Source organism: Hippopotamus amphibius, chromosome 9, assembly GCF_030028045.1.
Source record: "Hippopotamus amphibius kiboko isolate mHipAmp2 chromosome 9, mHipAmp2.hap2, whole genome shotgun sequence".
Classification (NCBI taxonomy): domain Eukaryota; kingdom Metazoa; phylum Chordata; class Mammalia; order Artiodactyla; family Hippopotamidae; genus Hippopotamus; species Hippopotamus amphibius.
This window is the reverse complement of record NC_080194.1, coordinates 119,091,103-119,235,281: the sequence shown is the minus strand read 5'-3', so window position 1 is coordinate 119,235,281 and position 144,179 is coordinate 119,091,103. Positions and strand designations below refer to the sequence as shown.

At 40.4% G+C, this 144,179-nt stretch overlaps 1 protein-coding gene across 7 annotated transcripts; it reads right to left on the bottom strand.

Moving 5' to 3' along the window:
* Positions 1 to 25,876: 25,876 nt before the first annotated feature.
* Positions 25,877 to 121,728, bottom strand: TNRC6A (trinucleotide repeat containing adaptor 6A). 7 transcript variants are annotated; one of them, XM_057747745.1, is made up of 26 exons: positions 121,542 to 121,728; positions 121,090 to 121,137; positions 98,927 to 99,014; positions 91,405 to 91,426; positions 74,453 to 74,842; positions 70,140 to 70,265; positions 62,682 to 65,258; positions 61,197 to 61,373; positions 60,113 to 60,288; positions 58,952 to 58,984; positions 57,291 to 57,371; positions 56,908 to 56,959; positions 52,238 to 52,380; positions 51,698 to 51,844; positions 51,397 to 51,534; positions 50,792 to 50,920; positions 50,260 to 50,337; positions 49,766 to 49,976; positions 46,842 to 46,973; positions 36,228 to 36,386; positions 35,428 to 35,568; positions 33,904 to 34,011; positions 32,131 to 32,352; positions 30,198 to 30,268; positions 29,279 to 29,418; positions 25,877 to 28,744 (listed from the first exon to the last, which is right to left on the bottom strand). In XM_057747745.1, the coding sequence occupies exons 1-26, from the start codon at positions 121,544 to 121,546 to the stop codon at positions 28,369 to 28,371; spliced, it is 5,970 nt and encodes a 1,989-aa protein (XP_057603728.1). In that variant the 5' UTR covers positions 121,547 to 121,728; the 3' UTR covers positions 25,877 to 28,368. The 7 variants fall into 7 exon arrangements, with proteins under 7 accessions (XP_057603728.1, XP_057603729.1, XP_057603731.1 ...); XM_057747746.1 differs by having other exon boundaries at positions 50,792 to 50,851; XM_057747748.1 differs by lacking the exon at positions 35,428 to 35,568.
* Between the last annotated feature and the right edge of the window lie 22,451 nt (positions 121,729 to 144,179).

Below are 144,179 nucleotides of genomic sequence, written 5' to 3'. Positions count from 1 at the left end.
AACCGGGAGACCACAGGCCCAGTGGCGCCAGACCTTCCAATTGTTCTAGAAAAGTGGGAAGTCCGGAATTATTTTAGCCAATTGTGGCCCACTGGTCTCTGGCAAGTCACCTCCCACAGCTTCTCTGATTATCAGGCTTTTTTAGCCCTCTCTTGGTGCTGTAAAGAATAGGATATAGGAATTCCCTGGCAGTCCAGTGGTTAGGACTCTGAGCTTTCGCTGCTAAGGGTGCAGGTTCAATCCCTGGTCAGGGAACTAAAATCCCACAAGGTGTGGCCAAAAAAAAAGAAAGAAAGAATAGGAGGGAAGATGGTGCAACTACTTTGGAGAATATTTTGGAAATTTCTTATAAAATTGACATACCCGTACCCTATGGCCCAGCAATCCCACTCTTAGGTGTTTATCAAGAGAAATGAAAACATAAGTTCCGCAAAGACTTTACACAGATGCTCAGAGCAGATTTGCTCACGATAGCCCCAAAGGGGAAACAGCCGGATGTCAATCAACAGATACATGGGCAAACCGTGATGCCTTCCTCCTATAAGCAGATAGGTTAGGGGGTCCCTGGAGAAAGAGAACCGGGCATGGCTTTCTTGACATAAGAGAACCCACTTTGGCCTAAGGTGATCTAAGCCTGGCCACAATGCTTGCCTTTGAACAGGTCTCAGTAATTAATGATCTTAAGGCAACAAAGGAATGAAGGAACAGAAAAAAGGCAGTCAAACAATGATGCAGTGATAAGGCAGGGTCCTGGTTGCTCCTCAAGGGCGAGATAGATAGACCTTTGTGATGACTTAGAGGGCTGGGATAGGGAGGGTGGGAAGGAGTCGTGGGAGGGAGGGGATATGGGGATATGTGTATAAATACAGCTGATTCACATGTTGTACAGCAGAAACTGGCACGACAGTGTAAAGCAATTATATTCCAATAAAGGGCTTAAAAATAATAATAATAATAATAATAATATAACTTTGAGTCCTGTAGGAACTGAGGCCCCACCCAGGTGGAGGAGGGAAGAATGATGTGGACCTTCCTGACTTCTATCAACTAAAGCTTGGCCTCTGTCGACCTTTGCCCCAATTCTATGCTCAGTTCTCCTCTGCTCGAGTCCCCTCATGAATATGTACATACCCTTGCCTTAAAACTTCCCCAGTTTTGCTGTTCTGGGAAACACTGCTTTGGGAAAGGTCCCCAGTGTTCTCCTTCCTTGCTGCAGGTAATCATAAATCCCTCCTTCCAATCTTTGGCTTAGTTGTTGTCTACCAGCTCGACACTCATCAAGAGGTGAACCTGTTAGGGGAACCACTGACTGAAACCGCCAGCCCTGGTGAGGCCCAATAGTAACCACTTGCATGAGTTATCTTACAACAGGAGGTCCTGGTAAGGATCGCGGAACTAACAAGCTACCACCAACTGGAAGAATTCGGGAAAGGTCAAAAGGAGAGAGCAGATGCCAGCCCATATGTCCTACCAACCTCCCCACATCCTCCTTGCTGGAATCCTTCTTGGTTGAGCGATGTGGGAGCACCACCAGGAAGGACCCTGAGTCACAGTGACTGGCCAGAGACAACCCGGAAACTAACCCCATCACCATAAAACCCGAGACTGCGAGCCCTGTGGCAGAGCAGTTCTGGGTTCCCTCACCCTCCTGCTCTCCACCTGGGCGCCCCTTCCCAAATAAAGTCTTTTGCTTTGTCAGCACGTGTGTCTCCTTGGACAATTCATTTTTGAGTATTAGACAAGAGCCCACTCTCAGCACCTGGAGGGGGTCCCCCCTTCCTGCAACAAACCCAGTTTTTAGGTAGCAATACTCCATGGAATAATTCGTTTTCAGTAGGACAAACCAGTGACCCAAAGCACCATGTGTGAATCTCAGAAACATGCCAGATGCAAAAAAGCACATTCCTTATGATTCCATTTATGTGACGTTCAAGAACAGGAAAGATGAATCTATGGTGATAGAAGTCAAGAGAGTCGAGAGCATTTTCTGGGGAGATGGAAATTTCCATATCTTAAGTGGTGACTGTAAGCGTATATAGCACTGTTCAAATCCATTGGACGGAATAAGATTTGTGCATTTGATTGTATGAAAATTACACCTGCAAAAAAATAGGGCGGAATGTACAAAAGATGAGTTTGGCAAATGCAGCTCTCGCTTCTCTGCTGGTGGAGGCTGTGGTCTTTCCCCAAATCTTACCTCCCAGGATTTAGTTCCAGTCCATCATCTCCACGTAAGAATGTGGGTCCCATGTTGTCAAAGTGCCTGATTTTTCAAGAGGCATCCCAGAGTCTGGGTTTTTATATGAACGCTCCTGTTTTATAAGGTTTGGCAAGTAATTTGGAATTAACAAAAATAGTTGAAACGCTGTACAGTGAGCCCTCTGTATTGGCAGGTTCTGCATCCTGGGATTCAACCACCCCCAGATCAAAAATATCCAGGGGGAAAAAAATCCGGAAAGTTCCAAAAAGCAAAACTTGAATTTGTCACGTGCTGGCAACTATTTAAATAGCATTTGCATTGTATTAGGCAGTATAAGTAATCTAAAGGTGATTTAAAGTATACAGGAGGATGTGATACGTGTAGGTTATATACAGATACTACATATACCATTTTATATGAGACATAAGCATCCTCAAATTTGGGTACCCAAGTAGGTCCTGGAACAAACCATCTGTGGATACTGAGGGACTACTGTGTCTATCAAGTGATGCATGTAGCATTCAGTTTGTTACCCTGTGTGATATTGCAATTTAGAGTAAGAAATATATACTTGGTCTTTACCCTCATGTCTGGCACTGAGCTCCTAAAACTTTTGGAATTTTCTAAGTGACCAGATTGAGTAAGGCGTCTTTTGTTAATGAGGCGACTTAGGGACACCAACCGTCGCTGGGGCCTGGTTACCAGAGAACGAACCAGGTGTTTAGAGGGTTGGAACTTTCAGTCCCACCCTCTGACCACTGGAGAGGGGAGAGGGGCTGGAGGTTGAGTCAGTCACCAATGGCCAATGACTTTAACAATTGTGACTATGTAATAAAGCCTCCATAAAAAATCCCAGGGACTTCCCTGGTGGCGCAGCGGTTAAGAATCTGCCTGCCAATGCGGAGGACGCAGGTTCGAGCCCTGCTCTGGGAAGATTCCACATGCCACGGAGCAACTAAGCCCATGTGCCACAACTATTGAGCTTGTGCTCTAGAGCCTGTGAGCCACAACTATTGAGCCCATGTGCCGCAATTATTGAAGCCCATGCACCTAGAGCCCGTGCTCCTCAACGAGAGAAGCCACTGCAATGAGGAGCCCATGCACCACAATGAAGAGTAGCCCCCACTCGCGGCAACTAGAGAAAGCACGTGTGCAGCCATGAAGACCCAAAGCAGCCAAAAAATAAATAAAATAAAATAAAAAATTTAAAAGAAAAGAATCTGCCTGCCAATGCAAGGAACACAGGTTTGATCCCTGGTCCAGGAAGATCCCACATGCTGTGGAGCAACTAAGGCACCACACTGAGAAGCCCGCGCACTGCAATGAAGAGTAGCCCCTGCTTGCCGCAACTAGAGAAAGCCCACTCACAGCAACGAAGACCCAACACAGCCAATAAATAAATTCATCTTTTAAAAATCCCAAAGGACAGGGTTCTGAGAGCTTCTGGATTGATGAACACGTGGAGATTTGGGGAGAGTGGTGCTTTTGGAGAGAGTGTGGCTGCTCTTGGCCCCTCCCCCATGCCTTACCCTGGGCATCTCTTCCATCTGTCTGTTCCTGAGTTATATTTGTTTATAACGAACTGGTTGTCTAGTAAGTAGAATGTTCCTCTGAGTTCTGTAAGCCACTGCAGAAAATTAATCAAACCTGAGGAGGGGGTCTTGGGAACCTCTGATGTAAAGCTCGTGAGTCAGAAACACATGACAACCTGGATTTGCGATTGGTGGCTGAAATGGGAGGGGCGGGGGCAGTCTCATAGGACTGAGCCCTTAACCTGCGGGATCTGATGCTACCTCCGGGTAGGTAGAGTCAGAACTGATTTGAACTGTAGGACACCCCACTGGTATCAGGGCATTGCTTGGTGGCCAGGAGGGGGCTGGGGAGAGCGACCCACATATTGGAATTGGTCCCAGAATCTTACCCAGTATCCCCAAGTCACACCCTCTGCTAGTCCGGAATCCAAGCTGAGCTCCACACAAGGTCATGATTCCTTCCTGTACTTTCTACAGGCTTTTAGAAACACACCTTCACCCACCCACCAATCCACTATACTCCAATGTTGCTATGTATAGTAACAGATGAAAAGAGCAAACCCTAAAACCCTGAAGTAGGTAAGCTTTCCTGGCCAGCAGGCAAGGGTGATGCAGTGAGCCCAGTTAGGGGATAAAATGAGATATATGTTTTAAAAAATATTTACTTATTTGGTTGCTCAGGGACTTAGTTACAGCTACCAGGCTCCTTAGTTGCAGCCTGCTAGCTACTTAGCTGTGGCATGCAAACTCTTAGTTGTGACATGCATGTGCGATCTAGTTCCCTGACCAGAGCTCGAACCCGGGCCCCCTGCATTGGGAGTGTGGAGTCTCATCCACTGCACCGCTGGGGAAGTCCCAAGATGCAATTTTCTAACTTAGTAACTGTGAGACCTAGGTGCAAACGTGGTCACAACGCCCGCTTGGCAGGAGATGAAATGAGGAGGAAACAAGGAAACGAGATGCCACAGGGAAGCACCAGGCCAGTAGACGATGCTCGGTCAACACTGGCTCCTTCCCTCTCTCCAAACATAACCCCCAGTTACCGGTGCGCTCCCTGCTTTGTGTTTAGTTGCCTCTGAGAATCTCAAGCCTTATTCTTTCTCTTTATGATGGCTTCAGCCAGGAAACACTGTGCATTCTCTCTCTCTCTCTCTCTCTCTCTGATTTTGTTTTTTCCTCGCTCCCAGAGTCACGTTTCTCACAAATCTGGGACTTGGGTGGCCTTTCATCCGCAGCAGCTGCAGGACAATGTGGGGGTAGGAGCCCAGAGAAGGGGGCAGGCAGACCCCGGCCTCCTTCTGGTTCCTCTGCTGCCAGCTGTGTCTTCTCGTGTAAATGACTTAAGTGCTCTGAACCCAGATTTTCTTGTCTGTGCTAATAAAAGTCCCGAGCTGTTTTATCAGGAAGCCTCAATGAATTAATCAATATAGCATTCTTCATGGGACTAAGATGTTATTGTTTTCTTTTTTCTCTCATTATTTCACGAATGTCCGGTTGAGTTTCTGGAAAACTACAAGACCTGAGGTGTCACGACAGACCGAATGCAGAAGCAGATGTCAGCGTCCAGCTGTCTTCTATTCAACCAGTCATTAAAGAGGCTTGCAAATGTGTAAAACAATGCCACTGCTCTCACTAAATCTTTTGGGGAAATATGGTTGTTTTTCATAAAAACGTTACTTATTTAACATGCAATGGGTTTGTTATTGTTCTTTTAAAATTAATTAATATTTTAAATTGTTTCTTCACTTAAACATCTAATTTGCTAAATATCTCTGTGTGTATAATGCACATAAAAGAAACGAAGGGGTTCTTTCTGTTAAAGGGATTCTGAGACCAAAAGAGTTTGAGAATCCGTGCTCCATGACAAACCTGACAGAAGCCTGTAGATCCGGGAAAACTCTTGGAACTGGTCTGTCTAAACCGAAATCCATACAATTCACGAACAGTGTGTTCTGATCAAGTGGACCCTACCTGGGAAGCCTGTTCACGGCCACGGGTCTATGCGAGACAGTTGTTTGTAACTCAGAAGACCCCTTATAGTGTGGGTCATTAAAGACTCAACAAGGAATCTCCTTAATCACTAAACACTTTAACAGCAGGTCACCTGTGACAGTGAGGTCGAAGTCTGGAGCGTGACTTCGACACACTTGGAGATTATTGGAGTGGAACAGGATCCCGTGAAAGCCAGCTTGACCAGCACTGCCCCCAGCACGAGTCTGGGTTGTAAGAGGTGGTGGTAGTGACAGCCCACGTTCATTGCCGTCATGTGAGTTCCAGCGTGGAGCCAGCCATGTGGCTTGTACTCGAGTCCCTGGGCTCTGCGTCCAGTGTTGGGTTAAAATCTGGTGCTACTAACTTGGGGGCTACCTCTCTGCTTTACCACACTGTGCCTCGGTCTCCCCCATTTGTCAAGTAGTTAGGGTTGTTTTAAGGATTAAATTAAAAATTACTTGAAGTGGAGACTGGAAAGCAAAATCTGCCCTTCTCCCTCCCTGCATGACGCGTGTGGCCGGGCATGGCCACTGGAATGAGAGGGAGTGTGATCTAGGTGATTTCTCTTTCCCTTGCTTAAGACGAGGGAGCTCTGGCCGAGCTGCCATTCTTTCCTGCCTTCCCGCTGGTCAGGATGGGGATGAACCAGAGTGGCCTTGGAGGCACGTGTGGAAGACAGAACTGCTGTCAGCAGAGAAACCATGAACGGGGAGCCTCCCCGTGGACAGAGAAATGGACAGAAAGGACTTCCTTTCTTTTTTTTTTAAATAAATAAATAAATTTATTTATTTATTTATTGGCTGTGCTGGGTCTTCATTGCTGCATACGGACTTGCTCTAGTTGCGGAGAGCGGGGGCTGCTCTTCATTGTGGTGTGAGGGCTCCTCATTGTGGTGGCTTCTCTTGTTGTGGAGCACGGACTCTAGGCACATGCACTTCAGTAGTTGCAGCACATGGGCTCAACAGTTGTGGTTCACGGGCTCTAGAGCGCAGGCTCAATAGTTGTGGCTCACAGCTTAGTTGCTCTGTGGCATGTGGGATCTTCCTGGGGCAAGGATCGAACCCGTGTTCCCTGCATTGGCGGGTGTATTCCTAACCATGGCACCACCAGGGAAGTCCACGACTCCCTTTCTTAAGTCATGTCATCACTGGGGATCTGGTTATAACAGCAGAGCCTTTTGCCCTAAAACATTCGAGCAAAGCATTTGGAAGAGTTTCTGCCCATGGTAAGCACTAAGTAAGCTTTGCAATTAGGACCCAGCTGTCCTGCTCTGTAAGGACACACCTCATCTTGTCCCTCATCACAGAAAACACACATGTGTAACACACTCTTAATCTTTGGCAGTGCAGCTAAGACACTTGACTTTGCTTTTATTTTTATTTTTTAAATTTATTTTATTGAAGTATAGTTGATTTACAATGTTGTGGTAATTTCTGCTGTACAGTAGTGATTCAGTTATACACATATATATAAATGCTTTTTCATATTTTTGTCCACTATGGTTTATCATGGGATATTGAATATAGTTCTCTGTGCTATACAGTAGGACCTTGTTATTCATCCATCCTATATATAATAGTTTGCATCTGCTAACCCCAAACTCCCAATCCATCCCTCCCCCATCCCCCCACCCCCTTGGCAACCACAAGTTTGTTCTCTATTTGACTTTGCTTTTAGAGTTCACTCAGTGTATGACCTGAGCAAGTCACCTCCGAAGCTGCCTCATCATCTGCTAAACGAAGGAGAAAGAATAGAGCGCCTCTCACACAGGAGAGTTAGTCATGAGGCTTCAATGAGATAATCTACGTGAACTGTTGAGTTTTATTCTGCAAGGGCTGAATAAACATGTGCTCTTATTTTAGTGACTGTCTTCAATATTTCTGGTAGAGATGGTCTCATAAATTTCCACCTGCTGCAGTTGTTCTTTTATTTTTTTCCCAAAGATTTATTTTATTATTTATTTATTTTGGCTGTGTTGGTCCTTTGCTGCTGTGCACGGGCTTTCTCTAGTTGTGGCAAGTGGGGGCTACTCTTTGTTGTGGTGCATGGGCTTCTTATTGCAGTGGCTTCTCTTGTTGTGGAGCACCAGCTCTAGGGGCATGGGCTTCAATAGTTGTGGCATGTGGTCTCAGTAGTTGTGGCTCACGGGCTCTAGAGCACGGGCCCCATAGTTGTGGCACATGGGCTCTAGAGCTCAGGCTCCGTAGTTGTGGCACATGGGCTTAGTTGCTCTGAGGCATGTGGGATCTTCCCAGACCAGGGGTAGAATCCATGTCCCCTGCATTGGCAGGTGGATTCTTAACCACTGAGCCACCAGGGAAGCCCCGTTGCAGTTGTTCTGAATCTTGATCTGACTGCTGCACCTAGCAGGTGTTTTGCCAGCTGGTAATGACCTGAAAATAAGGAATGTCTGGTTTCCAGTTGCAGGCCCCTCCCTGTCCTGACGCAGCCACACCCTGTGGGGAGCTGGAATAAATTAGAGAAGGCAGATAATGGCCCCCACTAGCCATGCCTTAGGAAATGTCACCACGTTCATGGTGGCTGTTGACATCACAGCCATAGTTGTTACTGGAACAAAGGGTTGTGTGCCTGACACACAGTGAGACCAAACAAACTGAAATGTTGGCGTTTGGAGCAGAGAAAAGTTTATTACAGGGCCAAGCAAGGAGAATGGGTGGCTCGGGCTCAAAAAACCTGAGTTCCCCAATGTTTTTTGTTTCTTGTTTTTCCTTTTCTCCTTCCCCACCCCCCCATTCAGCTGTGCCAAGCAGCTTGCAGGATCTTAGTTCCCCAACCAGGGATTGAATGTGTGCCCCCTGCAGTGGAAGCATAGCGTCTTAACCACTGGACTGCCAGGGAAGTCCTCCCCAGTGGTTCTGGGGGAAAGGTTTTATAGGCAAAATGTGGGGTGAGGGCTGCAGGGTGTGCGACTGTCTTCTGATTGGTTGGTGGTGAGGTGGGGGCAGAGCTCCAGGGATCTTTCTCTCAACCTGATGTTGCCATCCTCCATCTGGGTGGGGGTCTTAGTTTTGCAGAGGAACTCAAAGGTATTGTTCTGTGTGTTCCTTCAGGAGGCACCAGGACCCTGCCCCATGGCTGCACCACTGTTTCTTGACTTCTCCCTCCTATGTTTCTGCATTATTTCCCTTCCCTGATTAGCAAGTGTTTGCACCTGCCCTTTGGAACACAGGGGAGATCATGGAGGCTATTTGCTACAAACAAGAAACAGAGCACACAGAAAGGGTTTGTACCCAGGAACCCCACAGGGTCCTGCTCGGTTTCACCTGCCAAATATGGCCCCCTGCTTGTTTTTGTAAATAAAGTTTTATTGGAACATAGTCATATCCATTTATTTACATATTGCTTCTAACTGCTTTTGTGCTACAGTGGTAGAGTTGAGTACTTGTGACAGAGACTCTATGGGCTGCAAAGCCTAAAATAAATTTACCATCTGGCTCTTTACAGATAACTTTTGCTGCCACCTGACCTACAGCATGACCCAGTGACTTAGTGTCCCTAGAGTTTAGGGCACTAACAGGAAAGATTTTCATCCCCACCATTCCCTCTCAGAAGATAATACAACCCTCTGGTTGGGGAAATATGAGTGGAAAGAAGTGTAGTCCTTTCTTTCTTCCTCCCTTCCTTCCTTTCCTTCTCTCCCTTCCTTCCTTTCCTTCTCTCCCTTCCTTCCTTCCTTCCTTTCTTTCTTTCTTTCTTTCTTTCTTTCTTTCTTTCTTTCTTTTCCTTTCTTTCTTTCTTTCTTTCTTCTTTCTTTTTTTTTTTTAAGATTTAAGAAGATTCTCATGGGAAATCCTGCTAATCTCTGAAAACCTTACTTCTCAAAGCTTTTTCTAGAGAAAGGGAAATCACAGTACGCCCCCTGGTGGCTGTTTTCTCCATTTACAGGCAAGTGGGTCCAGGGCTAGAAGACCTTGCAACCCCAAAGCCACTAAGGGTTAGTAAATCCACTGCAAATGAGGCTTATGCTCTCACCAGGGCTGGCTGCGTGGCTTCAAGGCTACTCACCACCAGAACCGCTGCAATGGTCAAGCAAGCAAAGGGCTGTTTGCAAGAGGACTGACACTCCAATGCAAGACTGACCAAAAAGAGTCCTAAAAAATGTCTACATGGAAACATAATTGTTGCAAAACAAACCACACATATAAAAAAAGTCCAGTGCTTCCCTGGTGGTCCAGTGAGTAAGACTCTGCCCTCCCAATGCAGGGGGCCTGGGTTCGATCCCCGGCTGGGAAGTAGATCTCGCATGCTACAACTAAAAAGTTGCATGCCACAACTAAAGATCCCACAGGCCCCAACGAAGATCAAGTGTGCTGCAATCAAGACCTGGTGCAGCCAAAATTAATTAATTAATTAATATTTTTTTAAGTCCAATAGATGAGTTTTTTTATTGAGGTATAGTTGATGTACGATATTATATGCTTCAGGTGTACAACATAGTCATTCACAATTTTAAAAGTCACACTCCATTTACAGTCATTATAAAATATTGGCTACATTCCCTGAGCTGTACAATATATCCTGTAGCTTGTTTCTTTTATACATAGCAGTTTGCACCTCTTAATTCCCTCCCCCCATCTTCCCCCTTCCTTCTCCCCACCGGTAACTACTAGTTTGTTGTCTGTATCTGTGAGCCTGTTTCTTTTTTGTTATATTCACTAGTTTTATTTTTTATAGTCCACACGTAAGTGATATCACACAGTATTTGTCTTTTCCTGTCTGACTTCCCTCACTAAGCACAATATCCCTCAAGTTCATCCATGTTGTTACAAATGGCAACATTTTATTCTTTTTTTAGGGCTGAGTAGTATTCTGTTGTTTATATAGTTTATACATAGTATATAGTATATTTTTATTATACTATTATATATATTATTATACTATATAATAGTATATAACATGCTATTATGTTGTTATATATAGTACATATTATATATAGTATACATTATAGTAGTATTCTATTTTATGTATATATATATATATATATATATAAAAAACATCTTTATCCATTCATCTGTTGGTGGACACTTAGGTTGCTTCCATATCTTGGCTAGCATAAGGGATGAAATAAAATTTATATTTTAAGGCAAGACAAGAAAAATTAAACATAAAATTCTCTGTGTTTGCATGGGCCTCCTCCCTCCCTAATGTGCAGTGTGCATCTGCGCTACACATTAACCAGAGCTCCTCAAAGATGGGAGTGCCAGCTCGACCGTAAAGACCAATCTTTTTCTTTCTTCTGACGCTAGCCATGTCAATTCTTAAAAGAATAGTGTTCTTTCCCAATTCTGCAGGGAGTCATGGTGACCTGCTCCTCAGGCTTACCTGGACCATGTATCCTTGGTGAACTTCATGTAAAATATCAGTATGTCATTTTGATGTGTGATCCTTCATCTCGAAAATGTGTATGACTGCTTTTGGCTTCTAGCAGGCAGAGCAGTTCTCAGAGCTTGCTTGCTTGCTTTCTAATTAATTAACTAATTAATTAATTAATTTTGGCTGCACCAGGTCATAGTTGCAGCACACAGGATCTTCACTGTGGCACACAGGATCTTTCTTTTTTTTTTTTTCCAGTTGTGGCATGCAGATTCTTAATTGCCACATGCATGCGGGATCTAGTTCCCCAACCAGGGATAGAAACTGGGCTCCCTGCATTGGGAGCATGGAGTCTTACCCACTTACCAGGGAAGTCCCCAGAAGTTTCTAAGAGTCTGTTTCCTGGATTATAACCCTCAATTTGGCTCACATAAAGTTCTTTTTTTCTTCTTAACTTGATAATTGAATTTTCGTCCACGTAAGTAATGATGCTACGAACATTGAGGTGAATGTATCTTTTGAATTAGTGTTTGTTTTCTTTGGAGTGGAATTGCTGGGTCATGTGGTAGTTCTATTCTTAGTTTTTTGAGAAACTTCCATACTGTTTTCCACAGTGGCTGCACTAATTTACATTCCCACCGACAGTATACAAGGGTTCCCTTTTCTCCACATCCTCTCCAACATTTGTTATTTACAAGTAACTTTTTGATGATAGCCATTCTGAGAGATGTGAGGTGATATGTTGCTATGATTTTGATTTGCATTTCTCTTATGACTGGTGATGTTGATTACGTTTTCATGAGCCTGTTGGCCATCTGTAGCGCTTCTTTGGAAAAATGTCTATTCAGGTCTTCTGCCCATTTTTTAAATTAGGTTGTTTGTTTTTCTGATGTTGAGTTGTATGAGCTGTTTATATATTTTGGATATTTACCCCTTGTCAGTCATATCATTTGCCAATATTATCTCCCATTCATTAGGTTGTCTTTTCATTTTGTCAATGCTTTCCTTTGCTGTGCAAAAGCTTTTAAGTTTAATTAGGTCCCCCTTGTTTATTTTTGCTTTTATTTCCTTTGCATTAAGGAGACAAATCCAAAAAAATATTGCTATGGTTTATGTCAAAGACAACAAATGAGTTTTGGCATACACATGCACCTATGAAATCATTGGCACAAGATAATATCCAATATCCCCCAAAGTTTCCTAGCACCCAACCCGTCCCCAGACAATCACTGACCTGTTTTTTTGTCACTATAGATTACTTTGTACATTCTAGAATTTTATATAAGGGCCTTACGTAGCATGCACTCTTTTTTGTTTGGCTTTTTTTCTTTATTTCTTCATTTATTTATTTGGCGGTGTTGGGGCTTCATTGCTGCTTGCGGGCTTTCTGTAGTTGTGGTGAACGGGGGCTACTCTTCCTTGTGGTGCATGGGCTTCTCAGTGCAGTGGCTTTTCTTGTTGTGGAGCACGGGCTCTAGGCACTTGGGCTTCAGTAGTTGTGGCTTGAGGGCCGTAGAGCTCAGGCTCAGTAGTTGTGGTGCACGGGCTTAGTCGCTCCTCGGCATGTGGGATCTTCCCAGAGCAGAGATAGAACCCATGTCCCCTGCATTGGCAGGCGGATTCTTAACCACTGAGCCACCAGGGAAGTCCCTGTTTGGCTTTTTTCACTCAGCATCATTATTTTGAGATTGATCCATGTTGTTGGATTTATAGTTATGATAGTTCCATTGTATTGATTGATTGATCAATCAATTGATTTTTTTAATTTAAAAATTTTAATGAAGTATAGTTGATTTACATTGTTGTATCAGTTTCTGCTGTACAGCTAAGCTATTCATTTATACATATATATACATTATACATACATTCTTCTCCATGGTAGTTCCATTGTATGCATATACCACAATTTGTTTTTGTTTTTGTTTTTGTTTGTTATTACAATCCAAGCCTTTCATTTTCTTTACACCCATCATGCCACAAATTCATAGGGAATGGGCTCCAATGGTTCAGGTTTCTTTCCACTGGTTCTCATGAAGTGTGCCTCTCTGGGTGAAGCAGGCTGGCGCTTTAGTTGAACCCATGTACCTTTCTCTTTGGCTTCCTTCTTTTTCTGGTCATTTTCCTTCACTCGTTTGCTTCACGCGTCTCGGCTCTTAGAGTGCTTAATATGATCGATACACACATTAATTCTCTTGGCAAGAATCTTACCCTTAGCTTGTTTGTGTACAATGACGCCAACAGCCTGCTGGGTAACACTGTAGACACTTCCAGTTCTGCCACTGTAACATTTGTGGGGCATTCCTTTTTGAACAGTGCCCATTCCCTCGATATCTAAAAAAAAATCACCTTTCTTGTAGATTGGCATGCATGTGGCCAAAGGAACAACACCATGTTTTCTAAAAGGCCTAGAGAACATGAAGTGGGGGACCTCTTTTCTTTCCCTTTGTGTTGGTCATTTTGGCAAATTACTGGAAGATGGTGGTTCTGGCTGCAAGTAAGCCACAATGTGTTTATCTGGGCAGTTATCTGAGTCATTTCCAGTTTGGGGTGACTATAAATAAAGTGCTGTGAACAACAGCATAAGTCTTTGAATAGACGCATTTCTTCCTTTCTCTTGAGTAAATGCCTAGGCGGGAAGTGCCTAGATCATGTGGTCAGTGTAAAATTAGTTAAGAAATGGCCGGGCTTCCCTGGTGGCACAGTGGTTAAGAATCCAACTGCCAGTGCAGGGGTCATGGGTTCAAGCCCTAGTCCGGGAAGATCTCACATGCCTTGGAGCAACTAAGCCCATGTGTCACAACTACTGAGCCTGCGCTCTAGAGTCCGTGAGCCACAGCTACAGAGCCTGAGTGCCTCAACTACTGAAGCCTGTGCACCTAGAGCCCATGCTCTACAACAAGAGAAACCACCGCAATGAGAAGCCTGCGCACCGCAACAAAGAGTAGCCGCCGCTCGCCACAGCTAGAGAAAGCACGTGCACAGCAACAAAGACCCAATACAGCCAAAAATAAAAATTAAATTAATTTAAAAAGAAGAAAAAGAAATGGCCAAACTGTTTTCCAAAGTGGTTGTATCATTTCACATTCCCACCAGCAGGGGACAAGAGCTCCCATTGCTCAAAGCAGTCCTCTGACCTTCCTAGTACCACTGGTCTGAAGTCAGGCACCTGCGGGTTCAGACCCCTTGACTCCCTTGCTCACCAGCCTTGTGAGCTTGGAGCAGGCACTTAAACTTCTGAAAGCTTTGTGGAGCCCTATACCAAAGTCACGAGACAAGATTCCAGAGTTAACCCGACCCTCATAGCAACCAAATTCCAGAGTTATCTCAACCCCCATAGCAGTCTCTGATTTAATGACTTGGGCCAGCCGACCCCATATTAGGGAAGGTATTCACCATATAGGACCCTAGCCTTCACCTAACGACCCCTGTCGCCTTTGGTGCACTGACCAATCGATTAGCGCTGTTTTCTTAGCAGGAATTTTCCTTGTTTTAGGGTTATAAAAATTGGCTGTGAGCGCACCAGAGCATCGGCTCTCCCTGATCTGCCAGGAAGTCGTCCCACTGTCTTTACAGTGTCCCTTCTCCCTAATAAACTCTATCTTCCTTACATTCTGCCTTGTGTCTGGAAATTCTCTTCCAGCCCGCGCTCGTGCCTCAACAGGCCTCAGTGTACTTATTTATTGGTCGACTCATCCTATTTCCTGATATGCCTCCCACCCCCACATGGTGAACTTCCTCAGGATGGGCACGTCTGCCCATCTTACCCACACTCACCGATTATAACAATGGCCACTCTTGATGCAGTGAGGTCTTTAAGCCCTCACATTGCCATCCTGGAGGTGGGCTTTATCCTTACCCCAAACTCTTGGGGTTAGATCTGGAAAACTCACAGTTTCTTCTCAATGTTGTGATGATAACATCTTTGCTATCCTTGGTGGTGGTGGTGATGATGCCTTGTGTTTTTTAGAAGACTCTGGTGGGAGCTGGGGCTATTCTCCACAACCCAGTGTATCTGTATTTCTGCAATGAGACCTAGAACACTCTACTAACACACACTGTAAATAAGACATGGAAAGAGCCTCAAATCAGTTTTGCACCAAACAGGTTTGCCACAAACTTACCAAAAAGGCTTTGGTTTTCAGAGCTTTTTGGATTTTAGTATTGTAGATTTGAGAATTCCCTGGCCGTCAAGTGGTTAGGACTCCATGCTTCCACTGCAGGGGGCATGGGTTCGATCCCTAGTCGGGGAACTAAGGTCCCACAAGCTGTGTGGTGTGACCAAAAAAAAAAAAATTGTAGATTAGGGATAGTTGACTCATTGGATTTTATGTCTGTTGTACAACTGAGGAAGCAGACTCAGGGCTATTCAATGTCATCAGCAAGGCCACCCAGGCATGCAACCATTCAACACATCGTTCCTGTCTGCCTGCCACCAACCACACACTCCTCTGGGCACTGGAGAGTCGAGAGGGAGACAAACAGGCAACTACCTTCTCTTAGGAAGCTAATGCGCTCACACAAGAACTGTGCATGTATGTTCACAGTAGTGTTATCCATCACAATCAAAGAGTAGAAACAACCCAAATGTCCATCAACTGATGAATGCATAAACAAAATGTGATCTATCCATACAATGGAATATTATTCTGTTTTAAAAAGGAAGGAGGGACTTCCTTGGTGGCACAGTGGTTAAGAATCCGCCTGCCAGGAGGGTTGGGGGGGAATGAATTGGGAGATTGAGATACCAAATTGTACACTCTAAATATATGCAGTTTAGAGAAGGACAAATATTGTATGCTAACTCACATATACGGAATCTAAAAATGGTACTGATGAACTCAGTGACAAGAACAAGGATGCAGATACAGAGAATGGACTGGAGAACTCGAGGTATGGGAGGGGGCAGGGGGTGAAGGGGAAAATGAGATGAAGCGAGAGAGTAGCACAGACATATATATACTACCAACTGTAAAATAGATAGTCAGTGGGAAGTTGTTGCATAACAAAGGGAGTCCAACTCGAGGATGGAAGATGCCTTAGAGGACTGGGGCGGGGAGGGTGGGGGGGACTCGAAGAGGGGGGGAGTCAAGTAAGGGAGGGAATACGGGGATATGTGTGTAAAAACAGATGATTGAACCAGGTGTACCCCCAAAAAAATTAAATAAATAAATAAATAAATATATGCAGTTTACTGTATGTTAACTGTATCTCAATAAAAGTTCTTAAAAAAAAAAAAAAGAATCTGCCTGCCAATGCAGGGGACACAGGTTCGATCCCTGGGCTGGGAAGATCCCACATGCCTTGGAGCAACTAAGCCTGTGTGCCACAACTACTGACCCCGAGTGCCGCAATTACTGAAGCCCGTGTGCCTAGAGCCCATGCTCCGCAACAAGAGAAGCCACTGCACTGAGAACCCCGTGCACCACAACAAAGAATTGCCCCCACTTGCCACAACTAGAGGAAGCCCACTCGCAGCAATGAAGACCTAACGCAGCCAAGAAATAAGTAAATATTTTTTTTAAAAAGAAAAAAAAAATTTTTTTAAAGGAAGGAAATTCTGACACATGCCACAACATGGATGAACCTTGAAAACATTATGCCAAGTGAAATTCACGTTAAGTCAGACATGGAGGCCACATATCGTATGATATAGATGGTTTATATGATACGTCCAGAATACGGAAATCCATAGAGGCAGAAAGTAGGTTAGTGTTTGCCGAGGGCTGGCAGATGGAGAAGAGGTGGGCAGTGACTGCTAATGGGTACAGAATGATGAAAATATTCTAAACCTGACCGTGGCGATGACTGCACAACTGTGAAAATACTAGAAACCACTGGATTTTATGGCATATGAATTCTCTCTCAGTAAAGCTGTTATGGAAGAAGAGAAGCAAATGCTCTTGGAATGAAAGTAGGTCAATTAAAGACAAAAATACAACTGATTTTTTCCAGAAATTGCAACCCACTGGAGGCATACACTTAAACCAGTTTTAGTTCATCTGATCACTGCTCCTACCTTATGTCGTTCTAATAGCTCAGCCATTTTCTGTTATGAGAACAGTCTCGCTCTGGGAATTTTTTTAAATAAATGTATTTATTTATTTATTTATTGGCTGAGTTGGGTCTTCGTTGCTGTGCACGGGCTTTCTCTGGTTGCGACAAGAGAGAGCAGTGCTCAGGCTTCTCATTGCAGTGGCTTCTCTTGTTGCGGAGCATGGGCTCTAGGCACACGGGCTTCAGTAACTGTGGCACTCGGGGTCAGTAGTTGTGGTACACAGGCCCTAGAGCACAGGCTCAGTAGTTGTGGTGCACGGGCTTAGTCGCTCCGTGGCATGTGGGATCTTCCTGGACCAGGTCTCGAACCCGCGTCCCCTGCGTTGGCAGGTGGATTTGTAACCACTGCACCACCAGAGAAGTCCCTCACTCTGGGATTTAAGATTCTGTGTTAGGGTTCTCCAGAGAAATGGAAACAATAGGACATTTAAGGAATTGGCTTATGAGATTACAGAGGTTGGCAAATCCAAAATCTGCAGGGTAGTCCAGCCAGCTGGAGACCCGGGAAGAGTCAAGGGTGCAGTTCAAGTCCCAAGGCTGTCTGCTGTCAGAATTCATTCCTTCTTGTTTCAGGGAGGGTCAGCCTTTTCTTCAATTCAAGCCTTCAAGTGACTGGATGAGGCCCCCCTGCATTATGAAGGACAATCTGCTTTAATCAAAGTCTACAAATTTAAATGTTAATCTCAGGACTTCCTTGGTGGCGCAGTGGTTAAGAATCTGCCTGCCAATGCAGGGGACATGGGTTTGATCCCTGGTTTGGGAAGATCCCACATGCTGCAGAGCAACTAAGCCTGTGAGCCACAACTACTGAGCCTGAGCTCTAGAGCCTGTGAGCCACAAATACTGAGCTCGCATGTTGCAACTACTGAAGCCTGTGTGCCTAGAGCCCGTGCTCCACAACGAGAGAAGCCACCATAATGACAAGCCCATGCACCACAGTGGCCCAATGCAACCAAAATAAATAAATAAATAAATAAATAAAATAGTTATTGGAATGAATTGGGAGATTGGAATTGCCATATATACATTACTAATAAGAAAAAAAATCAAATTGTACTCTCTAAATATATGCAGTTTATTGTACGTCAATGGTATCTCAATAAAAGTTCTTAAAGAAAAAGATAAATAAAAATAAAACCTCATCCAAAGATTAATCTCATTCAAAGACACTCTCACAGAAACATCCAGAATAATATTTGACCATGGCCCACCAAGCTGGCACATAAAATTAACCATCCCAGATTCCATCTTGTCTAGTTTGAACCTCCACTCTCAATCTGCATTGAAAACTTCCCACCTCCTCTCCCTCCCTTCTGATTCTCAGAACCCTGTTCCCTCACTCTTCCAAGCCTGGCTCTTCCTGCGAGGTGGTGCTTTCTTCCCTGTGCGTGCTTCCCAGTCTGGCTGGGAGCCTGCAGGTCACCCCCCTGCTCAGCTCCTTCTGCCTCACGCTCTCTCCCAACCACCACGCACACCCACAGCCCAGCCGGCTGCCCTCCTGGGGAAGCGCGGTGGCTCCTGTCTTCGGGCTCCCTCAACCCCTCTGAAATGTCATGCTTTGAAGGTCAGGAGCAGAAGCTGGGCTGTCCCTGGCACCCCCTGGCTCAGCCTCCCCTCTCTCAAAATTCTCTTTTCCTGCTTGCTTGAGGGGCAGGAACACATGGTTGAGGGCCAGGTCACTTCAGAACAATGCTGTTTTCTTGGAGAGCCTCTTCCTTACCCTGCCCTCCCCCCCACCAGGGTGGCAACCCCCTTGCTAGGCCTGCCCCTCCCCACCCCAGGGTGGAGACTCCCCCTCCTTTGCTTGTCCCCCCATCTACAGGCTGGAGACCCTAACTGTCAGGGCTGTGCAAGTGCCCTTGGGAGTGAGTGCCTCCTTCCATCTCACACCCCAGGAACCTCACTTGCCTCTCCATCATCCTGGTCCAGCTTCTCCAGGGAAACTGCATCCCCATCCCCCAAAAGGTGGGCTCTCTCTCCCCCATCCCTGAATATAGACTGATTCCGTTGTTCTCAGTACCTCTTGCAGGGAGGAGCTGCTCCCCCAGCTGTGATTGGCGGTTGAGAAGGATGTCCCCAGCCCCCACGTGAGGGGCATGAGGAGCTGGTGGGGGTGGGGGGTCGGGGACAGCAGCCAGCCATTGCCCACAGGATGCCCAAGGCTGGAGGGGAGAGAGGGCTGGACGTGCCAGTGGGTGGGGGGGTGGTGAGCCGGTGGAAAGGGCAACAGGTGAGGTCGAGGCCAACAGGGCAGGTCCTGCGGGGCCTCCAAAGGCCACGGGAAGGAGCTTGTGGTTTTGCCAAACGCAGCGGGAACCACAGAAGGGTTGGAGGCTGGGGAGTGACCAGATCTGATCTTCACTCTGCGGTCAGATGGGAGGATGACAGTGTCTTTGTTCTGGTAACGCGCTTGGACTCCTTGCAGATGGCGAGAGATGCTATGAAGGAAACAAAACAGGGCACGTGTTAGACCTGGTTTCTCATCCTCCGCGCCGTTGGCACGTGGAGCTGCATCATCCTTTGCTGTCCTGGGCTTTCAAGGACGTCTAGTAGCATCCCTGGTCTCTACCCACGGGATGCCATAAGCCGTCGTCCCGCCCCCTGGTTGTAACAGCAAAAATGTCTGCAGACATTGCCAACTGTCCCCTGGGGCGGGGGCCAAAACCACCAGTTGAGAACGACTGTGGGTGGGAGGGGACTATTTGAGAGAAGGCTGGGGAAGTGTTCCGTGCCAAGGCAGCTCTGCTCTGGGTGGGATCAGGCGTCAGACAGCTGAACACCTGGGTCACGACTGAATCAGAGGAAGAGGGGATGCTCCGGGGTGGGAGTGAGAAAGGAGGTCCGGGGAGGACAGAAGGGAGGAGAGCAGGTGAGCACAGGGCGGTAACAGCCTCGGCCACACCAGCTTGCAGGCAGCGGTAAGGGGTTTGGGTTTTTTCTAAGTGCTACGGTCATTGGAGGGCTGTAAACGTGGTGGTGATGTAATTAAGCTGAGGACCTAGAGTTTAGGGGCACAAGAGGACTTTCTGGGGTGATGGTCTGATGAGAATTTCAACCGAGAGTGGTCTAATTCCAAAGGCCACGCCTTTAACCAATAAAGGTTATTTGACCTACACTCTCTCTCTCTCTTTTTTTGGCCTTGTGCCTTGCAGTATCTTAATTCTCTGACCAGGGATCAAACCCATGCCCCCTGAAGGACCACCAGGGAAGTCCAGATGGTACCTACTGATGGTACCTACTCTCAAGTGCACAGGTGGGCCTGTGGGGAGAGCTTTCCCTCTGCTGTGTTCCCTGGTCCTTAGGCACTCAGGACCTCCCATTTCTGTCCATCATGTGAACTGCTAGTTACGTAACTAAGATTGCTTTTAAATGTGAGTCATTTGAAAGGTCAAACTTGAATGTGTTTCTTTACAAGGAAACCTTAGCAAATCAGTATTTCTCGTTGCAGCTAGCAGGGGATAATAAAAACTAGCCCAATAAAACCAGACAGTGTTATGGAATGAAACATTCAAAATAAATAATGAGATACCCGACAAATAAATTCCCCCAAAATGAGACTTCCAATGGTTATGTAATAAGGGCCTACAGTCATTGTTAGGCCTTAACTGTGCTGCTTAACTGTATTTATTAAAAATCTCATTTTAATCACTTCTCTCTGTTTCGATAGGAACAAACATTGAAACAGAAACTACACTAAAATAGTGACTCTAGGAGATACAAACAAGGGCTTTGGGTCTGGTGCCACACTTGAGGTTGGTTGCTTAGCCCTGGGGGCGGCCTGGGGACTCTGCTGAGCCCTGGGAACTGGGGTCCTGGCCCAGCACAGCCACCACAGCCCTTGAATCCAAGGGGGGGCCTTAGGGTTTGCTACCGAGTTGACCTTTTTATTTTTACTTTTTGTCGTCAATTTGTTTTTTTCCCCCTTGTCAAAATCCAACTGGGCAGGCATTCATAAAAAGGCACAGATTTGGGGGAGTTCCCTGATGGCCTAGTAGTTAGGATTCTGGGCTATCACTGCTGTGGCTCTGGGTTCAATCCCTGGTTGGGGAACTGAGATTCCGCAAGCTGCACGGTGTGGCCAAAAAAAAAAAAAAAAATACAGAATTTTATAAAGAGATCTTCTAAAATAGCCAAAGAATCAGTTTTACCTCAGTTATTTTTCTGAAGGCCAGAAATCAGAAGCCCTGGCATTTGTCCAAGAGCAGTGTTAAAAATATCTCCTCTAGAATAAAGATGTGGTACAATGGAAAGTTACTCAGCCATAAGACAGAACGAAATAATGCCACCTGCAGCAACGCGGATAGGCCTAGAGATTGTCATGCTTAGTGAAGTAAGTCAGAGAAAGTCAAATATCATTTGATATCGCTTATATGTGGAATCTAAAAAAAATGGTACAAACGAACTTATTTACAAAACAGAAATAGTCACAGATGTAGAAAACAAACCTGTGGTTACCAGAGGGGAAAGGATGGAGGAGGAATAACTTGGGAGATTGGGACTGACATACACACACTACTATACATAAAATAGATAACTCATAAGGACCTACTGTATAGCACAGGGAACCCCACTCAATACTCTGTGACGACCTATGTGGGAAAAGAATCTAAAGAAGAGTGGATATGTGTACATGTATCACTGATTCACTTTGCTGTACACCTGCAACGAACACAGCATTGTAAATCAACGATACTCCAACCAAATTTTTAAAAAAGTAACCAATAAAATAAATCTGCTCTATCAACAAAATGGTTTGACAGTCACTACTCAGTAGTAGCATGGACGCGATCAGCCCGTGGACACGCTTTTGATGGGTGGGTGGCGAGGTCACCAGGAGTCAGCATCATTGACCTTCTGGTTCCAACCGGTCTGGGGTCTACGCGTTTGTGGGCAGCCCACTGTTGTTAACCGGTAACTTCTCCCACCTGGTGGGGGTTTCAGTATCTGCGAAACAGCTCAAAGATACTGTTGTGCGTATCCTTTGATGGGGAACCAGGACCCTGTCTCAGGGCTGCACTATTGTTTCTTGACTGCTCCTCCCTTGTGTCCCATCCACTCCCTTCCCTAATGAACGACTACTTGAACCTGCTCTTCAGAACTCAGGGAAGGTCAAGGAAGCAGAATGAAGCCTATTTTTTCCTGTCATAAAAGAAATGGGGGGCATAGAAACGCGCTGTGCTCAGGAGCCGCACAGGGCCCTGCTCGGTATCAATTCTAGCAGGCAGCCACGAGGGAGCACACGCTGGCCCCACCTCACTCTCTGGCTGGCTTCCTGCGATGTCGCCCTGGCTCACCCCGCCCCGGGCACCCTGATGCCCTCCTGGCCTGTGGGACTGATCTTTCCCCAAGCCTGGCTTCTGTTTCACTTCCCTTAGGGCTCTGCTCAAATGCCACCTCTTCAAGAAGATACGCGGGTTTTATGCCACCTGCCCAGGCCATCCGCGGTCGTGGTAGCACTTCTCAGTGGAGACAGGGAGCAGCGCTCAGAGGGGCGTTTGACACGGAACACTGAGCCAAGGCCTCGAGGCAGGACCCAGAGGACGTGTCTGGGAGTTGACTTTGGCTGGCTGCACACAACTTGGATCTCCCAAAGAAGCAATTTCTAAAGTGTGGGTCCTGTACCCCTGGGGGCAGGTGACCTGATAGCGCTTTTGAGTTAAAAGGACAGGAGACTAGGTCGAAAATGAATAAACCTTTCCCCTTGCAGTCCGTGTGGCCACATCGCAGGAAGGCTCTGAGGTGCTGTGCGTTTAACCGGTTGCAACGCCTTCACATCTTCCCCTGAATTTTGACAGGTAAGTCTCCACCCAGAACTGAATATATTTTTTGGTTTGTTTTGTTTTTGGGGTAGCTTTTTATTTATGGCCAGTGGCACTGATTATCTGTACATGGTCATGACATCACCATCCTTTGCCAAGAAATTGATTTAAGGAGTTGATTTTTTAAAAAAATCTTTTAAAGATTTTTTTTTGATGACCATTTTTAAAGTCTTTATTGAATTTGTTACAATATTGCTTCTGTTTCATGTTTCGGTTTTTTGGTCGTGAAGCACGTGGGATCTTAGCTCCCCAACCAGCGATCGAATCTCTACCCACTGTATTGGAAGGTGAAGTCTTTTTTTTTTTAAATAAATTTATTTATTTTATTTATTGCTGTGGGCATTAGCCTGCTGTGGCCCCTTTTGCCTGGCAAAGCAATAAAGCTATTCTTTTCTACTTGACCCAAAACTGTCTCTGAGACTTAATTCGGTACTGGGGTACAGAGGCCAGGTTTTGGCTACAGTGGTAACATGGTAATGGGGCCCATGAATTGGATTCGGGCTTGCAGACTGTTTAGGTCTTTGGGTCAAGTTCGTTCTCTTCTGGAAGTTGGCTGGACTGTGGCTATAGCTTCCCTCACTACGGAAGCCCAGCCCTGTTGTACGAGGAGGTTGGGGTGCTTCCCTAGCTAGTAGGTCAACAACTGGCCAGGACAGGGACATCGTGGTCTCCAAAGGCTGAGACAGGGTCCAGGGACTCAGTGTAACTGAGCAGAACCCCACCCCCCCCACCCGAGAGGCCGTCCAGGCACAGGCCTTCCCCCACGTCCTCTGCTTTAGCTCCTCTCTGAAGGACCTAGATAATGGTACTTGATGCAAATTTCCTGAGTTACTTTGCAGATGCGAACCTCCCACCCCCAACACCCAATGGAAGAAGTTAGCCGCTTGATGACTGTGAGCACATGTCCCAGGCCTCCGGGAGCCTCAGGACTGATGAAGTTAACCCCTGTGACACCACCCTGTTCCCTCATCATCAGCCAATCAGAGAATTGTGCGCTAATCTGCTTACGTACCCTGCGGCCCCCACGACCTCACCTGGCTTTTAAAAATGCTTTGCTGAAACCCTTCGGGGAGCTCAAGGCTCTTTAGGGCATGAGCCACCTCGTCTCTTTGCATGGCCTTGCAATAAACCTTTCTCTGTGCCAGACTCCGACGTTTTAGTTTGGCCTGTGTGTTGGGCACACGAACCTGTGTTAACACCAGTTAACTGGGAAGTCACTGGGGTGTCCCTTCGCCAGAGTGATTTCTGCCATTCAAGTCATTCAGAGCTGGAGCTCTCCAGCCCTGCTTCCTCAAGCAGAGTTTGCGGACCTTATCGTGGCCCACCTTTCTGAAGTGTCAGAGAATTTTTGAACAAGAGCGATTTGGCTATTTGAAACTATTTTTAGGTGAAAATCGGTATGATAGAGCCAAATGCAGCATTCATATGCAGCTTTAACCTAAAAGGCAGAGTTTAAAACTCTGCCCCCAGATCCCAGAGGGATCCACATCTTGCGTCCTCTCCTCGACTTCGGGAGTGTGTTGGTGGACAATTTGAGCAACACTGTACTACGATCTTGTGCTTCCTGTTCTAGGGCCAGGCTGGGGTGCTCTAAAAATGAGAAAATACATACAAACATGAGGTATGTAGAGAAGGCTTAACATACTGTTCCTGTTATCCCCTCCCCCAGGACTCTGCAAACACCTACTCAGAGGCAGAGCCAACCAGGGCCAAGGCCCTGGTCTCTGTAAGGGGCTCTCGAGGTTTCATCTGTGTGGCTCCACTCACATCTAAAATCAAAGGATCAACAGGAAAAGATCTCCTAAATTTTGAAGAGGGAAACTCCGCCAAGTTGCAATGCATGGAAATGATCTCTCGGCTGAATATTAAGCCAGCTTGCTGAGTGCAACCTCCTCATTACTCCTGTCTTGATTCAGATCTCTCCCCCTTCCCCTCAATTGCTATCTTAATGCTACTTAGATCGTACGTGTCAAGAACTCCACTTCCACCTTCCCTGGTTCGTCCACCCTCACAGTCTGACAGTGCGCACGATCAGTTTTTGGTCCTCAAGTATCAACAGCTTGTTATTCCTTCAGCATCTACTCAGCAACTACTGCATGAGTGACCGCGTGGATTACAGAGACTAGCAAGAGATTATTCATTGGCTGCAGCTCATTCATTAACAGTAACGATCAGCGAGGGGACCATGGTTTGCAGCAAGCAGCAACGGGAGGGGATGCCTAATCTTTTTAATTAATTTTTTGGTTGCATTGCTGCGCGCACGCTTTCTCTAGTTGTGGCGAGCTGGGGCTGTGAGGGGACTACTCTTTGTGGTGCATGGGTTGCTGTGGAGCACGGGCTCTAGGCAAGCGGAATTCCGTAGTCGTGGCATACAGGCTCAACAGCTGTGGCTCACGGGCTCTAGAGTGCAGGCTCAGTAGTTGTGGCGCACGGGCTTAGCTGCTCTGCAGCATGTGGGACCCTCCCAGACCAGGGATCAAACCTGTGTCCCCTGCACTGGCAGGTGCATTCTTAACCACAGTGCCTCCAGGAAAGTCCTGAAGTGCCTAATCTTGATGGAGAAAAAAACTACCCTGGGTAATGTGAACCCAGCGACTACTATCTTTGCAGGGAAGGCAGTGTTGGGCAGGCCTGTAGTGGGAGGACAGCGGAGCCAGAGCAGTAGCACAGAGCAGCTCAGACGTGCCCAGGGCATAGGAGCTGTGTGGCCCTTGGGAGCTACATTTGGAAATGAATGACTGGACGTGTTAAAATGTTTAGATTGACTCTTAAGGGCTGTTAGTGAGTCGAGGTCACTGAGCCTGGGGAATGTCACGGTCAAACTAATGGCCTGGACTAACGCACGGGCTGTTGAGAGAGAGTAAGGAAGACTTAGGGGTAACACAGTCACTTAGAGGCCAGAACTGCTTTATTTAAGGACTAGGCAAACACCAAACCACTTTTTAATTTTTTAAATCAAACACTTTATTTCCACATAACAAGCGCAAAAAACTCCCAAACACTTTAACAATACAATTAACGCAGTTATGAAGTCAATTTTATACTACTCAAAGCCCCAAAAGGTCAATCAGCTTAACGTCCCAAACATTTCCAGACGTGGTTTTTCAAAGCTACCTTTGGTTTTTGGAAAAACCAGTATGGAAGTCAATATACATTGAATGCATTGAACAACATTTGCTTATATTAAGGTGTCCAACAACATTAGCTTACACCTGGCAAGTCGGAGCATGATTTGAAGTCACACACTGAAGTACATACACAGGTTCTGCCCCAGAGCTCCTGCAGTGAGGAGCAAGGGCCATGAAGGGGGAAGAAAAAGGCCAGTCCAGGCTGTGGCATTTCTCATTTTGTAACAGAGGTATGAGAGTTTAACACTAGAACACTGTCAAGTCATTAAGCTTCATGTTCCAAATGGTCTCTTGCTGAGGCTTGAGATGGGCACAAATGGTGGGGAAGATGAAGTCACAGAAGAGTTTTGAGCAACCAGATCCCAAAGATGCTCAAAGAGGGTAGGAAGGAGCAAGCGACAGTTTCCCACTGTTCTCACATTATTTCAGGGTGAAATTGTGAATAAGTTCGGATAAAATGTTCAAATATTTGCTTAGATTTTTACTCGGTTGCTCTATGAGAACCCTCATACATAGCAACTTTGAAACTTTCATTATAAAAAAGAGCGTACAAATAAATTCACAAAAAAGAGACAATTAATGTTGAGCAGCCAAAAAGTCATGGTTTATTATATCTGAAGAAATTTCATAATTCAAACACAACCAAACTGTACATTTTACAATCACATTCTATTTGTAAACAGTTAAAAGCCACTGACTTCTTTTGCATCTTAGGACACAAACAGTTAGAATCAAGGCAATGAAATGATGGCAAATTCTGTACTGTTAAAATTTTTACCCTTGTTTAGTCTCTCTTCTTTGACTAAGCAAGCATTATAATACCATTTGTGGGCAAAGAAAGGGGAAAGGAGAGAAAGAAATTTTAAAAATGGTGTAACTCGTTAGTTCGCAACAACATTTAAAATTTTCTTTATACAACGAACAATTCTGTAAGCCCAATACCTTGGTTACAGTATGCATAGTTACTGATTTCGGCTTTAAGGTACAACAGTTAAACATTAACACAGTCACAAGAGAGCAGAAACATATAGAGCCACTTGATGGGATTACAAAAAATTATTACCTATTGATTATTAGCAAACCATCATCACTCACTAATAAAAAGACAGCATCTGAAAGCAGAATCTCAAACTCCAGCTTTAAGCGTTTTTTTGTTTTTTTGTTTTCTTTTTGGCAGAGAAAATTCTTTAACAGAGCAATGTGTAGTATCAGTGCTAAAAGTTGGGGTTTTTCTTTTTTCCTATAAGAAACTACAAGGAGGTTTTTTTTTTTGTTTTTTTTTTGTTTTGTTTTTTTTAAACCGGGGAACTGGTTTTCCTGAGAACCATGCTCTTTGATTTAGGACAGGACTAGAAAAACAAAAGAACATGGCCAAATGCTGCTCCTTTTTCCCAGAGATAGAAAGCATCTTTTAAATCATCCTCCATTTTTTTTTGTCTTTTAATTTTTTTTTAAATGATGGAAGAGTAAACATTTTTTTCTCAAAAAACAAACAAAAAAATCTGTAAACAAGAAGGTTCAACGTGGGAACCTTCAAAACAAAATGGAAAGCCTATTCAAAGTGCAGGGCCCGTCCTGGGTGGCAGGTGGGCTGCAAGTCACAGCTGTGGCCACAGTTTTTCAAACTGCAGAGCGAAATTCTTTAGTTTTACAACATGAAAAAACTGGTGCAATACTTTCATTTATAGTCCTAAGTCAGTATCATAACTTGATCTTTTAAACTCCACGATACCACAATAAGGTAGGCAAACATCAAGGCATAGTAGAGAGCGCACACCTTTTAAGAACATCCTTGAGTAAACATTTACACTGGAACAGCTGCCCCCCCATATTGCCGATTAGACGGAGAGAACATCATTCAGTGCAAAGTTAAAAGCTCATACATTATCAGCCCAAAAAAATGGTTTTGCTAAAAGAAAAAAAGAAGAGAAAAAGAATGAATGAGGTGGGGGGGGGGGGAGAGGGGAGGGGGGGGGAGAGGGGAGAAGGGGGGGGGGAGAGGGGAGAAGGGGGGGGGGGAAAGGAACCCAAAAGCTAAACATGATGAATATACACAAGTGAGCTCATTCTACGTGGTGTAGCATGTATGGCGCTATTTGGGAGTGTAAATAGATAGATACCTTTTCACATTATAATATTGGCCTGCATGATTCAAGTATTCAAACTGATATGTTTCAGGGAAAACAAAGTGGAAAATGTGCAGAGAAGAGCTGTTCCCACAGGTGGCCCTGGCTGCAGGCGGCGAGCCCAACTTAGTGCTCCTTTCTTTCACGTCTTGAGGTCGCAGTTCGTGAGTCTAGACTACACTGTTACATGGACTCTCCACCCCCACCCAGGTGGTCAACAGAAAGAAAAGCATTAATGGGGGATGGGCTGCTAATTCCCCGGGGGTCGCTGCTGCTTGGAGGACCCCACAGGCTTGTGGAATAATGTGGGGTCCCCCAGAGGGAAGTGCCATGAAGGTCTCCACAGTTAGTTCCCGACAGCCCAGCACCATTCCAGTGATTGAGATCGGTCCGGCTGGAGAATGAGTGGGAACAGTCGAGGGAGCCCAGCCGGCTCTGGCTGGACCCGAGAGACTGCCAGCTGGGAGAAGGGGTCAGAGACTGACTTTGTGCAAAGAAACGACTGATCTCCTCTTCACTGGCAAACTCAGCAAGAATAGTAGTGTTCCCCAGTACACACCTGGAGGAGAGAGACAAGCAGGCCTGATGAAGACATGGGCTAGCGGAGGGGTCGGAGGCAACGTCAGGGTGACACTCTGTCTCTGGTGGAAAAGCAACGGAGGGGGAAGGGGAGAGGGGGAGGGCAGCACACAAGGACCCAGCACGCCCTCCCGCCAGCCAGCGCATGCCCCAGAGGCCACACAGGGCGGGGCACAGCGCCCATGGCGCTCCGGGCCCAGACGTGCCACCCAGCGCCACTGTGGCATCAAGATCACGTCTTCTTGTCTCCTAACAGGCAACGTAAAGGGTTTCCTAGGGCCACTGCGATCTGGTGTGATGCACCCCCTCCCCAGCCCGGCCCGTGGAGCCCAAGACACAGCGAGGCTGCAGCTGCTACGCAGTGCTCACCGCGGGACCCCGCGTGCCGGCCCAGAGGCGGCACACACTGTCACCAGCTGTGCTTTCAAACACACAAGGAGCCCTAAAGAGAGAATTCCAAGCTTGCAATCCCAAGGGCATTTTCCAGGTGCCATGCGCAGAATGGCCAACTTACATGTGCAGAGACTTTTGTGCCTTCACTACCTCTTCTTTTGAACTGTAACGGACCAAAGCATTTCCATGTGGGAGGTTCAGGTGGAATGTTATCAGTGGGCCATGCTGCATGCACAGAGTACGCAGAGTTGAGCCATCAATCTAGGAAACAGAGCGTGGGAACTGCCAATTAGATGCACAGCCACAAGGACCGTCTAGGCAGCCTGTCCCAGGCTGGGACTTTGGTCCTTTCTCTCTTGCCCAAGGTTCTTCACTCCTGGTGCCACGCTTCACTGGGACTCACTGCTGAGATGGGGTACAGTGCCCCCCTCCCCACCTCCACTGGTCCCAGAGCCATACCTCTGTGGCCTCTAGACTCCTGGACATTCCCCAGATCCCCAATTCCTTAGTTAGCCATTGCCCTGCTGTGGCGCCATGTCTTCTCTCTTCCCTGCCCTGAGGACAGGACTCATCAAGGCACTGCTCCCTGGGGAGGAGGGGGGTGGGCTCTTAACACCCAGCCTCCAGAGGAGGGGGCGGTCCAGGGACTAAGAAAATGTTCTAAAAGGGCAAACAAGGTGTGTCAAAGTGCAGTACAAGGCCTGCCTGCATCACATTCATCTGAATGCCCTCCCAGAAATGCAGATCCCTGACCCGAGCCCAGACTGCTAAATGAGAGTCTTAGGGGTGAGATCTAGGACTCTGCACTTCTGGTTGGCTCCTGTGCATTTTATAGTGTGGAAACCAGTGGATCAGACCACCAGCCTGCCTGAGGCATCTAAAGACCATCCTCTCCTATTTCCTCTGCCCGGCCTTGACATCGACTCAGTACCACTTAGAAGGCCTGGGTAGTCCTCATCGCATCCTTAAACCAGAATGGAAACCTTTGCTTCCATGCTACCTGGCGTAGTCACATAAGCCAGAATCCCTGATATTCTTACCTGAGGTGTAAGGTTTTTTAGAACAAGCCAATTTGTTATTCTCCCTGAGCTGCTCTCACCCCAGCTGGAACCTAAACCAGGAAGAGAAAGGACAAGTCAGTTTTCCAAGACTGTGGCCTGAACGACTGTTCAGGACAAACATACCCAGTCAAACTGCAGACATATGGGAAGATCACCTGGGCTCATGCTGTCCTTCTCCTCCTCCTTACTTACCTGCGCTTCTACATGGGGTATGTTCTCTGTAGGCCCAGGATGCCAGCTCACTCCAGCTCCGACCAGGCATTAATTCCTGGGGCATGTGGCTCTGGGGGGAGTGGGCTCAGAGGGCTGCCAGCTCATCACATGGTGAGCTAGTGAACCAAAGGCCAGACGCCTCTGGAATCTTCCTATTTATAAAGCTACAACCATCTCAGAATGTCAGCCTGTGGGAAACAGCCTGAGCTCACGCTGATCTCAGGTATAAACTGATGACTCTGCACACATGTCCCACAGGGTGTGAAGTTCAAGGGGATTCATGAGCTTGCAATCGTCCAGACGTCCCTCGTCTCAGGCTGGACTACCAGAGGGGCTCCACACCTGGCTCTCCTGCCCAGCCCCACGGCCTCGTCCCTCTCCCAGCCAGCAGAGCTCTAAGACATGACCAAGTCACTTTGCCTACAACTCTTTACAAGTGCCTCAGAAACACTTTAGGTGTGGCTTAGGAAGATGGCTGCATGACACAGCGTGTGCCCACTCCGCTCTCCCTGAACACTCCCCCTTGCCGAGCTCCAGAGGCTCCAACAGGAACCCTCGTGCTCACCCAGGTCTCCACGCCTCGGTGCGTGCGGCCCTCTCTGCTGCCCTGGCTGACTCTTACAGGCTTCCTGAGCCCGCTCAACCCCACCAACCCTCCCGAGGGCGAGGGCTCCTAAGCCACTTTTATTGTCTCCCCACACTGTGTACCACACCAGGCACTCAGCTGGCACCTGGAAGGTGTCTGTGGCCTGAAAGAACCACTTACACATGACACCAACTGTACTAACCTGCATTTAGTAGCTTGGAACAGACTGAAGTGTTTTTTTCACATAATTAAAACTTTCCCCCAAAGGAAACACTGCAAGTTTTATTTCAGCCAATCACCTGTCTAAAGATCAGGAATTATTAATAAGGCTTTACTACAATTTTCAGCCTGGAGATGAGAAACTCTGGTACACCTGAGGGGCAGCGTAGAATGGATGAACTGGTAGATGAGCTCTGAGCTGTATTTGTGGCTGTGAGTTGTGTATATTGGGCGAGGCGGGCGGGGACATGATGCCAGTACAAATCCAGTGCTAGTCACTCACAGCAGGGGCAGAGAGGTAAGGGAGCCATGTGTCCCAGTTTTCCTGGGACAGCCTGGTTGAGGCTGTATGGTTAACTAACAGCACCCCCTTTCACTCTCAAACATCCCTGTTCAATCAATAAATTTTATGATGATCCTAAGTGCTGGCCAAACTTTCACCCAAACAGACCCCATTCTTCAAGGCCCAGATGGGCTGCTCCCACCTTCCTCAGGCTTGTCAGATGACACTTCTGCTCTGTGTGACATGGTATTATCACAAGCCTGCCATGAGCAGGAAGTTACTGCACCTGATAAGATGAGCTCTTGAGGAACTTCTGAAAGAAAGAAGATCCCCATTCCATTAACTTTATTACTGACTGATGTGTGTCTCTGGCGAAATATAAGTACTAAACTGGGCAAAATTTAAAGCAAAATTTAAGAGTCTCAAAAGCATGGCAATTGCAGAAGATAGTGAAGAACTAGGAATCTTATGTTTCGTTAAGTCCTAATCCTACTTTATAGAGGATAATGCAATAGTCTGCTATTTACGTCTCTGTTAAACCAGACTGTTGGTACTGGTTAGTGTTTATTGGGTCACCAGTTAGCGAAACCACCTTATACATGTCGTCTTACCTGGGGTATACCTGGCGTCAGAATTTCCCCATCCTCCACCTACACGAAGGGGAGAATTATCCCACGTAGACAAGGGTGGCTTCTGACCAGTCAGTCCCGGAGGTGGGCGGGACGGAGCAGTGATGTTTTTAGGTGGCAAAGGGACCTTCCACAGCTCATGAGCCAGAGAGGTGTTTGTAACTGAACCAGGAGACCACGTCAATTTGGAATCACTATTTCTGGCTACTCAAAGGAAAGCAACAAAGTGGGGTAAGAGGGGAGATAAATGCTTTCAGAAAAGAGAAAATCTAAATAATGACAACACCCATTTCCCCACTAAAAGCAAATCAAACAAACAAACAAAAAAAAAACCTTTAAAAATCCCCCAAACTGAACTGCCAAAGAAGAAAAACAAAAAGCCAAAAGGAAACTGCTCCCTTGCCTCAAAACAGACTGTTTGTCTCTTATTAATAGTTTTAAGGGGACTTCCCTGGTGGTGCAGTGGTTCAGAATCCGCCTGCCAAGGCAGGGGACACGGGTTTGAGCCCTGGTCCGGGAAGATCCCACATGCCGAGGAGCAACTAAGCCCGTGCGCCACAACTACTGAGCCTGCGCTCTAGAGCCCATGAGCCACGACTACTGAAGCCTACACACCTAAAGCCCATGCTCCGCAACGAGAAGCCACCGCAATGAGAAGCCTTTCCACTGCAACAAAGAGAAGTCCCTGCTCACCGCAACTAGAGAAAGCCCACACACAGCAACAAAAGCCCCAACAAAGCCAAAATTAATTAATTAATTAAAAAAAAAAGGTTTAAGATCTGTGAGACCCTTAGTCCAGCATATACAACTACAATGAACTTTGAACTCTGTGGGAACTCCATACCTTAACAACCACAATGAGTCGCTCAAGACCCAACACTTAGGCCATTAGATTTTAGCATTTTGTTGTTTATTCATTAAAAAAAAGGACTACAAAAGTAGCCCCAGTTCAGGGAGTCCTCACGGCAGAGATTTGCTGCGGGCTGTGCTGTGCTGAGCACTGGGCTGCTGGGTGATGCTATCTCTAATCCTCACACACATTCTGTTGAGGTTCAGAGAAGTTAAGCAATTTGCCTATGGGTCCAGTGCACAGCCAGGAACACAGAAAACTAAATCAAAATAATGCTAAAAAAACAAGGAAGCAGAAGGGGATAGAAAATTTTATAACTTCCGTCACCATCAACTACGTTTTCTACCTGATCATAAGGAGCATGTCTTTAAGTCAGCACGAAGCATGATGGGAAGACTGGTCACAACACAGTTTATCACTGGTCTGTGACAGTACAAATAAAGTCAGAGTGTGCGTTTGTAAGCTCTGACAACAACCTGACATCGCTGTAACTCCCAAGTGTGTAACAATTTTTCTAGCAGTTCCAAGTTCAGGTTTACTGTATTTTACAAAAGTTGTCAGTCTGCAAAGGATTAGGCATTCAAAAAAATAAGTTCCTTCACTACAGATAGTTGAGAACTACTGCTTCGAACTAACTTACATTTAACCTGAGACAGCTCTCAGATGAGAGCGGCTATTCAGTGAAAGCTGATTATTATAGCAAATGACTACTGGATATAGTAAATTTTAAAAGGGGGCAAATGGTATTAACAAAATATCTCCTCAGGCTCAGAACTATACTCTCCTAGCTCCTTGCAAAGAAGACTGTGAATCAAAAGAAGAGGTAAACACAAGAGCCCCCCACCCAGGTTCTGCTGACACCCCTTCCTCTGCCAGAGCCTTGGCACGCCCAGGACAAGGCTCACCTGAAGTGCTTTGTGCTGTACTGCTGAGGGGAACGTTGTAGTTGGAGGCACGAATGGATGACCAGGCACTAGTTGAAGGCAGCGTGGTGTTCAAGGATGAGGATGACCCTACATGGGGGAAGAGCCCAATCAGTCATCCCCAGAGCAAGGGACACGGCCACTACAGAAGAAGCAAAAGCACCCAGTGAACCTGCAACTTAACAGCATGCCGCAGAAAGGAAACAGGCATGTTCAGGGCCACAGGCACAGTGCCCACGACCACAGCTTCCACCCTGCCTTCGGAACAGCATGTGGAGAGCTTGCTCACGGTTTCCACCAGGATGCTTAGAAGAGGTGCCCTCCCACTCCTGTCTTCTCATAACCGTTGGCACCACACGCCACCCACGGGATCCAGCAAGAGACAACCAGGCTCCACCCGGGCTCCCCGCCCGTCTCTGAGCTCCAGTGACTTCCTACTGGGCAGCTCACCAAGGCGCCTGGCACTGGCACTACCAGTGAGCCAGGCCTTCATCCTCCCCATTGTGCCCCACATCCAGTCTCCAAAACCTAGCCTTTTCTCCTGTTTAAAGAAACTCCCCTTGACCATGACCCTCGTTTAGCTCCAGACCCGACCACTGTGTGGATCCCTGCGACTGCTCCTGCTGCCACGTTCCTCTGTGACTCTAGGCTGTGAAGTTTTACGGTGGGCTCTGCCCCACGCTCTCCTGTGAGAGGAGTGGCTGTAACTGTTCCCACACACAGCTGTCTGCTAAATTCAGCCATGTCAGAATGAGGATTCTCACCTCACCACTGTGATCCAGCAAACACCTGTTAACAAACTAATGTATTTAACAAAGTGTTGGCTGTTTTACATTTTCTTCACTACAAAGTGTGTAAAGGGATAGCTGTGAAGCTGTATGTCACAGAAAGGGAAGCTGCCCTCACTGACTGACTGACCGTTCTCCTACTGCATGCGCGGACACCTGTATGGGCTCGTGGTGGGCAGGGCAAGGGCAGGAGCAGGGCTTCACTTGGTGACCCATCACTAAGTGCATCTGGGCTGCAGGGGGCCTGGAACTGTTCTTACTGTCACTCTCCGAGAGACAGCGAAAGCCAATTTCTTCTCTAGCTGAAAGTTCTTTACTATCCAGAGTATATAAGCAAATAATAAAACATCTTTGATAAGAAACACCCATTTCTTAAAAACCACAATATGGAAACTTGTTATAAAATAGGTAACAATCTTCAGTTGTTAATACAGTTACTGGAAAGCAAATGTTTGTTGGTCCCTTGTGTTAACTTACTAAGTTAACATACGTGTTTACTGTATCAAGTGATAATAAATCCTTATCATTTTTAAAGTGGTTAAAGAGTCACATGGGAATTCTGTTATGAGAATTCTGTTACCCCTGTCACGAGCCCCTTGGATGTCAGGCACTGTGTTGTGCTGGAGTAACTCTCGCTGCTCAGTTTCATATCTACTTAGAGCCATGCTTACACTGTTCTGCATCATTCAGAAAGCCTGAGTTTTGTCCGCCTACATACCACTGTTCCTGTCCCTGAGGTGGTCAACTTCCCGCACAGTATTAATTGAAAGATTGTTTATGACACTGCCAGGAGTGACGTAAGGGTCAGTTTCAGGGTCAATGTTTGGGTAACCTTTCCATGGTTCACCAGGGCGAAATTCTGGAAACAAAAATTTAAAATTAGTTCAGGCTTGTCATCTAAAAATCCATTAGTAACTATCCAGAAGTTTTATTCCTAAAGTCTACGCGATTCTCAAATATCTTCCATTATTCTCAAATTATTTTCCAACACCCTAACAGGCTGACTCAATATGACAATTAATATAAACTGTTATTTATGAATAACCTGCAAATTTTTTATGAAGTAATTTTTCTGGGTTTATATATTTTTAAAAGTAACATTTTAAAGTGCTTTATTATAAATCACAAAGTCACAGCAACTCAGACAGGACAAAGCAGGTCATAGGTGCATTCCTGGTAATTCCTCAGTAAATGGAAATGCTGTCATGTTAGTCCCCGGACACAGCTGGAGAAGAACAATGAACGAAGGTTTACGGCATTCTTTGTGCTGGCCTGATCCCTTTGTGGGACAAATCCCACCTTCACAGACTGGAGCATAAAGGCACTGGTAAGGGGCCAGGTCACTCATCAGCCCAAGACCTGATGCTCAGCTTCTCATCTGCCATTTCTGCGTTCCTCCTCACCCTTTGCGTTGTTCCATCCAATCACACGGAATCGGGGCCAAACCATTAGTACGTCTAGAGGTATCGAGATCCTAATGGAAACAAACTCTCATAAAAGAAGAGGTCAGCATTTTACCTGGTGGCCAATTAACACTGCTAGAGCCGTTCGGCGATTTGGCACGTGGCCAGCCATCTCCTATTGAACCTGGAGGGCTGGCTGGTGAAGTACTGCTGTTCATAAAGTCATAGGGAACAAATGGAGACTCTTCCAGCCTGAAACCACTTGAAATAGCACCTAAAAGAGAAAATGGTAGGGAAATGTTATCACATTTATTTCTTGTAGTTTGTCAAATAAAGAAAGAAAACTTTTTATTAGATCTGTGGGTTCCAAACTGTGTTCCATAGATTATGTGAAGATGTGAGGAAGAAAGCAAGCCCTGTGCTTTCTTCCAGACTTCAATCACTTCTACTCTCTGACATGAATGAGGTCCTTGCCTGCAATGACAGTATATTCTCACAAAAAGCCAAGTACACGGACAGAAAGCGGAAGGAGAGGATGTGTGTCAAGAAGTGGGCAGGGCCAGCATGGAAAGAGTCCGCGGGAAAAGATTCTAGCCAGTGGGTGCGGTCTGCACAAAGACTTGAGGAGAAAAACTGTTTGGCGCATGTGACGAACTGAAAGATCATTTTGCCCGAAAATGCCCGTGAACATCATGAAGGAGTGGGGCCCTGATCTCGAACGGCAGGCACGACCAAGTACTTCTTGTTTTAAATGCTTGGAATTCAAAGATCCTGAGGTGGGGTGTGCACACTCTAGCTGCCCCAGGCCCTACCACTCCAGACTGGACTGTTGCCTGAAGGCATCAGATTCACAACACCCTCAGACAGGCCTTTGTAGGACTCAGCAAGGAGTTCTTTATGTTGTAGGGTTTTAGGAAGGGGAGTAATACAATCCTATTTGTTTTGAGGTCGCGTTTGCTGCAGTGTGGAAGATGGAAGGAAGGCTAGCATAGAAGCAGGGAGACCATTAAGAGGCACAACAGATGCATAAACTATTTACTCTGGAAGCGGAATGGGCACAGTTCACCGATGGACTGGATGTGGCAGAAATCAAGAATATCTCTTAGGTCCAAACACCCATCAGCTGATGAAAGCATAAACAAAATGTGGTATATATTAACCAATTCAACTCTAAAAAGGAATGAAATATGTATGCATGCTACAACATGGATGAATCTTGAAAACAGTATCCTAGGCCAAAAATGCCTGTCATAAAAGACCAGATATTACATGCTTCCACTTACATGAAATGTCTAGTACAGACAAATTTATAGAAAACAAAAATATTAGTTTTTACCTATGGCTAGGAGAGATGGGAAAACGGAAGTGGGAGGAATGACACCTAAGAGGTTCTTCTAGGATAAGGACAATGTTCAAAAGTTGATTGTGTGATGGATACACAACTCTGAGAATGTACCGAAAGCCACAGAATTGTACACTTTAAAAGGTGAAATTGTGTTATATGTAAATTACCTCAAACTTTTTGAAAAAGAGAATGCCTCTTATATTTCTAGCTTCAATAACTGCATGGAAGGAGGTACAATTTCTGGAATGGGGAGGAGCAAGGGTGAAGAAAGTGAAACTGTGCAGGTCCCTGTGCGGCCCTTCTGCCGTACAAAAGCCTTTCCCCGTGTCCCCCATTTCTTGTTTGTAGAAAAAAGATTTCAGCCTCCTAGACCTTCCCTGAGTTCCAAAGATTCAAACAGTTACTAATTAGGGGAGTACAGGAATGCAGAAACAAAAGAAAGGCAGTCAAGAAACAACAGAGCAGCCATGGGCCAGATCCTGGCTTCTCCTCAAAAGATTTACATAACCACCTGATAGAAATCTCTGAGCTCTTCTACAGGAACTAAGGCCCCCAACCAGGCAGAGAATGGTAACTTCAGGTTGATCACAAGCACTGAACCCAAACTGGATGGGACCAGAAGGCTAACAACTGAGATCCCTGGAATACCACCCTGTTATTTCCCCACCAAACAATCAGAGGAAGGTTACATCCCTTTAGCCCCAACCCACCCCGATTTGGCCTATAAAAACTCTTCCCCTGAAAACCATCAGGGAGTTTGCGCTTTCTGAGCACAAGCTGTCCATTCTCCTTGCTTGGCCCTGCAATACACCTTTCTCTACTCCAAACTCTGACGTTTCTCTCTGGCCTCACTGTGTGTCAGGCACACAAAGACTTGGATTTGACAACAAAAGGAAAACCAAGTGTCTTGTCCACTCATGTAGACTTTGAAACAGATGTAAGGAAAGCCCTGACTCATGGACTCAAGGCTGCTATAGCTATGAGCTTCTGGTAAAATACAGGACCTCATGCCACTCACCGGTGGGCACTAACCTATCCCTGACTTGATTCGGTTATTCCACCAATTCCATTTCTCTCTCTTCTCTGACTTCCTCATCTAGTTATTACTTTTATTTGAGTGAACTATGTATCTCAGCTGAATTAAAACCACTTGGAAGTAAAGTGGGATATATAAAATAGCAGTTGCAAGTAAAACAGTAAGTAAGCATAATTGCCAAATCTGAAGTGATTCTTAAGCAAGAACCAGCAACGATAAAAGCACGCCCCCCACTTTAAAAAGAAATAATACCTACTTATCCAAACTTCATTTTATTAAAAAGGAAAATAGAAGAAACTTAAGCAGCAGCCATGGTCCAATCATATTCTATTAGTCACTGCATGGGAGAGCATAAGAAAAATGAAATGTAAAATTTATGTGGTAGGTTTGGTTGAAGCAAAGGGAGCTGGATCTACACTGGAGAAATGGCGCTGTCCTGGAGGCAGGGCACTCACGAGCTAACAATGACGACAGTGACAGCAATGGTGAAGGCTGAGACCCACTGGCCACCTAGAACCCTGTTCTAGTGCTCAAGTGCTTCAGAGGTACTGCCTTATTTACCCTCAAGACACCATAAGGGGTACTATTATCACCGCCATTTAGCAGACGAAGGACCGAAAGGTTAACTTACTTGCCAGTAGCTAATAAATAGCAGAGCTAATTAGGTGTAGAGGCAAGTGTCAATTTTAGGGTCCGTATTTATTTTGACATTTTGCCATTGTCTCAGCTCCCACTCCCTCTCTTAAGGAAAATTCCTGCTATGATATACCACTGAGTGGCAAATTAGCTTAGAATTCAGGGCTGCTTGACTCATGTTCCAATGTTCCTTCAATTACATGACAATTTCACCTTTAATTTCTGATAATCATCAGTCTGATGTGTACAAACCAGCAAACTGACCTTTAAGCCAAGTTTAGTCAACATTTCAAGATAAAATCCAATGAAAAGGAATGAATGTCACAAAATATCCTTTTACTACTAATCAGAGGAACATTGACTTCATGTTGCCTTAGTCAGAAAACAAGAGTCCCTCCTGGCTCTTCCTTATTAACTTAAAATCACTAAGATAAAAAAAATCAATGATAAATCAATTCTGCTTCCCACACAAGCTCTTTTTTTCTCCTCCTGTGATTGCAGAGATATCTGAATTATTTTGTTCTGCGTCCCCTATATACAGCAGAGTCAGATTTTGCTTTATGATTCAATATGAATTTCTTTTATTGTAATTTCTTTATAGATTCTTTAAAAACTATTTGAAAATGTTTATTTATCTTTTCAGAAATTGTGGAAGGCTTATAGTTTTTGTTTAGTGTGTATCTTTAAAACTTACACACTTAATCTTCATTTCTTTTAAAAATATTTTTATTGAAATATAATTAACATATACGCTTTCAAGTGCACAACATAATGATTTGCTATTTGTATATATTGTGAAATGATCATTTCACTTTCGAATAACAACACACGAGGTCAGGCTACTGTCATCTCTCGTTTGACCGAGCTCTAGATTAGGCAGAGAAGTTTCCCAATTAATCTCTCTCCACTTCTGCTTCCCAGTTCTTCACACTGCAGCCAGAGTAATCTTTCAAAAATGCAAATCTGATCATGTCACCTCCTAGCTTAAAATTCTTCAACAGTTCTCCTCTACAGAGGGAGTAACATTCAAACTCTTCAACAGTTTGTAAGGCTCAAAACTCTAACCTCTACTCATACCTTATGATTTTCCCTCCTTCCACCTATGCCTGGCTAACTCCTGTTTATCTTTCATATCTCAGCTTAAGAAACCACAGGTCTCCTGGAAACCTTTCCCAACTGCCCTCAACTCTAAGACTAAAATAAACGTATTCCGCTCCTGAACACTGTACTTTTCTCTGGGCAATGAGGAGGGGAAAGGGATTTGATAAACGCTGAAGGCACAGAATCTCAGGACCATAAAGTATCACAAATACCCCAGTCCAAACCTCACTTGACCCACAATTCCACACTTAAACGGCCTTGCCTCCAACTCTACTCCACTTCCCTTAATGAATCTGGCTTTTTGACTCTGGAAGGTGTGCAGTAAAGGGTTAGCACAGGGCTAGACTGCACATGACAAAGAGCTTTAGGACTAGCCCTCGATGGCTCCTGGGCTCCTGTAGCTCACAGAATAGCCTGCCAGGTAAGAGTTCCTTTGCATACCTCGGGCCATGGCCATGCCAGAGAGTTTATGATAACAATGTAATTTACGGTGAACATCTGTGTTTGTATGCATGGGGCCTGCCTCATGCTGTTTTGTCTGAACTCTGAAGGGTCTGCAGGGGGTTGGAGATTGACATGCAGGTGTGCTCCATGTCTATACAACTAACCCCTGATAAAAACTGAGGACACTAAGGCTTGGGTGAGCTTCTCTGGCTGGCAATACTTCGTACATGTTCTCACACATTGTTGCTGGGAGAATTACGTCCAAGAGACTGCACTGAGAGAGGACAACAAAAAGCTTCTCCTGGACTCTGTTCTTCCTGTCTTTTTCCTTTGCTGATTTTAATCTGTATTCATTTGCTGTAATAAACCATAACCATGCGTATTACAGCTTTTCTGAGTTATGTGAGTTCTTCTAGGAAACCAGTGTACTGGGGGATCTTTGACATGGAAGGCTCTCTTGAATTTGCCCTTTCTTCTCTGCTCCACAACTATCTTAGCCCTCCAAGCTTCACTTGATGGGGATAAAAATAGAGCCCACGTAAGACTGATATGCAAATTATCAGAGCCAGCCAAGCCTTCCCCGGGGGCTTCTCCAGTCTCTGATGTGAGCCTGAATACTGCTATGAGATCATTCCCCCTTAAAAAATGATCTCTACACTACTCTGCTACTATGGAAAAACTGCCCCCATTTTCTACAACATGGAAATACAAATGCCGATGGGGCCAATCAGGCTTTATATGCAAGTAAAGCAAGTTGCCTATAGAAAAAAAATCCCATGGTCCTTCCTCTGATAGAAACACGACTACGGGGAAGTATTTCTCCACCAATGGGAGGGAAGGTACAGGTGTGAGAGGAATGGGACGAATAAGCCAGCAAGCGCATGGGCAATAGCCACTCAGCTCTGGGTGGTGACTGCTCTGGAGCTCGGCGCTGGCAGATCTTCGCATTTCTACAGAGAAGCCAGAAATCTGAATCTGTGCCTGACATTTCCTAAATGTTTAAATAGATACTGGTTCAAAAAAACTGTTTTCAAAATAGTGACACAGGTCTCAACAAAACGTAGCACACAGACCAGCAGTTCTGGGATCTCTCCTAGAATACGAAGTTAGATGCCAATTCTATTTTTATTAGGGAAAAAGAACTGCACCAAAATACTAATAATGGAAATAAGGTCATTAACATTTCTCTATTTTTTTTAATATGAGGAAAATGGAAAACAAAGCAAACAAATAAAAAGAATGTGCCTGAGAAGGAGATTCTAAGTCTCTACCAGGAGAAAGAGAGATAGTAAGAGAAGAAAAAGAACCATGGAGCAAAAAGGAGTAGTTCTGGGAGAAAATACTATAAACAATTAGACAGTTATTATGGTAAGAAAAAGCACTTTCTTTAAACAGACTGAAAAGCTTAAAAAAAAAAAAAGAAAGAAAACCCCAAACCAAAAACCCAACCTTTTAAGACTTGAAATTTAGAGGGCTCCTATATACAGATATAAAACTAACCTGGTCTTTCTTTCTGGAGATGGAAGACCAAAACCACACCAGGTCAAGGTATATTTTTGAAGTCATTTTTACAAGGAAGAAAAAAATACAACAATGAAGAAAGAATAAAAGCAACCAAAGAGAAGAAATTCTATCAAACATTCTTATTTTTAAGGGGATAAAGTAAAAGCCTGGAGATCTCAAATAATATCCACGAAAGGAAGCCTACTAGTCTTGGGCTGGCTCAGATTAGTTACAGTGCCTGCCAAAGTAAAGAAAATAAGAACATTTTGGGGGTGGAGAAGCACATAAAAATTTAGTAATTTATATTAACAACAGCAAAATAATTTTAAAAAAGAAAAAATGACAGTCTCAAGATGCCAAGTAAATAAAGAATAGTAGAATAAACCTACACACTTATGGTCAATTAATCTATGACAAAGGAGGCAAGAACATACAACGGAGAAAAGACAGTCTCTTCAATAAGTGGTGCTGGGAAAACTGGACAGCTGCATGTAAAAAAAAAATGAAACTAGAACATTCTCTAATACCATATACAAAAATAAATTCAAATTTGATTAAAGACCTAAACATGAGATCAGAAACCATAAAACTCCTAGAGGAAAACATAGGCAGAACACTCTTTGACATAAATCACAGCAGTATTTTTTTGATATGTTTCCTAAAGCAAAGAAAGTAAAAGCAAAAATAAACAAATGGGACAGAATTAAACTTAAAAGCTTTTGCATAGCAAAGGAAACCACTGACAATTAAAAGACAACCCAATGAATGGGAAAAAATATCTGCAAATGATACGGCTGTAAGGGGTTAATATCCAAAATATCCAACAGCTCATACAACTCAACATCAAAAAAACAAAAACAAAACAAAAAAACCCACAATTTAAAAACGAGCAGAAGACCCGAATAGACAGTTTTCTAATGAGGACATGCAGATGGCCAACAGGCACATGAAAAGATGCTTACCATCTCTAATCATCAGGGAAATGCAAACTGAAACCACAATGAGATATCATCTCTCACTGTCAGAACGGCTATCATCAAAAAAGACCACAAACAACAAATATTGGTGAGGATATGGAGAAAAGAGAACCACTGATGAACTGGGAGACTGGGATTGCCATTTATACATTACTAACAAGAAAAATGATACCAAATTGTACACTTTAAATACATGCAGTTTACTGTATGTCAATTATATCTCAATAAAAGTTCTTAAAAAACCCAAAGGGGAAAAAAAAAGAGCAAAGAGAACCACTGTATTCTGTTGGTAGGAATGCAAACTGGTGTAGCCACCGTGGAAAACAGTACGGATGTTTCACAAAAAATTAAAAATACAACTACTACTGACCCAGCAACCCCACTTCTGGGTATATATATATATCCAAGAGAAATGAAAACAGGATAACAAAAAGATATCTGCACTCCCACGTTTACTGCAGCATTATTCACTATAACCAAGATATAGAAACAACCTAAGTGTCCATCAATGAGTGAAGAATGTGTTGTATACACTTACAAAGGAATATTATTCAGCCTTGAGAAAGAAGAAAATTCTGCCATTTGCACCAACGTGGATGAAACTTAAGGGCATTATGCTAAGTAAAATAAGTCAGACAGAGCAAGAAAGATACTGTATAATATCACCACTGTGTGGAATCTTAAAAAGCACAAAATAGTGAATATAACAACAACAAAAAACACAGACTCAGATACAGAGAACAAACTAGTGGTTACCAGCAGGGAGGGGGGCAAGATAAGGGCAGGGGATTAAGAGATACAAACTATTAGGTATAAAATAAGCTACAAGGATGTACTGTACGACACAAGGAATTTAGCCAGTATTTTGCAATAATTACAAATGGAGTGTAACTTTAAAAAACTGTGGATCACTATATTGTACCCCTGCAACTTATATAATATTGTATATCAACTATATTTCAGTTTAAAAAAAAAAATAATAGGAACCCACAAGTAAAGGAGAAGCATCAGCCTCCTTATTCTGAAAAGAGAACGTTACTAGAATATGCTCATTAGATTGCTATGTATACAGGAATAAAAGTAATTTAAGCTAATTACTAAAAAACCTAAATTCACTGCTCACATTCCAGATTTATGCAGAATTGAACAATAAAATGCCATAAAATGCATGGTGAAAAAAATGATTAAAAAAACAGATAAGTTTAAAAACAAAGAGAGAAGATAAAATACAAACACAAAATTAAAAATTAAAATATAAAATTACTAATTGAATTGAATGAAAAACAAACTTCTAAGAGGCTGCTTATAAAAAAACACCACTACCCATTACCTGCATGTCAAATGCCAGGCAATGAGATAGGAGCTTAAGTATTATCTCATTCAACCTTCAACAGTTCTATGAGGTATCGTTCCCACTTTACAGATGCAAATACTGTGGCTTAGAGAGGCTGTTAAGAACTGGGATCAAATCCCAAGTCTGACTTCAAAACCTATGCTGCATGATGACACGCCACTTACACAGCACGTACTATACGCCAGTATGCCCTAGGTGAGTAAACTGAGCACTTGAGAATATATGATATACACCTAGAACAGCCACGAAAGGAAGGAAACATTTCATTTTTACAAAGAAACTGAGGCTCAGACATGTAAAACAGACATGGAAAAATTCATCTGAATCTGAGAAGACAGAAGACCATACAGCAGAAACATTTTTCTGGGTCTCCACGTCCTATCTCTTTACCCATTCTTCTCCAGGTTCCTTTACTACTACTGGCTCTAGGATTCTGTCCTTATTCCCTTTTATGCTCCGTCTCTCTGGGCAACCTCATCCATGTCCATGACATCAACATTCTGATGAATTCCAAGTCGTACCCTAGCCCAGATTTTGCTTCTCAGTAATAGGCCTCTATTTCTAGTTTCTTACTGGGCTTTTCCATGTTGAGCTATCCCCAAAATGCCACACTCAACAAGTTTAAAATCAATTCACTACCTGTCCTGGCGGGCCTGCTTCAATTCCTACATTTACTCTACCATTAACTGCATTATCGTCCACTCATCCTTTCACCTAGCAAATGTCCCCCGAGTGCTGCAATGTGCTCAGTGGCGCTACAGGTAAGCAAAGCACGGACTCTCTCCTCCAGGAATTTATGTCCTGTGACGGAGACAGGCCTAAATGGATAATTACACAAGACAGATACACATAAGAGGTGCAATTTGAACACAAAGCCTGGAGGAGGCTTCTTGGAAATGACTCTGGAGCCCAGGGTAAGGTATAGGATTGGACTGAGGAAGGCGAGAAGCACAGGAGGCACATTACAGATAACTGTATCTATGCAGAATGAGTTGTTAGTTACCAAGCCCTTCTGTTCTTAATTCTAACACCCTCTTCAACGCACTCCTTCTGCTCACGTCCGTTGCCCTCTTTCTCACTTGGACTCCTTTAAGCCTTAGGTGCCTTTAGATATCCCACCATTTTCATGTTTAAAGTGATTTTTTTTGGCACGAAAGTTTTCCATGATTGCTCCATGCCTACTATTGCAGCTACACCTTCCTCCTTTCTCTCACTTGTACCTACACCCCCAGACATGCCCACATAGCAGAACTCACCAGGAGGTCCTGTCTTTGAGCTTTTCACATGCTATCCTCTCCACTCCTTTGGTAAACCTGAAGACTCAGTTCAGATGAGTCCCTGTTTGAAGCCTTTCCAGACCTGCCACACTCATGGTTTGTTATTACTGACTCACTTCTCCATTGGATTTCACTTTCTTATACTATTTATCCTATCGTATGTATGAACTTTTATAGCACCTATCACAGTGCACTAAAGCTGTTTACATGTTTATTTTTGCTACCAAACAATCAGCTTCTTCAGGGCAAGTACTTTTACTTGCTTACGTAAGTCAACTGTGCGCATGTGTGTACACATGTATCTGTGTATTCCAGGTGGCCTAGCACAGTTCTTGGAAAGCATAAAATATTCCATTAACATTTACTAAATGAATCAAAATTAGGAATCAAAATTATGGTGGAAGATTTAATCCTTTACATCAGATTAAACTGAGTAAATGTTAAGTAGAACATTAAGAGAGTAAAATAATAGCAAAAAACTAAATGACCATCTAAAAAGAGAATAATTAAAAAATAAATGTGTAACTGGTCTCTATTCTTCACAATAGCACAATAAAGGTTATTTTTTTGTTTGTTTTAACTAAGATGTAATAACTAATAAAGTACTTTTTAATAATGAGAAAAGGTTTCTAAGAGAATTTACCTATGAAAATACATATTTTAAAATAAAGGCCCAAAGAAACACAGGTGTAGAGAACAAATGTACGGACGCTACGGGGGGAGAGGGGGTGGGATGAACTGGGAGATTGGGATTGACATATACACACTAATATGTGTAAGATAGATAACTAATGAACCCACTGCACAGCGCAAGGAACTTAGTGCTCTGTGGTGACCTAAATGGGAAGGAAATCCAAAAAAGAGGGGATACATGTATACATATAGCTGATTCACTTCACGGTACAGCAGAAACTAACACAACGTTGTAAAACAGCCATTCCCCAATAAAAAATAAAATTACCACTTTAAAACATAATAATAAAACAAAGGCCTAAATTTAGTATTCTACGGGTTTTTTTTTTCTTAAAATTCAAAATCTAAGAATGTATTTTATACCATGTTTGCTGGAGTTTTGATCCAAAGATGTGTTCACAGAAATGCTGTCCACTGTAGTCCACTTCCTTAGTCTTGATTGTGGCTCTTTAATACTGTTCATATCCATATTTACATTCAAGTTTGAGTTCAAGCCTAAAAATAAGATAATAAATTTTAAAAACCACTTTATAAAATATAGCACATTTTCCTTCTGGTACCACAACTTCCATTTTTTTAGGAAAACATGTAGCTAATCTAATGTTTGCAATCCTGCCTAATGTTCCTTAATAAATATCATCCTGCAAACATAGCACAGCCAAATGATTACAGACAAAGGCAAGGCAGGCAGGACAGACACTCTGGGCTCCTGGTCAACGTCACGCAGAAACAAGGTCAGAAGAAAGAGCCATGGCTAGGTTATCAGAGAAAGCAACACACAGAAATCCTAAATAGCTTGTCTAATACTCAATATATAACATTTTCAAACCATAAAACTGTTAGTACTATAATTGCATTAACTGTGGAAAACTACTCAATATAATTTTGATTATTTTTAAATTCCTTGGCAAAAGAAGAGAAAATTCTAAGATAGCCAAATATTAAAGTTTATCTCTCTATCAAAATATACCTTTTTAGGTACTTCCCAAGAGTACAATGCATGAAGAATTACTTACGATCACTTTCAGTTGATAACTTTTGCTTATAAACAATTTTCAACTGCCTGACCCACCAAAGATTATTGTCATTTAAAAGTAAAAATGTCCTGCTCTAACAACTGTACTCAGGGCAAGATTCCCATATCTCAAGGTGCAACTTACTTGAACTTTGCTGATGACACACATCAGACTTAGATATTCTCTTGGAACAAAGACAGAAATTTCTATCTTAGATGCTACAGTCAGAAAACTGACCATTATTAAGCCAGTGTTTCTTAAAGTGTGATCCCAGTGACCATCATTAACAGAATAATCTGAGATGCTTGTTAAAAATGAAAACTTTTCGGAATTCCCTGCTTCCACTGTAGCGTGCAAGGGTTCCATCCCTGGTTGGGGAACTAAGACCCCACAAGCTGCGCAGCGTGTCCCACCAAAAAAACAAAAAAAACAAAACAAAAAACAGAACTGACAGTAGATGTTTTCTTAAGCTGAAGTATGCACAGGGTGAGAAATTAAAAGTATATAAATGGGCACAAAATGAAAAGTCAGTATGAATTCTTAAAAAGCAAGTCAGGTTCTATTACTTTCCTGCTTAAACCTTCCCAGTACTGAAATTCACACTAAGATTCTGCATGCCACGAGACACAGCCAAAAATATCAAACCAAAACAAACAAAAAAACCCGAAGAAAACAGAAAACTTTTCAGTGGGAGCCAGAATCTTTATTTAACACACATCCAGGTGGTTCTTAATCTAATGTTTCGAAACAAACGGTTTTTAGATACTTGGGTCTGATGAGAGTCCATGTGATACTAGGTCAAGCTTAAAACTTTAATAATATAAACTCTCTAATATCACCCCTATTTGGAGAGAGTAATTAAATTTGCTACTCTCTGGACTCATCAATTAGGCCCAATAGTTGGCAAGTTTTTTTCCGTAAAGGTTTAGGCAGTAAATATCTTGGGCTCTGTGGGTCACATGGTCTCAGCATCTCTATGCAACTCTGTAGTTACAGCACAAAAGCAGCCATAGGAAATAATTAACAAAAGAACATGGCTGTGTTCCAATAAAATTTTATTTACAAAATCAGGCAGCTGGTCAAATCTGACCAACGGGCTGTAGTTTGCCAATGCCTGATTTAGACAACCGCACTTGTGCTTGCCTGTGTTAAGCAGACTTTCCTTAATCAGGAAAAAGTCTCTTGCTGTAAGGGCAGCCAGAATAGGAAACCCCTTACTTAGAAACTTGTCTCCTCCTTGATCCAATTTATATGTCCTGTATGTAATCAAATAGTAAGAGTTACTTCCTTTCACCGGTGAGACCAAACGCTCTCAGTGTACACTTGGGTATTCTTTTATCACTATATTGTAGTCTCTGGGATGACCTGGCTTCTGTGATATTCACTTACGGTGGTAACTGACAAGGGAATGCAAAGAGATGGCTAACAACCCCTAAAACTCAAAGTTCCATCTACGTCCTAGCTGAGAGTCCACGACAATACCAGAGAGAGCCAAATCACGTGTCAGGTTCCGCCAAAGTGAAGCAGCAGCAGGGGCAAGAGCAGGCCCAACTCCTGCCCACAGCCCAGAACATGCTAGTTAACCGACTGTCTTCGACGAAGCTGGGCTAGCAACCCACAAAGTTGGTTTACAAGAGAGAAAGAAAAAGATGAGTAAGGTGTAAATAATCAAAGGTCAAGATATATTCAGAGGCACAAGAAGAAAAGGGACCTAAGGAAGGAAAAGACATATAAGCCTGAAATTCCCAGAGGGAATATAAGCCTGGAGACATCATAAAGAAAAAAGAGAAGGGGGAAGCTACTGCAAAAGGAACAAAGGCAATCCCTCCTCTCACCCCTATCTTCTACATTTATGCCAGTAATCATTTATAAATATTTAAACAGTAATTAAAATTTCAGATGTGACTATTCCCAGTTGTTTCTTCAAAGCAGCACTGCTCAAAATTTCTCTGGTGTGCTCTAATAATTTCAGTCCTCTCCTCCAATTCATATCCTACAATTAAGATACCTGAGTTTTAAAAAGAAGTAGTATCTTTACGCCAACTCATTTCAAAGGAGCATGGGATTTTTGAAATAGTGTGATTTTCTTGAGCAGAGAGAGGCCTTCTTGAAGCATGAAGAGAGGCCAGAAGAGGCAAGGCCACTCTCTGAGAGGGAACAGTGAAAGAACACATGGTGCTCACGAGAGAACAGCTGGACAAGTAAGAGACCAGGATGTCAACCTGTGGTCACCAAGCACCCGCCAAATGCTTTGGCCAAGGAGAAACCCACCTATAGGGAAGTTGCTGAAAGCATTTATTGGTGATGGCCCTTTCTGCAGCTCAGGTGTCGCGTGGGGCATGACATTTTCAAGGAAAGACTTCACGGCTGGCTGATGGAGTGACTGCGGCTGAGATGGCGGAGCCTGCTGCTTCACCACCAGGTTTGGATCAAGTTGACGAGACTGCTGCATCATCTGCTGCTGCACACTAAGAGGTCGACCCTTCAAACGACACAATGATTGGGAAAAACTGTGGAGAAAAATCTTTACAGACACCTTCATTTCCCTTCATCCCCCCCTTCCCTCTCCTTCATTTTTCGATTTACTTCCTTCTCAGAAGAAAGGTGAAGAATCACTGTATACCAGTGAATAAGACTTCTGGGCAGACAGAAGACTTAATAAACAACATCTTCCATCATATTTTAAGAAAGGCATTTCGACTCCTGTTAAAATGGAACTGACATAAGCTAAGTGTAAGCAAAGCAGGGGGAAGGATCAGACCTACCTGCTGGTCTTGCTGCTGCCGGTTCCCAGAAGGCACGCTTCTCTGACTCTGCGCCCTTTGCTGCTGCGCTAACAACCGCTGGAGGGAAGGTTGCAAGAAGGTCGTCAGTATCAAGTCATCACAGACTAGCATGCCTCAGACTGACTGTGGCAGAGGGACCTACAAAGGCATGGCTTCATCTAGCCCATGCCAACATGTCCTGCCTCATCTAATATCATCTCTTGTTTGGAGTCTCTGGCCTCCAGCCATTCTGTCGAATTCAGTCTTTTGCTCAATATAAACTTCCACTTCACCAGGGAAATTTTTCCTGATCATCCTCCCCCCACCGCCACCCCAGACTTGGCTGGGCTTGCCTGCATAGCACCCTGCACTTTGTGTTCACCATCTGCCTTCATGCACAGACTGCAAGCTCCTTGAAGGCCATGAATGTGCCCAGTCTGTTCACTGCAGCACTTCCTGTGCATATTCTAGTGTTCAGCACACAGGAGACACTCAATAAACACATACTGAATAAGGCTATTATTCTACTTACCTGTAACTGGGAGATCTGAGAAAGCTGGTTTAGTTGGGATAGCTGGTTCAGCATGGCTACCTGTTGAGGGCCAAAGAGCGGATTCAGGCCACCGTTGTTTGGTGCATACTTCAGCAATGAAACTGGAACCTTAGAATCACAATGGTAAGTTAATAATAAAAGTAAATAAAAATAATTCAAGTTAACAAAACGTACTGTGTATTTTAAATTATCAGTAGAGCAATTCAACTTGTGGACTATTATGGGGGGGGGTGTTCTAATTGTCTTTCTTGCCTTCACTAATTTATTGTTTACGTATATTTTCACTGGTTAAGTAAAAAGTGACAGAGATGAATCTTAAGCCAATTAATTTATTTTGCTATTGTCTTCCTCCAATCAAGGTATTTTATGAAAGAGAATGATAAATTTTAGATTTAAATTATCTTTGACTCCGTTTCTTCACCCTACCCACATCCCTTTGTAATAATAACTGATTCAGAATTAGTTGCATCTCAAAGTTGCCAAATAAATATTATGATGATCAACTAGTCATCTCATTCAAATATAAATTTATTCAAGGTTCTTCCCCAGGTAAATAGTAGAGAATATAGTGGAAACTGATTTACCTGAGGGGAGAGTAATGGAGGAGGCACTTGAGCACGGAGATTAGGCTGAGATGAACTGAGAGGTTGTGCTGGAGGCTGCTGCAGGCCCCGGGGTTGTGCTGCTGTGTTTCCAACACCAAACATACTGGGATTGCCATTCTACGAAAACAAACAACCACCACCAAATAACACCAGGAGTTTTGGGGGGACAAACATCTCAGTACCACACTGTAATACTGATTTAAACACAGCAACTACATGTAAGAGAGATCTTAATTACTTATACAAATCAACAGAGCCTAAAATACACATGTGGACTTACCTGTCTAACAGAATTCAAGTTTTGCATACCCAGCCCTGATATGGAGCCAAGGGCCTGGTTAGGTAGTGCACTATTTGAAGGGGGAAGCTTCATGCTTTGACTGGACATAAACTGCATGTTTTGGGATTCATCTGCTACAATGCCATCCTGATTGGACAGACAGAAAGATGTGCAACACCAGCCAAGCAAACAAGTGGAAGGGAGAAATCATTGCAGGAACAGAAGAGAAGTCACATGACATTCCAGCATCAACAGGAAACAGGCAGAAAACAGAAGAGATCAGATTAGTGTTAATTCTAGAGTACATAAAAAGAACCAAACATATTTTATGGGATTAAGAGGAAAATATAAATGCGACCCCTATGATAAACTGAGACATAAAAGGACAATGAACTACAAGTCCAGTAACATTTGGCACTGGGTTATAACACTTTATATTATATAAATGTTCTAAGCTATTAATGAGAAAATTATGCTATTAAGTGTATTGTTTTCTTAGCCACAGGGGTAAAACAAACAAAAAACAAATAAACAACTTACCTTATCAAAATAAGGACTGCGCTCCATGGAAGACTCTTTGGAAATCTGAGGCCGAGAACCAGGGCCTTTCCCGACCGTTCGATTGTAATCACCAATATTTAGGCTATGTTTATCTATCTCCATTCGTTTGTCTTGTAACATTCCTAATAAACGCAGGAGACTATGTTATCAAGCAGGAAGATAATTAACCTAGTTGGTTTCAGATAAATTTACAGTAGAAAGGAAAATACTTTCAAACTAAAATGACTTCTGCCTTGACAAGGACATGTGAAAAATGCACTAGCATTTAATAAATCCTGCATTCCTCACAAGTTGGGTTTAGCGAACACTGTTATTTTATTGAACCAAGTAACCTGGAAACAGACTAGTAAATAGAAGGTTAAGACATCTTGGTCAGCTCTAATCTGCTTAATTTTAAAACAACCACCTAGTCTCCGATAACAAACAACAGAAACAGCACCACGACAAGCCATCACCTAGCAGAGGCTCACAACGCACCAGGCACTGTTCTGAACGTGCATTCTCATCTGATGCTTATGACTCTACTCTCAGCATCCCCATGCAGCGGGCGGGGAAAGGTCCTCCCCTCTTCCAGGGCTTGCTCCGCTCTCCTCATTCTGACTAACCTGCAATCAACATGACCTTCTCTCACGGAAACCCCCTGTCTGGCAAAAATCTTTGCTCAAAATAGCCAGCTCCCAGGCTAACATCCTACTTCAACAAATGTCTAACTTCACATCCTTATCATATTATACCAGTTATGGGTTCTCTTTCTCCTCTCTCCATAGCTGAGCCCACCTCTTTGTGTTTCTTCAATGTTGGGATGTACTTAATATGTTCAAGGTCTTTCAACTCTCTCTCCCAAATTGGCCTCCCTTAGGCTTATTCACTACCAAGGTGACCCTCAAATACAAACGTCTACTCTCACTTCACTCCCATGCTCAGTCGCAGATCTTTAACTGCCTGCTAAGCATAGCCACTTGAATGCCCCTTTGTCACTTTTAACAGGTGAAACCTAGCACATGATATGCCCCTAGATCTTCATGGGACTCAAAATGTGGCATCTTTATTCTCCTAGTCACACAATCTTGAAACCTTGATTTTTAACTTGCGAAAATACCTTTTCTTCCCACTTCCCTGTTCCTCAGGCTCCACATTTTATCAATTCTCAAATCTCATCCATAATTTCTTTGCAATTGCTGTCCTTCCTTGAGATGCCTGCTGCTGCAGCCACCACCATAACCCACGCACCCTTACTACTCTTATTCTAGGCAAGTGGAAAAGAAAAATTATTAACAAAAGGAAAGTATTCTTCAAACAGGTATAATTTGCAAATGCTGCTGGTTTCTGGAAGTACTGTTCCAGATATCTGAATAATCTACCTTTCAGCACTTGTAATTAAGAGCTCTCCCTTAGATGTCAATAAACTTTTGCAACAACCTCTCCTCTGTTCTCATTCCCCCTATTAATGGCATCACCGTTCACTAATACACCCAAGCTAGCCAACTTGAACTCATTCTTCACTCTCCACAGCTAATCCTATAACTAAATCCAGCCAACTCTTCTTCCTTATAAGTCTCTCTCCAAGCTGATCTTTCCTAATAATCCACATTACTTTGCCTACCTAAATAAAATCTTTTTAAAAGGTGTCATGATACATCCTCTCCCCAAACCATTACTCCAACCATTCTGTATCACTTTAGAAACCATCTGAGTGCCAAATTTGGCAGCCTCCCCTTGACCAATCCTTAAAGAAGGCCCTTGGCTGTAGTTAACAATGACTCGTCCTAACCCCCAGGATCAAATCCATTCCATGACAATCACTTTCCTCTTCTCAAACCTTTATTCTCATTTGACTGCTGAAAAATTACTCTATTCTACTCTGAATTGTTCCATTTCTCCTCAGATCTTTCCTTAAATGTCATTATTCCCCCTGGATTTTGTCTTTGATCCATTACTGTATAAGCCTCTAGTCAACTTTTTGGTGTTTTTTTGTTTGTTTGTTTTGGGGGGGGGGGGGTTAAACTTTTACCCTTTTTTGGGGGGGAAAGGGGGGCACACCACGCAGCGTGTAGGATCTTAGTTCCCTGACCAGGGATCAAACCCAGGCCCTCAGCCGTGAAAGCGCAGAATCCTAACCATGGAACTGCCAGGGAATTTCCTAGTTAACCTATTTTTGAGGCTGTACTGCCATCAATGTCTAATTAGTAACACTTATTATCTCCAACTCTCTCTCTTCTAAGCTCCACATCCAGATTGCCTACTGCTTACTGGACATCACCACATGGTTTTCATAGCAACTTTATTCTCAGTAATCTTGTCTATCAAACCTGTTACTCATACTATATTTCCTATCTCAAATAATGGCCAGTTGTTGATTTATTGTCTCTCAGCTCCAAATTCACCCTTTTTGACTGTTCTGTGAAAATGTATCTGGGATCTACATTTTTTCCTTTGCCAGTTGGCACTGAGATTTTGTCAATAGATGGCACTGGAGAGACACTGTAAGCTGAAATTTTGCCTACATGCCCTTGGCAGCTCTGGCAGTGCTTCCAGCTTCTCCTGTGCCCTACACTGCAACTGCAGTACAGGGTGGTCAGCCTCACTCAGAGGCCAGCTTCTCCCAGCATTCCCACATACCTCCAAGGAGCTTTGTAGCAGAGTGTCTAAGGTGAAACATCTCTCCATGAACAGCTTTCCCCAGCACCCTAGAAGCGTAGATTTCCAGCAAGTCCCAACAGCATAGCATCACAGCCACCTCTCTGCCATTCAGTGAGCCACGGAGGAGGCAGAGCCTCGTCCTCAGGAATAGATACATGTTCCGGACACAGATTTTTTTTCCCCCTGCCACCCATGATCTCACAGAAGGCCTTATCCATCACTCCATATAGCACTGCGTCTGATCAAAGGACTCATTTCACAGCAAAGGAAGTAGAGTAATGGGCTTAACTAACTGGTTTCACAACATGTATCATCCCTCAAAAGTAGCTAGCCAAAGTGACAGGTACAAGTGGTGACTGAAGACTCAGTTACAAAGCAAGCTGAGAGACGACATCCTAGAAGGATGGGCTTCTGTCCTACAGGACGCAGGAAGAATCGATGCCACTGCACCAGCAGGCAAAGGCAGGGGTGGGGTGGGGGCTGGGGGTGCCCATCTGCTGCCTGGAGGGGCTGATTCTGATGACCACGGGGAAGCTGGTTTTCTGATACAAAACGAAGGCAGTGAAGGCTCTGGAACCCGGGCTGAGGGGTAGGTGGTAGGTGTGTGCTTCTGGGGGTGCTTCTTAGTAATTTCATGCCCAGCAGTAATAAAAAACTACAGCAACCAAAAAAGGCAAGATGACTGAGGGCTCAGACCCTGCAGGAATGAAGGTCTGGGTCACGCCACCAGAAAAAGACCCCAGAGCAGCCGAGGTACTGGCTAACAGTGGGGAAGCATGGAGTGGGTAGTAAAAGAAGGAAGCCAAGGATACAAATGAGAGCTTGTGACCAATTACAGAAATAAGGACGGCAGGAGTTTTGCATGTTATCTATTGCTTATCTATTATCTGTATAGGCCATTTTCTTCTTTCTCTTCCCTTTTTTCACTTTTTAAGCTATTGAAAGTAGATTTTACAACTTAGTGTTTACGTTACTTCTTATATCTGCTAGTCATATATTCTTGAGGGGTCTCATTATTACCTCTTTCTAGCCTATCCTTCATTAGTCTCATAGTAATCCTTTTCATTTGTATTAAACTTCCCCTGTTCAAATTACTATGTAGTTCTTCTCTTCTGCCTGGATTCAGACTAATATAATAACAGTACCACTTACTAAACTGTCCTGGCAAGAAAGCTAGGAAATCTCTTTTACTACACCCTCACCCTCCATAACAAATCAGTTCAAACCAGCTATCAACTTTTATTGATTCTAATTCCTATCTCCACTGAATTAAGTTCCTTCCCATCAACTGTCTTAGTTTAGAGCTTTGAAAATTCTCATTGGCTGCAGCAACAAATCTCTAACTGGCTTTGCTATGTTTAGTATCTTTCAGTCTTCCTCTGCTGCGAATGTTTTCTGTCCCAAGATATTTTCAACCTATAGCCATGATTATTTTTCTAAAACATAAATCCAAATCATTTCATTCTCCTGCTTAAAATACTTTAATCCCATACTTTCAGAATAAAGCTCAGACACCCAAGCTCCTCATAATTTAGCACCAACCTAGTTTTCTAGCAACTCTACTTAGGTAAAGCTTTTATTGTCACCACACTCCTACCACAACCAATTTATATTTCTTCATCCATTACGTGGAACTACCTGCCATTTCTCCAGTATGGTTTAAGATGTCTCTGTCATATATCTGGGCCTTTGTACACACTGTTCCCTAAATTAAGAAGACGATATCACCCAACCTGGATAACTTATTCTTGATAGGACTAAATTGGAGGTAACCAAAGACTAAAGTACCACTACCTTAGATCTGCACAGTGACTTACACTTTAAAAGGCACTCTAACTCATATAATCCCCACATTCTAATATATGCTAGAGAGAACAGGAACACTGAAACAGAAACCCAGGTCTCCCTCCCCTGGTCAAGGTCAGTGCTCTTTTAGTAGGATCATGTCACAGATAAGTTTCTCCATCAAGGATAAATATAAAACTCAAAGTGATTTAATTTTTTCCTACCTCCAGAAAGGTCCATCTTATTGCTCTGTACATTTTCTTCTGGTGAGTCTCTCTGAAGAAGGAAAAAGTAGCATGTTAGTAAACCTTAATTTATCAATGAAAATAAAAGTGAAGAATTTTACTTTATTTCCTTATTTGTGAAATTTAAGTGGATCATAAAGCTTCATATTTTCACTGCCTAATATGATAAATCTTTTTAAAATAAGATACGTGATCAATATTTTTAGCTAAAACTATAAAGACAACCTCATGGAAAATTTTATTCTAATCTTGGCATATTCATAAGGACTCAGAGAATAATTTAAGAGAACAAAAAATGAAATTAGGATAAGTTTATGGGCCACCATTAAAAGGGGAGAAGGTTGCTAAGAAAACATACTTACCGAAAAACTGATATTTGAAAACTGTTTAACAAATGGATTTATCCATGCTTCTTCTTGTTTGTTTCCGCCTTTCATCATTCCCTTTGTAAAATAAAAGAGTAGAAAGATGCCATGGCCATCTCTATATATCTGAGTATAGTGATGGATTAATAAAACTTTAAGACAATTCCCAACTCTCATTTTTAGCCAATAATTTCTCCTCCAACTCTTCTCACAGAGTTGTTAATAATTAAAAATCAACTTATTTGATTTTCAACTTCCTTTGCTCCAGTCCTCTGGTATAGCTGTAATGCACAGAGAAATCTCTACAGGCAAGCAGTCAGAAGGAAAAGACAGAAGCAAAGGGCCTTGATGACCCACAAAAAGTAAAAAGGTCTTCTGGATAATGGAGAACTGTTCATCAGACAGTTTCCAATTTACAAATGGACTGTGTTCTAAAAGATTAATTATAATTTGGATTTGTAGAATTCTCACACCAAACCAAAGTAAAAAGAGTCACTAGGTTCTCAGGTTAGTCCAGAGAAGCCAATTAAATCCATAATTTAATTATGCTATGTGCACCGTACTGAAAAAACACCATATGTTTTCATATGAAAGAGTACTTTAAAATTTCAATTTATGTTGCCAAGAACACAATATCCCCAGCAGCAACTAAAGCTGGGATTCCTCCTACTTGGTGTTGGCTTTCTGTGGCTGGCTGGGGTATGGGAGGTATGGAAACAACTTGGAGACATGAGTTGAGAGAATAAATGGTCCATAATTAGCAGCCTGGTAGATAGGGAGGCTGGAAGCTATTGAGACCAAGGCCTCCCATTAACGTGAAGATCACCGAACCATTCTCAGTTTGTTGCCTTAATTTCCCTTTCCCACTGCTACTATCTATTCCTTCTGACTGTGGAACAGAACACAGCTTCATAATTTCCCCCTAATGCAGGTCTCTGAAGCAAGCATCTAACCCTTTCCAAGGTTTCTGAAGTTGACTTTGATTCCTTTTCCTCTTTCACCCCCACCCCATGCCTAACTAGCTGCCAAGACCTGTCTCTTTTATCCCAAATGTCTCTCACAACAGTCCCTTCTACTAAATATTTATTCTTGCTTCCCAATTCAGGCTCTCCTTTCTAACCTGAATGAATGCAGAAGCTTCCTAACTACAATCACTGACTCTAGTCTCACCTCTGTTCCAATTTAGCTTTCACATTTTCACTGGTTAGCTTTCTTTAAAGAAATTAATTTTAAAAACCAAATGGATGTTGCCTTCTTTTCAATCTGATTGGCTCCATATTTTATACAAAATAAAGTTCAAATTCTCTAGCATGGTACTTAAAATACCTTAGTATCTGCCCCTAATCTAACTACAGATTAGATTGTCACCTCTTCCCTGCCAAATTCTGTATTTTAGTAATGTCAGACTACCACTTTCCTTAACACATCCCACCCCAGGCATCTTCCAAATGCAAGCTAACACTCCTTAGACCACTCCTATCACCTCATTCTAGACCCTGAGCTCCTTGAAGGTATGCTCTTATACGCTAGTGTTTCTGAACCCCCAGCACCAAGCACAGTACCTGGTACACAGCAGAGGCTAAATAAATATTTGCAGTTGCTTTCTAAAAGATTTTTACTAGTAGAAACAAAGGAGAAAGAGTAAAAAGGCTACACACCCTTTCCCTTCTCCTTTTTTTGCCACTCAGACCCTGTAAGGAAAGACAAAGTCACAAAACAGCATGGTCCAGTGGGAAGAATACAGGGTTTGGAATTGGATGACCTAAACTTAAGTCCTTGCTCTGTCACTTACTAATTATACAACCTTGGGCAAGTCACCACTTTTTCCAGTCTCAAATTCCTCATCAGTATGCTATCTCAGAAGGTTATGAGGATCAAATGATTTATGTAAAATGTGGGAAAGCACTTTATAAGCTATATGGTGAGGCAATAGGCAAATTCAGCCAAATAAAAAAAAATTTTTGACGAAAATGGCAGGTCCTAGACTTAGAACCCCAGGATCACAAGGGAGGGGCCCTGGCAGTGAGCTACTGGATATTTGACTTCTAAGGTCCCTCAAAAAGAAATTGTTCTCAAATAAGGTGGAGAGGATATATCAGAATCACCTAGGGAACTAGGCACATATTTTGAAAATGGTCCCCAAGTAAATCTGACACCAGTATTCTCAAACCTGGTTCTGTATCAGAAACATTTGGAAAGCTTGTTTAGGATAAGAAACCTGGCCCAATTTCCAAAACAACAGTAGGCCTAGGGTATAGCAAAGTATACTTTTAACAAATGCCATCCAATTCTGAGGTACAGACAGGTTTGGGTCAAGGTTTGTCCACATACAAAAGCAAAACCAAGCTCTACTCATTCCTAGGGATTTTTGTCACAGGACCTTTCAGGGTGGAGAAGGGACAGAGATGGGGGATGAATAAGGAGGACGGTAACTCTGGGTAATGGGGAGGTCAGGGACTCCAGGCGAGGAGGTGGAGTGGGAAACGAACTGGCAGTGGGATGGAAAGAGTCCACACGGAGATTTACCCTCCTCTTCATCCTCAGCACTGCAGGCACCACCCTGGGGTAAGGGGTCATCCCAGGCAGCACTGGTGGAGGGGGAGGAGGAGAGAAATCCCAAGCTGGAGCAGTGGGGAGAAAGGAAGTTCCTGTGGTCTTATGTTTTTCTAGGTGGCTGCCCATACAAGAGGTTCTACCTAAGCTGGGGACTGCCTGCACTATACTGATTGCCATAAACGGGCAGGCAGAAGGTTAATTTCCTGTGGGTAAACTACCTTTGGAATTTAAAGTTTCAAGGGCTTTGCCCTTGAAATGTTTACCTTCGATGACATTTTCTTTGTATATGGTGGCCAATTTAAGGATGAATTAAGCTCTTGAGATGAATTACTATTCCACATTCCAATCTCTACATCCTCTTCCTCTTCCCAGCCAGTGGGGCGATTTCCAGGCAATGGCATATCATCACCACACCAGCCATCTTGCATAGATTTTGGCCCTGATTGTGGATTTGTGATAAAGAGAAACATGCTTTAATCAAACAATTCTTTCTGGAGGATGAGCATTTATTAAGGGGGCAGAGCTGGGGGAGAATCTAAAAAACCCTCTTTTATTTCTCTTACCAGATTTGCATGGCAAAAATCTATATTATATATGGAACTAAAAGTTAGGTTAAACAAAGAGTTAATTTCCATTAAAATTTTCAGTGAAATGCCTCCCATGTTTTTACAAACCAGAGGATTCCTAACCACGGGACATCGGTGGCATTCATGCTCATACTTGCTTTAGCAAGCTGCATGGTGATGCACAGGGCCAAGAGGATGAATGGAATTTTTAAAAATTAGTTTTAATACATATTTTTAAGGAGAATGGCCCAAAGGTATTGCGAGTCATAAGCAGAAAGTATTTCAACTCTATCCTCAGCTTTTGGAATTCCTATGGGAATAGTGACAATGTGCATCTGAATATTGAGGGTCCTTCCTGAACTCTGTTCACTTTCTGTGTAATATTCAGGGAACTGTCCAGAACCTGAGCCAGTTTGGATATGTGTCCCCATGGCTATTATACTGAGTCTCTCGTGCTGGATAGCATGAAACCTGCTTGACTATTTCTAAATAATCCAATTTGGAAAATATAATTTAGATTTGGTGAAGTACATGCAAATCATTAATAGTTATACACTTCTAAGAAAAAAGATAGGAAAATTCAGAAAGGGAAAAGAGCAAACCACGTTACTAAGTTCAAAGAGCCAACAGTGAAATCATCTAGTATGATATTACATGAATACATTATCAATGACATAAACATTATCCAATTACTTAATTACAAGTCAATAAGATTACCACTCATGTAATCTCATTACCAATGAGGTTACAAAACGGAAACCAGGAATTACGAATAACTTACCAGATTTGCTTAATGCCTGTGGACCAACAGAGCTGGAGCCCCATGTGGATGTGCTGGATGCTGCAGCGATGGGTTCCCCCCAGCTGGGACCACTGTCTATGGGTTTACCCCATGCTGAAGTACCATTATCCACAGTTGTGGCTGGAGTAGAAGTCTCCCCCCAGGGCTCACCCCAGCCTTTAGAAAGTGTGGGAAAAGAAGTCATCAGCACATGGTAGGGGCAATAAGGAATACTTGAAGACCTTCACATTTATGTGTTAAATAACAATGCTGTGATGGGCAAAAAGGATGGCATCTGCTCTATGTAAAGCAGACATATAACTGCCCATTATTATAATTTACTATATGATATGAATTTTTTTTCACCTCTTCTTTCAGAATTGCCCTCTGGATATACAGCAGATTCTTGTGAATAACCTTAATTATGGCAAGTCATCCTCCTTTGAAGATGAATGTAATTCCTGGCAAAGTCAAGTCATTCTGAGTCAAACCTTGTGAATTAAAGCAGGTGATCAAGCTGGGAAATAGTATGTATATAAAATGTTTACTATAAGTACAACCTTTCAACATCACTGTTCTGAAAAAAGCAGTTTACTACGAGACTAATAGGTAGGCATCCTACTTTTATACGTGCTGGACAATGCTTCTTAAAAATTTTTTATTGGGTTGTCCAAAGCAAGGCAAAGTCAAGCCATAAACACATTGTTTAAAAGAACCAAAATAGCCTTCTTAGATACACACCCCCTTCCTTCTAAGAATTAAATCTAAATGAATAATACTCAGAAAAAATATTAGACGCTGAAAGTTTAGCTCATGAAAACACTTCTCTCTCTACACCCAGTGAATTATTCAATAAAATCTCCATTAACAAAGACAACACATCTCAATAACAACAAATGAAAAATGCCATTGTTGAGATAATTTGCAGAGGACAGGAATTAGGTCTTTGCTATAGGATGACTAGAAAGATACTATCAAATGTTTTAAGCAAACATACATACATGCTGTATCCAATGGACTTAGATTTCATGCCTACTTAAATAAATCCCTTCTAAGGCCAAATATAGTACCTAGGTTTTTGGAGTACTGTGCTCACTAGATACTTGTTTTATTTCTGGGGATATTTTAGTCAAATAATAAAACCAAAACGTAATGGTTTGACTCAGAAGAACTGAAAAAAGCATACAGCATTCCCACTTGATATCACTTTTCCAATTCTGCCTTCTGTAACATTCCTAACAGAGAATGGAGTACGTAGGATTCACAACCAATACTGCCAAAGGCAGAGTCCGGTTCCCTGATGGCAAACACGTTCCCCATAATTTTCTTCCCTACAAACTCCTGGATCAGAGTTAAAAAAAAGCTTTGTGTGCACATTCAAATTCTTCGTTAAGCAAACCTTGTAATAACAGTAAACTGAAACAAGGCTCACAATACTGTGAAGTACTCTGCAACACAATCAGACTCCATAAAATAAAAGCTTACCGGAGCCACTGCCCGCCTCTTTGTTCGCGATGGCACTTGCCGATGGCAGCAGCTGATGTACCTGTGCTTGCTGGTCTGAACGGCTGCTGCCATTTGGGACATTTTTGTTCCACATGTTCACATTTTTGTAGTTGTATTTGCTTGGATCTCCCCAAGCGGAAGTTCCATCATCAATCTCCATTTTGCGACGTATGGATTCCGGGGATGGTTCCTCCCAGCCTGTGGGTTCTTCTTCTTTTGCTGGGGCTGGTATAGGTCCTCCCAGCCAGCCTGTACCAGGAGGTTTGCCTGCAGCTGGTGGGATTCCCCAAGATCCCACAATGTCTTGTTGCTTGCTCCAGTCTGGAGAACTGACTGGCTTCGACGAATCTCCCCAACCTAGAGACTGATTAGACTTTGGAGGGTCTCCCCATCCCTGGGAAGGATTCGGTTTAGAAGATTCATCCCATCCTGATGAATTATTTGGATTTATGTTATTTCCCCAAGTAAAAGAACTAGTTTTACCAAGTTCGTTCCAACCAGAAACGGACCTGTCACTGTCACTACCTCCTGAGCTAGATTTCTTATTAGCCTCACCCCAATGGTTACTCCTTGAGGTTTCTCCCCAGTTATCACTGGCAGAAACGGACCAACCTTGGTTTGATTTTTGTCCATCACCCCATCCCTGTTTGTTCTTTTGCGAATCATTCCATGCAGACTTCTCTTCTTTGCAATTCCCCCACTGATTGCTCTTGACCATTCCTGTAGCAGCACAATCATCTTCCCATCCCCCCTGGCAGTTTGAGCCTTTGGAATCTCCCCACCTCAGAGTAGGTTTGGGATCTCCCCACCCCGATACAGATGAGGTATCATTACTATTAGGGCTAGTCTTATCTATACATGCCCCTGAGTTAAAAGTCTGTGTTGCAGAGCTTCCCCAGGCCTCCGTCCCATTGTCAGTCTTTCTTTCCCCTCTAGGTGATGTTTCAGTATCCCAGGCAGTATTCTGCTTAATAGGAGTCTGTCCCCAACCAGAGTTGGACAGGACACGTGGATCTAAGTCAGTTCTGTTTACAATGCTTTGGAGTAATGTGTGCTGATCAATTTTTCTTCTATCTCTACTCTGATTTTCCCCAGTTACTTTCTCCTCAAGGCGTCCAGTGCTTTCTGTACTACCTTCACTCTCCACTGTACCTCCCGTTTTGGCCCACACACTGTTTTGCTCATTTGTCTGAGATGTGGCAGAACCCTGATCCTCTTCCTCAGTAGATTTCCATCCGTTTGTAAACTTCTTACCATTTCCATTTGCACTGTCACTGGAATGCTGATTGCTAGGCAGTTTGTTCCATTCCACGCTGGGTATGTTAGTGCCAGTGTTTTGTGCAGGAGTTCCCCATCCTCTTCGACTTCCTCCAGAATTTGCACCATTTCCCCATGATGCACTCTGGGAATTCACTGCCCCAGACTCCCACACACCTCCTCCTTTATTTGTGTTAACTTGAAAGTTAGTGCCCACAGGCCCGTTTATGCCAGGCTGCATTAGAGTTGCATTCACAGTGTCACCATTAGCTTGGCCATTAGGGCTTGAACATTTGTCTCCAGAGTAATTAGAACCATAGGCACCCCATGTAGTACCGTAAGAGCCTCCACTTTTTGACTCTCCATTGCTAAGGTGAGAAAGGGAAGTGCCATTTACAACCGACGGAGCCTGTATCTGAGGATGATTCATTGTGCTCACACGCCAGGCCCCTGTATTACTAGGCAGTTCATTATTCTGTACTGAACCAGAGTTTGGTAAACTAGAGGTCATAAAGTTAGTAGTGTTATTTGGTCCAGTCATTTCAGTGGTAATATTTTGAGGTTGACCACTGAATGAAACCTTCTGTGTACCACTTACTTCAGATTCACAAGTTTCCTGAAGGCTTCCCCAGGTACCATGGGTAGAAGAACCACCCACTTTAGAGTTAATACTCTGATTGTTGGGCATCTGGCCTAAGGTACTACACTGAATATTGATGCCAGAACTACCACTCCCTACAGGCCCTTTTAGGGCAAGTCCGTTGTTCTCTAATACTGGCCAGGCACCATGGTTGCTAGCTGAATTCAAAGTGCTTGGATTTAACCCTCCATTTGATGAAGAACTTACAGTGCCCCAAGCATTCATTCTATTGTTGCTACTTTCTGATTTGCTTTCAGGAGCATCCACAGAGACCTGACATGTGCTTATTATGGCTCCGTGAGAAAAACCCCACGGCCCAGTACTGCTTCCATGGCCCACATTATTGCTGCTGCTACCAACCACAAACTTGTTTTGGGATCCGAGTCCAGTGCTATTCCGAAGGCCATCATTTTCACCACCTGTGCTCCCTGAAGCCATGATAGTGATGTTTCGCTCTGATTCGGAACTGGAGGCAGAATCAGCATCCATACATTCTGAGGCCAACTCTGGATCACTGCCAGGGACTGAGGGCCATGCTTCTTTTTCAGGGGAGTCGTTTACAACAGCATTCTTACAGTTTGTGCTAGAGTCACTTGTAGAAGACACAGGCCCCCGCTGCGAATTTTCATAATGGGATCCTGAAGGATTGTGGTTTATATCTAGAATAAAGGAGAAGCACAAAAATATATGAAGTGTTTGAAAGAGATGAATATACTATAAATGTGTGAGGCTCCTCAATATCAAGAAGATATAATACTTGGCAATATAATTACAAGGGCATTGCTTATAACCAACCCACCAATTTTCCATATCCAACAGTTAATTCTGCTGCTTTGTTCATTGATGTTATTCCAAGAGCCTAGAGCAGCTCCTAGAATGTAAGAGCTCCTCAAAAAATATCTGAATGAATGAACTGTTAACATATCAGCAAGTAAAGAATTTGGAGTCAGGAAGGACAAGGTAGTGATGATGTATTAGGATAATGGAGCAACCCAGGCTTAGGGGCCCAACAAGGGAAAGAAGGGGCTGGATGTAAAATGGTAATGACAAGTGAACAGGCCAAACTTGATGAAATGCACTAGAAAGATACTAGGAATCCTCTTCTATCCATACTTTTTTAGAATAGCTTTTTCACACAACTGTTTTGGGTATTATAACAAGTTTATGAGAATTATAAAGTCTTTTCCATTATATTTCCATTTCATTAGTGTTCATATTCAACCTGAAAAATACTGCATACAAGTAAAAATAATTTTAGGTCTACTCTCCTTCATAAAAATGTCTTAACAGCCATATTTATTAGAAGACAACAGGAAAATCATTGATACACTGAAGATCAAAGTTATGATGAAAAAATCAACTGTTGACACTGAAGACATTAATGACTAGTCATATAACCCTATAATCTCAGGCTTACTGCTATGTATTATCATCTAGTTATTTTACTCATGTAGGGCAGTTTTAGTGCTTCTAATACCGTCCCAAATTCATTACTCTCATTCAGTTTTAAGGATCTGGCAGTTAGAACTCCTCAGAGATATTAACCCACATAAGATGTCTGCATGTAGCCTGTCCTTAGGGGGTTGCTCATGTTGTAACTCTCTACTACAGTAGTGATCAGAATCCCATGCAGTGTTTGTAAGTAATACATATGCTCAAGTCACGTCCCAGATGTAAGAAACCAACCACCAGGCGCTAAAAGTCAGCCCAGAAAGTCAGTGTCACTCACTATGAGGGTATTGCTAATATGGAAAAATCAGGTTCATCTTGCCTCAATTTCTCTCAAAGCAGCAAAAGGTGATGGGCTAGAAAGAGTAGGGGGGAGAAAAAAGACTAGACAGAGACCAAAAATGTATACACATAATTCACCAAATATGTATAGATAGATAGAGACAGATATATTTTAAAGTTCCATAAGCGACTCTGACTTCTGCTCTCTGATTAAGAATCATTTGGCAGTTTTCAGCTGCCAGGTAAAGCTTTTCATTTTTCAGCGCCCATGAGGCGGATTTCTCTCATGAAATAAAGGATACTAAAAAGTTAGTCAGGCTCACTGGGTAAAAGCAGATCAACAGACCAGCACCCGCACTGTCAGCAACACCATTCAGCACTCTGCAGCATGTGCTTTACGTGCAATGCTGTCACTGCATCCTTGAAACAACCCTACGGGACAGGCATTACCTTCACTTTACAGACGAGGAAATCGAGGCTTAAAGGTTGTAGAAAACAAAGTGAGCAAGGCAAGACTCATCACTAAGTGAAAAAGCGATGTGGCTCAGAACATGACTGGAACTCTAGAGACACCCAGATTCAAGTCTGGACTCTATGCAGTAGCTGTATGACCAAACCTGCAAAATGGGGGTACAAACAGTAAGTTTGTACTTCTTTACCTGGTTGTTTAGTTAACCTACTGTCATACAGTGAAGTATGTAGCTCAGTGCCAGCTTCAAATAAGTGTTCCATGAAGGGCAGTTTGGTACAGCGATTAAGAGTAAAACTCTGAGGCCAGCCTCCTTGAGTTTAAAAGCCATTCGGCCATTTACCAGCTGTATGACCACAGGTAAGATCCTCAATCTTTCTGTGCCTTAGTTTCTTCATCTGTAAAGTGGGAATGGTAACAGTACCTATCTCACACAGTTGTGAGGATTAAATGATTAACAACTAAAAGTGCCATGAACCATATTTGATTCAGTTTGGCATTTAATAAATGAGGCCCATTATTTTCACTGATTAATGTGTATCAATGATTATCACTACATTTCAGTCCTATCTCCAAAGCACGTCATTCCACCATGCCTCCCTCACAAAGAACAAAATAAGAAATCATATAACAACTTGTGTACTTTAAATCTCCATTTAGATAGCTCAAAAAGGATGTTAACTCCCAGCTTACACCCCCCACAGGTGCCTCCTCCCCAATGAAAAAAACAATCCTGCTTCTTTACTAGTTTTCCTCATCTCAGTAAGTTTCCTAAAACCGAAGATTTATCTCTGATTCCTTCCCGTGCACAACAAATCCGAAACACCACCAAGTCCCCAATCCATCCACTTCTCTCCAAATCTAAAATAATCAAGCCATCATCATCATCATCATCACCTCATGGACTGCAGGAAAATGGGATGAAAAAGGATCCTAATTGTAATGGCCACAAAAACTATAAAGGAAGTTGGAATAAAGCTAACATAAATACTTAAGAAGTCATACAAGATTAAACTTTACTGCAGGCCATAGCAGACAACTTGATTAAGTATAGAAACTTGTTCTTCAATAGGAAGATATAAAAATGTTCTTTCTAAGTTTAGTTCAATTATAAAAGAATTACTAACAAAAGTCTGTAATTTGATTAAAGTGATTTAAAAATTCATGTAAAACAAATAAAGAGGATTAAAGAAAACTCTTGTTATCATGCAACAGGTAAATAGCACTGTACTACCAGAGTATATGAGAACTCCAATCGAACAGAAAAAGTAATCCAGAAACAGACCCAAGTATCTACGGTTATACATCAAAGGACAGCATTTTAAATCAGCAGAAGAAAAGCAATATTCAGTACTTTAAAAAGATTTTTTTTAAATGAGGCAACCTATCAAAAATAATTCCAAATGATTCAAGTGTTAAAAGATGAAACCAAGAAGTTATTTGTGAATGAGAACTTTTTATACATAAAAGCAAAGAAACCATTTAAAAAAGAGATTTTTTGACTACTTACATCAAAAGCAAAAACCCCAGAAAACACTTTGCAAACCAATTCTATCACCTTTAATGTAGTGAAACTTTCTCTCACAATCTGGTCATGACCTAAGTTTGGAAGTGGTAATGTTCTAAATTTGCCTTTTGCTGTGTACTCCTATGTATTTTAGGAAAATAAGAGATGCCATCAGTAATTATTAGCTAAAATTCCATTTTTAATCTGGAACCTACTTGACATTTTCCCAAAAACCTAAATTAAAAGGCTATCTCAAAAACTGCATTTATCAAGGATGGATCACAGAGACCTTTTTTGTTATAAAAAACACTGCAGCTTAGAAAAATAAAAATCTAAGCCTGTGGGGGTGGGGTAGGGGAAGGAGGTGGGGGAGGAGAGATACTAGCCTGACTAAAGTTGCAAAAAGTGCAGGATTCCTCAGCAATCGCAACCAAAACATTTCACAGAGTGGGAGACTACTTCAGAATTGGAAGAAGTCAAATAATATATTTCACTTATAAGGAAGCCAAAACCCGTCATTACAAATAATCTCCAAGATAAACATATAGAAACATCATTAAGTAGAAGATGATAAATTACTCTTTTCCAGGAAAGGATGAGAAACAGATTGTAAACCCTTGTACTGGTGGGAGGAAAGGGGAGAGTTGAGTATTACTGAGTGTAAATGCGAAGTACAAACTTTAAGATTTGGAAGACTGCACTTAACTGAGAAACATCTGAAATCCAAAATATCATCAGCATCCTACTCTCACACAAAATTACCTTAGGAGGACTGAGGGGAGCTCTAGTACCATACCTCAAAAAGAATACTAAGAGAAAAAAAAGGGAATTCCCTGCCAGTCCAGTGGTTAGGAATCTACGTTTTCACTGCTGAGGGCCCAGGTTCAATTCTTCGTCGGGGAACTAAGATCCCGCAAGCCACAGGCATGGCCAAAAGGGGGTAAAAAAAAAAAAGGATATAGCAGGGCATTACATAGCACCTATTCAGAAACGAGATATGTGGGGCAGAGCAAAGATGGTGATAATTGAAGGGAATTGTATAATTCATTCAGGAAGAATTTAGATCCAGGAAAATTCATACATTTCTCTAATTAAATATGTATCATGTAACAAAATAGCTAACGATGTGCTTTCTGCCTTAAAGACTTCCAACCTCACCAGAAACAAGGACCTTCAGAAGTTAACAGTATTTAGGTTTTATAGTATTTCCAGGAAGTATGAAATGTCATCATCGGGAATATGAGAGAACCTTATATGTACAATTTCAAACAGCACTTGAGTGAGAAAGTTGAAAATGTTTCCTTAGTTATTCTAGCCTCTAGTCCAGGGGCTGGCAAATGTTTCCTATAAAGGTCTAATTAGCAAATATTTTCGGTTTTGCCAGCCAGATGGCCTCTGTGGCAACTACTCACCATAGTAGCTGGAAAGCAGCCATCGATAACATGTAAATGAATGGGTGTGGCAGCCTTCCAATAAAACTTGAGTAAAACAGGTTGCAAGCTATCCTCTGTTCTAGGTTAAAGAAAACGAAAGCAATACCACAACCAAATGCAATGCACAGATCATGACTGGTTTCTGGTTTGAGAGATGGGGTGGGGAATGTGGCGAGACAGCTACAGAAGACATTCTTAGGGTCATTGCTCTAGACCAGATGGTAAGTGTCTGAACTGAGTCAATGGTGGCAGCAGTGCAGAGGAAGAGAGGAAAGCTGAGAGATGTTCTGGAGGTAAAATCAGCAGGGCATGGTAAACCAGTGGCCTGTGAGACATGAGGGAGAGTTAAGCATGATTTTAAGAGTTTTAGACGGGTGACTGGATGAATGGGGGTGCCAACCTTTTGAGCAATGGGATCCAGGAGGAGAAACTGGTACGTGGCAAGATAATGAGTTCAATTTGGGGCATGCTGAGTTTGAAGGGCCCAACATCAGCTGAAGACATCCAGAAGACATGGAACCTAAAACTGGGGAGAGAGATGAAACAAAGCCACAGCAGGGAATAAAATTTGAAAACTGGTCAAAGAAAAATGAAAGAATGAAAGAGCTTTAAAAAGGAGGAAGTGGTCAATGATAAAAAATGTAGTTCTCTATTAAGATACAAATGGAAAAGTCTGTTTTTTAACCACAATTAAAAATTAAAAAAAGTCTGGATTTGGCATTCAGAAGATCAGTGACCTTAGTAAGAGCTATTTTAATCAAGTGAGCAGGAGCCAGATTACAGAGGAATGAAGTAATGTATTAGAGATTCCGAGTATAGATTATCTTTTTAAGAACTCTAAAAGTAGAGAGAAATTCTACAATAGCCTCAAGAGAATGGAAGTTTAAAGGAATTTATTTTAAAGATTATAAAGACTTGAATATGTTTACAGACCATGGGACAAGTTGAGAGCAAGAAGTGGAAGTTACAAGACAGCAAGGATGTGTACTGAAAAGACAGTCAAGAGCACAGGTGGATGGACAGTATTTTAATCTTTAAACATCTCTGGAAACTTTAATATTAACATTTTTTCATTAAAACAGCCCCAATTCTTTGCCATTCACCATTATAGCTCAAATGTTCTTAAGTTTCTTTAAAAAAAAATTGAAACATAGGAAAATCTATAGTGTAACATAAAAACACTCACATACCCCTCACCTTAAGAAATATACTACTAATATAATAGTGTATATTATATTACAATATGTACCCCTTCTCTTGATTACATTTCCTTTCTTCCACAGTAGGTAACTGTATGATAACCACACAAAATGCTGTATTTGAATTCATTCGTAAGCAAGATATGTTGTTTTGCAAGCTTTATAGTTTATATAAACGATATCACACTACAAACAAACAAAAAGACATTCTCCGTACCATCTGCAAAAATGTTAACACGAACTAGATATCATAGGATATTGCTGAAAATATCCCTCTTTTACTTAAGGTTGACTGTGATACCATGGTTGTATAGAAGACTATCCTTATTCTTTAAGAAATTACCTGTGGAAGTATTAAAGGTGAAGTGCAATGAAGGTTTGTGCACACGTGTGCATATGTATGTATATATAATGTACTAACAATTGGATTTGAATGGAGAGTATATGGGTGTTTGCTGATCTATCGTTTAACTTTTCTGGATGTGTTATGTCAGTTGGGTGATAAAACATGGGTTGGAACACTCTGGCCCGTAAGAACCGTACTGCTGCCAGCCCTGTGAAGCATATTAGTTCCCCCAAATCCTTTATCATATAGCCTGTAGGCCCCTCAAATTCTAGGGTTATTTGGGGAGCAGTAGGGCCAGATACCTTAAGGACCTAAGAAACTAACTGCAGAAAACAGGTCCTCCAGTGATGACTGAAACCACCATTAAGTGTTTGAAACACAGCCACAAACTGGCAGCTCAGCCTGTAGAGTTGTGTGGTTTGACCAGCACAGGTTTCAGAAACACTTAAAATGCGAATGTAAAGGTAGTCAGGCAGGGTACAAAATTAATCCATTTAGCACAGTTCCCACTACTCCTTTTCATCCTTTACTTCACTTACCTGCTAGCCTAGGAAGGCATTTAGTCTGTGTGACCTCTAATTTAGAAAACAGCTAATGTCATCTAGGTACTGTCCCTATCCCTCCTCCTTGACTGCAGTGAATAAATGAGAGGTGCATTCTGTGAGGACAAGAGAAGTGTATCCAGCACTCCTCATCCTTACCACGCAAACTTTTAAGTAAATTTCTATGTATGTACTGTATGTATTAATTAAAATGTCAAATCTATTTCATTACCTATCTCTGTTCAGGAAACAAAAAAAAGTCAAACACAAATACAAATAGACAAAAACAGTTAAGATTATGTTCCCACATTTCACATTTCTGAACTACATATAATTCACAACACGCAGTTTTTGGGTCTCTGGCCTATCGTTCACGCTGTTTACACTGCCCAGTACACTGCTCTTCATCAATTACTAGGCTATTCTCTAAGCTGTAAAATGAAAACTAAACATGTTAATACAGTGTGTGGGTCACAGGCACCCCACAAGGGTGAGTTATTATTGTTATTGTTGTGATTATTATTATTAGCCCTTCAAGAGCCAAGACAGATCTAAGAAATCCTCCCTAACTCACAGACGCCCAACGCTCTATGTGACTAGTGTTTCTATTATCAATTCTAGTAGCACCTACAAAAATATTTTAATGTAAATATGTGACTATGCTAGTAAAGGGGGGATTCACAAATGTTTAAAAAAAGACAAAAGTACAAGTCTGGCTCTTCTGCAGAATGCTGTGCCTTTATCTTATGCACTCTCTAGCTGTTTGGGGATTTAACTCTGAACCTCAGTCAGATTGCTGCACCCTCCTTATTTCCATCTTCACCACCACACTAATGCAGCCCACCTTTGTAAAGTTGGTTTAGAAACAGGCGGGATATTTTTCCTTCTCAGACTTTTTTTTTGAAGACTTCTTCCTATACCCACCTCTTAGGCTTTCTCTTCATCTGAATATAATACTTTGGGGTTTCTTGACTCACACCAATTTTTGAGAAATAAGATTCTTATACTCCCATTGTTTCCATTTCAAAAACAGCTTTGTTCTTTCATTTCCCAAAATTAAAAAGCATATTCAACATATATTTTCTAAATTTATTACCCCACTTTCCTGTTTAATTACCATACCACTATTGCTTAGCTTGCAGTAGATACTCAAACATTTGTTGTATAAATAACCTCTCCTAGGTTTTAACCACAATGATGCTGATGACTCAACACATCTGCTTCCAACCTGACTTCCTGGAGGAACTTCAAACCAAATTATTAATTGCTTGGCATTAGAAATAACATGTCCTAACCAGACTCTTCCTCCTGAAAAATGCAGGTCCTTCTGTAAAAGTTTCAGGGAAGAGAATTCATTCAGTGCCTAAACATTAGGTACTAAACTAGCTGCTTTAATATGTCACATAATACAATCCTCAAGGCAACCGTATAGATTGGGTACTACACGTTACACATTAGCAAAGACGGTTAGATAAATTAAGTGATTTGGCCAAGTGTGTAATAAGTGTGTAGGGGGGAGTATTAACTCAGGCTGATATTTTAAGTTTGCATTCTTTCCAATAATGTGCTTCTCTAATTACCTGTGCTAGAAAAATCACATCTGTGTCCTCCTCCTCCTTACCTATCATATCCAATATGCTGCCAAAGCACAGCATGGTTGTTATGAGCACAGCTTTGGATTCTGACAAATCTCGATGTGAGTCCACGCTCTGCCACTCATTAGCTGCGAAATACCATATTATAATGTACAGAGCAGTTCCTGATACATAAGAGTGCACAGAGGTAAAAAGTGAACAACTCTACCTGGGATAGTTAGGAAAGGCTGCTCAAATGAGACAGACACACAAAGCAATCAAGTAACCTGCCAAGGTCACACACACTGGTATAAGCTAGGACTTAAAAACCAGGTCCATTTGGCTCTAGAGACTCTGTTACCAGTCTGCTACTGTTTTCATGTGTGGGAACCTTGATTATCCTCAATTCTCTATATGGCTTGTGGTAAAAGTGTCAAAATAGTTCGATAAATGAATGGACAAACCAATTGTGAGAGCGTATCAAAACAAACTGGGCTTTGAGAAAACTGTAACCATACACTGGATTTCTTTTCTGCCTCACAATTGCTACTGAGCTGAGAAAAGTCATTCTGAAGCAGTAACTGAATAACGCATGTGCTCTGAATAGAATTTTCAGGGGTGGTGGTCTTTTTATGGCACATGGTAACTGATCTCAAGCCTTTTTGTCTTGGTGCCTCAGTTTCCTCTACTGAAAAGTGGAGATAAGAACAGCTTACACCTCTCAAGGCTGCTGAAGATTAAATGCAATAATATGCACAACTGCTTCGCACGTAACTTGAGGTGGGGTGGGGGCGCTCAGTTTTAGCTATAGCCTTATAATCAAATTTAGCTCTAAGATGTATATTAAAATGAGCAGGATCCGGAGGGAGAGCGGTAGTTAGCCTACAGGAAACATTTTAAGATTTCCCATTCATAACTTCCTGTATAGAATTCTTATTTGACAACCCGGATATTGATGAATACAAATACATCACTAAACAGGCATGAATTTATGAACTTGCTACACTGCTAATGACGACAGTGGGAGTCTGGTAAGAAATGCCTTCTCTCACCTGACTGGTTTTTGCTGCTCTGCACCTCTCCGTTACTCTGTGGCTGTTGGTTTGTTAAAGCACTGCTTTCTGACTGGCTGCTTAACACTTTAACAGCAGATCCCAGGTTTGCTGCTATGACAGGAAAATGCTGACCCCTCTTTAGAAGCTGCTTATGCTCCTGGTGGCGAAACCGAGGTGGAACTTCACGAGGATACCGGGGCAAGGCCTGTGGCGGCTGCTGCTGTGGCTGCGGCTGTGGCGGCTGCTGCTGTGGCTGCGGCTGCGGCTGCTGCTGATGGCTGGCTGTGGCTCGCTTGGCATTATTATTAGTGCTGGTTGCTGTGGAAGTGCCGTTATTAGAGTTGGCAGGCTGAGGCTGGCTTACACTGGGCTTTATCTGTTCTGGCACTAATCCCAACAAAAGAAAAGGGGTGGAAAAGATTAGCCAGTAAAGTGTACCTCCATTGCAAGCCATCTAAGTAAAAAGGCGCTAAGAAAAACAATCCTAAAGGAACAGAATCTTTATGTGTGCGGGGACAGCCTCATCCACAGGCTCAAGTTTTCTTGGGAAGGATCACCGCCAAGCATCAAATGTGGCTTCTGAGAACGACCTATCCGACAAGGGAACAGACACCGATCAGCATTCCCTGTCCTAGAGGACAGCTCATGCTCACCATTGCTTTCCCACATTACCTCTGATTAGAGAACAAGCACTGATTATACAACTCTGGAACTCACAGTAACTAAAAGAACAAGGGTGACAGGTGAAGTTTTGGTAATCCCAAAAGAACCCTCGATTCCCCGGTAACTGTTCTTACTCTGCCTCATTTTTAATGTGTTTGGTCCCCATTTTTCATCTCTGAAAGACAACACAAGAGTAAGGGTAGAAAATAATCCTGCTAGTTCCCTTACAAAAAGGCACAGTTAACATCGTCTTTTGTTATTAAAATGTAAAGTCTGAATCAAATAAGACAAATTCAGAATAGGTACATAAATACAAAGATCACAGAATGAAATCTATGAGACTAACCAAAATTGGAGAAATAACTTGCATACCTGGTCTTAAGCAAGTCTGAAAAATAGTTATCTGTCTACTTTATGAACAATCAGAAACTACAGTGAATTTCTGGACTTCTGTAAGAGATTAAATAAGTAAATAAACTGACGGAAATGCTCTAAACTAGTGAAAATATACCCAATCTCTAACCACAGAGAGGCAGCATGGTATATGAACTTCTGGTGCCAGATGGGCCCAGGTTTCAATTCCAGCTCTGCCTTTAATAAGCTTTGTGTCTCTGGACAAGGTGTAGAAACCTAAGCCTGTGGTCTCCTCTGCGGAAGAGGGATAACACCTATTCCTGGCAGAGCTACCCTAAAGTTAAATATGTTAATGCTTACAGAGTGCCAAACACAAGGCTATGCATGCATACTCTGGTTTACTTTGCTCCGCTTTACTGCACTTCAAAGATATTGCATTTTTTTGTTTGTTTGTTTTTAAAACAGACTGAAGGTTTGTGGCAACCCTGCATTGAGCAAGTCTATCGGCACCATTTTCTTCCAACAGCATCTGCTCACTTTGTGTCTCTGTTTCACATTTTGGTAATTCTCACAGTATTTCAAACTTTTTCATTATTATTACATTTGTTATGCTGATCTATGATCGGTGATCTTTGATGTTACCACTGCAAAAAGATTACGACCCACAGAAGGCTCAGATAATGAAGGGTTAGCATTTTTTAGCGATAAAGTATTTTTAAATTAAGGTATGTACATTTTTTCAAGACATAATACTATCATTAAACTTAAAAGACTACAGGATAGTGTAAACATAACTTTTACATGCAGTGGGAAACCAAAAAATTCGTGACTCGCTCTACTGCGATATTCACTTTATTATTTTGTGTGATTTGCAGTTTTATTAATTTTTAAAATAAAAATATATATTCACTTTATTGCAGTGGCCTGGAACCGAACCCCTAATATCTCTGAGGTATGCCTATGAGGTACAGTGCCTCTTTTTTAATGACTGCCGCAGTACTGCTTTATACTTTTGCAGCAGCTTAATGTTTCTGTGAGATTTTGATGCGTCTTCACAGATGTCACTGTCAGATAAATAAAGTGATTCGTCTCCATGTGACCAGTGAGGACACTTAGAGAAAACTGTTCAAGAGTTAAGTTTGCATCCAGGCCTGAAATTAAAACAGTCCCAGCACTCACTAGCTAGGTTATTTCTGTGTCTTTTCTCTTGTCTATGTGGTATAGACAGTCTTCGTCTAGTACCTAGCATAATGTAAACTCTCAGTAAACAAGGTGAGCGTTTACTATGGCCCAAATAAAAGAAATATTTATCAAATGCCTACAGTGTATATGATTGTGTGATAAACTGTTGGTCACCTGGGTTGTTTCCAATAGTCACCCAACTTCCTCTTACAAACCCTCAGATCTAGAGCCTCACTACTGTCTTCTTTCTCTGCACTGGTGATTTAGTCTATATCACTAATACTGATACTTTTTAATATATGATCTTGACCTCTTATTTTTTAAAAACTGACTTTGATTTTTCTAAAATAACACCAAAAATTGTAGTTCAGGAGGAATTACACTGAAAAATTACAAACATTCCATCTATTGCTTGGAATTCCCTCTGTTCTTGAAGGCAACTGAAAAGCCTCTTATTAACAATCTGGGCCAAGTGCATTCTAGATCTAATTACTTTATGTAGAAAATTTTGTCTCCTAGACAATTTAATGCTCCCAGAATGTAATGATTGTGTATATTCCTTTGTCAGGAGTTAAATAAAGGACTAGAATATTCTAAAGTACCTCTGAAACCAAAAGAAGATCAAGTATATGTAGCTATGAAATTATAAGGCACATAAAAATTCTAACTCAGCTTTAACATGCCTAGTATTGGGCTCAGTATGGTATCTGGCAATTGAATGTAACTTAAAGCGGTGCAATTACCCACTGCTAACATACAAGTTTGTCCGCCACTTTATTACTAACGGGAAAAGATTGTGACAACAATTTAATACCCAAACAAGATGTTATTTATCTGAGATAGCAACAGGAAAGTGCTCTTTAATACATTCAAGGAATTAGAAGATAACCTACATGCAAACACTGTGAATAACCTACACGAAGACATGTACGAGAACCCTAACACTACTTCAGGAATGACTAGGAATTCAGAAGCAGTATTTATGCCTGTCACCCAGCAACCCCACACCTACCTCAGAAATTCAAAGAACTCCTGTACTTTTTATCAATAAAGTGCCACTGGGAAAATAAGACTGAAATAGAACTAGTTTCTAGGGCCAGAAAACTTCACTGACACCAGTAAAAACATTAAGACACATAACAACTGATTATAAACCTAAACTAAATAATCTGAAGTAAAATTTCAGATGTAACCATGGGAGGTAGTAGTAAAAAGTAAAGGAGAAGCTAACAGTGCATGCAGGTGTGCCAGGGTAAGGGTAGAGTTGCTGGGTAACAGATATAAATACTCAATAATTTTGGCTACTGTATATGTGTACTTAAAATTTAGGTTAATTATGTCAGTAAATATCTAAACCAATGGAAGGGGGAAAAATGACAAAACGACTCATTCAACAGACACAGAAAATGCATTAAAGAGAATTACTTTTAAATTGTGGTTAACATGAAATACAAAATGAAATGTCAAGCATAAGCCTCAAAATATCTGTAATCACAATAAAAATGTGAGTTAGATTAACTAGTTAATAAAGACTTTAAACAGGGTTAAGAAAAAAACAAACTTAAAGAATATACTTTGCAAAAATCACTCCTGAAACGAAACAATGCAGGAAAACTGGTGGAAAAAAGTACAGAGACAGATATACTAACAAGAAACGCTAACAAAACTTAGATGAAAGCAGTATTACTATCAGACTTTTAAAGTTCAAAGAGAAAGCATTATAAAGATTTTGCATATTGATAAAAGAAACCAAGAAGAAATAAACAACTAAGAACCTTCATATACCAAATCTTAGTATCAAAACATGTAAACACAGAAAAGAAAAACCAAAAAAAAGCAAAACCATGTATCTTGAAATCAGATAACACCTTTTTTGACAAGTACCCATGAAAATAGTCATAAAGTGTGCACACACACCATTCAGCCCTAAAGAAAACATCAGTAAAATGCAAATAGCAGGAACAATACAGGTGATATTTCTGGATTATAATGTGATCACACTAGAAATACTAACAAATAAAACTGCCTTACTAAAATAAATTTTGAGTTGAAGAGGAAATAAATGCCAAAACTGTAGAGTTATCAAAAAAATAACAGGGAAAACAACACACATAATAAATTCTGAGATATGACTAAACCAGTGCCCACAGAAAAATTCGCAGGCTTAATTATTTTCAGCAAAAGAGAATGAATGTGAAGCAATCAACTCAAGTTAAAAATCGAACTAAAGGCAGCTGTAAGACGGAATAAGCAAAGATAAAAGTAGAAATAATGACTTTAAAAGTGAGTCAATAGCAAATAAAGATTTGAATAAATATATGACACAAATACAAAACGAGTAGAAACAATATATGCTATAATTTTACATTTTGATCTCTGTAATATTTTACATTGCGGATTCAATAAGTTTTTTGGAATGCAAAAAAGTGAACCAATAAATCCAAGGCATGGTTCTATGAAAAAAGTAAACTACCAGTTAACCTAATTTTTTAAAAAAGAAAATGGGATAAAAATAAGAGATGATGTTCTAAAATTAAGATATTTCTTTAGGCTCAACTCTATAAGTAATTGGAAAAACTGAAGGAGGCAATTTAACATTGATCCCAGAAGAGTCAGAAAAAATTAATTAGCATAGGAGAAGCGGAGAAATTTATGAAATCATCCATCAGGATCAGATAGTTTGATCAATACTACCATGCATACTTCATTTTTTAACTAGCACACGTTTAAGAAACATTTATCTCGAAATTCAATGCTATTTAAATTGTTGTAGGGCACACCAACATTAACACTGTTACAAATAAATCAGACAAAATTTTAGTAATCCCAAACAACAGGGGAAATAGAAGAAATATACATAGTACTGGGGGAAAAAAGACAGAACTTCAAATATAGAGATTCTGTAAAGAGAAGAAAATACTATAATCTATACCAATAAAACAGAAAGCCTAGCTAAACTGAATGTTCTACAACATGGCTGGGCAAATCTTTTCTGTAAAGGGCCAGATAGTAAACATTTTAGGTTTTGCAGGCCATATAGTCTCTGTTGCAACTACTCAACTTGCTGCTGCAGCACAAAAAACGGCCATAGATAGCATGCAAATGAATGGATATGACTGTGTTCCAACAAAACTTCACATAAAAAGACAGGTAGTGGGCCAGATTTGGCCTGTAGGCTGTGGTCTTCCAGCCTCTGCTCTGTAAAATATAATTTAGCAAAATGAGCTCACAGAGTAGCAGATCCTATGCTGTAATAACAACAGCAGAAGACATTGAAAGATCCTTCAAGATTTACCTTTCTAAAAAGCACCTGGTCCAGATGACTTTACAGGGAGTGTGTAAATAACATCCTCAAGAAACATATATAATATCAACCTTACATAAACTGTTCCAAAACAAAGAAGTACAGGTTCAAAAGACTGGTGCAGGTCCCTCAAAACAGGTCCCTCTGCACCTGTTTCCTCATCTGTAAAACAGAATGAAGTATTAATACCTATGCCCACAGGGTTTTTGTGAGGTTTTAACAAGATAATGGATGTAAAGAACTAAAAACAGTACCTGGCATATAGTTAGTACTCAATAAATGGTAGTGATTACTATTACCATCTAGGTAAAAAAAGGAAGAGTTAGCATGAACCCAGGTTTCTAGCCTGGAATCTGAGTAGACAGTGGTACCATTTACTAAGATATGAAATAGAAGACAAAAATTAAATTTGGGAAGTATGTGAGAACGAGTTTAGTGTTTTTTTTTTTTTATTGTTAGGTTTGTTATTACTATAGGACAGCCATTCTCAAACTTTTTGGTCCCAACACCCCTCTACACTTTAAAAAATTACTGAGAACACCAAAAACTTTCTGTTTCTGTAGGTTATATCTATGGATATTTACCATACTAGAAACTGAAACAAAGAAATTTTTAAAATATTTAATAACTCATTAAGAAAATCTTTTATATATTAAAATAAATGTTTTTCAAAAAATAAGTATTTTCCAAAACAAAAAAAGAAAACCATTGTTTTACATTTTTGCAAATCCCTGTAACATCTGGCTTAACAGAAGGCAAGTGGATTCTCACATCTATTTCTGCATCCAATTTGTTGTGATTTGCACATTATGTACCCTCTAGAAAACTCCACTATATACTCATGAGAGAATGAGTGAACTATACAAATAAAGTCTTTCTATTATTATGAAAATAGTTTTAACCTTGTGGATCTCATGAAAGCTTCAGGGAGCCTCAGAGTCCTCAGGTAAACTATGGAAGCCACTGCTACAGGAATGCTACTGAATATATGGTTCTAGAATTCAGTAAAAGTTTGAACTAAAAATATGGATTTAGGATTCAGCATACAGGTAGAAAAAGAAGTTACGAAGCTGTAAAATAAGAAATGGCAAGACAAAGAACAGGTTTAAACAGCAGACAGAAGAAAAGTCATGGCAAGAATAAGTTACAATTGCTAGAGAAGTAGGAAAGTTGTTTATTTTAGTAAGGGCCTCACTATCTATCTAATTACTAAACTAGGGATATCTTCCTCAAATTCTCCCTATCCCTTTAGGTCTAGTCATTCAACAGGTCCCACAGATAATCTCCTTGATACAAATGAAATGTGATTTAGGCCCTTATCAATTTCATCTTGCAAAAACCTAACAGGTCTTCTTGGCTTAAGTGTTGACCCCATCCCACGCCCTTTTCACTCTTCCTACATCTATCATCTCTCTCCCCCACGTTATCTGTATTAGTAAAGTGCTCTCAGAATTAATGCACAGTCTTTAGCACAGTCTCTATCTACCACTTTTCCAGATTCATATCCTGCTACATCCACACACTCGCCTTCTCTTCTGCATCAAATATCTGCAATTCTCCAAAAGACATCATGCTCTTTCATGACATTCCTTTCTTGAAAATCTTTTGGTCCACCACCTTTCCCAGGAAACAACTAATCACCCCCCACCCCCAGCTAATCTTATAAGTATTTTATGACAACACCCCCTCCCCACTCCCATAAAACCCTTACAAATCCCTTACACCAGGGGTCCCCAATATCTGGGCCACGGACAGGTAGGACCAGTCCACAGACTCTTAGGAACCAGGCCACACAGTAGGTGGTGAGTGGCCTGCGAGCAAAGCTTCACCTGACACTCGCCATCACTCCCCACCGCTCGCATTACTGCCTGAACCATTCCCCACCCCCACACCCTGCTTCTGTGGAAAAATTGTCTTCCACAAGACTGGTCTCTGGTGCCAAAATGGTTGGGGACCGCTGCCTTACACTACATGTGCTCTTAAGTGCAGATTTCTTATTTCTTCCTCCTTTTTCCACTTGGTGTTCCCAGCACCAACCCTAGCAAATGGCATGAAAAAATCCTAGAGAAATCAGAAATATACATTTTCCTGGGTCTCAGCTCTGCTTCTTCAAGGAAGAAGAGCTTCCTACCCAAAATCTCCCATCTTAAATTACCAACACAAAGAGAAACATAGCTATATGTCCTTCTGCAATTCTCTAGCTTTAGATGACTGAATAAATTATTCCGCCAAGCTTCATTAATGAATTCCTGGATGAAACCACCCTATTAACAAATTCTGCTCTTCAGCAAATACCTTAGGCAAGGTATATCTGTTCTAAAGCACAGATCTTCTTTAAGAGCTAGAGGATACCCATACAATATTCACAATATGGTATTTCTAAGATCTTTGGTTAATCGGTCCATCAAATTTTGTCCAAATATGTGAGATGCAGAAAAGTGGGATGATGAAAGATTTTTTTCAGGCAGAGGCACATGCTTTTAAAAAAAAAAAAGTCACTTACTGTATAGCATAGGGAACTCTACTCAATATTCTGTAATAACTTATATGGGAAAAGAATCTGAAAAAGAATGGATATATGTATATGCATAACTGGCTCACTCTGTGGTACACCTGAAACGAACACATTGTAAATCAACTAGAGTCCAATATAAAATAAAAATTAAATTAAAAAAAGAAAAAAAAAGTCAGATTGCCCTCAAGTCTCTCTTTCATAACTAACAATTCTAGAAGTGATCCCCAAATTTATTTAATTAAAAGTACTATGGGGTATATGTTAAAAAAAAAAAACACAACAAAAAATAGGTTCTTCAAGCCTCACAAATTTAATAAATCAGAATCTGTATTTTTAAAAACACGTATCACATGGGTCTCATGTCTGAGTAAATTTGGACGACTGTCCTACTAGACACCATAGCAACATCTACAGAGCTTTTGACTTCCATTTGTTACTCCCTGCCTCAAAAAAGATAATACCTAAGAATTCAACTAGAAGTTAATAACAAGAACAAAAAAATGTCCCAAACACACTGGAAAAAAAAAAGTTTGCAAAAGTTATATCATAAAGGAATTGTCATAAATCACTGAAGATACAAAGAAATACCAGACGAATAACTGATTTTTTAAATTAGAAAAAATGGTCCCAAATATATATAAAAATGAAGTTCAGATAAATTAAACAGTTAATACCATACAATGCTGAATTTTTAAAAAGCTTTCAGAAAACACAGGCAAAAACTTTTTCTAAAATCCGGATAAACGGTAGGTTTTCTCAGCATAAAAATGAGTCAAGAAATCAAAGAGTAAAAATTAACTTTTAGCAAATAAAATTATGCAGTATATTTTTTTTTCCCCCAAGGGGGTGTGTGTGTGTTTATTCCAAATTAAAAAGCAAACTGGAAAACATTTGTCCTTTGGAACAAGTTACAGGGATCCATTCCCTCCCCTCTCACTGCCGACCCCAAATTTCCCTAACCAAAGGGAGAACGGTACTGTTTTGGTTTAAGGCTGCTAAATCTAACACAGGAAAGCATTCAAGAGTCACTAGAGTTTAGGACCCCAGTCTTAAGCTAAGAATATAAATGTTATTTACTTTTGCTTTCCTTCTTCTGAACACACATTTGCATTTTCTGCATATGTACCCCCTATGGAGTCTGCTATTTAGATATTTCTGCCGGGTACTTCATCCTCAGAACAACCTCAAACAAACGATACAGTCCATAATTTTAGAAATTTTTGCATCAAACATCAAATGGAATGTTAATGAGCTTATACAGAGTGCTCATGTAAACAGATAACGAAAACTCTAGGCCCAAGAGGTAAATGGGTAGCGAAGAATGGGCAATATATAAGAGCAAAAAAGTACAAGTAATTAAACATATGATACTGCATTTTACCACTGAACAAACTGATTTATATTTAATTAAAAAATAAAATACCAATTGTGGCCTGACAAACTTGTAAAGATAACATATCCCATTCGCATGTTGCAAGACATATATTCTCTGATCTATGGCAGAGACACTGCACCGTGATTCACCCATGCCGGGCTGGGTTCTACTTTAATGAGAGGAAAAAGCAAGTCATTGTCTGGGTGAGGAGGAACTCTGAAATGACTGGGGAAACTGCTAGTATGATGTTTCAAGGGACTGAAAGGTTGCTACGATACCGCCAAACCACAGTTGTGGAAGTTAAAATTTACCGAGTATCAGCTGGATGCCACACAATTTATCTAATATCTCTTTATCCTCACCATGAATCTATGCATTTGAATTATTACTTTAATAATAAGTAATAAGTCAACTAAGACTCAGAAGAAGGCTGCCCATGATTAAATAATTAGTAAGTGGCAGAGCTAAAATTTAAAACTAAATCTGACCCCTAACCAATGCTCCTTCCTAGTATACATTTTCATCTTACTTATAAGAACTCAAACTCTCCAAAAATAGAGGAATGACTAATTCCGGCTTAATGACTTTAAAAGCTACAAATCAAAAATTTCTAACCAGTGTTTATAATAGTAAGTTATCTATTACATACTCAGCATTAACTTCCCTCCAGGCCCTGAGATTTATGTTCTGTATTATATATCATTTCATTTCCACATTAAGTAGCCTGGATTATCTCCTTTTAACAGAGCCAAACCGCAGTTTAGAGGTTATGGTACTTGCTCAAGGTCACAGAGACAAGAACTACAAAGGTAGTATTCAAATACAAGTTTATCTGACTCAGAAGACTGCACTTTTAACTACCATGCCTGGTTTATGCAAAAATTCCAGGATTATCTTATTAGATGAATCAATGCTTTTTGCTTCTGGCAAAATGCTACCTTTAAGTAACATTTTATCAGGTGCACTTTCACTAAGGCTACTGGCACTGAGAGAGCTCTTAATATACATTCTGAAGCAGAGCTACTATTCTTATTAGAACTACAAGTATATAAACATGCAATTATGACATATAATGTGTTTTTTCCTAGTCTGGAGCTTTCTTTTACCTGGTTATAACTGATAAAGCTATTCTTGCCAATCCATCCCAATTTCTACTCCAAAATTTAAACCAGAGGACTCCTGTTTTCTTTGAAACTGAAGACCTCATTTTTGCCCAGGCAGAATATCTCAGGGCTCAGGACACAACCCCAGGATGTTCCCACAAGCCTCCAACAACTATAGGTTCATTAGTCTCTGAATCTGGTTTTTGACAATAATTTACTTTAACTGCATTAATCTCTGCTTTTCTCATATCTACTTCCTGTCTCCTTTGTCCTCCTCCAGTTTCATCAAACATCTGAATTCACAGAATCTTTCATTTCTACTTATTTTAATAATTTATTAGTATTTATAAGCAAACACATCTAACATTTGGTAGAAATAAAATGGTTCTTGCCTAAAACAGAAAGGGGTCCTGAGCATTCTTCATAACCTCTTGAGTACATAAATCTAGATTTACATGTATAAATCATATAAATCATTTTTCTTTCTCAAGAAAGGAAAAATGGTGACTGTAATATACCTAAAAAATAATAACCTCTATTGATTCCCATGGAAGTAGAAGGCCATTTTCCCTCCCTCCGGTTAGTGCACAGCTACAAATCTTATTCGTCACAGCTCAAAGACTTCTTCATAGAAACACGGTTGCTATTAGTAAATTCTTAATCAATAAGAACCGCTGCTTCTTCAAAGAGGTCAGCACCCATTTGCCTTCAAAATCTCTCATAAAGCCAAAGTACTATCATGGCACATTTGAAATCAGAACCTGGCCTTCCAAACATCGCCTAATACCTGCCTGTAGTACAAAAGTCATGTTTCTACCATGCATACTATGGAGAAAAACGCTGAACTGAGCCCGATTTCTAAGAGCAGACCTTTCCAACCTGTGTGACAGAAACAGGTTATAGGGATGCTGAGGGGAGCAACACTTCAGAGTCCAGGTGACCAGACTCTCTGGGATCGTCATCCTCAGCTGAGAGCAGCCTCTTCTGTTTACATAACAGTCCAGCAAATGGCATTTTCTACCTGTGCCATTATGTGAACAAGACAGGCAACATGCTTCAGGTCACAATCTGTTTGGGCTGCAGTCTTCTCCTCTGAAAATCCATGCAGTACGGTGATCCTCTGTCAAGCCACCAAAGTTCCTGGATTTCATTATTGTAGGAGGCTTTGTGATTGAGAAGCTTATGATCTCATGGAGAAAATGGAGTGCTAAGTTGAGATCACAGGTAAATACATTTACCTTTACATTTACCTAAAACAAAGATGAGAATGGAAACACAGTGGGGACACGGACTTGCAGTTTTTGTTCATGCACAACAGTGACCACAACAGCGCACGAAACAGGGTTGGCACGCAATAAGCATTTCATGAATGTTAAATGATTCCTGAAAAGCCAACCACCTCACACATCACAAAGTTGTCAAAACCTCTCTGATTCAAAAAATTATGCTGGTAATACAATTTTTTATTTATTTCCTTGTGCTCAGTCAACAGTGAAATACTATAAAATCTGTTAGGATATCTTTCTGCAATATTTTTAAAAGACACATTGTTTTAGTTCATTCGTTGCATATTATTACAGCATGGGCAATGGTGTAGGTCTCCTGTTCTACCTTCCAAGTAACTAACCTAGGGATAGTTTCAAAGAACAAGTAGTAGAGCCCAGTAGGGTTAGTAGTCCAATGCTTACTCAGACACTAACCAGCGGCATAACCAACAGACAAGTTACTAACCTTTCTTAGACTCGATTTCACCTGTAAATGGTGATAATGCTCTCCACTTTCACAGGGCTACTGAAACAATTAAATGCAGGCTTATATTGCGCTAGTACACACTGATGAAGCCCTATTCCCACAATAGTTTTTAAATATCTACTGCATGAAGTCTCATGGTTCCCAGGCTCCTCCCCTAGCCCCTTTGTTGGGTCCCACATATTTCCCAAAACTCAATAGCTAAGGGTTACTCTTAGCACATTAAGCTTTTAGGCCTACTCCAGTACAGTGTTCTTAACCACTGGTGCCCATTCACTATTAGTAATTAAATATTTAGAATCTCACCTTGATTAAATGAAGTAAATATAAAGCACAGTTCACGCTACACAGTAAGCGCTCAGAGTTAGCTATCATGACGTCTCCAGTATGATGTGATATGCAGCTGATTTAACAGCTTCTTGAATATTTTCATCACTCCCTAGATCGATGGATTTAAGTAATGAAATTGTGTTTGATAGAAAAACAGAAAGGCTAGAATTGGTTTCCAACTGTGGCAAGAATAAAAATGTGTTTTAAATATTGATTCAATCCTCATGAGTTTTTAATTAATCCAGAAAGAGAATAGCAGTAATAAATTATGCTTCCCTATGTGATCACCAGAAAACAATCTGTATCAAATTTTCTCTATTCCTGCTTCCATCCAAGGCTTGCTTCATCTCCTTTTGGAGCTCCAGCATTTGCTGTTCTCTGTAATTAGCTTGCTTATGAAACCACCTGAAGAAAGCACTGGCATGATATAGACAGAGACAGACAGAAAAATAAATATTAGCTGCCAAAAATTAAGAGGGCTTATTCTTTTGCAAGGAATGTACAATCAGTACGCTTCCAAAACAAGCCAGTGTCAGAGCTGGAAAGATGTTTTTAAAAAATGACCTTTATTCTTGATAGAGTTCCCAATCACTCCTTCCCTGCCTTTACAATGTATAGGCCCACAGGATACCCATCCATTCCAATACCTCACCATAATTTTTTAGCACTTCATTCCCCTGCTGTTTCAGAGATACTCATCATATACATATTTTTAAAATGAATTTCAACTATGCGAACATTCAAATAGTTATGCTCCTTAAAGTTTTTCAAAGTCCAAGTCACAAGGTAAGAATAAAATTTTCAAAAGTTTCATTACATCACTCACTATAATGGCCCACAATTTTATGAGATGATGCATGAGTCCACTGCATCAAGAAATAAACATCACATTGTTTTCATATAAGAAATCTGGTCAAGAATTTAATTTATGACATCTTACAAAAATCCAGCTTTTATATAATTCCACCACTGAATGACAGCAACATTGGTAGGTATTATTTAATTGGGAATGGCAGTACCCTTAGAAAAATAAATAGCTCATTAAGGCAGAATTCTACAGGAAGTGCCGGGCCTAACCAGTTATGCTCAGTCTGAGCACTAAAATTCTGACTCTTAACAACCGAGAGGTTCTAGAGCTATGTGGTCCAATAAAATTTAAAATTTAGTTCCTCAGTCACATTAGCCACATTTCAAGTACTTAATAGCCACATGTGACCAAACCTAGGCTTTATATAGACTCTATAATACAGAAAGACAAAAATGATGCTGACAGTATAAAACTATAATCCTGAATTAGGTGAATTCTCCTGATTTTTAAATGCTGGCAATCAAAAATTTAAAGGAAAACAGTAAAAACACTGTGTGGAGACCATAGGAGATTGGGGAGAAATAACAACTAAATACATTATCTTGCATTGGATCCCAGTACAGAAAAGTTAATGGAAGAACTGGTGAAATCTAAATATAGCCTGGAGTTCAGTAACACCCACATATGTCAGTTTCTCAGCTTGGACAAATGTACTGCAGAAATGCAAGATGTTAATAATGGGGATGTGGGCGAGGTCCACGTGGGAACTCTCTGTACTACCTCCTCAGCTTTTCAATAAATCATGAATTATTCCAAAATAAAGTAAAAAAACAACCATGTGAGCCAAACACATACCACAAGGCTCCAATTTGTAATCTAATCACGGTGAACACAAAACCATAAACACTATACAGATATTATACACATCATGAAAACAAATACATTTTCAGGAATCAGAATAAGCGTGACCAAGTATGAAGAGAGCTGCCATCAAAAGAACGATGAAGTGAGTAAAAGAGCTGGCAAAACAACATAAAGCATTTTGAAGTGACTTTCACATACTCAGCCTAACATTCTCAGAATTGTGGAATATCTTTAAAAAAGATTCAAATATGTTTGTGTTTTATGTGTGGATGTAAAAGAATGACTTACATTTGGAAAGGACATAAACAGTAGGTACTCAAAGATCATGTATGAAGAAACAAGTATCTATGGACCAGTCAAAAAATCTAAGGTAGAACATGAGTGCTCCAAGTTGAGCACGCATCACAACATTCTAAGAAATTGGAAAGGGAAGGACCAATGGCAGTCAGAGGGATCCATTAGAAGATGAGTTCTGAGAGGGTTAGAAAAGCTGAAAGGCATCCTTGGCTGAGAAATGGGATCAAAAAGAAACAGAAATAGGAATGAACATGGAAAAGAGAAGAATGATCTGAAAAGTATAAAGGAGTGATGGGAAACAAGCCAGTGAGATCCTGGCAGGTCAGAGTAAAGAGGGCCTTGAAAATCAACCAGGAGTTTGGTTCTGAAGCAAAGTAACAAGGAACAACTTAACATTCCTACCCAAGGGAGTGGTGTGAGAAAAGTGGAGTTTTAAGTAGCACTGACATATATACACTACCAAATGTAAAACACAGCTAATGGGAAGCTGCTGCAGAATACAGGGAGATCAACCCCACGCTTTGTGACGACCTAGAGGAGTGGGATAGGAATGGTGGGAGGGAGGCTCAAGAGGGAGGGGATATGGGGATGTATGTGTATATATACAGCTGATTCACTTTGCTGTACAGCAGAAACTAACAAAACATTGTAAAGCAATTATATCCCAATAAAGATGTATATAAAAAAAAGAAAAGAAAATTAATTTGGTCATGTTCTTACTAAATTCTCTTCCCCCACTCTGTGAGGTTTGCGGGATCTTAGTTTCCGACCAGGGATTGAACCCACACCTGCTGCAGTGGAAGTATGGAGTCCTAACCACTGGACTACCAGGGAATTCCCCATGTTCCTACTAAATTAATTTGGCAGCGCTACTCCCCCTATAGCATTCCTCATCCCTGTAACTTTCTTAGACTTCCAGGTTCAAAGCCACAATGTCACTTTTAGGTCCTCTTCTGATCTCACCAGTTGCCAATCCTGTCAATTATATTTCACGTATCTGTCATCCATCTCCCACCTCTACCATCAAGACCTCAGTTCAAACCCTCATTACCCTCTCTATTCCTTCTCTTCTCTCTCTGGTGCTGCTTCTATTTGGTGACTCTAGACATACGGACAAAGAAATGTTCTGAAAGCATAGCTTATGACCATGACCTCTAAATGCAAAAACCTTTGCTAGCTCTCCACTCTTTAAGCAGCATGAAGTCCTCTGGTTCTCCCTACCTCTATGCCTATATGCTGCCACCTCCCTTTAACACCCCATACTTATTCTCCGAACATCCCTTCTTCTTGTCTCCTGCCTCTTCTGCCCAGTGTCTGTCTTCTGTTAGCTCCATCTTTCAACCAAAACTTTCCATGTACGTGATTGACAGATTTAAAAGAAGAATGAAAAATACAAATGATGACACTCTCTTCTTAAGCTCTTCAGTGGCTCCTTGAGTATATTTAGCATATAAGGCCCTCTTCGACCTGGCCCCTACCTATCTCCTTCAGAAAAACCCTTCAACCCTGCCCACTTATCACTAGGTATTTGATGCTCTTGGAATGCCACCAATGCACACATCATCACGTTACTTACTCTCCCTGGGCCTGTGATCGTGCTGACCCCTCTGCCATTTCATTCTTTCTCTGACTGGCTGTCTCATCTTTTAAGGCTCACAACCTCAAGAAGGTCTTCCTTCTTCACTCTCATACAACTGCACCTAAAAATGTTACCTTAACCAATGCCTTACCTTAACCTCTAATAAAAACATGAAGTTTTGAATGCAGACATCAGCCAAATGCAGAGCTTGTACTTTCGGTATAGCATAAGTAAAAATTCAGAATCTTTAGGCCTAACAAGTTCAGCATCAGAGAGCCCTACAGCTTTCACTACAGGCAGCCAACTCCTGGGAGGGTGAAGAACTCCTGGTTCAGGATCTGACAGGAATTAGATTCCTGTTTCCTTGCCACCCTGACCATAAGGTTAGTAACCTACCGCTCTTAGTGGCAACAGAGTGGAGGTTGCTGTCTGCTGACAGGAAGGACTGGGGACAGCAGCACACAGAGAACAGTGAATAAAGCCCCGGAGGCGGCTCCAGACCAGACGCCTTTCAGATGAAGGCTGAAGGAAAGGCGCATGTGCGCAAAGACTCAAATCAGGGGAATATGTTAGGAAGCGGCGCTTCTTCTAGGAGGTAACTGTAAGGTAGGTCTTGAGACAGCACATTTTTAAAGTGGTAATATATACGACAATAAACCATAAACCCCAAAAGGTGACTCCAAGGTGATGTCCCTGAAGAAGTCTATCCCCACCCCTCTGTTCCTTTCATGCTCTTCTCTCTGCCATCCTGGAGGTGAATAAAAGTGCATATCAACAACCTTGCTTTAAGGAAGAAAAGAATAAAAAATAGCTTTAAACAACGTACCTTTGATTTTTTGTTCAGTGGCCTAAAATAAAACAAACAAACAAAAAACAATGTAAATATGAAACTGAAAGAAATGGATTGTTATGATAAAATGCTCATACATTACTATTACATAAGACATACACACTTTTATTAAAAAAGGAATTCGTCATTTAGATGAACTGCATAGGAAAAGATATGCAAAGAAAGCATGCTTTTCCCACAGATGTGCCCCATTGTCCCTGACACAATGTTTATTAATAAAAAAATTCTTGAAATGTTTTAGGCACAAAGCAGAGAAGACACCATTGTATGGTAGTACATAATAATAAATGGAACTGCACTTCTCTCATTTAGTTTTAAAATCATATACCTGTCACCTTTACCTTTAATGGATCTAATGAGTTTTGCGTATGTTTAAAGGGCTTCAAATTTTCTATCATTTTTGATAAAAGATGAATTAAGTTTTCTGGAAGAAAAGCTGCATATAACTTCTTTGGCCAAATTAGTAATACATTTAACTCCTGGAAGTCAGGCTGCTACAGGTAAACCCAGCTGTGAAGTGTTTGGGTGGGAAAAATTTCTAAAGTATTTGTCCCTTCTGACACATATGACAATTCAATTAAAATTACCACGTTCTGAAGCCAGACTGACATGGGCCTTGCTTCCCACACGTGTCCCTACTTCCACTGCCTCTGACACAACAGGGAGAGGGGCCTGAACACAGCAGGACTGCCTCGAGGTGCCTGGCTCAAACTTCAAGGGCCTCAAAAAGAACTGATTATAGACAGAGGCCACAAGCAAAAGTCAACTTTTTGATTATGCCCAACTGTGTGGGAATCCTTAAAAAAAAAAGATACAAGGATAGGCAGGGAGGTTGAGGGAAGACTGAATAATTAGTAACTGAATAATCAGGAATTGTTTCTAAATGAAGATAAAGCTTTTCTTAACTGTCATTGGGCAGGATAATTCATTTTGCTTAGTCATATTAAATTGTTACCAAAACACCATTTTAAAAATTATATCTATAGAACTATACAGTAAAGAACTATATGGCAATTACTGTAATACTGAAGCCACACCAAACATTAAACCTTTCCCCGGAGAGCCAGAGAGTCAATCTAGGCACAGAAGTGCTTTACCAAGCTTTAGAGCACTAGTGACATGTAAAATAATGGAGGCCCATCTTTTACCTTACATGGATCGAAAATTTAAAGAAAAAAAAAAAAAGATGGAAGGACAATGGCAAAAGACCAGTCAACTAGCTTGAACACAAATTATTTCTGGGAGAAATCATTTTTAAAATCTGGTAGTAGACAAACAGTTTTATTAGAGAGAACCAAGTATCCGAATAAGTATTATGTCAAACTATAAGATAACATAGTTTTCTGAAACCAAAAAATCAACATGGAAATTATTCTGCATGTTGAAAACAGATTTTGTGGGGTTTTTTGTTTTTTGTTTAACTCTCCTGGTCTCTTTCACAGTTTACTTCCAGAGGAAACTAGGCTACAGTACATAGAAATGATGACCACACTACTAATATACACTGTTGCTCTTCTAGGCCTTACAATTTAAAGGATATCTACTATGCCAACTCCTTTGGGAAAACACCTCCACACTGCTTGAGAAAAATGGTCAACCTCATTCAGTACTGTGTCATCTACAGAGAACAGCACCAAGAGGACACTCAAAGGAGTTTGCCCATCAAAACACCAACTAATATAGTGAAAATATAAGTAATAGAACCCAAGAGCTCCTGATTAGGAGGAAATGGAACTGAAAGAGTTCCATTTTGTTCAAATAGGTTTTTGTGGGTTGGCCCAGCGACACTGTATATTACTCAAACCACTAAGAAGAATTTTCCAAGTAGGGTCAATGATTTTAAGGATATTTGTCTGCACTGTTCAAAATGGTGGCCACTATCCCCATGTGTTGACTGACCACTGAAATAGAGCTAGTGAGAAGCGATACATATAAAATACATACCAGATTTCTATTATTTAGTATTTTTTTAAAAGGTAAATAATTTCATTGATAGTATTTTATACTGATCACATGTTGAAATAGCAATATTTTGGATATAGTGGGTTACATAAATATTTAAAAATTAACTTCAACTGTTGTTTTGTTTTTACTTTTAAATGACCTTGTCATTTAAACCCTCTGGGTCTCAGTTTCCTAATCCCTCAAATGGAGGAAGAGAAAAAAAACTGTTCTGCTTACCTTTCCAGGGCTATTATGCGGCTCAAGTAAAATACAAAAATATCTTTTCTGGATAAATAATACTATTCAAACATAAGGTATCGTGGATCTTGTACAACAGAATTAAAGGATTCTGGCAAACTGAGAAGCAAAAGTATTTCTATTTTGAATATTTTTTTCTTAAAACAAAAAAACCAAAAAATCCTGAGCTGTGATTCCACAAGCAATTATCACAATTTCCTCAGTTTACTAGTGAAGGCAAAAGACAAGTGGCAGACACACCACATGCCAGGTGCATGCCAGGTCCATGCCACGTGCTTTGTTTCTGTCAGGCTCTGCACCTCTTGTCCCAGCTCCTTGGCTCCTAAGTACACCTCAGTGGTTAACAGCTCAGAATCTGAAGCCAGACTGCATGGCTTTGACTCCTGGCTCCACCATTTACAGTGTGACCTTGGTCAAAATTAGTTAACTTCTCTAAAGCTCAGTTTCCTCACCTGTAAGACAGGAACAAAAATACCTACCTCAGAGTTGTTGTGAGGCTAAAAGGATTTAACTGATAGAAAGAGCTTAGGGAGAAAAAGAGAGAGAGGGCTTAGGACAGTGCCTAGCACACAGAAAGCATTCAACAGATATTCCCTAGTGCTGCTGTCATCAGTACTGCTCGCCCATGCTTTGGCTCCTTTCTCTCACACTCAGAAGTGACCTGACTCAAACTCACTCCCAGCTCCCAGGTCTTGCTTTTTTCTCTTTTTCTAATCATCTAAAATGTCTTAACATTGCCAGGTATTAGAAACTAACACACGGAATAAAGAATTAGTAGTTTGATTCATTTATTTTAAATTAGATAATTTAGTGGTCAGAGATTTTTTCTATGATTTCTCAGCAAGCAGCACACTTGTCTAGAAACCAGATCTGCTGAATGAAAATTTGCTACGTAGACTACTAAATATGATCTCTAGTCTCAGAACAAAACAGCTTTTGGGAGACGTGACTAGTAAATACTAAAATTTCCAAAAAGGAGGAATGAAATTAGAAGTTTTCTACAGCATAAGTCTCACTTAAACTTGAAATGAGTACATAAATCCACAAAACCCTTTATAAAAATCCCTTCAAGCTTTTAACACAGCAATAAAAATACCCATAACACTGACTTTTAAACATTCTCAACCACAAGATCCCAATTTGTGCTGGTGCTTCCCTCCAACCCTCAATCATGACATGCTTTCTAGGAACTACAATTACATGTCTAAAGGAAAGTTTATACTAAATTATCCCTCTGTAATTAACCTATTTCTCATCTTCCTTTTTCCTACTCACTACATTTCCCTCAAGATTCCTTCTAGAAATTTCTTCTAAAAACAGAGCCTAGACATAAATCCATGGTAACAACCTACTGTTACTATTGTTGCCCTCTTCTTAAGTACAGAAACTACATTCCTGCACTATATCAAATTATTTTCTGAGCCTGGAAGCAGAAGATAAGCAAATAGCCATACTCCTTAGATGTGAAATAGGAGGCTTTTCAAAAGAAAAAAAATATCATCCAGTCATTGATTTCTATTATTAACTAAGGATGTACTGGAACTAAAATACAATAAACACCATGTAATTTTGTGTAAAAAAAAATTTTAGAGGAATTTAAATATTTAAATTGATATTTAACTAACAGACAAAATTAGAAAAACTATCATAGTATAACTAGTACAGTGAGCTTTGTATGGTGTCTGTTTATATAAGGAGTTGTGTTATCTAGTTTTTTATTTAAAATAGAAATTAACTTGTGGTTTGAATTTAAATTTCTTTAAAAGACCACAGAGACTGTGAAATTGGTTTTCTGTATTCATGGCATAAAGACATTAAATGCTTTATAAAAACTACCATAACATATTATTTCCAGCTTTAAAGTTCACCTTTAGTTGGTGAAAAATAAAGTAAAAGTATAAGATAACGTTCTGTACCAAAAGGATAAAGCCATGGCACCAAGTTTTGGAAAACCTGGGGGAGTAATAAGATTTCAATTCTACTCCTGTCACCTTGATGGTGACACTTAACTCATTTTAATGCTTGTGTTCCTTATACATAAAATGAATGGATTAAAACATAGTATCTGAAGTCTTTTTCAGAAACAAAAATACATAGTTTTTTTTAAAGTGTGCATAGATCACATAAAACAGACAGATTGTTTTTACCGCAGCGAATTCACGTTTCAACATTTATATAAATGGGCCTGTCTCCCAGCTTATGTAGATGCCTGTCACCTACCTGGATATACCTGCTGGCTCCTACTACAGACAAAACAAGAGCTCAAGGAAACTTATCTTGAAACTCCTGTGACTCACACGCTTTCATACGGGCTATAAGTGTGCCAACTTGGGAGGTTTTTCCTCTTGTTTTGTTTTTAAAGAGCTATTTGGTAATAGCCTACAGAAATACCAGCTGTCCTCATTTCACCAATTGGTTGTATTCAAATTCAGTTGTAAGCCAGTTATCTGGAATTCGGAGAACAGTCTTACTTACAGTGGCAGTTTAGTCTACCAAGCTTAACATTTATTAGAGGCATTAAATATTCCTTTATATGGTACTCAATCGCTAGATATTACTTTGTCCATAGGATACAAAGGAATATCCTATCGATGCTGAAGATCTGACAAAAGAAAGAAACAAAACAAAACAAAAAACCCTCCCCTATCTCTAAGCCTCTCTGATGATGGTTCCAGTGGGACACAGTTGGGGTGAGAGACTGGAAGCATACAATGAGGCACGGATGGAGTGGTAAAGAGGATGAAGAACTGTCACTTCAGATTTTGTGAAAGGCCAAACGCCACAAAAATCATCATTTATGTGTTAAAGACACTCATGTGGTGATTTAGATTTGGAAAGAAAGAATATAAAGGGAAATTTTAACAATTAGAGTCAGTTATTTATGTATGTCACAACTTAAAACTTATATTTACATTAAAAATACAATATTTAAAATCTTAAAAGTTCTCATTACAAGGAAAGAATTTCTCCAATTATGTATGGATACGATTAACTACACTTACTGTGGTGATCATTTCACAATATATACAAATATTGAATCGTTATGTTGTACACATGAAGCTACTAATAAAAAAATGTTTTTTTAATACCTCAATTAAAAAAAAACAATATTTAAAGAAATCATTCGACTCCTCCCTTTCTTAGAATTTCCTCGGTAAACAGAGTAAATTCCAAATAAACATGCTTCATTATATAATAACTTAAGGCCTCTTCCCTGGTCATTTCACATACATCCTGACTTACCAGCTAAATCTTGAACTCCTTAGAAGCAGGGATCAACATGGCCTAATGCATCACTTAGATGCTTGCCAAACTAATGATTCTACATGAAGTATACCAAGCATTTTCCTCAATAAACCTCAAGTTTCTTAGAAGCTCTTTTCATTAAATAACTGGCCTTCACACACGGAACAAGAGTCTGATAAACCTCCCCCTCAACCTTAGACTTACAGAGGACACAACTTTTTCATAACAAATCCTGAGCAAAGACTGATCAAATTGCAAAGACCATCCTATACCAAAAGGCCTCTGACAGAGGCCTAAGGCATCATCAATGCCAAAACTCTATACTACGAATCTATCCCAAACTCTATGACAATTACCAATGCATCTCTTCCCATCACTCTCAAGTAACCAAAAGGCCGGTAACAAAAGTCACCTAGTATATCATCTCATCTCATCACCCTTAATCCTCCACAGTGCTCTGTACTCTGCCCTTCTCCAGTTTACTTGCTTCATCACACCCTAAGCTCTGCAAATTCAAAACTGAATTATATTTCTTTGCCCCTTTCTGTGTATCCCCTAACCTGGTTAACTGCTCCCAAAATGTACTTAGCCACTCTACCTGGAACCTAAGAGTCAATCTAGGTTACTCTCCCTTCATATTCTTTCAACAAATTCTATAGATTCTTTAATAGTCCCTTCACCAGTATATCTCAGTCTCTGGTTTCTACCACTTCCAATCCAATTCCACAACTGACCAAGGTTCTAAATACAATTCTAAAATACAAACTTTTATGTCACTCTACTAAAATGTCTTTGGTGTTTTCTGCAGCACCTGATGGTCAAAATGGGAGAAGTACCAACAGCTACGACCGACCTCTCCAGTCTCATACCCTGACATCTACACTTGGCTTCTTCCCACCACCAACTCCTGCAATCAAAACCCACACTTTAACACATACAGGCTATCGACATTTAACTCTCAGTTTATACTGCTGGAATCATTTTCCATTCTGCTCCCTATTCACTTGGCTAATTTCTATCCTAAGAAAATTTCCCTGTCCCTCTACCCTATTTCAGGCTGTTAAGCACTTCTCTCTGTACTTCAGCAGATCCCTACCTGCCACAGTTTTGCACCCCGTTTTTCCCTGCTAAACAACGTGGAGGTGACTATGTTGTTCTAGTCTATATCCAGTCCCTAGCACAAAAAGGTATATATGAAAAACTACAGTCATAACTTTTCATTAGAATACAGAAATGGACAGTAATGTCACTGGGTCTTTTAGAACATTTTTAAGGTCCTTGAAATGCTGATACAGTAGGAGATGAGCGCCTCATTCAGCGGTCATCAGCCTCTAACATTAATTTGTAAAAATCTTTATAGACATCTTTTATTTTTCCGCAATTTGTGTTGCTTTGATTACAGTTTCTGATTAATGTATTGGCTAAAGATCTTTTGCAGCAATTATGTCTGGGCTTATTCTGAAATCTCCTAACACAATCTGCAAATTCAAAAAATCAGCCCAGGTACTAAATAAAAAGAGAAAATGAAATTGACACTTTATTTCCTATTATGTTTATTACTATTTCATTATTTTATTTCCTATTATGTGTATGTATTACATTATCCTATTTAATTCAACTCTCATTTTACAAAACATAAGGAAACTAAGGCCCAGAGAGGCTAAATAAAGTTGAAGGCCACACTGCTGTATATGCTATGTGGGAGAGCCAGATTTCAAATCCTCTCTACGCAGCTACAAATTCCATGCTCTTCTCACTGTAAAACGATGTATTATGAAGACCTAGGAACACCTAATTGAAAAACAAAGACCTATGCAAAGCACTTACCTTCGAAAAAAATTACTGGCAAAATCAAATAACTATGCATTAAATTGTACACACTTAACAAGTTACTATTTATGCATATTCAAAGACATTAAATATTAAAATGAATCTCCACTGAAGTTAAAACATTAAATCAAATGCTTTAAATAATCCAATAAGAGTAATTTTCTTTTTTAATCTATGTTTAAACTGCTTAATATAAATAATTAGTTTATACATATACTACCTTCTTTTGAGCAGCTTCCTTCTTTTTCTTGTCGTCTTTTTTCTTTTTCTTTTCTTCCATCAACTGTTCTTCTTCTTGCACTAAATCCCTGAACCACACAGTTGCAATTAACTTTCCCAAAATGAATTAATAACAGTAATGTTTCATATAGATTATTTTCACTCTTATTAGAAGTAAATACATGGCACATTATTCTTTTATCATTCATTGAAATAAAACACAACTTGCAACCTCAATCTAACTATACAGCTACTGCACAGTACCTTTCTTTAGCAAGCCACAAGGAGCAGAGCTTTTACTGTTATATCAAGGAAGACAACCTAAAGTTGGACAATTTTACACTGGGAGGTAAGCAACACCCTCCAATTCCAGAATGTAAACAACATCTCATGAGCAGAGTTATCTTGCTTCTGGCCCCAGTGGCAATGCCTGGAACCTCCCCTGCAATCCTCTCCTGACCAAGTTATCTGGAGTATTTTCAGCTCTCCTTGCTCTAAAAAGCTTTATACTTATTTTTAGAACACAACATATTCATAAATAGGTGACATATTTTAGCATACACTAATTTCATATCCTATAAACATTCTAAACTACTCTATCAATATCTGGGAAACAATCCATAATGTACTAACAGAAGTCTGTTTCAATTCTTCAAATCAGAAATGTTCAAATTTGTCAACAGAACCTCTGGCTCAGGATTTCAAAATGAATGGACAAATGTGTTCGTCTCCTCCTTTCTACTCTCCCTCTCTGAAATGATAGGGGAAAAGGTACTAAATCTATTCAGAGCTGATGAATAAACAAGAGCAAAGGAAGCTACAACATAAGAATAAACACAAGAGAAGTCTTAAATGGCTGTATGTGCCATCCTCTGGTGTAGCTCCAGAGAGGCTCCAAGATTACAGCTGGATGAGCAGAAACAGGCATGGAGCAAAGGCTGCATAAGGAATAGAAAGGCCACAACTACTCAGCTCCTCCCATCCACTTTCCATTCCTACATGGCTACATGGCCACAGATAGCAAATGCATTTAAATCCAGCCTAAAACAAAACAAAACAAAACAAAAACAAAAACAAAAAACCACTCTAAAATGACGCCTGACAATCAACATCCTTTATATACACAGGACTCCCCATCAGCATCCCCCCCAACCCTTTCAAGATAGGGAGCTACTGGGTAATGAAATCTATACAAAGTTAGAGGAAACATACTCAAGTTACCTACATTAATTACCCTAGAATCTAGAACCTAAACCTTCATTCATAATGTCGACAGACAACCAAAAATCATGAGATACATCTTTACAGTACTGATCAGAGTACTTTTTAAATATATGACTGTTGGACTTCCTAGGTGGCGCAGTGGTAAAGAATCCGCCTGCCAATGCAGGGGACACAGGTTCGAGCCCTGCCCTGGGAAGATTCCACATGCCACAGAGCAACTAAGCCTGTGAGCCACAACTACTGAGCCTGTGCTCTAGAGCCCGTGCGCCACAACTACTGAGCCCATGTGCCGCAACTACTGAAGCCCACGTGCCTAAAGCCCATGCTCCGCAACAAGAGAAACCACTACAATGAGGAGCCTGAGCACCACAGTGAAGAGTAGCCCCCGCTCACAGCAACTAGAGAAAGCCCGTGTGCAGCAACGAAGACCCAATGCAGCCAATAAATAAATAAATTTATAAATATATGACTGTTTGCTGAAAAAAAAAATCATGAGATACTTAAAGAAAATCAACACACAAGGAAAAAGTACCTAACTCTGCCCTGAGGAAGCTTTCCAGGGGGGACATTATGAATACCAGTCAGTGAAAGTTTAAGGGACATGAACTAGACACTTGGGAAACTAAATCATTAAGGCTGGAATGCATATGGCAGTAGGGATGCAGTAGAAGATAAAATGAGAAACAGACAAATACATAAGAAACTAGAAAGGCTGCTATAGGTGCACTCCATTGAGATTACACAAAACTTAAGTTGGCTTTGCTGATGGAAGAAATTGAGAGGAGATGCCGGGAGACTATGAAAAACAAATCGAGTGACATTATGTATAATTGATGATAATTTAGTTAAAGTATACAATTGCTAAAATCAGAAGTTGGAAGAAGAGGATGGTAACTGTGGCTGTATTTCATTCCCTTTTGTTCAAAGTAGCACTGTCATGTGACTAACAGAGTAGCAAAATGGATTCAAGCCACCTGTAACCATGACTCACTCTCTAGCATTTTGTGTGAGGGAGGTAATGCAAGTGTGCAAGCTCACTCACTATAATCCTGGAAACCAAGGCTTGAGATAGCCTCAGCATATGAGAGAAAGAGTAAATTAGTTAACAAAGACAAATAAGTCACATCATTGTCAAGTTACTCAACCAAAGCTGTTTACTAGCTCTAAATACTCCTTCAGCCTCAGTTTCTTCATTAAAACTGGGGATAAATTACCATATGCAGCTACTTCATAACATTTTTATAAGGTTTAAATGAAGAATGTTTACTTAACACATTTGAGTAGGCACGCAAATGTCTAGTCAGGAACCCCGCTCACCAATTCTCAGTGGCATCCCAAAGACAGTATTCACTCTACTTTTGTCAAGTTATTTTGGGTCACTTATATGGAAACATCAGGAATCTTTAGCAGTTGTTGTTTGTGTTTGCCTGTGAATTATAGACAAGTCCTTTTCTATTCTTGTTCTACGTCATTATAATTTTACTCTATGGGATGTTCCTTTACTATTTACCTGGAATTTTTTTCTCCCCTCTCAAACTTCATTTTGAAGACTTTCTGATGACATTAGCAAGTTTTTTCCTGACCAAAAATGGTTTCTTTAGTACTTAAAAGATGAACCATATTTCCTTAAGGAAATATTATAGTATCAGTTGATACTGGAAGCATAAGAGAAGAAAGTTCTCTTCTTCAACACTGTCATCACAACCAACTAACAACACCTTTCCCACATCTCCTTCAGAAAGCCAACTGGAAAAAAAAATATAAATATACCCAAAACACTCTGACTTTCAGACTTTAAATGCTAGCAGAGATTCATTTAAGCTATTTGATTCTACACACAATATCTATCAAAAAGAATAAGGGTTGATGGATTTGACAGGTCTAAGTTGTCCATCAAATTAAATAAACGCTCCACAAAGACAACATACCAGTCAGAAATCATTCATCCCTTGAAAGTTAGTAGCAGGACGTCTCAAATACACAAGTTCTGGATCTAGGAATGAGAACAAACCTCTGAGTGATTAAAATGTTACAGCGACTATGCTGGGCACTTTATATTTTCCCATCTGTCACTTTTTCAAAATGATAGGGACAGAGTTCCCTTCTATAGATGAAGAAATGGAAGCTCAGAGAGGTTAACTGACTTGTCCAAGGTCATATGGCTAGCATAGAGTAAGGCTTCAAACCTAGGTTTTCAAAATCAAGGTCGTTCCTTTTCCCTACACCATTAATACCTCCCAAAGTAAAGTATTAGCTCTCTTTTCAGAAGCCACAGAAAATAAATCCTTTTCCTTTAGACAGTTTAAGTGATAGATCTTCTCACTTTTTTCTTTTCTCCAGACTGTGTGCCTCCACAATCCTTTTCTTATTTCCTTCCACCTTTTACAAGAACACTTAAAAAAAAAATTCACTACAGAAAATACAAAGTACTGTAGTTCCAAAAACCATGGGTGTATAATCAGGAGCAAGAACCACAAAAAGACCCAAAGACAACGACTGAACACCCACTGGTTTTAACAGGAGGGGACCAGGCACTGGTAATATTTAAGAGAGCAATTTCTGTATTTTTTATTTTGTGAATGTTTGTGGTAGAAACAACTAGACCATAACTAGTGAATAGCTATAAGGTCCATATTCGAGGAGTTCAATAGTTTTTGTTTGTTTGCTTGTTTTTTTAAAGAAGAGAGAGAAACAGGAAGGTAGCTAAAAAGCTATCAGAAGTGAGTGAAAATGCCTGTCTTTTAAAAAAAACACTCATGAAAAATGCAGGGTGCGTGACAGAGTACATAGCATGCTATCACTGGCGTGCAGAGAGAGGCTATGTATTCATATTCATCTGTATGTGTATAAAATGACTCTAGAAGAACACCTAAGCAACTAATAGTAATTGTGGGGAAGGCCGCAGAAGGAACTAGGCATATGGGGGCCGAGAGGAAGGGAGATGTCATTGTATAAACCTTTTCATACAGTATTTTAGTTTCTGAGCTGTAAGTATTCAAAAACTTAAATATTAAAATTTTCCAGTATTAATATTAAATTTTAATATTTAAAAAGTAAAAGCCTGTTCTCTGTTTCTGGTTTGCTGGGAGAGTCAGTCATGAATGCATGCTATATTCTGTTAGATTCCTGTATCTATTGAAATGGCTATAGAATTTTTGATCACAGATATGATTAACTCTATCGATGGATTTTCTAGTATTGAACCAAGCTTTGCATTGCCTAGTATAAAGCCAACTCAATATATTATTTTTTTAAATAAATTGCTGGGTTTTCTTTCTAATAAAGGCAAAAAATTATAATGCTATACTATTTTTTATACTAATTTCATTGGCAAAAATGCTCAAGAATAATATCCAGTGCTGGCAAAAATGAAAGTTAAGAGGTTTCCACTTATATTACTGGTAGAAAACTACTATAACCTTTTGGAAAATACTGTAGTAACAGTTTTAACAATTAAAGTTACACATAATCTAGGACTTCCCTGGCAGTCCAGTGGTTGAGAATCTGCACTTCCACTGCAGCAGGGCACTGGCTCAATCCCTGGCTGGGGAACTAAGATCCCACGTGCCGCCTGTTGCGGCCAATAAATAAATAAATAAGTTACACATAATTTAACCAGCCACCTCATGCTTCAGAATGTACCTTACAGTAATAAAGCACTAGTACACAAGGCCAGATGTATATGAAGGTTCACTGCAAGGTTCACAAGGGCTGAAAAGCAGAAAAACTGAAAGTCCATAAATAAAGAAATGGCTTTATAATAGCATAGCATATTGTACTGAAAAGAAGTTGATCTGTTTACTGATTTGAAGGAATGTCCCTAACATTGTTTTTTTTTTTTTTAAATAAATTTATTTATTTATTTTATTGGCTGTGTTGGGTTTTTTGGGGTTTTTTTTGCTGTGCGCAGGCTTTCTTCAGTTGCAGTGAGCCGGGGCTACTTTCGTTGTGGTGCACGGGCTCCTCATTGCTGTGGCTTCTTTTGTTGTGGAGCATGGGCTCTAGGCATGTGGGCTTTAGTAGTTGCAGCACATGGGCTCAGTAGATGTGGCTCACAGGATTTAAAGTTGGGGTGCACGGGCTTAGTTGCTCCGCGGCATGTGGGATCTTCCTGGGGCAGGGCTCGAACCCGTGTCCCCTGCATGGGCAGGAGGATTCTCAACCACTGAACCACCTAGGAAGCCCCCCTAACATTGTTAAATGAAAAAAAGCAATTTGCAGAACTATGAAGTGTTAGCCCATATTTTTCTTTTAAGTTGTCTGTACATTTATATAAATTTATACAAATTTAAGGAAAGACATGAGGAAATACCCTCCTGAACTAAAACATCTGAGTAACCTCACAACTGAACCAACTATTATGGGAAATCATGAAGTTTTTTAAAAAAAAGCATATCCCTATTTAAAATGTTATGGTAAAATGTATTATTTTTGTAAATTAGTACCAAAAAAATGTTTTTAAAAACACCGTGTCTAGGATTTACTTTTACTACTCCAGGCCCCACCCCACCCTCCCCCCCCAAAAAAAGGAGAAAAATGAAACAAGACTGACAAAATGTTGACAATTGCTGAAACTGGGTAATAGGCACATGCAAGTTCTTTACTCTGTTCTATTTGTGTGTATGTTTGAAATCTTCCATAATAAAAGACAAAAATAATCACAAACCTCCACCCAAATGATTAAACCTCCACACAAACCTCCCTCCAAGGTGCGAGATTAGAGACAGATGAAGTAGATCTGCATGTAAACCAAGAGTCTTGGCAGCAGGAAGAGAATGGGTAAGACAAGTGTCCATAACGGGACCAAGATAGACTTGTGACCTAGAAAGCCGTTCCGGGACCTGCTCTTCCTGATGCCTGATCATCAGTTTTCCCTACACTCCCAACACGAGTATCATTAAAAGCAGTCACTTCCAAAGGATACTCCTGTAAACTGCTGTTGGATATGGCGTGGCAAGGACCTCTGGTGAGCAACTTGGAAGTAACTATTAATATTTGATACTGTGAAATAATAGCATAAAAGCCAATCAATGGGGAAAAATTAAATCATAACGTACTCATACCATGAAATACTACACAGTAGTTTAATAAATTAAAAAAAAAAAGGCGGGGGGGAAGTTACAGACTTCCACAGTGTGCAGAAAAGAGCTATTAACACAGCAAGTTTGAGACTGTGATCCTAAGAAAGGACTGCAAGGTTGGCCCCTGGCTGCTGTCAAGGAACTTGGATTTCACGGAGGTTCCCACCAATCCCTAACTAACATGGGTAAACTTAGTACACACAATCCAGTTTTGCTGAAAGCCTACTTTCTTTCTGGCAGTTGGGAATTTTGGTACAAATCAGGGAGAGGATACCTACATAACCAGTCTCAAAAAAAAAACTAGGCACTGAATTTCTAATGCACTTTCCTGGTAGACATTTTATATATGCTGTCGTAATTTGATGCTAGAGAAATTAAGCACATTTTGTGTGACATCACAGGCACAGAAATCTTAGAAGCTTGCACCTAGTTTCCTCTGGATTTTGTCCAATGTGTCCTTCCCCTTTACGGATTTTTCTCTGTGTACTTTCACTGTGACGATTCATAGCCATGAGTATAACTATATGCTGAATCCTGTGAGCCTTCCTAGTGAGTCATCAAACCTGAGGTTGGTCTTGGGGACCACCCAACAAATGTAGCTTTAGAGAAAAGATCTCTAAGACACATTGCTGAGTTGAAAAAAGCTCAAGGTCCAGATCAGTGTATCATCTGTTAGAAAAACCAAAGGAAAATCCCATTAAAAAAAGTACACATCCACAGTGTAGCAGGGAAGCAGACCCTCAAGGTACTTGGATAATCTGACTCTCTACACCCAAAATTATTTAATAATAACCTACACAATGTTTAATCAAATCACTAAGAATGTGCTTGGGGATTCCTGTAAGTCAAGCAGCCCACCATGTACTGGGAGAACCCAAGCAGAACACATGGTTTTAAACTACAATTTTGTAGGAACAACAACTGGACACACCTGAAACATGGAAACAAGAAATCACTTGGTAGAGGCTATAAGCAAGTTTACGAAAATAAGACATGCATATGAGATGTTACAGCTAAGGAAAGCTTCATGGAGCAGAAAGTTGATCTGGGTCTTAAAGAAGAGGCAGGATTTCTACAGAGAGGGAGAGTTGGGCTTTTTCAAGCAAGGGAGCACAAAAGGGCATGGACACAGGCAAAACATGGAGATCTGTTAGCATGGCAATTTCAGGGGCCAGCGTTGACTGGGATAGAAAAAGGGAGGAAAAGCATTGGGTAAAAGGAGGAAATAAATCTGCTAAACACAGTGAGGAGACTGTTGCAGTAATTCAAGTAAAAGTGCAATGTCCTGAACCATGATGGTGGCAAGTGCAAATGAAAAGCAAAAAATAAATCGAAGATAATCACAAGAAACTAGAATAGCTGACAATATTAATAAGAATGACAAAAGAGAGACAAGGTTAATGACAACTCCAGATTGTAGAAAAGCAACATTTTTAAATGGAGGCTCTGCTGTTAGAAATGATAAAAGAAAATAGGGGGCAACTTTCCACAGGGCCCAGCTGGCCTATCAGCCACAACTTACCATAAGGCAGCTCATCTTCACACAGAAGCCGACTGTATGTTACAAGCTAGTTTTGAAAATAATTTCACATTTTCTGCCAAAAATGTTGTTCACCTACTTTTCCCCTTACACTTTATTCTGATTTCTCCCATCCTTCCTGCTTCTCCTTTTCCTGTCTGCTAGTCAGCCTCTTCTTTTTTCCTCCTTCTTGTCCTCCTACACCTAAATTAATCACCAAAGCCAGTCTAGCACCACACAATAGGAAGTCGCTGGTGACCTTCAAAGCTATAATTTCACCTGATAATAGATGAAAACCAAACTGCTGCAAAAGAGGTTAAGGGTGATCAGATTTTCAAAAATTTAGCCATGATATGAGAAAAACAGGATAAAAATGAAGTTTTTTTGATTTTTTTTAAATAAGGAAAACTAGCACTTATTTGGAAGTAGAAAAGGGGTTAAGGAATAAAGGTATCAGAGAAGGTGATAACAGATGAGGTAACATGAGAGAAGTTTGTTTACAGTCACAGGTAGTTTATACCTGCAAATGCCAAAGTAGTTAAATAAAATGGACACATCCACAAGATGGAATACTATGCTGCTGTAAAACAGATAAGGAAGGCCTCCATGTTCTGATATGAAAGGACCTGGAAGGTATACAGTTAACTGGGAAAAAAAACTAAGGTTCAGTGTACTATCTTTTGTGTTAAAAGTGGGGAAGAGCTAAGAATATACATCCTCATGTGCTTGTATTTGCATAAAGGAATTCTAGAAGCACGCACATACACAGACACTAATAAAAATACTTATTTGTGATAGAACTATGTGGAGAAAAGAGGACAAAAGACGGAGTAGCAGCAACACTGTATATTTCTAGATAGCATTTGATTTTGAACCATAAAGCACAGGCTGGTAGTGAAGCACAGGTGGTAGTGAAATCACTGTATCTTTCTCTCAAGAATGGAGAGAAAATAGGAAAATAGGATATGATGAGGTAGCGGTGAATATCCAGATGATATCACCTGGATCTCTTCAAAAAGTAGGAGGCTGAGCTTGAAGGGGGCTTCTGCTGGCCTCATAAACTGAGCAATAAAATAATGCTAGTAAAGGATTACCAACCCACTGAATAAAGAAAGAATCCATGAGGGCTTCCCTGGTGGTTAAGAATCCGCCTGGGGGACATGGGTTTGAACCCTGGTCTGGGAAGATCCCACATGGCGCGGAGCAAATAAGCCTGTGCGCGACAACTACTGAGCTGGGCTCTAGAGCCTGTGAGCCACAACTATTGAGCCCATGTGCCGCAACTACTGAAGCCTGTGTGCAGAAGCCACTGCAATAAGAAGCCTGCACACTGCAATGAAGTGTAGCTCCCGCTCTCCGCAACTACAGAAAGCCCACGCACAGCAACGAAGACCCAATGCAGCCAATAAATAAAAAATTAATTAATTAATTTAAAAAAGAAAGAAAATCCATGAGTCCCTACTGACATGAATAAATGAATGAATGGATGAATTAATAGGGTAAAAAGACAGATCTTACAGTAGAATGTCAACTAATGTAGCAAGAATAATGGGCTAGGAAAATCACTATTTGGCAATCCATTGATTCAGGCAAGAATCTTGATGAGAAATAATATATTTACATAGTCTCAAAGTACTCCCAACAATATAATTATTAATTACAAAGAGAAAGTACTAACTTCACAGTGGTGAAACCTGACATATACCAAGTAGCTGAAGCTACCATAATCAATAATGGGATAAATGGACATCATGCCCCTCTGGATGTGATGCACTAATAAGCAAAACACAAGTCCTGTGCTATTCCTGCCAATAACACATAATGTAAATCTAAACAAGAGGAAACATCAGACAAATATAGACTGAGGGACATTCTACCAAATAACTAACCTGTACTCTAAAAAATATGAAGGTCTTCAAAAACAAAGAAAGACTGAGAAACTGTTCCAGAATACGGGTGACTAAACAAACTTGATTACTAAATGCGGCCTGTATTCCTAGATTGAATCTCTGACCAGAAAAAAAGTTGTTGTTTTTAACCTGCTCTAAAAGGTATTACCAAGATGACCCGCAAAATCTGAGTAAGACCTGCAGATTTGCTATTAAAATTGTACTGACATTACTTTTCCAATTTTGATAACTGCACTGTAGTTACTAAGATAATGTTTTGACTTTAGGAAATAAATATTTATTTTATTTTTAAATTGAAAGATAGTTGATTTACAATGTTTCAGGTGTCCAGCAGTGATTTAGTTTACACACACACACACATTCTTTTTCAGATTCTTTTCCATTATAGGTTACTACAAGATGTTGAATATAGCTCCCTGTGCTATACAGTAAGTCCTTGTTGTTTATCTATCTTATATATAGTCGTGTGTATCTACTCATCCCAAACTTATCCCTCCCCCCCTTTCCTTTTCAGTAACAGTAAGTTTGTCTTTATATATCTGTGAGTCTTATTTCTGTTTTGTAAGTCCCTTTGTATCATTTTTTTAGACTCCACACGTAAGTGATATCATATTTGTCTTTCTCTGGCTTACTTCACTTAGTATGATGATCTCTTTGGCCATCCACATTGCGGCAAATGGCATTACTTCATTCTTTTTTAAGTATATTAGAGTATATTAGAAAATAAATATTTAAGTTTTTAGGGGTAAAGGGTCATTGTGTCTGTAAGCTACTCTCAACAATTCAGAAAAAAAAAGTATGCAAGTAAAAAGAGAATGAGAAAGCAAAGGCAATTAAATGTAACCATTTGAGGAATACAGATGAAGGATATTCAGGAATTTTTTGGTCTATTCTTGTAAAATTTCTCTAGGACTAAAATTATTTTAAAATAAAAAGCTCAGGTTGAGGATAGTGATATTAGAATTTTGAGAGAACTAAAACCCCCACCATAGTAACAGGAGCACTGTATAGTTTACAAGGTGCTCTGAGATATTATCCATTTTGAACCCAAAACACAGAACTTACATTACTCCCATTTGACACTAAGAGAAACCAAGGGCTGGACACTCTAAGTGACCTGTATAGTACAAGACAATGGTAAAGGCTGACCCAAAATCTGGTTTGCCAAACTACTCTCCTAAATCTACTCTTTCGAGGCTTAATTACTAGTTTCTTCATAACTCTTTCCAACTCAAACAAAACTCACCCGTGACCTCTAATTAAACAATGCTCATTTTCTAATTATTTCAGATGTTAATCTTCCTCTTCCAAATAGAACTAATTACTGCTCTGGGAACAAAAACCAGTTCTACTTGCATCGTACTCCCCCAGCATTAGGTACTCCAATTTAATACCAATTCCTTCTTCCCTGCTTTTACAAACACTCTAACCCCAATCCACCATCAAACATGAGCTCTTTTCACTCTTTCTTCTACCCACATTCTACTTCTTTAAGGACCAGTTTAAATTCAGTCTATTCAAACAAGCATTTCCTGGGCAGCATGACATGCGGTTAAGAGCTCTGGCTCTGATCCCAAAGAGAAGTGGGCTTAAATCTCAACTCCACCACCAACTTGTGTAAGCAACTTGTTTGATTTCTCTAAAGCCTCCATCTCCTCCTTTATAAGAGGTCTTAAGTTGTACCTCCCTCAGAGGGTTGTTGTGAAGATTAAATGAGGTAATGGAGAGGATGTGCTTAAGAGATGCACATAAGTGTACACTAAACATTAGCTGCATGAGACTAGGTGCAAAACATGGCACTAAGCTAGCATTAGTACATAAAGAAGATTGTACCAAAGAAAGGAGAGCATACAGTAGAAAATGGAATTGACACACCTCTTAGAATAGCTATCATCAAGAAGACACGAGGTAACAAGTGTTGACGAGGACATGGAGAAAAGGAAACCCTGTGCACTGCTGGTGGGAATGTAAACTGGTGCAGCCACTATGGAAAATTGTATGGAGGTCCCTCAAAAAATTAAAAATACAACTACTGATGGCACAGCAATCCCACTTCTGGGTATATATCCAAGAGAAATGAAAACAGGATATCAAAAAGATATCTACACTCCCACGTTTATTGCAACATTATTCACAATAACCAAGATACAGAAACAACCATCAATGGATGAAGGAGGTGTTGTATATACATACAAAGGAATACCATTCAGCCTTGAGAAAGAAAACTCTGCCATTTGCAACAACATGGATGAAATTTAACGGCATTATGCTAAGTAAAAGAAGTCAGAGAAAGACAAACACGGTATGATGATCACTTATATGTGGACTCTAAAAAAACTGAACGTGCGGTTACCAGGGGCTGGGGGATAGGAGAACTGAGGAGAGGTTGTTCAGCAGCACAAACCTGCAACTAAGGGGAATAAATGCTGGAAATCTAACGCACAGAACAGGGACTGCAGTCAACAGTACCGGACTACATGCTTCAAAGTTGCTCAGAGACCGGATTCTAAATGTTCTCACCACAAAAAAGAAATGATAATTGCGTGACACGATAGAAGTATTAGCTAATGCTTCAGTGGTAATCATACTGGAATACAGTAGACCCCTGAACAATGCAGCGGTCAGAGGCAGTGACCTCATGCAGTCAAAAATCTGCCTATAACTTTACAATAGGCCCTCCAAACCCACAGTTCCACACCTACAGATTCAACCAACCACGGATCATGCAGTACTGTAGTATGTATTTAGTGAAGAAAAGAAAAAAGAAAGAAAAAAACCCCCCATATAAAAATCCACGCAGTTCAAACCCATGTTGTTCAAGTGTCAGCAAGTATATAAATATTTCAAATCAGCAAGTTATACACCTTAAACGTGCACAAAGTTAGATGTCAATTATATCTCAATAAAACACACATGCACACACACGCAATGCACTAACTGCTGGGGGGGAAAAGAAACTGGAATTGTCAATCAAACCTTGATAAAGCTGGAAAAATTAAAAAGAAAAAATAGAACTGGATATATAAAAACAATTAATGCACAATACAGACTGAGGTAGATGTCAAACCAAATAGCTCAAGACCCCAGATTCCAGATTTCAAACCAGTTCATACCAGGTACCAAACGAAGACAGAGATACCAAAAGAAAAGAAAACCACAAATCAATAACTCTTGTGACTGCAGACTCAAATATCCTCAACAGAAGACTAATAAATTGAATCTAACAACATACAATAAGGATTACATGCCTTGCCCAAGTGGGATTTATCCCAGAATGCGAAGTTGGTTTAACATACAAAAATCAATGTAATACAACATTAACAGAACAAAAGAAAAAACATGATCTCTATAGACACAGAAAAAGCATCTGACAAAATCCAATACCCTTTCATGACAAGACAAAAACATTTAACCTACGAATAGAAGGAAACTTCCTTAATCTGATAAAGGCCATCTACAGAAAGCCCACAGTTCACATTATACATAATGGTTGACTGAATGCTCTTCCCCTAAGATTAGAAACAAGACAAGGGGGGCTTCCTAGGTGGCACAGTGGTTGAGAATCCGCCTGCCAATGCAGGGAACACGGGTTTGATCCCTGCTCCAGGAACATCCCACGTGCCTCAGAGCAACTAAGCCCGTGCGCCACAACTATTGAGCCTACGCTTTAGAGCCCGTGCGCCACAACTATTGAGCCCATGTGCTGCAACTACTGAAGCCCATGTGCCTAGAGCCCGTACTCCCCAACAAGAGAAGCCACGGCAATGAGGAGCCCTCACACTGCAACAAAGAGTAGCCCCCACTCGCCGCAACTAAAAAGAAAGCCTGTGCACAGCAAAAAGGACCCAACACAGCCAATAGAATAAATAATTTTTAAAAAACTTAATGATATTAAAAAAAAAAGAAACAAGACAAAGATGTTTACTCTTGTCATTCCTATTTAACATTTTATTGTAGGTTCTAGTCAGGAAAATTAGGCAAGATAAAGAAATAAAAGGCACCAAGATTGGAAAGGAAATTATAAACTTATCTTTATTCAGTTAATATGGTCCTATATATAGAAGTCCTAAGGAATACAAACACACACACACACACACACACACACACACACACACACACACACACACACACTCTGAGTTCAATGCAGCTGTAGGATACAGGATCAACATACAAAAATCAACTGGCTGATGTGCTACAACATGTATGAACCTTGAGGATGTTATGATAAGTGAAATAAGCTAGTCACAAAAGGACAAACATTATGATTCAACTCACATGAGGTTCCTAGAAGAGTCAAATTCATAGAAAGTAGAATGGTGGAGGGGAGAAGAAAATGGGGAGTTATTGTTTAATAGGTACAGAGTCTCAGTTCTGCAAGATGAAAAGAGTTGTCGAGGAGGATGGTAGTGACAGTTGCACAACACTGTGAATGTGCTTAATTTCACTGAAATGTACACTCAAAAATGGTTAAGACAGCAAAGTGGCCATACCAAAATCTAAAATTTTTGTGCCGCAAAGAATATCAAAAAAGTGAAAAGGCAACCCACAGACTGTGAGAAAATATTTGTAAATCATGATCCTAATAAAAGACCTGTATCTAGAACATGTAAAGAACTCTTACAACTCAACAATAAAAATACAACCAAATTTAAAATGGGCCCAGGATTTGAATACATTTCTTTAAAGCAAATACACAAATGGCCAGTAAGCACATGAAAAGATGCTCAGCATTATTAGTCATCAAGGAAATGCAAATCAAAACCAAGAGATACCATTTCACAACCACTAAAATGAGTATAATCAAAAAGAACAATAACAAGTGTTGGTGAGGATGTGGAGAAAATGGAATACTCCTACATTGCTGGTGGAAATGTAAAATGGGTGCAGCTGCTTTGGAAACAGTTCGGCAGTTCCTCAAAAAGCTAAACATAGAACTACCATACGCCCACCAATTCCACCCCAAGGGATATACCCAAGAGAACTGAAAACATATGTCCAAACACTTGTACATGAATGTTCACAGCAGCATTACTCATAATAGCTCCAAAGTGAAAGCAACCTTAATGCCCATCAACTGATGAATGGATAAACAAAATGTGGTATAGCTATACAATGGAATATTTTTTTGCCCATAAAAAGAACGAAGTACTGATACATGCTACAACATGTATGAACTGTGAAAACATGCTAAGTGAAACAAGCAAGACAAAAGGCCACATATTATACAATTCCATTTATATGAGATGTTCAGAACAGGCAAATCCATAGAGAATACAGATTAGTGGTTGCCAGGGCAAGGAGTGAATGGGGAATAGGTATGGGTTTCTTATTTGGGGGGGGGGGGAGGGGAGCGTGTGGGGTATAAAAATGTTCTGGAATTAGGTAGTTGGGATAATCGCACAATTCTGTAAATATATTAAACCACTGAATCATATACTTTAAAAGGGTGAACTTTATGGTATGTGAATTTGATCTCAATAAAGCTGCTGGAAAAAAAACTGAGGTAGAAATGGAAGGAGACATTCAGAGAAGGGGGAACTGAGGATAGGGCAAGAGCTACAAGGGATAAAGCTAAACAGATAAGCTTAGCACAGACAAGAGTTTGAGCTTCAATTCCAGAGTCACTAGGTAGGCAGCAGAGGTTTCTAAGAACTAGTGAGTGACAGGCTCAGAACTCTGGCTTGAGCATGATTAACTTGCAGCAGTGTAGAAAATGCACATTTTATGTCCCTTTCTATCTTTACATGGTAAGATTCTCAGTTATATGCCTCCCATCACTTAGGGATTCACAAGTAGAATATTAAGTAAAACATATTTCTCTGACAGCCTTTGTATGGTCAATTATCAGAGTTAAGTAATGCTTAAAAATACATTTTAAATTAGTGTGCATTTCACACCACACAGCACAATTTTCTTGTGTTTTAGGGGGATACTCTAAAAGAATAAGAGAAATAAGGGACCAAAGTCAACAAAACACAGATGTCAAAATTATAAAAATATTCAACATCACTGCAGCAAGCTGTTCAATAAATGCTGGCTGACTCAAAAACACTAGCAAGAACAGCAAAACAAGTGACTTGGTTTAATCTTGTTTGTTATTATACAAAATCCAATCAATTGCTGTTTGCAGAAAATATCTTGTAAGGTTCAAAGTATAAAATTCCTTAACCAACTTTCAATCTGTTTTGAACATTCCATTTGAAATGGGAAGTCAGCTGAGTCACGGTCACACAACATTCTACTGCCTAAAATCCAAAACACTTTTCCTAGTTACAGGAGTAGAAATGCTAGGATTTCTGCTTCATAACCAGCTCACACAGAGTATGCAATTCATTCTAAAAACAAGGCCACCTTAATAGGACATTTAAACTATACAGTTGGTGCTCCATACCCCAGGTTCCAAATCCACAGATTCAATCACCCAAGGACCAAAAAAAATTCCAGAGAGTTCCAAAAACTATAACCTGAATTTGCCATACATGGGCAACTGTTAACGTAGCCTATACATTGTATTTACAACTATTTACATAATATTTACATTGTATCAAGTATTGTAAGTAAACTAAAAATGATTTAAAGTATATGGGAGAATGTGTATAGGTTATATGCAAATACTATGCCATTTTATACAAGGAATTTGAGCATCCTTGGATTGTGGTATGGGCTGGGGTGGGGATTCTGGAATCAATCCCCTCAGATACTGAGGGACAACTGCACTTTCACATTGGGGTTTTTGTTTGTTTTGTTTTTTGAGAGAAACTATGCCTCGGTCGAATGTTATTTTCTTTTAAATCTTAAAATTTCCCTTTTATTGACATTATTCAGCTCCTCTAACATCCTCCCTATCACACAATGTTTCTTAATATTTGGGGAGCCATGAGACTTGGAAATCTGATAAATGCTAAGGATTTTTTTTTTTTTAAAAGCACACATTCAGTGTTTCAAACTATTTCATACCATCTGTGGTCCCTGTGGAATCTAGGATGAGAAACCCTGTTCTGGTGGCACAGTGCCACTCTAATTCCAATGGGGCATTCTTTTGAAGAATGCACATCGTAAGCCCAGCCCTATGTTTCATTTTCTTACCAGGATTATCAGTTTATTACTGGTGAAAGCCAAAAACACGCAACTTTTATGTCTAACAATAAAAGAGCTACCTTCAGAACAACCCTTCAAAAAAGCTACCATCATTTACGTATTGGCCAATTTAAAAGACTTGTAATTACTGTAACCTTACCTATTTATACCTCAGTTTCAACTAATTAGTTGGCATATCCTAAAATGAAAGAAGCACTGAGTTAGTATAAAGGTAGAAGTACTAGGTAAACTTTCAGTTTACTTCCTTCCAAGTGGTGGGGGAGGGAGCCTGATGTGATGCGCTAAGAACAAACACAACACCTATGTGATATTCCTGCCAAAAAGGTTTAACCTGAATCTAATCATACAGAAACAACAGGGACAAATCCAAACTGAAGCCTGCAAAAACAACTAGTCTGGACTATTCCAAAACGTCAACGTCGTGAAAGGGGAAGAAATGGATAAGGAACTTCTCCTGATGGAAGGAAATTACAGACGACTAAATGTAACCATGGATTAAGGAACTGAGAGAAAAGAACAAAATATAGTTTATTAGAACAACTGGGAAAATTTGAATAAGCACCAAACAGTACTGTAACAAAGTTAAACCTCCCCAACTGTCACCATTTGATTGCTGTTATGCAGAATGTCCTTGTTCTTGGGAAATACATGTTGTCTTATTTAGGGGTGAAGGGGCATGATAAAACAAATTTGGCAAACTATTAGTGACTGGTAAACCTAGGTGGAAATACAGGTGTTCATTGCACTATTCTTGCTACTTTGCTGTAGAATGATTTTTTAAATTTTTTAAATCAGAGGACATTTTCTTGATTTTGAGTGAGAGACGTCATAAGTCAATCTGAGCAGAATATATACAGTCATATTTATTTTAGTCTTTCCAATTATGGGCAATACTTTTGAGGTTGTCATAAAACAGACCTGTAAAGGACTATAATTTATACTTGCAGACTTACTTCAGATGCCAAAACTCACAAGAGGTTACAGAATGGCACTCAGATTTTTTAATGCTGTTTATATTTAAAATTTCCACGGAGGGTTGTTACACATTTTGAAATTAAGCTTACAGTTTGTGATTCATTTATTCTACCAATTGATATACCATGTCGCTGCCAAATAAAGCTAGAAAGAAATGTACCAATATGAAATTGCTGGCCTACAAACGACATCACAGGGAAGCAACAGAGAAGCTTAACAGAATCCGAAGATGATTCCACCCCACCGCCACCCCCCACCCAGATAGCGGCTGGTGAATTCCAAGAGCAGGGTCCACCTCATCTAGGAAGACCTAATGCCCTGGTTTACTCCTGCTGTCCCTAGCCTTTTCTTATTTAGCACGCCCCAGGTAAAGGTGTCTCAGATAAGAACGTTCCAGTTTAGATGCTATATTATACGCTACATATAGCATTCTTAATGACTTCTCTTATATGATGGCATTTAATGGTTGGTTTAGGAAAAAAAAAATCCGTATACATGAAACATGTAACTTCTACTTTAGACAACACACCCTATACTAGAGTAAATTAGTTAAAGGGTCACAAAATATATTGAGGTAATTAACTGCTCTTACATTTTTAGAAAGAGAGGAGAAACCAAAGCTATCTTTTTTCTATTGTACAATATAAAATAAAATACTGCCTAGCTGGAAGAACCCTATAGTGAGAGTCAAAAGGCCTGTTTGAATCCCAGCTCTGTCACTTGTTGGAGACCAAAACCTTGACCATAGCTTTCTCATTTGTAAAATGAAGGGATCAGACTATTGGCTGGTGTCATGGTCCAAATCTAAATATGCAATGATTCTCTCTTTGGCCTCCAATACATATATATACATACACACTTTTAAGTTAGGTAAGTTGAGTTAGAAGAGATTTTTTACAACTATGAACTGTAACTTATCATCTTCTCTCCCTAAACTCCTATTTCTGTTCTTGTATCTACTCTGTTCAGAGGTTGGGTCAATCTCCCACTCAACCGAGATGGGGTCCCTGTGTATTTAGATTCCTCTCACAACCACTCCCAGACTAAGTAGCTGCCAAACCCCAGACCCCATACCTTTAGTATTTCACATGCTCCCCACTTTATCATTCTAGTTTAGGTCTTCATCGCCTCTTGCCCAGATCACTAGTTATCATTTTTCTATCCTAGCATCACCCCACCTAAAAGCACGTAGTAGCTTCCCACAATGTAAGATTTATGCAAAAAGTCCTCAACCAGATATCCAAGAAACTCTACACCTGCCCCCACCCTTATATGCCAATCCAACTGAACTTACTGTTATTTCAAAATTCCCTATACATTCTAGATTTTGTGCCTTTATTTCTGCTGTTCTTCCTAAATTGCCTTTTTCTCTGCCTTTCAAAACTGATTCTTCTTTAAAATTTAGTTCCAATGGCGATCTCCCTTACAGTTCTCTCTTTGGAATACTGACAAAAAGTGACAATTTTTATGGCCAACGGTATATTAAGAAAGATAGTTTACCTTGTGTGGGCAACTAAAATTATCTACTGTGCCAATTTTGTTTAACTGGCACTGGCTACCTGGAATGCTATCTTGAGGGTTTGCAGCTTAGCAGAGGAAAAGAAGAATGGGAATATGACCGTCATTCATTCAGAGATTAGAGTTTCCAAACGAGGTCTACACAGTGGGAATTTGGAGTTCCATGGTATTAAAAGATATTTAACATTTAAAGATTTAACATTAAAAATTCATATGTTTGGTTATCTTCAGGAACCATGAAGATCTAGTACAGTGGGGGTGATTTTGCCCCCCCGGGAACCTCTGGCAGTATCTGAAGACATTTTTGATTGTCACACCTGAGTGACTATTTCTGGTAGATGCTGCTGAACATCCTACAATGCACAGGGCAGACTTCACAGTAATAAATGATTTGGTCAAAATGTCAACAGTGCCCAGGTTGAGAAATTCTGATCTAGAGGAGTTGCTTGTACGCGTGGGTTCGGCCTCCCCAAAGTTATTTTCAAACTTTTTGACATGAAGAACCATGCCTCTTGTGAGGCAACACAATACAGTCCAAAGCATAACAGCTCCTCCAGTAACCAGTGGTGTGGCCTCTTGAAGGTTACTTAACCTCTTTGTGTGCCAAAGTCTTCACCTGTAAATCAGTAACAGTAAAAGTACCTACCTCACAGAGTGTTCCAGGATCAGATGAGTCAATGTAAGACCTTCAGAAAAGTGTGCCAGGCAGAGAGAAAACATTCAGTAAATTCAGCTACTTCTATTCTTCCCTTCCCTAATGCCTAGTCTTGCATTTAGAACATATAAGATGCTTAGGAAATAGGTATTGAATGAATATAGGATGATGTCTTCTTCCTGGGGAGAGCACAAATGGATAAAGATATACTCTCCTTATTTGGGAAAAGGGAAGCACAGAGCTAAGGATGGAGATGAAAGGAAGCATTTGCCCACCTAATCATCTCTCTCCTTCCTCAAAAACTTTTAACTTTTAGAAAATGTTTCCCTCTCATAAGATCCTTAGTACACACTGCCCTGTAACATCCTTTATATTTGTTTTTCCTTTTCATTCCTTCTGACCAACTGAAGATCCTCAAGCATATGAATGGAATGGTATCTTCTTTTGATCCTTACATCACCTACTTCGTATTAGTTATTTACGTACCTATGACAGTTTTTCCTCCTAGACTGCGCATGCCCTGTGGCCAGGGACAACACTTGACTCCTTTTTATAAAACCCAAGGGGCCTAAGAGACCTTAGCAACTGGCTGGGCCAAACCTCTCGTTTTATAGATTACGAACAGAGACTAAGTGACTTGCCAAGTGTCAAGGTCATACTGTAAGTGGCAAAGCTGGGATTCAAACTCTGATACACAGCTGATGCAGAGACTCCAAGTTCTATCCAAACGTAACAGCATATAAAAATTATACCTGTGGTCGAGACAATTTTTAATTAAGTCCCAGAAAACCTCCATAGGAATTATATTGATATAGTTACCTGACAAAGCAAAAATATAAGGAGAAACAAACTGGTACTCCAAGCTCCTTTCTGAAGTTACACCTTAAAAACTCAACCTGTTTTATTTAATGTTCCTTATCTTAACATTTCTTTAAGAGCTTCTGACAATAAAACTTATTTAAATATCCAACAGTTTAGTCAGTGACATCAGGCTTAATTTCCTTTAAATGATCCTGTAATTATTCTGAATAACAGAAAATCTCTTATTTGGTAAGCCAATGCCGTTCACTCTTCACTGACCGAACAGATTCTTTAATAATCACTTGAACAAATTAATATCTATAAAATTCAAAACACTAGCAATTTGAAACGATTCTACCTGCCGAAAATTATTCAGATGACTTGAACTGTGAATGTTAAGAATCTCAACACAAACATAAAACTCACAATCACCAAGCACAAACTACATTAAGACCTGAGATAAAGAAATTTTATTCTGTTCAAGTAAAAGAAAGCTGCTCACTGATTAGGTTAATCTAGAAGTTTCTCTGAGTGTCCCAATACGATGCAAAAGAAAACGGCGAATAAGAAAGGAAAAGACTGTAAGACAAAATGAATGTGAAAAAGAGTTAAATACGGTGCAATGCCCTGATGCTTAAGCAATTACGGCTCAATGAAGCTCAACATTTCCATAAAGGCATCGTTTAAAAAACAAAAAAACCCCTTTGTGGCGATTTAAGTTGCCAGTGTAAAAGCATTCAGGTCCAAGAGGAATGAGAACCACTTACTAGGAACAGATTTTTTAATTATTTTACCATCTGATAAAAAGAGCACACACCGAACGCAGATAAAAATGTATTTCCAAAAGAAAACAAAACGCAGTTTACGCTTGGTAAAGTTCAAGGGCAAAACTGTTTCCAGTGCAACAGAACCCGCCTGACTACAATGTGTTGAGGAAAAAAAAAAAAAGGCGAACACATAGTATCTTTTTATAAAGGCAACAATTTGAGTTACAAAGTAATAACGGGGAAGCCAAAACAGTTTGACAGCCCGCCATAAGGGCCGCCTCAATCGTGAGTCACACAATGCCTGCAACCATTTACAATAGTAATTAATGCACAAGTCCCCTAATTAAATTCTAAAAGGGTGAGAATGCTTTAACTAAGTTTACAAGAATTACTCTTCGCTGTTTTTTTCCGCCCCCCCCCCCAAAAGGAACACACGCGTCATTACGCATCTCCCCGCAATCCCTCCATCCAGTATTCCCTCGGGCCTCTTTTCCGTGTCTTGTTTCCTGCGTGCGAGAGAAAATGACACGGGGGAACTTCTAAACCCAGCAAGGGCGAGCCAGGGTGCACATACACGATTCATGGGGTCGAGAGGCGGAAAGCTCGCCCATCTTACCTGCTAAGATTCCTTTCTACGTCTTTGGTAGCTTTAGCTTCCAATTCTCTGGAACGGAAGAGAAAAAGGGAGAGAGGGATGCCCGTGAAAACGGAGCTGCTGCGGCAGAGGCTCGCGCCGGGGCCGGATGGGGCGGGGGGAGGGGAGCCCGGGGCGGACGGGGGGAGGGAAGGGGGGCTCACAAAGCTGCGGGGCTGCAGCCCCGACTGCGGTCAGGCGGCGCGGGGCGAGCCGCAGCCCCCGCCAGCCCCCCGGCCCGGCCCCAGCGGCGCAGCGTGACCCCCTCCGGGCCTCCCGTCCGGCCTCCGCAGCAGCGCAGCCGGCGCCCTCGCCTCGCCGAGGCCCGAGGTCTCGGGGACGCCCGCCGCCGCCGCCGCCGTCCGCGGTCGCGGGCCCTGCGGCAGCGCCCGAGGCTCCTCCCGCCCGGGAGGGGAGGCCCCCGCCCCGCTCACCTCATGTGTGTAAAGTGCACGAGCAAGTGGGGCGCGGCGAGTGAGGCTCGCGAGCCTCAAGCCCTCCGTAGCGCCGCGGGGAGAGGCCCGAGCCGCTGCACCAGCGCCATTTTCTACACCGACCCGCTGCCGCCGCCGCCGCCGCCGCCGCCGCCACCGCCGCCGCCGCCGCAGGCCCCAGACCGGAAGTGAATGCCCCACTCGGCAACCCCTTCCGGGGGTGCCGCGGCGACCGGCCTCAAGATGGAGGCCCTAGCAACTAGACCCGCAGACGGGACCGGCCCTTGGCAACCACCCTGGCGCGGCGCGGCTCTCGGCCGGGCTTCCCTGGGGATGGGAGGAAGTCACAGCCTGCGAGGCGCCCCGCACAGCGGCTGGGGGACCCGTCGAACCTCGAGCCCAGCCTTTCTCGCTGCGGCCGGCTCGGATTCTGACTTGAGTCCCTCCCCTCCTCCTCCTCCTCCTTCTTTGCTGCGACACAAGTTTCCTTCCCTGCTGCCCGGCCCCTCCCCCACCGAAACACACCAAAAAAAAAAAAAAAAAAAAAATCGCCTAAACCGCAAAAGCTACCCCTGCCGCAGCATGATGATCCCGCGCGGCTTTTGAAATCAGCCACTTCTAATTGTTTTTGACCTTGGGCCAATTATTTAATCCCTGCTTCTCTGTTTCCTCCTCAGGTAAAGAATGCATACCCGAGGATGACTGTGAGGTTTAAAAGCGACTTTAGGCTTCGAATTTTGCAGACCGTTTGACTCAGCAATTCCACTTGCCTGAATATCTGTTCAAAAAATAATCCTGAATAGCCACAAATATGTCACCATCGTGATATTAAGTCCCGCGTGGATGGTGGTGAAAAATTGTGAACGGCCAAAATGTCCAACGTTACGAGGTGGCTTTAAAAACTGAACTACTGCATGCTTTAGGATACTGTAAAAATAATGGTGAGGAAGAGTAACGGCACACGGGGAAATGCTTACAATAGAATAAGTAAAAAAGCAAGTTCCTAAGTAGCTCACAGGGTGAAAACATTGTAGATACAGTTTGATACGTATCTATGAAGACAGTAAGATACATACGTGTAAAGTAAAAAGTATATACCTACATGTAGATACAAGATAGGTACCTACAGGTAGATACAGCAATATACATACCTGTAGATACAAGAAGATAACATATATTCGTGAGCCTATGTGTGTGTATTCTTTCCATCCTCTCACAAGGCTCCCTGCTCTCCCCCCCCCCCCCCCCCGCCCCCATCTAAAGGTGATTCCAACTCTGCGCTTGCAGTTCATTCCTTCTCAGAAACCACTCTACGGATCATCCGATTTTCCTCTTTCTACTGGTTTTAATCCTTTCATTGCCTTTAAAACATGCCCAAATCTCTCCCATTAAAAAGAAACAAAACCTCCCTTGGCTGCCCAGTTCTTGTCCTCTCTCAGGGAGATGAGTAATAAGTTAATGAATAAGGGACTGGATGAATGCACAGAAAGTCGTAAAGCATGTGTACCAAAATGTTAACTGATGATATTATGAAATTTTTAATTTTCTTAACGTCTCTGGCTTTTTTTTTCATTTTTAAACAATGAGCACATTAAAAAAATTTTTTTAATTTGGTTTACAGAATGTAAAGGGGCAAATAAATGCTACTGACTTTTCTTGCCATCGTTCCTAAGTTCGATTCATCCATACATATATTTGGTTTGGTTTTCTTTCATTGTTCTTTCTACTTAAAATTATATTAAATTAAAAATTATATTACAGTATTTCTTTAGGAGTTAAAAAACATGAACATGTATATGTAGAACAGTATGCTTTCATACCAGGTTTATGAATAATTTTCCACAAGAGCATAAGGCAATGTCATATTTATCAATGTTAACACAGCTGTTAAGATTAGCTGGTATTTTAAAAATTAGACTTTCTTAAGGTTGAATAAATCATGAATTCTCGATTGGGACAATTTTGCTCCCTAAACTTCATGAGAAGATTTAACAATTTCTGGTTTTTCTTGTCACAACCAGATGCTACTGGTGCCTAGTGGGTAGAGGCCAGGGATTCTGCGAAACATCCTAGGATGCACAGCACAGCCCCCCTCCCCCCAACAGGAGAGTATCTGACCCAACATACGAATAGCACCCAAGGTTGAGAAACCCTAGAACTAATTCCCAGCTCCAGGAAAGCTGAGAAAATATACTGCGTTGGCCAAAATGTTCATTCGTTTTTTTCCCGTAAGATGGCTCTAGTAGCACTTAGGTATCTTTAACTTCATTCAAAAGAATTTTGTTAGATTGTATGTGACAGCTGTCATATCAGTGTGCACTTAAAAAAAGACATCAAAATTGGTGAATTTTTGTGTAGCCATTTTAATATGGAAGATGGAAGAAATAAATCAACATTTTCAGCATATTATGCTTTATTATTTCAAGAAAGGTAAAGATGCAACTGAAATGCAAAAACAAAAAATTTTATGCAGTGTATGGAGAAGGTGCTGTGACTGATCAAATGTGTCAAAAGTGTTATGTGAAATTTTGTGCTGGAGACTTCTCGCTAGACGATGCTCCATGGTCAGGTAGATCAGTTGAAGTTGATAGTGATCAGATTGAGACATTAATTGAGAACAATCAACGTTATACCATGTGGGAGATAGCTGACATACGCAAAATATCCAAATCAAGCGTTGAAAATCATTTGCACCAGCTTGGTTATGTTAATCGCTTTGATATTGGAGTTCCACATAAGCAAAAAAAAACTTCCTTGACCTTATTTCCACATGTGATTCTCTACCTAAGCGTAATGAAAACATTCCATTTTTTAAAAAAAAAATTGTGACGGGTGATGAAAAGTGAATACTGTACAATAATGTGGAACAGAAGATATTGTGAGGCAAGTGAAATGAACCACCACCCACCACACCAAAGGCCAGTCTTCATCCAAAGAAGGCGATATTGCGTCTACAGTGGGCTCAGAAGGGAGTCCTCTGTTATGAGCTCCTTCGAGAAAACCAAGCGATTAAGTCCAACAAGTACTGCTTCCAATTAGACCAACTGAAAGCAGCGCTCGATGAAAAGCGTCCAGAACTAGTCAATAGAAAACGCATAATCTTCCATCAGGATAATGCAAGACTGCATGTTTCTTTCATGACCAGGCAAAAACTGTTAGAGCTTGGCTGGGAAGTTCTGATTCATCTGCCATATTCACCAGACATTGCATCTTCAGATTTCCATTTATTTCATTCTTTACAAAATTCCCTTAATGGAAAAAGTTTCAATTTCCTGGAAGACTGTAAAAGGAACCTAGAACAGTTCTTTCCTCAAAAAGGCAAAAAGTTTTGGGAAGATGGAATTATGAAGTTGCCTAAAAAATGGCAGAAAGTAGTGGAACAAAAGGGTGAATATGTTGTTCAATAAAGTACTTGGCGAAAATGAAAAATGTGTCTTTTATTTTTACTTAAAAACCAAAAACACTTTTTGGCCAACCCAATAATTTCTTGAAGATCTTTTCAGAGTGGTTTGATACATCACGTATGACTCCTCCAGGGCTGCGTTATGAAGTCATACTAATTGCTTTTTGGTTATCTCTTAAACTTAGAGCATAGGGGTAGGTCAAAGAAGAATGACAACAGAAAACCAGCACTGATTCCTTATCAGAAACCTACTGGACTTCCCTGGTGGTCTAGTGGTTAAGACTCTGTGCTTCCACTGCAGGGGGTACGGGTTCAATCCCTGGTTGGGAAAGTTCCACATGCTGCATGGTGTGACAAAGAAAAGAAACCTACTAAGGGGTCTTCTCTTGTTATTCTTTCTCTTTATTAATAATTAGTCTCTCTATGGAATATTTCCCGTCATCATACAAACATATTCTATTAACTTCCACAAAAAGAAAAAAAGTGCAAACAAAACAAAAAACTCCATGGATGCCTCATTCCTCTCCAGCTGCATTTTTTTTTCTCTCTTTCCCAGCAAAACTTGAAAAGGTGTTCTACACCAGCTGGTTCCAGTTGCTCACCTTCTTTCCCAGCCCACTCTAAGCTGACATCCCCATGCCTCCCCCTAAATCACTCTTATCAAAGTCAGAAATGACCTTGAAGCTCCAAAACTCAATGGTAACATTTCTATCCTGATCTTGATTTACTTCTTAGCTGTATTTGCCATAACCGACCAGTCCCACCTTCGTAAGAGAGCTTCTTTTCCTGAATGTCATTTTTTTTTTTTTGGCTTTATTGGGTCTTCATTGCTGTGTGCAGGCTTTCTTTAATTGCAGCGAGTGGGGACTACTCTTCATTTCGGTGCGTGGGCTTCTCATAGCAGTGGCTTCTCTTGTTGTGGAGCATGGGCTGTAGGCACACAGGGTTCAGTAGTTGTGGCACGTGGGCTCAGTAGTTGTGGCTTGTGGGCTCTAGAGTGCAGGTTCAGTAGTTGTGGCGCATGGGCTTAGTTGCTCTGTGGTATGTGGGATCTTCCTGGACCAGGGATCGAACCCGTGTCCCTTGCATTGGCAGGCAGATTCTTCACCACTGCGCCACCAGGGAAGTCCCTCCTGAATGTCTTGGCAGCACATTCTCCTGGGTTTCTGTTTACCTCTCCAGCCATTTCTTTTTCTGTATCCTTTGCTATCATGTCTTGCTTTGTACCAAATAAATGTTGGAGATCCCCAAGGCTCTGTTCCAGACTCTCTGTTTCTCAAAGTTTTCTCCTTGGGATGGGTAATTTCATCCTTTCCCTTGTATTTAAATACTATTTAAATGCAGATGATTCTCCAATTCATATTTTTAGCCCATATCTCACCTGTGTACCCCAGAATGCGAAAATGCCAGTCTGTGCAACAAATATATGTGCTAGGTACCATGCTAAGGCCCAGTTCTCAGCACTACAGGAACAACTACTCCCATGTGTTGTCTAATGAGGCACACAAATTTTTTTTTTTAAAGCAATCTATAAAGTGTATAATTACAAACAGTGACAAGTGCACAGAAGGAAAGAAATGTTGTGCTAAGCGTGAAACAAAGGAACATTACATAGACTGTGTGGTCAAAGAAGGTTTCTTTGAAAATGCAAAACTTCACCTGAGAGCTAAAAGTTATGGAACAGCAGAGGAAGGGTCTCAGGCTGGAGGTTTAAATTTGTGGGTCCTCATTGTGGATGAAAACGGGCTTCATATTGCATTTAACTTTAAATCCACTGGTGCCACCATTTTTACTTACTTGCATAAACGATTAGGAACAAGACCAGAAACAAGATTCTGTACAGAGTAATGGGTTTCATTAACACAACTGATTTAAGTAAGCAAATGCCATATCCTGCAACAAGAATATTCTTTAGATTAAGTGAATATTATAATATGTTGCATGCCTCATGGTTGAAGTTTACAGTTTGAGAATTTGTACGTAATATTAAATGCCTTCCCTACCCTAGCTTTTTATGGAATAGCTCTGGAATAACCTGTAACTATCTCAGGAAGCGTCTTGCTTCTTCTCAGTGAGCACAGTAAGAAACAGAGGCTGTACAAAATTAAATGCAAAGAAGATCTTTTCTCCATTTGTCTTTCTTCCTCGGGTTTTTTGTTCCTTTCGTTTCTGAGGTTACCAGAGCTTAAGTGTTCTTTAACCCTGTCTTCCTTATCTAAGAAGGGTAAATGACTAGCCTAATACTTGGAAAATTATGTACTTGAAGGGATTTTTTTTTCTCCCAAGTCTCTACCAAATACCATCGTGAAATATATATGTATTTTTTAGACAAAGCTCACTCAAAATATTTTTAAATGTAGAAAAATTTCCACAATAATGTATAAATGGATATTGAAGACATGAACACAAATGAGATTTCCTGGAGAGAGTACACTCATTTTATTTAACTAAAATCTATTCGGTACTTAATACATGCCAATTATGCATGGTTCTAAGCGCTTTAAAATAGTAAAGGATCATTATCGCTCTCCTCACACAGCCCAGTGATGTTATGCCCATTTTACAGATGAGGATAATTAACTTGCCCAAAGTCAGCTAAACAATAACTGGTAAAATCAAGCAATTTGGCTTCCAAGCCTAGACCGCTAACCACCACATTGTAGATCTGTTTTTCTCAACTGAATCAGACCCTGCAGCTCCCTTTAATAAGAAGTATTTTGTGACACCACCCTTACTATCCCTAAATGATCATCATAGATAGTATAAGCTACCTAACATATAATTTTGAAATCACATAAAATGATATCTGAAATAAAGAAGCCAAAGAAAAGTAAATACAATAAAATGTCTTCTGCTATGTAAATACTTGGCAATGGTCTACACTGGAAGCTCCGTAAAGTAGGCAGATCCTGGCACCTATGTGTTGAATCACTCCCACAAATGCAGCAATGTTGAAATAACTACTCAGATACCAAGAATGGTAGTGATGCTGGAGATGCAGTTTATTTGGAAGCAGTCACGCTCTGAGCAACTAGAGAACAATTCTCTTTCAATTTCGGGGAACATTGCATTACTGAAAATTTAAGGGTATATTAACACTGAAAAAGGTAAAGTTTGGTCCTTGGATAATTAGAAATGTGGACTGTCTGGGGGGCGGGGGGCGGGGGGTTGTCCTACATTTTGTCCTACATTTTGTGGGACTCTCCCTGTCCAGCCCCTCTCCACTGAATCCCACCTCTTTGTGACAACCCAAAATCTTTCAGTGGTTCCCCCCACCCCTCTGAGGAGTGAAGGTGAAGCATTACTCTATTGGAGAACCATTGCTGTGGAGTGAGGAAAGAGTAAAGGAAAGCTACTCCTGTGACAACCTAGCAAGGTAGGATTAACAGGATTAAGTGTAGTACAGTGGGGATAAATGATGCTTCTCAGATTGATGTGTCAAAATTTACCCTTATTCCTTTTGTCGGGTTCTCCCCACCACACACAAATCTGTCCCAAAAGACAGTTTCCCCCAGGCAGCAAGAATACCCGGCACTAAGCTGCCCCAGCCAGAAGCCTGAGACAATTTTGACTCTTCCCTCCCCCTCATCCAATGTATCGCTGTTATTTTGGTTCCAAACTTCTCTCTTATTTTTTTCTCCTCACCCCCCCGCCGGTACACCCTGAAAACACCGCAGATTCTCTTTTCTTCCTCTTTCTTATTTGTTTGTGGTATAGTTTACGTACAATAAAAAGCACACATTTGAAGTCAAAAAAATTCGATGATGAAAAACATATACACCCTTGTGACCACTACCAAAATCACTACATAGAACACTTGGTCAGCCCTGGAAATTCTCTTGTGCCCCTTTTCATCACTCACCTGACCACCCCCCCCACCCCTCCACCCCTGACACCAAGAAACCACTTTTCTGATTTATATCACTATGGATAAGTACTGTCTGTTCTGGAACCTCATATAGAGTCATATCACACGCGTATACCCTTTGGTGCCTAACTTCTCTTGCTGAACATATCCGAGGGTCAGTCATATTGTTGCCTGTGTCGGAAGTTCATTCCTTTTTGTTACTGAGAATTATCCCATTAAGTGAATGTACCACAGTTTGTTTACCACCCTCCTGTTGACTGACACTTGGGTTGTTTCCAGTTTGGGGTTATTATGAATAAAGCTGCTATGAACATTCTTGCACAAGTCTTTTTTTTTTTCCTTTTTTTCTTTTCCTTTTCCTTTTTTTTGGTTTGTTTGTTTGTTTGTCTTTTGTTTTGTTTTGTTTTGTTTTTATGGACAGTGGACATATGTTTCTATCTCTCTTGGATAAATAGCTAGGACTAGAAATACAGAATCATAGAATAAGTGCAATGTTTCTGAAGCGGTTATACCAGGTTACCTTTCCCATCCCAGGAAGAGCTCTGGTCGCTCCACATCCTCATCAGCTTTATACAGGTTCATTTGAAATCATTCTCCATTCAGCAGCCTCAGTGATTTTTCTTAAACTAAAAACTTGAGGGACTTCCCTGGCGATACAGTGGTTAAGAATCCTCCTGCCAATTCGGGGGACACAGGTTCCATCCCTGGTCCAGGAAGATCCCACATACCACAGAGCAACTAAGCCTGTGTGCCACAACTACTGAGCCCACGTGCCACAACTCCTGAAGCCCTTGAGCCTAGAGCCTGAGCTCCACAACAAGAGAAGCCACCGCAATGAGAAGCCAGTGCACCGAATGAAGAGTAGCCCCCTCTCGCTGCAACTAGAGAAAGCCCTTGTGCAGCAATGAAGACCCAACGCAGCCAAAAGCAGAAAGAAAGAAAGAAAGAGATGCAAAAAAGTTTATAATGTTTTAAAAAAAAAAAAAAAAACTTGGGATCATCTTACTCTCCAACTTGAAATAATTCAACGGCTTTCCAGGGCTCTTGATCCAAAGCCTAATATCTTTAACATGGTCTGCATGGTCTCTGAGTGTTATCTCCAGCCACCACCCCTCTCCCCTGGCTCCAGACAATTCAATCCAAGGGTTTTTGTTTTGTTTTGCCTTTGTTGTTGTTGGTTTTTGTTTGTTTGTTTGTTTTTTGCCGTGTTGCGCGGCTTGCAGGATCTTAGTTCCCTGACCAGGTATTGAACCCGGACCACAGCAGTGAAAGCACCAAGTCCTAACCACTGGGCAACCAGAGAACTCTCCAAAGGGCTTTTCTTTCATTTTCTAAAAGGTGTCCAGTTCTTCACCCAGCCTTACCATCCTTCAGCTCTCAACCACGTCACTTTCTCAGGATAGACTTTTCTGACCACCACCTGCCTTGACATTACTGGATCTCTCAATTACATATTCTAAAGGTATCCTCTACTTCTTCATGGCATGATCACATTTGTAATGTAGTCCTTCCATCGTTATTTGTTTAATTTTTGATTCTCCAGATTCTTTGTAAGCTCCAGGAGAGCAAGGACCAAATCTGTCTTGTTCTCATTATATCTTTCACATCTAGCACATTGCCTAGTACGTATTAGGCCCTTAATAATACTTATTGGATGAAGGAATGATTTTTCCATGCTTGCTTACCTCCTTCTATCCAAATATCCATATTGCCAACAAAGTTGTTTCCTAACAAGTGAGTCTGATCAGGCGCTGCTGCTAAAAATTTTAAAGAGATCTCTGTACTCTATAGAATATTATCTGAAACCCCTTGCTTAGCATAAAAGTGTCTACAAGAACCCTTACTACCTAACCTACCCTGTTTCTTAGAATTCCCTATTTTGTGTTCCAGTAACACTGAGTTATTGCTACTTTCTCATGTTTTTCAAAACCTCTCTGACTTGAACGTTATTTCCTCTGGGTGGAACATCTCTCCTATTATGTCTACCTAACATTAACTTCTACTTCAAAGCCCAGCTCAAATGCTTCCTCCTTTGATAAACCTTCCCTGAGGTTCTCTGGATGTCACACTAATATAGTTGGGATTCATATATCAAAACTAACTTAGGCTTCACTGACTATTTTCCCATTCTATTCAGGTGGAAACTCAGCCCCCCTAGAAAGAACCCCTTGAGGATTTAGGGCTGGAATCTTACGTGCTCTCATGAGATAACTCATTTTATCCAGGCGCTGCTGGCTGTAAAGTCCATAAGAGTGGAGGCGTGTCTGTGGTGTTCAGAGTTGCATTCCCTGTACCTAGAGTGGTGCCCAAGAGGTATTAAATGTTGAATTAATACTTGTTGAACGATGAAGAATGAATCTTGTCTTTCTTCCAAGCAGTTCCACAAGGTGTGTCAAGGAGCATCACTGTTCTCCCAGGTACCTGCTTGTTACCATCTTGACTACCAGCAAGGACTAAATTCTCCTAGATTATCTGCTTACTTTCTTAGATCTGCTGGGTTTTGCTTTATCTTACAGATGCAAGCAATATTCTCTCATAATGCTTTTGTTTTCCATCAGATCCACCTTCATTGTTTTGTTGAGGATAAAGTGGGTACTTCTACCTCTTACCAGGCCCCTCAACATTTACTGCTAAAGTAATCAGTTACCATTTCCCTTTTTCTCTGAATTGAACAAGTGATAATGGTACCTGCTTTGCCTCGAGGGCAAATCTCCTTTACTCTCAGTCCATTAATTTTGATGAAGAAATGCTGCACTCAGCATTTTTATATTTAAAATTTTTATACCCACTGACCAGATTTAGGGTAATTTTAACATTAAAATAAATAAAGATAGTAAGGGCTATTAACCCTCTCAATAAAATAGAAAACTATATGCCTGCATAGACACAAACATATATCATTCATTCATTCACTAAACATTAGATGACGAATAGGGGCTTCCTTATCCACTTACAACCAAGGTGGAACAACCAAAACTCTATTTGAAAAAGCTAAAAATACACACAAAATTTATGAAACAACAGTTTTTAAGACACTGAACATCAAGCAGTGAAAGAAAGTGATCCTTGAGAGATGGGAAACAAATGAGGTGAGGCCTATAATTGCCCTAGATTACTGTCTGAGGATAGTTTCCAGGCAATGGTACAGTTGTACAGGGAGGGGAAACCCAAGCAGAGTGGACTCCCTGAATTGAGGCAATGTAGCTGAGAGTCCAGAGCAGTCAAGGTGGCTAGATTGATAAGTCAGAGTGCCAGAGAGGAGAGAACCACACAGATGGAGTGCTCCAGAGATCTACAGAGGGCCATGCTTGGGTCCTCAGCTGAGCAATGAACAGTGCCTTAATGTCATGAAATGACTCAAGATTAGGAAATATTGGAAGGATTGAAAGGAACAATATCTGGGACTCACGGAGAGCTTGGAATAGTTCCTGTTCCTATCAATTAGAGCAGAGAATCTCAGGCAACTGGTAGAATACTTAGGAGGGTTTTGCATTAATATTGGGACAAAGTTAGGTCTAAACAAACACTGCTCTAGTGCTACCCAACAAAGTTTAAAGAAAAAAAACCAAAACATGGCTCTGATGCTACACAACAAATTTTAAAAGAAAGCTCTAAAAGCTTCAAACAGTTTTGGGGTAACTTAACTACATCCCAGAAAAAAACTTAGGACCACTTATATGAATATAAAAATATTCAACACAGAATAAAATAAAATTTACAATGTCTGGCATCAAATAGAAAATTACCAGACATTCAAAAAAAGGAGGAAAATAAGATTGAAATGAGGAGAAAAATTAATCAGTTGAAATTGACCCAGAAGTGGCACAGATGCTAAAATTAGGAGGAAAGGACATTAAAACAGTTATTATAACTGTATTCTGTATGTTTTAAAAGTTGAGACTTGGAAGATATTTTTTAAAAAAGATCTAAAGCAAATTTCTGGAAATTAAAACTACAGTGTCAAAGAAGAAAAATATACTGGATGGGGTAAGAGCAGATTAGACACTGGAAAAGAAAAGATTAGTGAACTTGAACACAAAGCAACAGAAACAATCTAAAGAGAAACAGATAGGAAAAAAGACTAAAAATTAAATGAAGAGAGAATCAGTGAAATGTGGAACAACTTAAAATGCCTAATACATATATTATTAGAGTCTCTGAAGGAGAGAAATGGAGAAGAGAAAAAATACTTGAAGAAACAATAGTAAATTTTTTTCCAAATTTGATGAAAACTATAATCCACAAATTCAAGAATATCAACAAACACCAAACCTACCTCCCCCCACACACACCATGAAGAAAATGACACCAGTACATTATAATCAAATCATTTAAAGACAATGATTAAGGGAAAAATCTTAAAAGCAGCTAGAGAAAAAGACATATCATAACCAAGGAGCAAGTCAGATGACAGCAGACTTCTTGTTAGAAACAACGCAAGCAAGAAGACATGGAACAACATATTTCAAGCATTAAAAGAGAACAAAATAGTCAAGCTAGAATTCTATTACCTGCAAAAATGCTTTCAAAATTAAAGGTGAAATAAAGACTCTTCAGGCTTGGAAAATCTGAAATAATTGTCACCAACAGATCTGTACTACAAAAAAAAAAGTGGTAAAATGCTCTCAGACAGAAGGAAAATGAGTGAGATAGAAATTTAGATTATATAAATGAAGAAAGAGCACTGAGAATTGTACCTACATAGGCAAATCACAGATAAACATAAAAATATTTTTCTTATTTAAATATTATTAAAAGATAATTGTTTAAAACAAAAATGATAAAAATGTGTTGACAACATATGTAAAAATAAAATGTAAGACAACAGTAACACAAAATCTGGGAGGGGAGAAATGAATGTACTGTCATAATGTCTGTTTACCAAGATGTATACTATTGTTTAAAAGTAGAATACAATAGGGACTTCCTAGGTGGCGCAGTGGTAAAGAATCTACCTGTCAATGCAGGGGACATGGGTTCGAGCCCGGCCCTGGGAAGATTCCACATGCTGTGGAGCAACTAAGCCTGTGCGCCACAACTATTGAGCCTGTGCTCTAGAGCCCGTGAGCCACAACTACTGAGCCCATGTGCCACAACTATTGAAGCCCACGTGCCTAGGTCCTGTGCTCCACAACAAGAGAAGCCACTACAATGAGGAGTCTGTGCACCACAATGAAGAGTAGCCCCTGCTCGCAGTAGCTAGAGAAAGCCCGTGTGCAGCAATGAAGACCCAACGCAGCCAATAAATAAACTAAATAAATAATTTTTAAAAAAGTAGAATACAATAAGTTAAGAATGTAAATGTAAGCCCCGCAGCAACCACTGAAATAACATAATAAATAGTTATGACTAATAAGCCAACAAAGGAGTAAAATGGTGAAAGGTAAGCATTCAATCTTATTCTTTTGCAGGTGGATATCCAGTTTTCTCAGCACCGTTTGTTAAAAGACTGTCCTCTAACTATTAAAAGTTCTTGGCATCCTACAAAGGAATAAAAGGAAGTCATAAAAATTACACAACTAAAAGTGTACAGGAAAAAAAAAAAAAAGGAAAATAGAAAAAAAGAACAAATGGGACAAACAGAAAACAAATAGCCAAAATGTAAAATTTAAAACTACCAGGTCACATCAGATTTAAGTTGTCTAAGCATCCCAATTAAAGGCAGAAATAGAATGGATAAAAAAGAAGGATCCAACTGTATGCTGCCTACAAGAAATCCCCTTTAAATGCTAAGATGGAAACAGGTTAAATGCAAAAGGATGGAAAAAATAAACTAGCCTAACACCAATCCAAAGAAAGCTGAAGTGAGTATATTAACATCAGACAAAGCAGATTTTAGAGCAAAAACTATTACCAGAGAAAAAGATGATCCTTTTGTAATGATATTGGGTCACTTCATCAAGAGGGCGAAGCAATCCTAAATTCATGCAGCTGCTGAGAGGGCTTCAAAGCACAGCAGAAATTGACATAACTCCAAGGAAGAAAAGACAAATCCACAACTGTAGCAAAAGATTTCAACACCTCTCTCTCAATAGTTGACAGAGCAAGTAGACAGAAAATCGGTAGAACACATGAACAATATTATCAATCACTTGACTTAATTCACATGTACAGAATACTCCACACAATAACAGCTGAATACACCTCCTTTTGAATTGTATACAGAACACTTACCAAGATAAACAATATTCTTAGTCATAAAAAGTCTCAGTAAATTAGAATTCCAACCACACACGGTATGTCATCATACTCAATAGAAAAAAATTAGAAATTGATAGCAGAAAAAGATCTGAGAAGTCCCAAAATATTTGGAAAGAAAGTAACACACGTCTAAATAACCCAAGGGTCAGAGGAGAGATCAAAAGAGAAATTACAAAGTATGAATAAGTGAAAATGAAAATATACCAAAATTTGTAGAATGTAGCTTATGCAGTACTTAAAGGGACATTTATAGCACACTAAATATCTGTATTAGAAAAGAAGGTCTCAAATCAATGACCTCAGTTTCTACCTTAAGACATTAGAAAAAGAAGAGTCAATGAAACCTAAAATGATAAGAAAGGAAATAATAAAGATCAGGGTGGTAATAAGTGAAACAGAAAACAAACAGAAAAAGAGAGAGAGAGACAAATCAATGAAACAAAAAACTAGTTCTTTGATAAACTAGTTTTATCAATAAAATTCATAAATTTTTAGACAGGAAAAAAGATGGAAAACAGAAAGCAGAAATATCAGAAATGAGTGAGGTGATAATACTACAAATTCAATAGACATTAAAATGACAATAAGGGAATAATATGAACCAATTTATGCCAAAAATTCAGCAACTTAAGTAAAATAGTCAAATTCCTTGAAAGACAAACTACAAAAACTCACTCAAGAACAAAGAGATTAGCTACATAGTCCTTTATCGACTTAAAATTTTAACATTACAGTTAAAAACTGACCCATGAAGAAAACTCCAGGTCAAGATTGCTTCACTTATTCTAGCAAACATTTAAGAAATAAATAATATAACAATCTACCAAACTCTTCCAGAAAATTAAAGAAGGAGGAACTATTTCCCAATTCCTTCTAAGAAGTCAAAATTATTTCAGTAACAAAGGCTAAGATATTACAAGAAAAGAAAACTACAGACCAACATCTCTAATAAACACAAATGCACAAATTTAAAATTTTTTTTGCAAAACAAACCCAACCATATATAAAAAGACATACAAATATTTCACAACCAAGTGGTGTTTATCCCAGAAATGAAATCAATATAATTCATCACATTATAAAACTATAAAAGAAAAACCATATGATCATCTCAATAGGTGAAAAGAAAGTTTTGGACAAAATCCAATATTTATTCCTGATTAAAAAAACAAAAACAAAAACCTCATAGCAAACTAGGAATAGAAGCAAATTTCCTCAACATGATAAAAGGCATCTATAAAAATTCTACAACTAACATCATACTTAATGATAGAATATTGAATATTTTTCCTCTAATATCAGGAATAAGACAAAGACGCCTGTTCGAACCTCTTCTGTTCAACATTATTCTGGAGGTTCCAGTCAATGCAAAAGAGTGGAAATAAAGAAGTACAACTGTCTTTATTGACTTTCTATGCAGAATGTTCAATGGAAACTACAAAACGTTACTAGATTTAACAAGTGGGTTTAGTAAGGTTGTAGGATATAAAAGCAACGGGCAAAAATCAGTTATATTTCTACACAATAGCAATGATCAATAAGAATTTGGAACTAAAAGTCACAACCATTTTCAATGGCATCAAAAATATGAAATGCTTAGGGATAAATCTGAAGAAGAAAACATATGAAAACCTATACCCTGATAACTACAAAATATTGCTGAGAGAAATTAAAGCGTACCTAAATAAATGGAGTGATTTATCGTGTTTATGAATTGGAAGACTCGGTATTATTAGGATGTCAGTTCTTCCAATTTGATGTATAGATTTAATGTAATGATTTTCAAAATCGCAGCAGGATTCTTTTGGATTTTTGTTTTTTGTTTTTTTGATTTGGTAAAAGTTGACAAGTTGATTCTAAATCTCCTCTAGAACAGTAGAGGACATATAGCAAAAATAACTTCGAAAAAGACCAAACAATTGGTGGATGTAGACAATCCAACTTAAAGACTTATTAGAAAGCAGCAGTAACCAATAGACAAATGGATCAATGTAACAGAGCAGAGAGTTCAGAAATAAACCTCTCCACATGTGGTCAATCTATTTTCAGCAAAGGGAGCAGAGACAATTCAGTGGAGTGACGATAATCTTTTCCACAAATTTTGCTGGATATTTATATGCAAAAAATAGTATCTCAACCTATACCCCATATCATATACAAAAATTAACTCAAAATAGATCATATACCTAAATATGAAAACAAAAACTAAAAAACTTTGAAGATTAAAAAAAAAAAGAACTAGAAAACTTTTAGTTGACTTCCCTGGTGGCACAGTGGTTAAGAATCCGCCTGCCAATGCAGGGGACACGTGTTCGATCCTTGGTCCAGGAAGATCCCACATACCGCAGAGAAACTGAGCCTGTGCCCTATGACTACTGAGCCTGTGCTCTAGAGCCCAAGTGCCACAACTACTGAGCCCATGTACTGCAGCTACTGAAGCCCACACACCTAGAGCCCAAGGTCCACAACAGGAGAAGCCACTGCAGTGAGAAGCCTGTGCACCACAATGAAGAGTAACCCCCACTCACTGCAACTAGAGAAGGCCCATACACAGCAATGAAGATCCAACGCAGCCAAAAAATAAAACACAAATTAAAAAAAAAAACTTTTGGAAGTAAATATAGGAGAAATCTTTGTGACCTTGGGTTAAGCAATGATTTCACAGTCACCAAAAACACAATCCACAAGACATTAAAATATAACCTTTCCGTTCTTTAAAAGATGCTGTTCAGAGAATGCAGAGCCACAGATTGGGAGAAAATACTTGCAAATCACATAACGAATTTATATCCAGAATACTTAAAGGAGTCACAAAACTCAAGAAGAAGAAAACAACCTATTTTTTTAAAATGGGCCAAAGATTTGAACAGACCTTCAGTAAATAAGATATATACATGCTCAAAAGCTTTACTGATTAGAGAAATGCAAATTAAAACCACAATAAGATACCACTACACACCTATAAACGTCCAAAATTAAAAAGACTCGTTGGTAAGGATGTGAAGCACCTGTAGCTCTCATACACTGCTGCTGCCAATGTAAAATGATTCAATTCTTCTGGAAAACCATTTTGATAGCTTTTTAAAAAGATAAGCACACACCTACCTTATAACCTAGCCACTACATTCCCAGATTCTCACCCAAGTGATAGGAAAGCATTTGTCCATACAAAGACTTGTACATGAATGTTCATAGAAGCTTCATTTGTAACACTCCAAAAAGAGAGACAACCCAACTGTCCATCAACAGAAGAATGGTTAAACAAACTGGTGCATATCTTTATCTATATATCTCTATATATCTATATTCTTCAGCACTTACAAGGAATGAACTATTGATATACACAACATGGATGAACTCAGACCAAACATAGTACAAATCGTATGATTCAATTTATATAAAATTCTAGAAAATGCAACTTACAGTAATAGAAAGTAGATCAGTGCTTGCCAGGGGATGGGGAAGATTCAGGGAAAGATGAGAGGGAAAGGTTACAAAAAGGCAAGAGAAAACTTTTGGGGGTGATGGATGTGTTTACTATTTTGATTGTGGTGATGGTTTCACAGCTGTACACACATGTCAAAACTTCTCAAATTATACACTTTAAATATGTGAGTCAACAAAGCTGTTTCCAAACAAAACAAAACAAAACAAAACAAAACAAAAACGTTTGGCAAGGAACAGGATATTTACATCATTTCAAAACACCTCCCACAATATACTTAAAAATGTAAAAGGAAAATGAGTAACTTTAATTAGAGAATGCTGACAGACACCCCCTCAGTGAAGTGATCAAAGTGAATGTCACCAAGAGATGGTGATGCAGTGAGAAGAACACAGCATCATTTTGTGCTGTTCCTGTCAAAGATGCATTACTTGAACCTGATCATGAGGAACCTCAGGCCAGCTACATTATGGGGCATTCTTCAAAATAACTGACTTGTAATTTTTTTTAGTGTCAAGGTTATGAAAATCAAAGAAAGACTGGTTGAAGGAGATTAAAGAGATACGGCAACCAAAAACAATGCTTGATTCTGAACTGCACCCTTTCCCCACAAAGACATCATTCAGATAATTATGGACCTGAAAAGGGTTTGAGGATTAGATGATATCAATGTTAATTTCTGGATTTCAATCATATTAAGGTTATGCAGGAGAGTTTCTTAGCTGGTAGGAAATATACACTAATTCATTCCAGGGTGATGTGGCATGGATTTGGGTCAGCAATTTACTCTCAAATGATTCAGGGGTAAAGAAAAGTTCTTTTTCTGTACTTCCAATTTTTCTGTTCGTTTGTGATTGTTAAGAGAAAATTCTCCTATTTACACCTTTGTTAATGTATTTGAGATATCTGTGGAACAGATTCATAGAAGTGGACTAACTGGGTCAAAGGATATGAACATCTTTAAATGTGATAAGTATCACCACACTACCTTTCAAAGAGATTGTGCCAATTTATACCCTGGCCAACAATTTATGAAAGCCTCTATTTCCTCTTACTCCTTTTGGACACTATTAAACACTTTTATCTTTGCCAATCTATCTCATTTTAATTTATATTTCTTTAGTTACTAGTGAGATTGAGAAACTTTTTATGTGTTTATAAGCAATTTGGATTTCTTTTTTGTGAGCGACATCATATCCTTTGTCCAATTTTGAAGCTATTCATATTTTCCTTTTTATTTATGAGTTCTTTGTATATTAAAGAAATCATTTTCTTAATAGTCTGAATTGTAAACACTTTTTTTCTAGCATTATCTATCTTTTAACTTAGTCTATGCTGTTTTTATATATGCAGCTTTTTTAATTTTTATGTAGCCATTTTTTCCTGTTCAGCTTCTGAGTTTTGTGGCTTGCTTAGAAAGATTTTCTTCAATTCAAAATTATACGTGTGTGTACACGTCCATGTTTTCTTATTTTCTGTTTCACTTATTTACATTTAAATTGTTTATTCATCTGGAATTTATTTGGTGTAAGGAATCAGATTTAACATTTAACTTATGTTTTCTCAAATGGCTAGCCAATTACTCCAGCACTGATTACTGCATTGTGTGATTTTATTTCTTCCCTCCCTGATTTGAAATATGGCTTTACCATATACTAGCTTCTCAAAAGGACTTTGGTCTATTTCTGAATTCTAATCTGTTTCATTAATCTGCCTTTCTTTTCATGTACCAGTACCAAACTTTTTTCATAAATGCAGCTTTATAATATGCTTCAATGCATACTAGGGTTAATCCTTCTTTATTACTTTCCTTCTTCAGAATTTTCCTGGCTAGCCTCACTTGTTTATTTTTCCATTTGAACTTTAGACTCAGTGAGTCTACTTCCAAAAAAACCTCATAATGTATTTTTACTGACATAAAGTTAAAAATAAAGGTTAATTTAGGGAGAATATGCATCTTTACACCATTAAATCTTCTTATTGATGAACAGGGTTTGTATTTTCATTTGTTTCTTCTTTCATTTCCCTTCATTTTTGTTGTTGCCGACACTGTAAAAGTGGGTGTTGGCGCTCTTTTAAGTACAATATTTTTCTTCCTCTTTTTCTAGCTTTTTTTCTGAAACATAAAAATGCTGTTGATTTTGGATATTTATTTTGCAACCAACTACCTTTCTGACTTAATTCATTGTGTATAAGACATTTTCTTTATTTTGTTAAAGAGATTTTTCAATAGTACTCATGGATTGTCTAGATATGTAATTATACTACCTGTGAATAATCATCATATTGTCCTCACTTTGAAATTCTTAAACTTCTTATTTTTAAATCTTGGTACATCTAGGACAACGTTTAAAACTAGCTGTTAAAAAAAAAAAAGCTGAATGATACTCAGTACTCTGTAATGGCCTATATGGGAAAAGAATCTAAAAAAGAGTGGATATATGTATATGTAGAACTGATTTACTTTACTGTATACCTGAAACTAACACAACACTGTAAATCAACTATACTCCAATGAAATTTTTTAAAAAAGTTGACTGAGATGCCTTTATGATTGATAAAAACAAAAATTTCATTTTGTGGGAAAAAAAAAAAAACTGAATGAACTACAAAAGTGAACACATGCATGCAACTCCACACACCCACCTCCCAGTTTCCAGCCTGCTGCCCCACCCTACAGGAAACCACCATCCTTGTTATAGCAAACAGGTTGTGGTGCATTATGGTTTTAAGATGCTACTGGATTCTGGTTTATTCATCAACATTATGCTGGCTTTGTGGAAAAAGCTGACTTTCTCTTCTCTATATAGTAGGTTGAAAATTACTAAATTGCCAATATTCAACTGTTTTGGAACTACAAAAACAGCAATTGCATTGGAGAAGACTTAAATAAATTAAAGGACATCCAGAATACGTAATGTTAAGATGGCAACACTCCTCAAATTGATTGAGAGGTTTAACCTAATCTGCATTGGAATACCAGCTGGATTCTTTATAGAAACTGACAAACCGATCCTAAAATTTATATGGAAATATAAGGGACCGAGAATAGCCAAAGCCATCTAAAAAAAAGAACACATTTGGAAGGCTCATACTTCTTGACTACAAAACATAGTAGATAAACAGTTTGATACTGATGTAAAGATAGTCATATAGATAAATGGAATAGAATTAAGAATCTGGAAATAAACCCTTACATTTATGATCAGTTGGTTTTCAACAAGGATATTAAAACAATTCAATGAAGGAAAGAGTAGTTTTTTCAACAAATGGTGCTGGGACAACAGGATAGCCAAATGCAAAAGAATGAAGTTTGACCCCTAACTTATGCACATACAAACATTAACTCAAGATGGATCAAAGACCTAAATATAAGAAAACTGTAAAATTTTTAAAAGAAAACATAGGAGTAAATCTTTACAGTCTTGGATTTGGCAATGGTTTCTTGGGTATGGCACTAAAACCACAGGCAACAACAACAAAATAGATAAATTAAATAGATAAAGTGGACTTCACAAAAATTAGAAACTTTGGTGCATCTAAGGACATTACCAAGAAAGTGAAAAGAGAACCCATATGATGGAAGAAAATACTTAAAAATCATATGTTTGATAAAGGACTTGTATCTAGAAAACCAATGTAAGGAACTCTTAGAACTCAATAATAAAAAGACACATAACCGCAAAGGAAACCATAAACAAAATGAAAAGACAAACAAAGGAATGGAAGAAAATATTTGCAAACAATGAGACCAACAAGGTCTTAATTTCCAAAATATACAAACAGCTCACACAACTCAATTTCAAAAAAAAAACAAACAAAACCCAGTCAAAAAATGGGCAGAAGACCTAAAATAGACATTTCTCCAAAGATGACCAACAGGCAAATGAAAAGAAGCTCAACATCACTAATTATCAGAGAAATGCAAATCAAGACTATAACGCGGTATCACTTCACACCAGTCAGAATAGCCATCATCGAAAAGTCTACACATAATTAATGCTGCAGAGGGTGTGGAGAAAAGGGAATCCTCCTACACTATTGGTAAGAATGTAAATGGGTGCAGCCGCCATGGAGAACAGTGTGGAGGTTCCCTGAAAAACTGAAAGTAGAATTACCAGATGATCCAGCAATCCCACTTCTGGGCATATATCCGGAAAAGACAGAAACTCTAATTAGAAAAGATACATGTACCCCAATGTTCATAGCAGCACTATTTACAATAGCCAAGACATGAAAGCAACCCAAGTGTCCATTGACAGATGGATGGATAAATAAGATGTAATTATATACACATAACTAAATACACACACACACAGTGGAATATTACTCAGCCTAAAAAAGAATAAAATAATGCCATTTGTAGCAAGTGGATGGACCTAGAGACTATTGTACTAAGTGAAGTAAGTCAGACAGAAAGACAAATATCATATGATATCACTTTTATGTGGAATCTAAAAAAAAAATGATAAAAATGAAGTCATTTACACAACAGAAACAGAGTCACAGACGTAGAAAACAATCTTATGGTTACCGAAAGGGAAATGGAGGAGGGATAAATTAGGAGTTTGGGATTAACAGATACAAACTACTATATATAAAATAGATAAATAACAAGGATCTGCTGTATAGCACAAGGAAATATATTCAATATCTTGTAATAACCACTAATGCAAAAGGATCTGTAAAAGAACATATATGTATATGTGTGTGCATGCATATAAAACTGATTCACCTTGCTGTACACCTTAAACTAACACATTATAAATCAAGTATACTTCAATTTAAAAAAAAGACACATAACCCAAAGAAGAAATGTGCAAAGGATCCATACAACATTTCTCCAAGACAAACAGCCAATAAGCACATGAAAATATGCCCAACATCATTACTTATGAGAGAAATGCAAAAAAACAAAAACAAAAACCAATAAAACCTCAATGAGATATCATTTCACACACACTAGGATTGCTATAATCAAAAAGACAGACAATAACAAGTGCTGGCAAGGACGCTGAGAAATCAGCACCCTCACACACTGTTGGTGAGAATGTAAAATGGTGCAGCCACTTTGGAAAACTAGCACTTCCTCAAAAAATTAAACATAGAGTTACCATATGACCCATCAACTCCACTTCTAAGTATATACCTAAGAGAAATAAAAACACGCATTCATCCAAAAACTTGTACACAAATGTTTTGAACAGTTCTGTTTATAATAGTCAAAACGTATAAATAACTCAAATGTCTATCGACTGATGAATGCATAAAGAAATGTGGTATATCTATTCAATGGGGTACAATTTGGCCATAAAAGGAATGAAGTGCTGATACCAGCTACAACATGAATGAATCTTGAACACATTACCCTAAGTGAAAGAAGCCATTCGGGAAAGATCACATATTATATGAATGTGTGAATGTATTCCACTAACATGAAATGTCCAAAATAGGCAAATCCATAGAATCACAAAGTAAATTAGTTGTTGCCGAGGGCTGGGAGGGAGAGTTGGAGAACTGGTGTGGGGGATAAAGGATATTGAGGCTTCTTATTGGGGGTGATGAAAATGTTCTAAAATTGATTATGGCAACTTCCCTGGTGGCGCAGTGGTTAAGAATCCACCTGCCAATGCAGGGGACACGGATTCAAGCCCTGGTCTGGGAAGATCCCACGTGCCTCGGAACAACTAAGCCTGTGAGCCACAACTACTGAGCCCACAT

Bases quoted from the DNA above. Each gene is read 5' to 3' on its own strand.
- TNRC6A (XM_057747745.1), bottom strand. The intron at 60,289-61,196 runs GTAAGTTATTCG...ATCCACAATCAG, and splicing joins ACAGGCATTAAGCAAATCTG to GGCCAAAATCTATGCAAGAT. The intron at 30,269-32,130 runs GTAAGACGACAT...TTCCTGGTTTAG, and splicing joins TGACGCCAGGTATACCCCAG to GTTCCAGCTGGGGTGAGAGC.